The sequence below is a fragment of the Telmatherina bonti genome, assembly GCF_933228915.1.
Source record: "Telmatherina bonti genome assembly, chromosome: 20".
NCBI classification, from domain to species: Eukaryota; Metazoa; Chordata; class Actinopteri; order Atheriniformes; family Telmatherinidae; genus Telmatherina; species Telmatherina bonti.
The window spans coordinates 21,268,739-21,411,480 of record NC_136618.1 but is presented as its reverse complement, the minus strand read 5'-3'; the positions used below and the strand labels follow the sequence as shown (position 1 = coordinate 21,411,480).

General features: G+C 38.8%; 7 protein-coding genes across 22 annotated transcripts in view; 5 read left to right on the top strand and 2 right to left on the bottom strand.

The window, feature by feature from the left end:
* The window catches only part of lztfl1 (leucine zipper transcription factor-like 1), an 8,002-nt gene extending 160 nt beyond the window's left edge, over positions 1–7,842 (bottom strand). Inside the window, exons 1-10 of the mRNA XM_079260066.1 lie at positions 7,713–7,842; positions 7,276–7,400; positions 6,938–7,132; positions 4,991–5,048; positions 4,428–4,499; positions 4,267–4,332; positions 4,102–4,179; positions 3,634–3,810; positions 580–683; positions 1–493 (exon numbers count right to left, since the gene is read on the bottom strand). The exon at positions 1–493 is cut by the window's left edge and continues 160 nt beyond it. Of these exons, the coding sequence (XP_079116192.1) occupies positions 475–493; positions 580–683; positions 3,634–3,810; positions 4,102–4,179; positions 4,267–4,332; positions 4,428–4,499; positions 4,991–5,048; positions 6,938–7,132; positions 7,276–7,400; positions 7,713–7,715 (897 nt within the window). The 5' untranslated portion in view covers positions 7,716–7,842 and the 3' untranslated portion in view covers positions 1–474. The remainder of the gene's footprint in view (positions 494–579; positions 684–3,633; positions 3,811–4,101; positions 4,180–4,266; positions 4,333–4,427; positions 4,500–4,990; positions 5,049–6,937; positions 7,133–7,275; positions 7,401–7,712) is intronic.
* Positions 7,843–10,731: 2,889 nt separating this feature from the next.
* On the top strand, positions 10,732–39,467 carry dnajc13 (DnaJ heat shock protein family (Hsp40) member C13). 3 transcript variants are annotated; one of them, XR_013771757.1, is made up of 57 exons: positions 10,732–10,886; positions 13,660–13,740; positions 18,139–18,214; positions 18,824–18,973; positions 19,391–19,432; positions 19,561–19,761; positions 19,886–20,092; positions 20,816–20,911; positions 21,110–21,201; positions 21,308–21,474; positions 22,671–22,750; positions 22,848–23,017; positions 23,860–23,959; positions 24,069–24,176; positions 24,327–24,482; positions 24,603–24,659; positions 24,763–24,884; positions 25,029–25,104; positions 25,284–25,379; positions 25,473–25,613; positions 26,424–26,441; positions 27,343–27,425; positions 27,655–27,808; positions 27,916–28,019; positions 28,117–28,276; positions 28,360–28,422; positions 28,514–28,615; positions 28,775–28,879; positions 29,035–29,237; positions 29,340–29,424; positions 29,537–29,691; positions 29,961–30,006; positions 30,117–30,271; positions 30,371–30,572; positions 30,661–30,776; positions 30,876–30,954; positions 31,037–31,172; positions 31,312–31,496; positions 31,593–31,667; positions 31,778–31,897; positions 32,246–32,641; positions 32,730–32,843; positions 32,927–33,043; positions 33,281–33,458; positions 33,540–33,631; positions 33,713–33,812; positions 33,922–33,996; positions 34,113–34,225; positions 34,522–34,691; positions 34,783–34,825; positions 34,906–35,079; positions 35,182–35,361; positions 35,469–35,609; positions 35,696–35,839; positions 35,941–36,040; positions 36,316–36,422; positions 38,412–38,522. XR_013771757.1 is itself a non-coding variant. In XM_079260265.1 (56 exons), the coding sequence occupies exons 2-56, from the start codon at positions 13,673–13,675 to the stop codon at positions 38,507–38,509; spliced, it is 6,786 nt and encodes a 2,261-aa protein (XP_079116391.1). In that variant the 5' UTR covers positions 10,732–10,886; positions 13,660–13,672; the 3' UTR covers positions 38,510–39,467. The 3 variants fall into 3 exon arrangements, 2 of the variants coding, with proteins under 2 accessions (XP_079116391.1, XP_079116392.1); XM_079260265.1 differs by lacking the exon at positions 36,316–36,422 and having other exon boundaries at positions 38,412–39,467; XM_079260266.1 differs by lacking the exons at positions 26,424–26,441; positions 36,316–36,422 and having other exon boundaries at positions 38,412–39,467.
* A 1,791-nt stretch (positions 39,468–41,258) lies between these two features.
* topbp1 (DNA topoisomerase II binding protein 1) lies at positions 41,259–54,291 on the top strand (the record flags this gene model as incomplete). The annotated part of the gene is made up of 27 exons (XM_079259451.1): positions 41,259–41,345; positions 41,437–41,571; positions 41,664–41,807; positions 41,926–42,107; positions 42,354–42,547; positions 43,829–44,005; positions 44,135–44,292; positions 44,447–44,610; positions 45,627–45,871; positions 46,034–46,338; positions 46,485–46,657; positions 46,915–47,126; positions 47,341–47,657; positions 47,737–47,922; positions 48,161–48,276; positions 49,057–49,180; positions 49,988–50,149; positions 50,327–50,420; positions 50,524–50,716; positions 50,905–51,134; positions 51,347–51,489; positions 51,598–51,694; positions 51,868–52,031; positions 52,377–52,505; positions 52,612–52,701; positions 53,345–53,506; positions 54,058–54,291. The coding sequence occupies 27 exons, from the start codon at positions 41,259–41,261 to the stop codon at positions 54,184–54,186; spliced, it is 4,512 nt and encodes a 1,503-aa protein (XP_079115577.1). The 3' UTR covers positions 54,187–54,291.
* A 2,705-nt stretch (positions 54,292–56,996) lies between these two features.
* Positions 56,997–106,849, top strand: tmem108 (transmembrane protein 108). Its single transcript, XM_079259962.1, has 5 exons — positions 56,997–57,042; positions 88,910–88,993; positions 101,538–102,818; positions 103,436–103,587; positions 106,641–106,849. The coding sequence occupies exons 2-5, from the start codon at positions 88,954–88,956 to the stop codon at positions 106,755–106,757; spliced, it is 1,590 nt and encodes a 529-aa protein (XP_079116088.1). The 5' UTR covers positions 56,997–57,042; positions 88,910–88,953; the 3' UTR covers positions 106,758–106,849.
* A 3,225-nt stretch (positions 106,850–110,074) lies between these two features.
* Positions 110,075–115,388, top strand: cdv3 (carnitine deficiency-associated gene expressed in ventricle 3). Of its 2 annotated transcripts, none has more exons than XM_079259644.1 (5): positions 110,075–110,489; positions 111,150–111,223; positions 112,317–112,450; positions 112,606–112,768; positions 112,846–115,388. In XM_079259644.1, exons 1-5 carry the CDS (start codon positions 110,304–110,306, stop codon positions 112,970–112,972), a joined length of 684 nt encoding a protein of 227 aa, XP_079115770.1. In that variant the 5' UTR covers positions 110,075–110,303; the 3' UTR covers positions 112,973–115,388. The 2 variants fall into 2 exon arrangements, with proteins under 2 accessions (XP_079115770.1, XP_079115769.1); XM_079259643.1 differs by having other exon boundaries at positions 111,147–111,223.
* Positions 115,389–125,214: 9,826 nt separating this feature from the next.
* kif9 (kinesin family member 9) lies at positions 125,215–131,951 on the top strand (the record flags this gene model as incomplete). The annotated part of the gene is made up of 18 exons (XM_079259961.1): positions 125,215–125,310; positions 126,201–126,372; positions 126,482–126,588; positions 126,673–126,903; positions 127,098–127,181; positions 127,276–127,368; positions 127,475–127,622; positions 127,742–127,806; positions 127,899–127,976; positions 128,105–128,173; positions 128,375–128,479; positions 128,578–128,633; positions 128,757–128,859; positions 128,999–129,120; positions 130,456–130,655; positions 131,350–131,535; positions 131,646–131,722; positions 131,898–131,951. The coding sequence occupies 18 exons, from the start codon at positions 125,215–125,217 to the stop codon at positions 131,949–131,951; spliced, it is 2,046 nt and encodes a 681-aa protein (XP_079116087.1).
* A 1,874-nt stretch (positions 131,952–133,825) lies between these two features.
* scrib (scribble planar cell polarity protein) overlaps positions 133,826–142,742 on the bottom strand; it is a 60,312-nt gene continuing 51,395 nt past the window's right edge. For 8 of the 13 annotated variants that reach the window (XM_079259653.1, XM_079259651.1, XM_079259646.1 and 5 more), the window contains 7 exons: positions 142,501–142,683; positions 141,506–141,658; positions 140,779–140,918; positions 140,632–140,669; positions 140,113–140,187; positions 138,251–138,305; positions 133,826–135,778 (listed from right to left, as the gene is read on the bottom strand). In XM_079259653.1, coding sequence (XP_079115779.1) covers positions 135,642–135,778; positions 138,251–138,305; positions 140,113–140,187; positions 140,632–140,669; positions 140,779–140,918; positions 141,506–141,658; positions 142,501–142,683 — 781 coding nt within the window. In that variant the 3' untranslated portion in view covers positions 133,826–135,641. Of the gene's footprint in view, positions 135,779–138,096; positions 138,127–138,250; positions 138,306–140,112; positions 140,188–140,631; positions 140,670–140,778; positions 140,919–141,505; positions 141,659–142,500; positions 142,684–142,742 lie in introns of all 13 variants that reach the window. The other 5 variants (XM_079259657.1, XM_079259655.1, XM_079259648.1 and 2 more) reach the window with 2 other exon arrangements.

The following is a 142,742-nucleotide window of genomic DNA, read 5'->3' as shown; positions in this document are numbered from 1 at the left end:
TAAAAGTAAGTCTGACAAGAAAAATGTCATTATTTACTTGTTGCTAGATTGTTAAGAATAACCTATCTGATAAATAACACTGCAAAGCTTCAGACAGATGGAACGCATCCGCCCAGTTCTGCAAATGGACAAGGCCTCTTCAAACAGGGACGTGTTGGTAATTGCATAGAGCACCGAGGGAAGTCTGCTAGCTACGACGTGTGAGCTCAAAATCAAGACAGAGAGAAAAAAAAGCAAAGTTGTTACTAAATTTTGTGTGTATGAAGTTGTGTGTGTAGCCATCCTTTCAGCTCCTGCTTTCACTAAAGCCAATAATAAGAACTGAAGATGCCAAATGAAGGTAAAGCATGAATGAACAACTCCTCATGGATGTCCTTTCTCTGTCTCTCTTGTCTTGCAGCAGTGGAACAGATGGTTTCTTTCCACCACAGTCATAAATTTTGGTCCTGTCTTACTGGTGCACATCTGTTGAACTCATTCGTTGGGCTCATATCTGAAACGGAGAGAAAACAAATATGAGAATTTTCTGCATTTCTGCACAAAGAATGCCAATATCTCATTTTACTGATGAAAACTCACCTTTGCAATCGTTTTCTAATTTCTTTAATCTGCTCATTCTTCTTGGTGAGGATTTCCTTCATGTTGCGGTAGGCTGCGGTTTGCTGGAACTTTTTCTCCAACTCCTGAACACAACAAACATCCAAACATAGAGAAGCATGTACTTTTGAAAAAACATTTTGTGAATTTTTAACCTTGTATTTGTTTGTCATTATGACACGTAAGACTGAAAACAAACATAATAAAGCGAATTTAAACAAACCTAAACAGACAAGCAGCAAATGCAAATGTAAAATGTTTACATTATGCTTCTGAAGAAGTTTGTGTTAATGTTTTTTGAAAGTCATTATTTTATGTGTCTGAATTGCTCTGTTTTGGTCTCTGTGACTTGAAGATCTCCCCCCCCCCCCCAGTGCAATGCTTTTAATGTTTATTTACAGCACTTCGAATTCCTACAAGGTCTGCAAGAAGAGTGGTCAGAAGAGTAAACAAGTCATTATTTGTTTGAGATTTGCCAAATAAACCACACTGATGTGGGAATGTGTGGTGGGAAGGGAATGGAAAAAAAGCCATGACCATAAATGATGCACTTCAGGGACCTCGGGGGGGGGGGGGGGGGGGGGGGGGGGGGGGGGGGGGCTTTGAAGTAGACTTGGGATTTTGCCACAAAAAAATTGAAATCAACAAAGGTAAGGGGAAAACCCAAGTTAGAAAAACAGTCAGCTGCTTGATCTTATGATGTGAGTGATCATGGAAAAGCCTTGCTTCCTCCATCTCACTGGCGAAAAAGAGGAAGATTGATGTGTGCCCTAAAAGTTACCATAAACAGCTACAGATCTTTCCAAACAAATGATGAATCAAACAATTATGGTCATTCTCTGCATTGTATTTGAGAGTTTTGTCTCCCATAGCAAATCTGGGGAAACTCATCCATGCATTAATTTTTAGCAGACTGTATTACTGGACTGGAACAAACTGCCAGTGGGGATTAAAACTTTCCCTAAAAGTAGACAATTTTAAATCCAGGTTTAATAAATGTTTTAATTTATTCTTTTTAGATGATTTTTGCAGACAGTTTAAATTTATTATGTCTTAAAATAATTCTGTTTCTCCTTTATGTTCTCTTATTTATTTGAATGCTCCTGTACCCCACTGCAATTCTTTTAATGTTTTGATGTTTATTTATAGCACTTTGAATTGCCTTGTACTGGAAATGTGCTATTCAAATAAACTTGACTGGCCCTTTATACCCTCCTCTTCACCTTTAACGTAGGACAAGATTTGAGTGAAAAGGCACCTGTGGTTACTTTGTGAATGTCAGTAGTGGAAATTTTTCCTCCATGATGAAAACCTTTTTGATCCATATCAGTTTAGCTTTATGCAAGGCCATTCCACTGAAACTGCTCTCCTGTCTGTTACCGATTCCCTCCGGCTTGCCAGATTCACTGGTCAATCCTCAATCCTGATACTGCTGGATCTGTTTGCTGCTTTTGCCACAATGAACCATCAGATTTTCCTCTCTACACTCTCTGAACTTGGCATCTCTGAATCTGTCCTCTCGTGGTTTTCATCCTACCTCTCAGGAAGATCCTTCAGAGTGTGCTGGCGAGGAGAAGTGTCTAGCTCACATGAGATGAAAACAGGGGTGCCTCAAGGGTTGCTGCTCGGCCCTTTTCTCTTCTCACTGTACACCTCATCTCTTGGTGCAGTCATAAGCTCTCACCGCTTCTCTACCACTGTCGAGCTGTTGACACTCAGCTTTTCCTCTCCTTCCCTCCAGATGACACAACCGTCTCAATGACAATATCATATTGCCTTGCTGATGTCTGCATGGATGAAGGCTAGCCACTTTCAGCTCAATCTGTCCAAGACAGAGCTCATTGTCTGTCTTGCCAATCCTTCCTCCGTAATAAAGTGTGAAGCTTGACTCTATCACACTTGTTCCTACGTCTGCTGCCAAGATTCTTGGTGTCATGGTGGATGGCCAGTTGACCTTTAAGGTCCATGTTGCCTCGGTTGCCCATACTTGCCAATTTGCTCTCTACAACATCAAGAAAATCAGACCGTACCTGACAGAACACACAACTCAGCTTTTGGTACAGGCTCTGGTCATATCACGGATCGATTACTGCAATTCCCTACTGGCAGGTCTGCCTCCATGCTCTGTTAAACCTCTGCAGATGATCCAGAATGCCGCAGTGCGTCTGGTTTTCAACCAACCCAAACAAGCTCATGTCACTTCACTGCTAATCGTACTTCACTGGCTTCCGGTCGCAGCACCCATCAAATTTAAAGCTTTGCTTGCGGTTTACAAAACAATAACTCAAACGGCTCCTGTCTACCTTCACTCATTAATCCCGACCTACACTCCCTCTCGACAGCTACGTTCCATCAGTGAAAGACGCCTCGTGTTACCACCAATATGTGTGACTAAATCATTAGCCAGACTCTTTTCCTCTGTTGTGCCACAATGGTGAAATGACCTCCCAAACTCTGTCCACTCTGTCGAGTCCTTGTCTACTTTTAAGAGCAGGCTGAAGACTCAGCTCTTCAAAAAGCACTTTCGCACTTATTTAGCTATATTTGTCGGGGAAGTTGGAGAACCTAGCCCAGTTCTTTGCAACAAACGTTATGGTATTAATTCCTTCTACTTTAACATAGGTAATGTTGTGGGGTGGGAAGGGAGAAAAAACAAAAAAAAAGAAAAAAAAAACAAACAAACAAAAAAAAAGCCTGAAGCACTTCATGTAAAAAGTGCATCCTGCGTCCAACTGGACAGTCGACTAGCACCTTCCTATGATGTCCTCTACTGTTTGATTTTGTCCTTGTGTTGTTCTCACTCATATGTAAGACGCTTTGGGTTAAAGCGTCTGCTAAATGACTGTAGAATAGAATAGAATAGAATAGAATAGAATAGAATAGAATAGAATAGAATAGAATAGAACTAAAGCTGTTTAAATGTGTTATATTCCTCTGTTATTACAACAACACAACTACACAAATCAGTGTTTGACAAAAGCAGACAATATCAATGTTGGTTATCAGAAAGAGTCAGGGACTCTAACGGTGACATACCTTCTCTGCCAAGGCCAGCTGCTCCTGCACTCGCAAAAGCTCGTGTTTGGCAGAAATCAAGTTCTCCTGCAAGTCTTTCTGGGATGCAGCAGTGGCATTAAGAGACCTTTCATAGTCCTCCTTCAAAGCGGCAACTGTGTCTTCTAGACTGCTGATCTCCTGAGATTGAGCAGCCAGCTTAAACGAAGAAACAAGATTCTAGTTCACATAGACTGTAAAGCAATAACAGCAAAAACATTTAGACAGCACAAAATATGATCTGTTTTTTTCTGAAAGCAACAGACAAAAGCAACGCTTAATGAGATGGATACGTACCATGCATAACAGACCCAAATTAGCAGAAAAAACAAGACAAAACAAATGACAATATGTGTTCAGATGAGAATGAAAAGTTAAGAATTGTAAAACTAATTTACACCAATAAATCTGTGGTACAAAAAGATATCCAAACTAAACTCGTAACAGTACCTGCTGTTCACCTTGCACCTTCTGAAGGTCCTTCAGAGCTCTCTCTGCCTTGGTTTTCTCATCTAGTGCACTCATAGCCTGATGAAACAAACAAAAAAAAAAACATAGTGGTTGTTACTAACATGGACTAAAGTTCTGGATTATTTTGAAAGACTGCTTTTATACCTGGGATTCTAAAGTCCGAAGCCTGGACTTCAGTTTGTCATTTTCCTCCTGCAGTCTTGCTATCTCCTAAAAGGTATAAACATGTTCGGTTTAGGTATTTGAATGTGACAATCAAACGTTGAAATCCGTCTGTGTAATACATCAGCGCAGCACAACTTTACCTTGTTAAGAAGCTCTGATACTCCACCTTCGTTCAGTGGTGCCAGCTTGGGTTTGCTTGCTTCCTGGTTTGTCTGGGAATAAAATTAGGACTTTACAGCTGAAACCCTGGACAGGAATTCCTTTTTTTTTTTTTTTTTTTTTTTATAAAACATGTTTGCATTAAGTGCAACTATGACTGACATGTTCAAAAGATAGATCTTAGATATTTCAAGTTTTGTTTGTTTTTAAAAGGGTTTTGTTGTCTTCTTTTTGAGAAAGGTGTGAGGAGGCAAACCCACAAAATAATAGTGAAACATATCAAAGTTGATTTGTTTTTCTTAAACTGAGTGTCATAAACCACATCAATCTCAGTGGTGGGTGACTTCTGAACCGCACTGCTGCAAATTAAGTTCAGGTAGTATGACATTTAAACCCTCTCAAAATGCATAGGAATGAAGCGTTCCTCTCAGGTTATTACCTTCCATGTGGGAGCAAAGCTATTGGAAATATTTGATTAATGGGGTCTGTACAGATGGTAATGCTTGAAGATTCTACATGTGAAGGAACTAAGTATTATGCTCACCTTATTGGTTGTTTTAAAGTCAGTCTTTTCAAATTCCGCCACCTGTTCTAAAAGCTCCCTAAGCAAGTGAGAAAGGAAATAATAGAATTAAGACAACAATAAAAAAAAAAACATAGAACAATTAAAGTTTAGTCTTCTTATCTGTAAAAATGTTTTGTATTTTGCAAGCAGCGGTAAATGCAGTAAAAGTGATATCTGTAGATCAGTTTGCAAATGTTGCATAACCTCAATGTTGACATTATGTTTTTGAACATTACAATCAACTATTTGGCAGTCATGAATGTTTGTCAAAGAAAGTGAACACCCTTAATCCAGATGGCAGTTTAGCTCTTTTGTTATAAGATGTATGCTTGTGGTGAGCAGAACTGCTCTGTGAAAAGCTTATATGTGGTTTTTAAAAAGCAGCTGAAGACACGTAGATGGTGACATGGGGCGTATTCCTAGCTTTAGACACCCATTCAGTCACGTATAGCTAAAGCTTGCAAAAATGAAAAAAAGAAGGTGTGTGTATGTGTTTGGAGGGTGAAAGGGGGGTTATAATACTGTTTACCACCCACCAAATGCATAATAAAAAACACACAAAGTAGTTTTTCCGAAACACACAGTGTTCTAACCAGCTAAAAAGGTTATAAAGGTCAAATGTTATATGAAGTTCACTGAATGCATAAGAACATTCAGGCTTACTGAGATCCAACAGACTACTCTCTTATCAATGACAAAAAGAGGAACAGGCTAACATTGTGGTTTACTAGGCCTCAATTTGACCTTAATTTGAATATCAGATTTAACATTTTGAAATGCCACTTTTATTACTTTTAAGGCAGACACCTCTAGACTACATAACTACTATTGCTCTATGATGTCAGTACAATTAAATCAGAACGCAAGAGTGTGTATTAGCCAAATTTTCAAGAGTACAACTTTCTAACATACAGATATGGCTAATATATACTACTGGTGTCCCATGTAAAACTGTCCCTCTTCCCTTTTCCTTCTGTAGAATAAAGCCTGAAACGGTCTGTTTGTGCTCACAGGTCTTTATTGTATTATTAGGGCTTCACAGTGATGTGATGGTTAGCACTGCTGCCTCATGGCAACAAGGGCACTGGTTTGAGACCCAGTTGGTTAGGGGATCAAACAGGGGCCTTTCTGCATAGAGTTTATATGTTTCCCTTATTCATGCCCTCATGTGGTTCTCTTTGCGAATTCTGGCTTCCTCCCATAGTCAAAAGACATGCATGTTAATTGATATGTTTTGTGTCTGTGTGAATTATTAGGACTGGTCCCTTAAAATGGTTGTTTGTGTCTCTGTGTTATGCCCTGTGATGAATTGGTGACCTGTCCATGGTGTACCCTGTCTTTCGCCTGCTAATTGCTGGGAGGAGCACCGGCTTTTCTGCAACCCTGAAGTGGAGTAAATAGTATAAAAATGAGATTTTATAAAGAGTTTTGAGAAAGAAGATTTTACATTAAAGCGCATTGGAAAAATACTAGCAGGGTAACCAGGGTTACATTCAATGTAGATTGACAGTGAAACATTGGCAGTGACCTTTTTACCTGGCAAGTGGCAGGTGTAAGAGATCTGAACCTAAACAGTACTGAAGAGGAAGTGAGCAATAGTACAGCACAAAGTATAAGAGCTTTTTTGTCAAGAACATATTTAGGTTTGAAGAACTTTTCATCTCATCTAAAGGTCTGATATCTATATTCATTTTAATGTTTTGTGTACATGTGTTTGTGTGAATTATATGAGCAACTGGGAGTAAAAAAAATATTGTTTTTATACATGACTCTACTCTCATTATTTATTGTAGAAATAGATATAGTTGTGTAACTATATCACTATCAGTGTCTTTCAGGATCACCATGAGATCTTAAAAAGAAAAAAAAATTCTAGCCTGGGCACAAATGTGACTGTTAACCAATCTGTCTTCCTTTACAGTTTACCTGTTTTCTAGCTCTGAGATATCACTCTGTAGTCGAAGATAAAACTTCTCAGCCTGGGAGAAGAGCTGCCTGAGAAGCAGCACATTGGTGTGGGCTGTGTTGATGAGCTCCATTTCCACCTCCCCCCGCACAACTACTTGCAGCCCATCCAACATCTCCCTCACCTCGTCCACTGTGAAGGTTTCTTCTACCAGTCTACAGAGAGAAAAACACACATGAGATCAAATATTTAACAAAAAACATTTTATTGGTCTGTCCACCACAGATTCTTTCTTTTTTGGGAGATGGTGTAGTGCAAAATGCAATGTATATAATACATTGTCTTAATCACCATTCACCTGCTGTCTTTGAGTTCCTCAAAGCATGAGTCAATGGTCTTGAGTCTCAGGATCCTCTTTGAACGGGCAAATCGCATGTAATTGATTACTTCATTCTGGTGGTGCTCATTAAACCCAAAATCAGCCTTCAATGATACAAGAAAAATATTAGCAGCAAAGATTTGTGTCAAAAATAGAAAACAGACATGTTTATATAATAGCAACCACGATTAGCTTGACAGCTAACTTGAAGAGGATTTTCTCCAGCCAATATGTCACAGGGCCTTTTCACATTAGCTGTCACGGACAACAAGCTGCGGTAGGAAGGGTGTTAGCTTATGTTAGCTCTCTGTTCGTCTTTGAATTCATTTAAACCATTATGTTTTAGAAAGCAGTGGAAGACGTTTAACATCGTTAACGTAAAGCAAACAAGTGGGCAATATGTAGTAGTTACTTACCATGATGGCTGTGTAGCCAACGTTAACCTAACGAAGTTAGCTAGCTTGTGGATTGAGATGATTCAAAGGAAAAAATTATGTTACTGTCCGTACTTTAGAAAACACGATGAATAGTCTAGGAGCTGTGAGTGACACGCTGGAATCGAAAGAACTAGTAAAGTTCTTTGTATGTATATATTTAACTCTGCGAAGAGGCTAAATGGAGGTTATACTATAGTTATAAGATTATCTAGCAGATTTGCTAGCTTAGCTATCCAGCTAGTGTTTGCATTAGGAATGCCTTGGTAACGGGATATAGCGTCATTACCTTGGTTACGAAAGGTGCGTTCAATGGCACCACGTACAAAATCGAACAAAAAGTATTATCATAAAATTACACCTTTTTTTTTTTTTTTTAGAGAAATATTGATTAAAAGTGGTAACATTTGGCTACTAATATTTAAAACGGATCAGACTATTTGAAATATTTAATCATTAGGAAGAGTGTCATTATTTATCTGTCAGTGTCATTCTTGTTTAGCTTTGCGTTGTAAATTTGCATGGTTTATATGTACGTGTATGTGTTGCAAGTAAAATTTAGCAGTTAGCATTTTGTGCTATGTATTTACAATGGTTTTCAGAGGTGTTACAAGCCCTATGCAATGAAGATTTTGTAAGCTTTTATGTACACCGGTGTTTCTAGATTCTCATAGCTCTTTAAATGTATGCACTGTAGTTGATAAAATCCCACAAATCTTCTGTACTAAATGTTCACATTATTCTTATAGTATCACTGAGTTACTGTATCGTTTAACTATTTGTCTGTTGTGAATTTCAGCGTGTTGAACCACTGCTCATTTTTTTTTACATCCGAGAGCTTTTCAGAGATGTTTTGTTTTTTGTCTTGTCCAGCATTTAAGCAAGCAGAATGATTGTCTGAATGCTGTGTTCTGCTCAGCAAATTTACTTTGCCAAGAGGAGCTTTATAAATATAATTATCCACCGTTCTTAATTAATTTTTCTGTTTATTTGGCATAAGTATTGCAGAGTTTCCTTTCTTTTAGAAAGGAAAAAGGAATAGTATAAAACAACTTTTCTATTTTGTTGTAGCAAATGTTTTTTTTTTATTTACTATTTCAATTAGATCTAGATTTTTGGTGACATGCAAATAATTTTTCCTCTATTTATATTATTTTTTCATTCATGATTGACAGGTTCACAGAAACTTCATTTTTTAGAAACAAGGTGGTCAGTGGTCAATGTGCAGCATGTAACAGTAGATGGCAGTATAGGGCTTAAAATATACTAGAACACAAGAGATCTTCATAAATTTCTTTGATAGATTACTAGTAAGACATCATACATGTAACAACTCATTAGTAAAACGTTCCTTATGCTTTTACTGACACACCGACAACATACTCATCCCAATATATATATTGGGATTTTTTTTTATTTTTATTTTTTTTAAATAAATGACAATAGTTAATTTCTGTTGAAACACAGTGTGGCTGTTTCTCCGCTGCATTAACTCATTTAAAATCATGTGAATCAAATGAAAACTTCATAGTGAGTCAGTCCTCTCATCTTCTGTTACTGAAACCTAAAGAACTTCACTCTCCATCTTGTTAAGGGAGGGTCTAATTGGGAAAAAAGAAGGAAACTTTTCTTTTCCTCATGTCTCTCTGGCTTTAATTGAATTAAACTAACGGGCAGCGCATGGTTGGTCACCCAATCAGATGCCTTATAACGTGACCTTCTGTGCTACTTCAGTCAAGTCCTGTGTGCAACATCAGTCAGTAACAGAGGCCAAGATGTTCCCCCTTTACCTTCAGTCGCGGTGAGTCCCTCCCATTTTGAAACCAGTACTTTATGTCAGTAGATTAAACCCATATGTAGAAAAGTTCCAAGTCATATATTACACATGTTGGCTGTTGTTATCATCCTATGTAGGTGTCATACTTCTCAGTCGGTGTCGGTGTCTTGTGATAGTTTAATTTAGTTTGATGTTAAAGCAGTAGATTTGTTCGACAAGTGTAATTATAAAAGCATGTAGGTCATAAAATAAAATTGTTCAGCAAGCAAAAAGGTGGAATAAAATAAATTAAGGCTTCAATGATCAGTCAAAAGGGGCAGAAACATTTAAACAGTGGACAGTAAACTATTTAAAAGTGGAAATAAGAAGAAGGGAAGACGTGTTAGTTCATTTCAAAATGTTACATTTCATTTACAAGAAAATGATATTTAATTTAATCCCAAACTAACTCTTATTCAAATGTGAACGCAATGCAACAGGGTTAAATATCTTTACAAAATAATTTTGATTGACAGTAAATTTCTCTCTTTTTTTTAACTGAAGCACGTATGTGTAATGTGTAATGTGTTTATGGGTAGGGGTGTGTGTGTATGTATTCAGTATTTTATTTATTTACTTCAACTTAACATGATCGTATGTCAGGACTTTCTCTGGGCATTGTTGCTGTATTAATAGGAGAGTGTCTATAGATGGCAGAATCGTCATCTATAACACCAAATAATAGGTATCGTAGCAGAGTCCTAATTCTAACCGAGATCTTTAACATTCTGAAATTAGCTAATAAAAATGACCATTTAGCATTTACATACTATCAGAGAAGGAACTGTTTTGGCAATTATCAGTTCAAGTCATCAGTATAATTTAACCAAGGTATTATGATTAAACTGTGTTATTCGCGCTCGCGTCGTTTCTCTTTGGAAAATAGTGAATATTTTTATCCTCATGGTTTTCATATTGCATTTATTTATCTCCTTATTTGCATAAAAGGAAGCTACAGCCACAAGTAGTCAAACCTCAAACCCAATCCGCAATAGACAGCTACAAAAAACTGATATTAGATCAGCAATGGTTTTATGTGTCGATTCAAACGTAGAGGAATTCAAAGAAAAACAGATCTCAGATCAGGTTTCTGAACAACTCCGCTTCCAGACAAACCAATCAGCTGACAGCCGCATGACAGGCAGGCCTCGCGCTTGCGCAGTGGAGCTCTTTTGGTATCAGGAATATGGCAGCGTCCTGAGTCTTGTTGGGGGGTGTAATACAGCGCAATTGAGTATCTTCGGCATCGGAGTGGGAAAACTGAGAAGCACTGGCCGCACTGAGAGGAGGGTGGGGGGCCGAGGCACGGCTACGATTAACACCCATTAGCATTTTGACAGGTAAATACATCCGTTTGCACGTGCCACTTTGTTCTTTTTAGTGTTTGCTTGATTGAACTGCGCTGCTAACCCCACCGGCTAGCTCTCCCATTACACATAATGGATCTGCTAGTTAGCCGCTAACTTGTGGCTAGCTCAATATTGGCCTGCTACAGCCCCTTTCTGCATTTGGTAAACAAACGCTGATAACAATACTATTTAGCATATCGTTGTTGTTCGAGTCAGCTGGGACTCTGGTGTCGACATCACAAAGGAGAGCTGCTGTGTTTGTTTTTAGCCATACAGTTTCAGGCCTGCTGCAATGGAGCAGAGTTGGGCTAGCTTTCTGAGAGCCAGGTAATGTTAATGCCGTTTGTCATGGATTTACTTGACAGATTGGGAGCCAGCTCACATCCTCAAATGGGCTTAACAAGTGCTTTTAGTCACTTAAACTCTCCTCTAGTTGCTTCGCGTTTTATTTCCTCCAACTCAATCTGTTGGTTTCCATATATAGGTTATTATGAATTGGCTTTCATTATGTTTTTTTCCCTGTCTGTAAAGCGTCTTGAGATGACATTGCCGTGATTTGACGCTATATAAATAAAGTTGAGTTGAATATTTTATGCAGATGTTTTTGCAAAAAAAAAAAAAAAAAAAAAGGTAATTTGCTTTTGCAAGGAGGTGGTTCATGAAATCCTTACTGTACCACAGAATATTAAGTGGAGGAAGCTCCTGGCGTTATAGTTCCTGTTTTGTTTTGTTTTTTTGTTTTTTGTTTTTTCTTTTTCATTTAAACGTGCAAACTCTGGGGGTATTGCAACATGCTTTTTGGTCAGAAAATAAGCTTCATAGAAGAAAATCTCCATGCTGTTCTCTTACATGATGATTACCTTAGTGAGGGCCATGTGTTGTCCCAAATGTTTTTTTTTTGTTGTTCTTTGTGGGCAGTGCTGTCCATTAACTCATTTTAATTAGTGGAAGAGAACAGAATTTTAACCCGACTTATAAAGTAGTTTGAGCCATATACTGACGTAATAGTGCATGATAATTTGACCCTTGAACTTACACTGATGCTGAGGTTGTTTTATAGTTGTCTTTGCATTTCTCTAAAAAAAAGGAGTTGATTTCTTTTTATTTTTTAATTGTTCATGTATTTAATTTTTATGAAAACTATTGAGAATCCACCTTGTAGCTTGCAAGTTCTTACTTTTTCAAGTTATAATGCTTTCAACTTGTAGCAGTACTAGTTAATGGAAAAGCAGCTGGCACAGTAAGTATATTAGATGATGTTTTTTTTTCTATCAAAGTTTTCTGATACTCCAGGTTGAAAAAAAAAAGTGCATGCCCAGCTTTGGGGTGCTTTTCATTTCCAGAATATTTACATTGCTGTCCTTTTGTTTTAAAATTGATCTTTTTTTTTTTGTTAAAATCCATCAAAAATAGCCTTTATGAACAATTTGCTGTTGATTTGCATTGGAACAGAAGAACTGGGAGGGGCAATCACATGACCCAGCCCTGCCATGTGTTTTTACAGTCATGGCAGCAAACTCATTGCTGTAATATAATTTTTTTTCAAAGTGCTCTTGTGCTTTAAATTGCAAACTAAGCTGTGCTGGATGCCAGTATCTTATTGTGCGTACTGTTAGTTCCTGCTTTAGATCAGATTAGTGGTGCAGCTCCATTAATCTGGGTTTGGGAAAAAAAAGGCATTGTTTCCTAAACTTTATTATAAAGTAATGCATTGCAAAACATTTTATTAAGGCTCTGAAAATGACCTTCATACTGTGTTCGGACTATTGTGACTTCCAGGTGCTGGTCCATTTGGTAAAAGAACACATGAAAAATCTGGCCTTATTTTGCTGCTCGTAGCATTATTTTTACACTGAAATGTAAAGGAAGGAAAAGTGAAGCTGGATTTTTCCAGGTTCCTGGCAGAGTGCTGACACAGGTTCCCTTGTCAAAGTGTAGCTGCCATTAAATTATTGTACTGAGGATAGGAAAGGCTGTTGTTCCCTTTTTTCCTCTGCCATGTTATAGTGACTGGTTTGTCTTTGAAACCTTGATATTTTAATGGTTGAAACCATCTTTCTCTTAAGTGAACATGTAATCATCCAGCAGTGAGACATACATTGTCATCTTTTTATTTTTCTTATTTAAATTACTCACCTGAACAAACACAAAGTCATTGTATATCCTCTTCTTATCTCCAAAAGAAGCCAGTGATCAATAATAATCACTGGGTTAATTAACACACACTCAATTGCTTCAAAGTATTTTGTGTGTGTGTGTGTGCTTAGTAAGTTATATCCAAACTCTCCTTCAGTGGGCCTCTTTTCACAGTGATCCTGCAAAAATGCAGCCATGTAGGAGAGTGATGCCATAAAAAAGGCACACGTAACAAATCATGTGCTTGCATCTGGATTAATGTCACCACTTGTGACTGGAGAGTCTGCTAGTCATGGATTGGCAGACTACTCCATGGGTGGATAATGGTACCTAGTACTTAGTTCTGTACCTGAGCTTGGACATTTGATGGGAGACTCTCTTCTTGAACTGAAAAATGTAGAATGACTGTGTGAAGTGTGTCACAGTATGTTGCAATGTGTGTGGTAAACTTGACTTAGAAGTAACTTGTAAGGGAATGGCTACAATTTTCTAGTGACTTGCAGTTTAGCAGATAATATAGTACCCACCCTCAAGAAAGGGTTTAATCAGGTTTAGACTTTTTTTGTGCTGAACAAGAAGCTTCCTCTGTTATATTTCATCCTTGTTTTTATACCTGTATTTGTTGCAGGCCCTGTGAAAAGATGAACGTCGTCAAAGACAACAAAGACCTGGCCTGTTTCTACACCACCAAACATTCCTGGAGGGGAAAGTAGGACCACAACTTATGCTTTGTTTTGTTTTTTTAAATTTTTTAAGCATTAACTTTCCGAGATTGTGTCTTTTCTATTTCATATTGTTTATGTATTAGTGTTGAAGGCAGCATTAACCATAATGCTTTTCTTAATCATCTGGTTAAGAGATTTGAGAAAATCCTGAAACCCTGACTCAGTACTTCCATTGTGTTGACTTCCTTATCCCAGACAAGGATAAGGAGTTTGCAGACGACTGTCAGCAGTTATATGATCAATGTGTTTTTTGAAGCTGCTCTGTCAAATGAAATGCAACTAAAATGAACTGATACCAGCAGTGAACATGGAATAGAGCTGGTCTTGCACACAATGACAGTTATGTATTGGCATTCATTGTTTTCCAGAAAGTAAATGAAAGAGACCAGCTTTTTCCCAAGGGCACAGATATTATTCTTTTTGCTTTAACCATAAGATTTGAGTAAAAAGATATGAAGATATCAACCAACTTAACATGTGCAGTAACTAAAAGAGTATCTATTTCTTTTCCAGTGAACATTTTAGCAGCATACTCAAAAGAAACATGGAATGCATGTGTCCATCATGCACTATATGAATTCTGTCATTGGAAAAAGAAATATCACAATTAAAAACTACCTGTGCAAATACTTGGAGTCACTTGAAGCTAATAGAATGGATATACTCCAGCCTGAGCAGTGAGCTTGTGGGATCATATTACCAATACCTGTTTTCTAAATGTCTTTGTCCCATTAAGGCCTCCCATTGAGCTGGGTAACTTAAGCAGAGCTGCAGAGCATTAGCCATCTTCGCTGGTTCATCCTCCTAATGCTTCCTGACATGTCCGGTAGAGACAAGTGTTGATACATGACGTATATCCAAGCAGCAGTGATACAGTTTAAAGGCCTGGCTGTGGGATATCTGAATTATTGGGCACATGTCATGACCCTCCTCTGGAGTTTAATGCGTGTCAGTCTCTACACAGCTTCAGTCAATGGGCATTTCTGTCAGGAATCTCAATAATTCAATATTTGAACCTAAGTTTCACTCAATCTTCAGAGAAAGACACACAGAACTGAGGAATGAGTCAGAAAACTATGCATGTGTGGGTTGGCATGAAAAGGCAAGTAAGCGGAGAAAAAGGAAAATGAAACCAAATTTTGAGGGCTTGTGTAATTTGATTTTGTGGCTTTATATAGTTGCAAGTATACGCATACGGATGCATGCATAGACTTGTATGAATATGTTGAAGATAACTTAGTGGAGCTTTGATTGCTTAGCAGAAAGATAAAAAGATTTGTATATTTACTTTTCATCACTCCAACCCCTACAGGTCAGGCTTTAAGCCCTCGTGTTAAGACATGCTTAGATATACCTCTTTATTTGTGTCTGAAATAATAAAGTTTACTAAGAAATTGAGTGGTTCTTAGATGAAGTTTCTTATCTGTTCATGAAGGAGTTGAGATTAATTTAAAAAGGTGGCAGTGACCATTGCCTTTTGATTTTTTGATTATATATATTTTTTTTTATCAGGTGTCCTTTTTACATGTTTAAGAAAATGCTGGTTTACTGATGTAATCAAATGTACGGACATTGCTGTCTGACAGACTTGATTGCAGTCAGACGCATCTCGGCAACAGTGACAGTAGACCTCAAATGCTCCACCTATCTGTGCTCATGATCATGTTTGAATTAAGTCTTGTGACTGTAGTTGTAGAGAAAATTAAGTTTGTCTGTGTGTGTCCTCCTAATGACAGGCAGTTCCCTGGATTTTTGCACAAATAAACAGTCTTCTCTTTCATTGAGTGGTTTATCTCTGCAGCTTTTTGTGCATTATTATGCAAGTACTTTGATTCCTTTTTTGAAAGGCTTGAGAAATCAGTGTTGCCAAAACAACAAACTCAAACATGATATTAGTTAGTTTTATATAATGTACTCTATCCATTGTTTGTGGTTTGTCTCACAAGATGGCAGTCATTGGTTCTTGTTCTTGTTTGGTCGGTGTGGTACAGTGCTTGTACTCCACCCCTCACAGCTCTTTGTTTCTCTATAGTCTTGCTGTTTGCGTTAAGTCTTGTATTGTAGGTATTTGCTGGGCATCTGTTGTAAGATATAGAGCATTTATTGCTTAAAGAGGAAAGACAGTTGTGAAGAGTCTTAACACAAGAGACAGGAAGTTGCTTAATGTAATACACTATGGCCTCTTAGAGGAGAGCTTTAAAAACCTGCTTTGCAGTGGGATCATATGAAAAATAACATGCTTTATATTACTCTCAAATGTAATGTCAAACAAGCTGAAATAGTAGTGTACTGTGACAGAAATGCAAAACACAGTAGTTTGAGTTGGGAAATAGCAGTCAGTGTCAGTATAAACATGATTTATGAGATATTGATGCAAAATCATTGCAGCTTCCTACATGCAAATGTGATTTTAATGCGAATAAGGAGGAGATGTTATATCTTTGGAGCAATCTCCAATTAAATTGACCTCTTTAAAGAGGTCAGTTTATTCTCATTTTGGTAATTTTATGTGGTATTTACTTCTACATTAAGTTTAAAGACAGACTGCCTCTAATGATTACTAAAAATGAAGCCACTGTGTGTAGTAAGAGACAATTCTACAAACTCACTGGTTAGGGATGTTTGAGGAATGCTTTTGTACTAAAATAGAATTAAACAAAGTCAGCCCACAGTGAATGAATAATTAACTAGCTTTGTGCTGACTCTCGATTTAAGCCAGCCTCTTGGCACCAAGGGCAAGACATGTTGAAAGGTGGCACCTTGAGATTTTTAGAGCCGTGCTTCAAAATATCCAAATTGGGGAAAAGGAGTGCAAATAAAAGGGGCAGCGTGTGTGCTAGAGTTTGGCTGTTGATACATTTTAATGGTAGGTTTAAACAGTTTAAAGTGGGAAATGCTGATTAATTGACATTACAAGACACTTGCTTGTCTTTCTCATAATAAGTAACTGTGAACCTGCTGGCTGGTTGTAAAGCATGTTAGTGTAGTGATCTGCAGTGTTTAAAGACTGAACGAGGCATACATGCATAATAACATTAGCTCTACTTCCTGTCATGTTTGTCTTTCTTTGTCTGGCAAAGATGGAACAGGCTGGTAGCCAGAAAATATACTAGATTCATTGTAATAGTTTGTAAATTAGCCTACTTCTGCAGTATAATCATCCCCAACCAATGGATCAGTCAAGCTCTAATTTCTACCATTCTAATAGTGAGGATACCCGAAATGGATGCAACATTGGTATGTTCCACTCTAGCCTTGCCTCAGGCCACTGTCTGCCCTGTCTGGTTGGGTTTGTCATGTCATCCATACAAAACTTGTAGTGCATTATGTGAAGTAATTTCTCAGTTATACCTTTTTTTTCACTGCTTTTTTTTAAATTGTGGCCTCACCAGACCTTCGGTTATTCAGGCTTAATGAGGATGTGCAAAAAGGAAAGTTAGCCTGCTGAGCATGTTCATGTCCGCATGCTCAGCAGGCTAACAGAGATATCAAGTGCTAAAAGGTCATTTTCTACATAAATGATTCCAGATTCATTTAAACAGATTAAGATGGCTCTTTTAGACTTAAACTTTATTTCAGTCTGAAAAGCTCTATAGTCTGACCACCCTCTAATGACCCCTTTATAAATTATTCAGCAGAATGATATAAATAAAGGACTAAAATGAAAGCAGAAATGGTTCCAAAGCGCAACCAAACAAACTAGGACGCGTGTGCTCACATGCACGCACATTTCACACTTCCTTCCTACTATGTGAGAATGTCCAACTCATGAGTGTTTCAGTGAAATTAGTGTTTGTTGCTTCAGTGTCAGAGTGACTCATTAAAGAACTGATAATGTGTGATGAAATTAATTACTTTTTAATCACAAACAGATCCAAATTTGGTCAATAGAAAAAGTAGCTTACTCTCTGTTTTGAATATGTACTAACAGATAGAATTAAAGCTTCATGTTTCCACCTATCCTTAATAATATGGCTGGCTAAGTGTTTACACAGGCTGGGTACCCAGCTGTTGTCCTCTTTATGCCTGATCTCAATCTCTGGCTCACAGAAATGCCGGGAAATGACATATCAAACCTGGATGTGGTCACAGACCTGGTGATGTGATATATCCTTGATTCATCATTGTTTTAGAGAGGGCTAGAGTGGGGCCTTATATGTGGCAGAAATATGTAAATCTAGCACAAAAGAAATATCCTAATAAAACGTATCTTCTAGATAGTTGTTGTGTAACAGTATCTGCATTGTAAATGATGTTGAAATGAGTTTCACACATACTGTTTCGCACATTTACTGCTCGTGTTGTGTGACTGCCTGCGTTGCTTTCATGTGCAGTTGTTAACATGTTGGCCATGTTTATGACTCATCCCCTCTCTTTTACAGATACAAGCGGGTCTTCTCAGTGGGGACACATGGCATAACCACTTACAACCCTGCGACATTAGAAGTAACAAATCAGGTCAGTATGTATGCAGCGTGTCATCCAGGACCTTCTTCTACACTTAAGCCTCTGTGTGTTAGCAGTTCTTGCAGGATGTGCTGGTCTTGGCTCCATGTGACTATTGAAAATCCATTTCAAGTGCATAAAAGCCATCTTATTATTTTTAACATTTTATGCTACGCCTTCAAATATGATATGGTTTTGGTTTACTTTAGTGTGCATGTAAAGTCATCAGGACATGAAATATGACATCAGTACTCTTTAGACATAGAAACGCTCCTCATTAACCCGCTCATTCAAAAAGAAAATAGTATCGTGGATTTTATTAAATAATGCAATTAAATGCTTTATTAAAAATACACTTTTTTTTTTTTTTTTAATGGGACAACCATTTACCATTAATAATAATGTATTATTATTTGAAAATAAAATAATTACAATGTAGTTTTTAATAGTTTTAAGGACATTTTGGACTTTTATTAATTGATAACTAGTCATCACTGTATAATAGTAATTTAAGACGTATTACTGGTTATAGATTTTAAATATGGTGGACTTTAGGTGAGTTCACGGCATCTTCAGTCAACATTATGTTCACTTCTCTGCTGCTGTTCTATCTTTTCTCAGTGGCCTTATGGAGACATCTGTGGTATTGGTCCCGTAGGAAAAGGTCAGGGTACAGAGTTCAGCCTTACCTTCCGCAAAGGCAGCGGCAAGAAGTCTGAAACGCTCAAGTTTTCAACAGAGCACCGAACAGAACTGCTCACAGAGGCCCTGGTAAGGAGAAACAGACACAGCTGTGCCACAGCCATCATCATTCACTCTAACTAAAGAGATATCATGCAAATTGCACTCAAATATCCTACCTGTGGTGTTTGATGTGCCTCATTCATGCCGTGTAGTCGTCTCATAGCTGCAGATTTTGCTGTGGTTTTTAGATAAATGTATCTTTATGCTTTCAGGAGTGCAGTGCTTGAAAATCACTGGTCCTTTGATTTGTATTGTAGAACTCAAATATGAATCAGCAGATAATTTGGTATATCAGGGAAGTAAGGTCTCTTCCATGAAATGTTTCTAAACCATGCCATGCATGAGTCTTGGAAGCTTTTAGTAGGTATTATGATGGAGTCATTCAGCTGCTGAGAGATGTTTATCATTGTTTTCTTAAGCTGTTTTTTTTTATTTTATTGACAGAGATTCAGAACAGAGTTTTCAGAGGGGAAGATAACTGGCAGGGTAAGTCCTGGTATTAAAAGGAGGAATTGAAGGTTAAAATGAAAGTTTCCAGTTTGAGCATGTGCTCTTTATTTTGTTGCAGTGTTTGCACCGATTATTTACCAACATGTCTGCTATACTGTTCACAGCGTTACAATTGCTACAAGCACCACTGGAGTGACACGCGGAAGTCTGTGAGTTTGGAGGTGACGCCCGGAGGCATCGACCAAATTGATCCCCTCACTAACCGGGTGGTGTGTTCCTATGACTACCGAAATGTTGAGGGCTTTGTCGAGGTTTCTGACTACCAGGGAGGATTTTGCATCCTGTACGGTGGCTTCAGCAGGCTGGTGAGCACATGTAATGTTGAAATATATGCACAGATGCTTCTTTTCTTTCTTGTATGTTCAGGCTTTACAGAATTAAGATTTTCCTTCACCTTGTTTCTGCTCTGTCTTGCTTTCTTCCTCTCAGCATCTGTTTGCATCTGAGCATCGAGATGAGATCATCCGCAGCGCCATAGAACATGCCGGAAACTTTATCGGCATCACGCTACGTCTGAGGAAGGAGGCTCTGACCTTTGAAGGTTTCATAACGGACAGGTTGGGGAAATACAGCTCAGACGAGAGCATCACCTCTCTGGCAGAGTTTGTGGTGCAGAAGATCACCCCTCGACACCCGGTCAGAACACTTTGCCTGTCTCATTGTTTTATGGTCATCATAGTGGATTCACACACACAACTGGAGATTGTGACATTGTTTTTCTGTTTGAAAATGTGCAGAAACCTAATAATGTAGCGACCTCACTTTTCATATATAAGACAGTGTCGGGTTGTAATGATAGAAATTAAAAAGTGGAAACGAACAGTAAATGCAGTCAAGGTGGCTGCACCTCTAATTTTTTTTTTTATGTTTTACATTATGTCGATGACAGTTGTAACATGGTAACTCTTCCATTTGTGCTCACAATTCACATACAGTGTAGTAATAGCCTGCTTTCTGCTGTATTTTCATGCAGATGTACCGGGAACAGCTTGTGTAGCCATCAGTGCCATTTTCTCAAATAAGATATTACAAAGTTCTTACAAATGGTGTCTCTTATGCAAGGATGAGCATATTGGAATAGATGGTGAAAAGTCATGATCTGATTTAGTTTAATTAATTCTGCTATCTTAATGCTGCACAGTATTTTATTTACAATTAGTAAATTGTTATATTGAAATACACGGCACATATTAAACGCATTTTTTCTTGTGGTAAGTTTATGCAAAAATATATTATGCATACCTTAGCAATGTCATGAGTTAAAGTCTGCATTTTTTGAAGTTTTATGAATTTTTAAAATATTTTTTTTCCTGACTAATATTATGATCTTGTTGCATTTTGTTTTCTAATCCCTTTTAGGAGCCTGTTAAACGTATCCTGGCCCTGACAGAGACATGTCTGGTAGAGAGAGACCCTGCTTCATACAATATAGTCACCATTAAACCCTTTGGAGAGGTGAGCCATTATTTAAGCACCTTAGTCATAAAAATGTTAGGCCCTTTTGTCCTGTGCGATTGAGCTCTCCATAGTAGTGACGTAGTGATTTGGATTACTTGTATTTGTTTCATTATGTATGACCTGCATCAATGTAAGTAATGTCACTTCATGTGAGTAAGCTGTTCTTTCCCATCTTCCATTTTCCTCTCTCTTTAGGTATTTGCTCTTATCTGTGATGTAGACAACCCTCAGGTGTTTACAGTTGAATTCATCCGGGGTCAGATCAGGAAGTACTCCTCTACTGAAAGGTACCTGATTGTGCCCACTTTTGTTCCCTCTTATGTATGTACTCTCTGCCCCATACTAATCACTGGCGTTGCATTTAGCTGAGTTTGTTTCTGTGTGGGTCTGCAGGGACTCCCTGTTAGCCAGCCTGCTTGATGGAGTTCGAGCATCAGGAAACAGGGATGTGTGTGTTAAGATGGCTCCCACACAGAGAGGGCAAAGATGGGGTTTGTTGAGCATGCCAGTCGATGAAGAAGTGGAGAGCTTGCATCTGAGATTCCTGGCAGCACCTCCTAGTGAGTCAAAGCTGAACAGTCATTAGCTTTATGTAATATGACTAATGTGGTTTAGTTTTACAATATGTATAGATCCCCAGAGAAATTTTCTTTACCTTTTGTATATGACACAAATATGGGGTCAGAAGTTCAATAAGTATGTCTTTTTCCTATATGCCACAAATAAGTCAGATTTCCCTTACAAATACACATTAAATAAAATGTTGTACTAAATATTTGATTATATCAGAATAGTCTAATTTAAAAAAAACAGCAAAACATTTAAAATACACTTCTGTGATTCAAACTTAGGGCCCATTTATGTTCAATTACATATGAAATTATGTACATCCAAATTATGCATGTAAATGTATTAATTTGGTCCATTTGATGACTGAGACAAAAGAAAGTGTCTGTTGGTGTATCTGTCTTTTGCATTGAGCATAAATGGGCCTTAACCTAAATAAAAAGACAAAGATTGGTTATTATTTCCAAAACTGTGACAAACTTGGTGTGGTATATGTTTACAAAAACCCACTCAAGCCAAGTTCAGATTACAGAGTGTTCAGTTAGTTTTATGTGACTATTGTGATTTTATGTGATATTTACATTATATGATGTCCTTTGATCAGTAGTTTTTCATGTTGATTGGATTCCCACTGCAGGACTGATCTGAGGCACAGGATCACACACTACCTGATTATTCTCCAGCCGTGCCTCCAACTTGTTGACTGATCATTACAAAGCAATTTCAGCTGTCATGTTCAGCCGACATGTTGCACATATAAAGTCAGCTGACATAGCGAGAAATGAAACACGATGCACATATGGTTAGAAATGTGGATATTTGAACCCATTAAGACATAATGCAACATAAAAGTATTCCATCTAGAGAGGCATAAATGAGCAGGTTTCTCATGTTCGGCACCATGATCCCAATATGATCAAAGCTGAGTCAGACTTGAAAGCCAGACACTAGTATGCATGAAAATGCACTCAGTAACTCATAACAAGAGATGGACAGATTATCAGAAAATGCGAATGATTATCCTGTTACAAATGATAATGTACAACCAGCTTTTTACTCGTCCTTCTAGGATAACCATACAACACCACATCTTAAGAATGACTTGATTCAGAGTCAGAGCTCTCTTCTTGCTAACCTCTTAGTTCATATTTTCTCTAAATATGTTTGTCCCCCTCCCTGCTTTGCCTAGATGGCAACTTTGCAGATGCGGTGTTCAGATTTAATGGCAACATATCCTACAGTGGAGTGCTTCATGCAGTTACCCAAGATGTAAGTACTTCTGAATGATTTGTCTTCGCATCTGCCTGAGCGTGATCGTTGATAAATTCACACTGACTTTTTTTTTTGTGTGTGTGTGTGTCTTCAGGGCCTTTTCTCTGAGAACAAAGAGAAGCTCATCAACAATGCCATCTTGGCTCTTTTATCCCAGGAGGCTGAGCTGCCAGCTCATAACGCTGAGCTGGAAAGCCATTTTCAGGCCATACGGCGCTTGGTGGCCTCCAAGGCTGGCTTCCAGGCTTTCACCCAGCTGCCTAAGTAAGACTGGAGCACATATGTTGCTCTTCTCACCGACTTTTTGTTTTTTTTCCTTTCATAAAATCCTTTGCTGAGCTGCTTGTAACAGGCATGCTCTGTCATTCCAAGGTCTGGTCAAGGTTCTGGACTCACAGACGCAACGTAAATATGAATCCATACATCTCAGTCTGCCCTTTTTGTCTGTCTGTGTTTTAAATCCTTCTTGATCTTTTCCAGAGTCTTCCTTAGCTGTCTATCAATCCTCTCTTCTTTTATCTTTGCTGTGCTTTCATCTCCTGTTTTTAAGAGGAACATCTCAGAGGAGAGGTTATGTTGCTTTGCTCTTGCTTCATTCTTTATTTTATCCCGGCCTCCAAAATCAGCATTTTATCCTCTCATTTTTCTGCCTTCATCTCACTTCCCACCATTCGCTTCAGTCATTCATTCTGTTCTCTACATTTCTGTTTATCTGTCACATTCAGGCTCCTTGCTGTCTTTCAGGGTCACTGAGATGTATGAGAGGAGCTGAATTTACTGTTTATTCCTTGTAACTTGTGCAGCAAATGAGCCAGAATTGGTTTTCCTGAAAAGATTCATTGCCAGGGTTGCTTGGCGTTTCCCTTGCACAAGCTCTACTATAAATCAACAATAACTAAACTCTTTTATGATGCACTCTTAACAGGCCAATAAGCAAAGGAAACAACAAGCCACTTGTAAAGCAATGAATTCTTTGTGTATCCAACCCCAGACCTCTTTTTATACTAGTGTTTGATTATATTTTTATGGCATTGGCGTTCTTAAAGCATATTCTTTTGTTTCTTTATTTTTGCATGTGTGTTTACATCTTTATTTGTGTGTTCCAGGTTCAGGGAAAAGTTGGGAGTAAAGACGGTCAAAGCTTTAAAAAGGAACAACAACAGTGTGACTCATGCTGCTATAGACATGCTCTGTGCCCTTATGTGTGTAAGTATCAAAAAATTAGATGTCGAGCCAGTGTGTGTGTGTGATGTAAATATTGAAATCCTGTCCTATATGTTTAACTTTAGCTGAGATTCTGTCTTTGTGTTTCAAGCCGATGCACGATGATTATGACCTGAGGCAAGAGCAGCTGAACAAGGCCTCTCTTCTGTCCTCCAAGAAGTTTCTGGAAAACCTTCTTGAAAAATTCATCACTAATGTGGTACTTGTCTTGTTATTATCAGAAATTAGCTAAAAGACTGATTTCAGGCATATTAAATGTTATACTTTTGCCGATAAAATTGTGCTTTATGTTTGCTTCAGTGGATCATCCTTTCTGATCTAAGTTCTCCTGTCTTCATTCTTTTCCCAGGACCATGGAACTGGAGCTTTAGTTATCAGCTCCTTATTGGACTTCTTAACGTTTGCTCTCTGCGCCCCCTACAGTGAAACCACTGAGGGGCAGCAGTTTGACATGCTGCTCGAGATGGTCGCCTCAAATGGTCGGACATTGTTCAAACTATTCCAGGTGGGAGAGTTAAGACTAATGCAACATTCAGCATTCTTGTTTTATAGTAATGATGGGATGCAGAGTAGTCTTTTTTTATATTTGCAACAAATAGCATGGATTTGTTTGTCCTTATTTTAGCATCCCTCCATGGCAATTGTGAAGGGAGCAGGCCTGGTGATGAAAGCCATTATTGAGGTAAGTGTCTCTGTATCTGCAGTGCTGGCAGTCAAGTCCGTGATGACTGTCTCTTCTCTTACCACTCATCTAAAGGAATGAACTCATCTCTCTTTTAATTTAGGAGGGAGACAAAGAAATTGCGACAAAGATGCAAGAGTTGGCTTTGAGTGAAGGTGCTCTGCCCAGGCATCTACACACATCTTTGTTCACCATCAGCACAGACCAGCGGATGCTTACCAACAGGTCCAGCTTTCATAAATATGCACAAATGCTTTAATGTAGCTTTTTGGATTTTCACCTTTTTTACACATTTGTACTTCAGTAAACCCTTTATCCAGAAAAAGGTACATTGCTTTCAGCTGATTGTGTTTCATGTTTGTCAATCAGGCAACTGAGTCGTCACCTGGTGGGACTGTGGACAGCAGAGAACCCTGTGGCCATGAACCTCCTTAAAAGGATCCTGGTACACCTCCAAACGAGCAGAGTTTAGGCTCTGAAAACTATATTTGATGCCTGTCCTCATGCCAGAAGCTTTCAAGTTAATGACAGTGATACAACAACTTAAGGATGCAGGCCCATGCTTTTTTCTGGCATCAGAGGTACCTTGTTTTTAATTTGTCTTGATCTCCTCTGTGCTTGTAGCCAACAGGTTTGTTGGCCTACTTGGACAGCCCTGACTCTGTCCCAGAGAAGGATGTCGACAGAATGCACATTCGTGACAACTTGAAAATCGCCACGGTATTCGAACAAACACATTTTTGCAGAGTTGCATAGAATGAGGTGAAAATATTCACCTTCTCCTGTTTTTAACTTCACCCATCCTTCTTGCAGGACCAACTAAATCGCAACAAGGTGCCTGAGTGGCAGCGGATTGCAGGCAAAGCAGCCAAAGAGGTGGAGAAGTTTGCAAAGGAGAAAGCTGATATAGTGCTGATGCACTGGAGAGATAAGATGGGCATTGCCCAGAAGGAGGTGAGGAAGGAGATATGTTTTAACTGCTATCTCTCATATAAGCTCCTGCCACTGCTGCTGACTGCTACCGTTTCTTCTCCAGCTGATACTGAACATTACTGCGGTATACTGCTGTTATGTTGCTCGGAAAGCATTGTATGCTCCGGTGCTGCCTGGCGCTGGGCTGGCATTGTTTACCAGGATGCATAAGATTTTTCTGCTTCTTTTTTGTATCAGACTGATGGTGGTTTTTTTCTGTTGCACTCATGTTTTTGCAGTCTGTTATAGTGAGATATACAAAGTGTTGTAAAGTATTTACATGAAAATAGTCCCTGTTTGGATATGCTGAGGTTTAGCCTGAAAACATCTGGGTTGTTCCTACAGACAATACAAGAGAGGGTTGAGTCATCTAAACGCTTCCTTAAATTGATGGCTCTCTGTTGCTTGTTCTTGGGTGTCTCTTCGTCTTAAACATTTCTGATTTTAAGTAAGACTATTAACAGCCAAACTTCATCTATATGTTCTTTTCCTACTCCTGCTGCACTTTTGAGTGACTCAAAATTGCTTGCTTTCTTTGAATATTCCCTAATCACATCCTCCCATTTGTTAAAATTATTTGTTAGTAATAGATTAGAGCATCTCTTTAAACTAATCCAACAACTTTTAAGTCTAAAATGTAGAGATGAATGTCAGTTCTGTACATTCAGTTTAGTGACTGGTGATCCTTGTTGAGATTCGTCTCTGTTTGATCTGAGGAACAATAATCTCTCTGTGTGTCTCTATCCCACCCTCCCCTTGTCTTGTCTGGTTTCCTTCTGTCAAACAATGCAGCAAGACAGAAATAACCTGGTGAGTAAAACTGACTGCTGGGATTCGTATCATGTTTTCTACTCCTGACCAATCATTGTTTCATCTTCATGGCACATCTCAGGTGTCTCTTCCTTTTCTTTGTCCTTCAGCCAAGAAATGACCAAATAGATGATGTATAGACGTAGCACGGTGCAGGCAATAATCTTAAACTGAAATGCATGTGCAGAGATAACAAAACTGAACTGAGTATTTGTAACTTTCAGATGCTGCTTTTAGCGTTTGGACATCAATAAATAATGATCCAGTTTATTTTGAGACAGGAGTACAGTTACGATAACCAGGCAGACCTTTGCAGAGCAGCCTGTCCTCTGTTCTGCAGCACTTTTTTCATGTTGCTTAACACAGTTTGTAAATGATGCAGGAGATTTATTTTTTATATTGCATCATGAAACCAAACTGGAAAAACTACTGCAGTGGTGGAACAAGCAAGCAAAAGTGGTCATTAAAAGAAGCAACATATTTTTTGCAAACTGAATAAGAAGATTCGTGATGCATGCTTATTGTTCTGAGAAGCACAACATGATTTTAAAAGCACATAGTCCAAATGCTTAATTGATCCAATTTTGGGTCCCTGTCTTGGTTTGTTTGTTGTTGTTATTTTAATGTTTGTATGATGGTGATGATGTTCATTTGGGTGTTTGTTTCATTCTCCTCATGTCTCTTTTTTACCATTCTCAAAAGTTTTTTTCTTTTTTTTTTGTCTTCTGTTTTCCAGCTAAACAATCAGTTTCATTCTTAACAATCTGTCTACAAAATGCTTATGTCATCACCATCTTGACTTCACAAATTTCTTCATGCCATAAGCTGATGATGAGGAAAATGCTGTGAATAATGATCACTAAAACAGCACCAGTTAAACAGATCTGTCATTTGATTACAGAATCCAAACCAAAAGCCCGTCATCCTGAGAAAGAGAAGGCAGAGGATAAAGATTGAAGCAAACTGGGAGCTTTTTTACTACAGGTACAAATTCATCGTTAGAGTATCAAATGTTTTATTTTTCATTTTGGTTTAGTTTTGTTTCAAAATAAATTATGCAAACACAGATTTTTCGTATTTTATAGAATTTACTCGTATCTCTTGAGGAGCTCAGTGTCTGACAATGAGTGTACAAGTGAAACTGTTATAAGTTCATATCTCATAGTAAGTAATTATACCAGTTTTTTTTCACTGTTTCCTTTCCTACTTTAAGCTTCCAACTCGACCATGCATGCTCCAACCTCATCTGGAACCTTAAAACGAGAGAGGAGCTGCGGGATGCTTTGGAGGGGGAGATGCGTGCGTTCAGTGTGGACCGCGAGCTGGGCAATGCCACCGTCATCTCCTGGAACCACCAGGAATTTGAGGTTCGTGTTGATGTTTTTTAAAACCGCTGAGTGCGGTGTATCCATCCAGGTGTAATTCTAACACAGATATTGTCATTCAAAGCCATTGTCTTTTTTTTTTTTTGCAGGTTAAATATGAGTGCCTTTCAGATGAGATAAAGATTGGTGATTATTACCTGCGTTTGCTGCTGGAGGAAGATGAAAATGAAGAATCGAGTGCCATCAAGAGATCGTAAGACATCAATTCAGTCACCAAACAAGCTACACCTCTGTTACTATTCAGCACCAGTTCTAAAATGATTGTTCATCTTCCTCCTGTCTGCTTGCAGATATGAGTTCTTTAATGAACTCTACCACCGCTTTTTGCTTACTCCCAAAGTCATGATGAAGTGCCTGTGCCTGCAGGCACTTGCAATTGTCTATGGCAAGTGCTACGAGGAGATCGGCCCTTTCACAGACACAAAATACATTGTGGGCATGTTGGATCGGGTACGTGTGGGAAATCTGCAAATGTTTACAACCACTTTTCTGTCTCAGTGAATACTGAAATTTACGATACATATCTGTTATAGTGTACAGACAGGCTGGAAAGAGACAGGCTCATCCTCTTCCTCAACAAGCTCATTCTTAACAAGGCAAGCTATAAATAATAGCAGTTTTGCACACCTTGATGACATTTATTTTTTCTTCTTTGCCTTGTATAATAATTCATTTTTTCTTCTGTAGAAAAATGTGAAAGAGGTGATGGATTCAAATGGAGTACGCATCTTGGTGGACCTACTCACCTTGGCCCACCTCCATACCAGCAGAGCTACTGTGCCGCTGCAGGTACAAACTGGGGGCTCTTGAGTAATTGTATGAATCAATCACATAACGCCAGATGGTAGAATTCTCCATGAGCCTACACAAGTGAAATATGTGAACATATGTGAAATTCTTTTTAACTAATGTTTCTGCAGTATAAAACAGATGTCTTCATTTCCACAGAGCAACGTGCTGGAGGCTGCACCTGACATGAAGAGGGAGAGTGAGAAGGAGTGGTACTTTGGTAATGCAGACAAAGAAAGAAGAGGACCTTTTAGTTATGAGGAGGTAGGAAGTTTTCCAGGGTTTTTCCAGAAATGGTGAAAGTTTTCTTCTTTTTTCTTTTTTTTTCTGTTAAATTGGTTTGAGAATATAGATAAAGGTTCCTACAGTCTTATTAACTTGTAATTACATGTTTTATTTTTTGGATTTTTATTTTCCAGATGCAGGAGTTTTGGAGTACAGGTGTTCTAACAGCAAAGACACGCTGCTGGGCTCAAGGGATGGACGGTTGGCGCCCCCTGCAGGCCATTCCCCAACTGAAGTGGTGCCTCCTGGCCTCTGGACAGGCAGTGATGAACGAGTCTGACCTGGCTACACTGATCCTCAATATGCTCATCACCATGTGCTCCTACTACCCCAGCAGGTAGGAACTACTGTCTGTTTTTTTGTCCAGCTTTGTTAGTTGGTTTAGAATAACAAATCAGTAGATGGTTATTGAGAGAGCTCATTATTTACTTTTACACAGGGACCAAGATAATGCCATTATCCGTCCTTTACCTAAGATCAAGAGGATGATCAGTGACAATGCCTGTCTCCCACACATTGTCCAGGTAATTATGGTTTTAGTAAAATGTTTCCGTGTTTAACTTGTGCAGATTCAAGTGGATAAAATTAAGTAGCACACAACGATTTGCTGTTTCTTTTTCTTTTTATTCCCTTCAGCTTTTGTTGACTTTTGACCCAATTCTGGTGGAGAAAGTTGCAAATCTCATGTACCTGGTGATGCGGGACAATCCAAATCTGCAACGCCTCTATTTAACGGGGGTGTTCTTCTTCATCATGATGTACACAGGCTCCAATGTGCTTCCTGTCGCAAGGTAAAAATCTATCACAAGTACTGACATAGCATTTGTGTATAAATATATTATTAATGTTTTCAGGTGTATTTATTAATGGAGTCTAAATATTATCTTTTAGTGTTTTTCAATTTCTTTTTTAAAAAAAGTTAAAACATTTGTGTTTTAAATGCAAAAGAAAGATATACAGTTTTACAAAAGTATAATTATACATGTAGACACAAAGGAAGGCATCGAAAACAAGTGAATAATATTTTTTTTTTTTTTTTTTTTTTTTTTTTTGCCTTTAGGTTCCTGAAGTACACTCATTTAAAACAAGCCTTCAAGTCAGAGGAGGTGAAAATACTTTCACTTATGGATTTTCACCTTGTGTAAAACAAATGAAATCCATTGAGCACAGTGTTCTTTTAATAGTTAGAGTGGTGTGTTATGTGCTGTGTCTACAGTCTAAGGGTCAGGACATTGCGCAGCGCAGCGTTCTGGGACCAGTCTTGCCCGAAGCCATGGTGTGCTATCTGGAGAACTACGAGGCTGAGCGCTTCTCTGAGATATTCCTTGGAGAATTTGACACACCAGAAGCCATTTGGAGCAGTGAGATGAGGTGGGAAGTGGCTTCTCTCCTGTCCATCTGTAAGAAATCCGCCATCTGTTTTGGAATGAATTGTAACTTTTGGATTTCTGTTTGAACTCTTTGCTTCAGGCGGATGATGATAGAGAAGATTGCAGCCCATGTTGCTGACTTCAGCCCCAGGCTGCAGAGCAACACGCGAGCTCTCTACCAATACTGCCCTATTCCTGTCATTAGCTTCCCTCAGCTGGACAACGAACTCTTCTGCAACATCTACTACCTCAGACATTTGTGTGACACCACCCGCTTCCCCAACTGGCCCATTCGAGATGCTGTATGCTTTATGTTTTGGTATCCTGCTTGTATTTTCTGTTAAACAGTTCTATGAGTATAATAAAGTTTTGCTGTCGTTACCACCTCAGGTGAAGCTACTTAAAGACACCCTTGAAGCATGGAAAAGGGAGGTGGAGAAGAAGCCTCCCTCTATGTCTGTGGATGAAGCTTATGAAGTTCTTAACCTCCCCAAAGGACAGGGCCAGTAAGCACAAGACATTTTTGTTGATAAGAAACAGTACACAACTTGTTCTCCTGTGAGATTAAATGTTACTATCATTAAGAGGTGTGTTTTTGCCTTCAGGCATGAGGAGAGTAAAATCAGAAAAGCTTACTTCAGACTGGCCCAGAAGTACCATCCTGACAAAAACCCAGAGGGAAGGGTGTGTATGATCACCGTTCCTACCAAAAAAGTAGATTAAACTTAGAATAACTGTGAATTTAATATAATGTTCTGTCTTTCAGGACATGTTTGAAAAAGTTAACAAAGCCTACGAGTTCCTCTGCACGAAGTCCGCCCGAATCGTGGATGGTCCAGATCCAGAAAACATCATTCTCATCCTGAAAACCCAGAGCATCTTGTTCAACCGGCATAAAGAAGGCATGTAGATGGATAGACTTTTGTCTTCCTTTCCAAAGGAATCTAGTTTATATTTTGAATTGATAACACTTAAAATTAGTGTGTGAAAGTTTATGTTGGGGATCCTCTAATACTGCTGTTGCTTTGACCACCACTACAGAACTGGAGCCCTACAAATATGCAGGATACCCCATGCTCATCAAAACAATCACCATGGAAACTGAGGATGAGCAGCTCTTCTCGAAAACATCGCCTCTCCTCCCGGCTGCGACTGAACTGGCCTTCCACACGGTGAACTGCTCCGCTCTCAACGCAGAGGAGCTGCGCCGTGAGAACGGCATTGAGGTATTCACATTTTAACAAGCGCTTAAGGCTCATTGTCTCAACTTTGCAGTGGTACTGGGGGCATCAGGATAACTGACTGCGATTCTGTTTCTTCAGATATTATTAGAGGCTCTTTCTCGCTGTGTCGCTGTGCTAACTGCATCCAGCAAACCAGATGACATGGCTGTGCAGGTAAAATCAAAAAATACTTTCATCACTTCTAGCTGTGATTCTTCTTAGCGATTCTACTGCTTTTAAGTAGTTATTAAACACTTTTCTATCAATACTTTCTCACACTGCAGGTGTGCGGGCACATCTGTAGGTGCTACAGTGTTGCAGCCCAGTTTGAAGAATGCAGGGAGAAGATCATTGAGCTCCCCAACATCATCCGGGACCTGTGTCACATTTTGTTTTATGGAAAGGTCGGCATCTAGCATTCTGTGTTCACTTTATTCCTCTTAGCATGTTACTGTGTATTAGGAAGGATGTTGACTGTAGGCGAATAGGAGAGTCTTATTGAAATATTGGCAATTTGTATTAAAAGTGTTTGTTAAAAATAATTAAATCAATAATTTAGAGGATTTTTAATGAAAATGTTAAGTTCCTTAAAGTTCCACTTTATTAAATTATAATAAGTGATGGAGTAAATATAATCATAGAGATTTACTGGTGATATTAAGGTGAAGCAATCCATTTTTATTTAAACCAAACTCACCAAAAATGACTGTTTTGTTTGACAGTACTTTATTTTTCTGCCTTCCTTCTCTCAGGGTCTCCCAAAGACTGCTGCCCTCGCAGTTCAGTGCGTCAGCTCCTTCGCCGTGGATTTCTTCCTACAAACCCATTTGTACCACGCCGGTGTGCTTTGGCACCTCCTGGTCCACCTCTTCAACTACGACTACACCCTGGAGGAAAGTGGCGTGCAGGCAAGCCAGGACACAAACCAACAGGAAGTCGCTAACAGCTTGGCGAAGATCAGCCTGGTGGCACTCAGTCGTTTGGGAGGCTACGCACAAATACCGCACACCCCAGATGGAAACAACCCCGTTTCAGAGACCAATGGCATAGAAGGCATGCCGCCGGAGAACCCCACCATCCGCAAGAGCTTAGCGGCCATGCTCACACCGTACATCTCGAGGAAGCTGGGAACAGGATCTCCTGCTGAGGTTGGTTTACAGGTGAATTGGGAAAATTGCATAAGTACAGCATCTTGCAAATCATCAGGGAGTACATTTGGACCTTTCTTGTGTTCAGGTCTTAAAGCTGCTGAATAGTAACTCTGAGAATCCTTACCTGATTTGGAATAATGGGACACGAGCTGAGCTAATGGAGTTCCTGGAAAGCCAACAGGAGGGAAACATCAAGAGAGTAAGAGTGATTGGTGATCGCCTCCAGACTGTGATCTCAGAGTGAGTTACTCACAGGTGCAACTCCTTTGTTTCTTTTTAAAGGGAGAAAATGATAAAAGCTTCGGTGCAGAGTTTGTGTTCAGTGATCACAGCAAAGAGCTCATAGTGGGGGAGATCTTTGTCCGAGTGTACAATGAGCAACCTTCGTTCCCACTGGAGGTGAGTGTTCCAACTCAATTCAACCCAGTTTAGTTATGGTTTTGTCTTTTCTTGTCGTATTACCAGAGATGGTGACTCATCTGGAAGAAATTAAATTAGCTTGAAACACAAAGTTACAGATTACTTGTAACACAATTCTTTAATATCATAGCTGTTGTCAGAATCTGTTTCTTATTGTTATTATAGTATAAAGTTTTACAAACTGATATTAATATATTTGACCATTTTTAAATCCAGTTCCCAAAAGCCTTTGCTGCCAGTCTTCTGGATTATGTTGGCTCCCAGGCTCAGTACCTCCACACCCTGCTGGCTATGAGTCAGAGCAACAAGGTTGAGTCCCAGCAGCATGTGGAAAGGTTACGGTTTGCTGAGATGGCTTTGGAGGCTCTCCGCAATGTTATCAAGAACAACCCTGGTGAGACATAACACTGAATGCTTCTGCTTATTTATACAGATTAATGATCTTTTCTAAGGCGCTCTGTGCGTTTTATTACAGGCTCAGAATCCGAGTGCATCGGACATTTCAAGCTGCTCTTCTCTTTGTTGCGGGTTCACGGAGCTGGCAGAGTGCAGCAGCTGGTTTTAGAGGTAGATATGGTTCATTTTAGGTCTTAGTAAATGTGGTTTCCAGTGTCCCTCCATGGTGAACATGTTGGGTTTTTTCTCCAGGTGGTGAATACGGTGACGTCAAACCAGGATTGTGTGAGCAACATTGCTGAATCTCTGGTGTTGTCCAACCTTCTGTTGCTCCTGCACTCACTTCCTTCTAGTAAGGACATGCAAAATCCTTATTACAGCTTTATGTACTGAGTATTTCTTTCCTCACACCTTGTGGTGTTCTTCATCTTTAAATTAATATACTGTTTTGCGTTCTTTAGGCAGGCAATTGGTGCTGGAAACCCTCTATGCACTAACTTCAAATACAAAGATTGTCAAAGAGGCTATGGCCAAAGGTCAGAGTTATTTTTTTATATATATGTGTGTGTGTGTGTGTGTGTGTGTGTGTGTGTGTGTGTGTGTGTGTGTATGAATATGAATGAATACTCATGACTATTTGTTTTTCCTACAGGCGCTCTCATCTATTTGTTGGACCTCTTCTGTAATTGCACACACCCCCAGGTTCGCACTCAGACAGCAGAGCTCTTCTCCAAAATGACCTCAGATAAGCTGGTTGGACCAAAGGTCAGCTTTTTATTTATTACTTAATAACAGGTTTTTTTCTTATTATTTGTATTGCACTTTACTTCATTTATTTCCTTTTTGTGTTGCATTTGTTTATTTTGATCTGTTCATTTGAATTGTAAACTGTCTTTAGGGTTTTTTGAAAGGTGCTTCAAAATAAAATATTTTGTTAAAATTAAAAATAAAGTTAAAATAAAAATAACATTAAAATAAAAATAAAAAAATCAAACCATTCACACCACCCCACTGCATATCCACAACTCACACACCCTTTGTGGTTTTCTATACTCTACTAGGTGCGTCTCACCCTGATGCGTTTTCTTCCGGGTGTATTTATGGATGCTATGAGAGACAACGCTGAAGCAGCTGTTCACATATTTGAGGGAACGCACGAAAACCCTGAGCTCATCTGGAATGACGGCTCAAGGGAGAAAGTGTCCACCACTGTCAGGGAGATGATGCTCGAGTATGTATATCATGAGGTTCCGATTGAGGCGATGAAATGTTGCATGACCCCATCTTTTAGGCTAATGAGATGTTTTCCATTGTTTTTTCAGGCACTTTAAACAACAGAAGGATAATCCTGATGTAAACTGGAAAGTAAGTAGGAAATATCCAAGAATTAATTCCAGCATTGCTGTAGCTCTTTGTGAATATGAACTCTTTATGTGCGTCCTCAGCTGCCAGATGACTTCACTGTCGCTTACGGAGCCGGACAGGGCGAGCTTGAAGTTGGGGGAGTCTTCTTGCGTATATTTATTGCACAGCCTAGCTGGGTGCTACGCAAGCCTCGAGAGTTCCTGGTGTCCATCCTTGAAACACTGACTGAGCTGCTGGAGAAAAACAACCCCAATGTGAGCTCCCTTACTGGGAAACAAAAACATTCAGATGTGGTAAATATGCCAAGATAAAGAAGAGGGAGCTTTTTACTTACTGATATCTGTGTTCTCCTTCAGGGTGAGGCCCTGGAGACAGTGACCACAGCAGCTGTTTGTCTGTTCAGCACACAGACCCAGCTGGCTGATCAGGTTCCTCCTCTGGGTCATCTGCCTCGCATCCTGGCAGCACTCAACCACAAGAACAATGCTGTGCCCAAAAGCTCCATCCGTCTCATCCATGTGCTGTCAGACAATGAGGTGGTGAATCATTTACTCGTAGTATTTGTACTTTTCTTAACCGTGGTTGAATCTCTACACTAGATCAGAGTATGATGGAGGAATTAAAGCTGCCTTATTTTGTGCAGCTGTGTGTACGCTCCATGGCTGCCCTGGAGACGATCGGCCCTCTGATGGCTGGGATGAAAGTACGAGCAGACATGGCCGGGCTCGCTTGTGAAGCTCTCAATCGCATGTTCCAGAGAGAACAGACAGAACTAGTAGCTCAGGTAAGCTTTGCGTTTTTCCTCTTAATTTTCCTACATTATATTTGTTGTTGCCTTGGTGAAAAGTTTCTAACTGATCAACTTAACAGGCTCTGAGAGTGGAGCTCGTTCCATACCTCCTGAAATTACTGGAAGGAATCGGCCTGGAGACGTTAGAAAACCCCGCAGCTACAAAGGCTCAGATAGTAAAAGCTCTCAAGTCCATGACTCGCAGTCTACAGTACGGAGAGCAGGTAGGAATGAATTACCGGCATGACTGAAGGTGATTGATATTTAAGCTGATATCATGTTCGTTCATCTAAACTGAAACATTGGTCTAATTACTTCTTTGTAGGTGAATGAAATTCTTGCAAGGTCTTCAGTATGGAGTGCCTTCAAAGACCAGAAACATGATCTGTTCATCTCAGAGTCTCAGACTGCAGGCTATCTGACAGGTAAAGTGTTTTTTTTATTTTTTTATTTTAAGTGCTATCTAACACTAATACAAGCAAAGTATTTTAGTATTTGACTGTTGAACAAGGTAAGTCCTCATCACCTTCTTCCTGATCTGTTGATGATTCTTTATATTTTGCTTTGCCCTTAAAAAAAAAAAAAAAAAAAAAACTCCTGGCAGATTCCTTACTTGTGCTTAAACCTTTTCCACGTCCTATGACTTCCTGGCTCTGCCCTTCCCTTCCCTTCCTGTTTGCCCTCCTCATTTCCTCCTCAGGGGTCTCCACTCCCTCTCTCCTGGCCGCCAGCAGCCCACTGCGAGGCGGGCTCTAGACTCCAGAGCAGGGCCATCTCAGCCCTCCACTCTCTTTTGCTCTGATGCAGGTAGACTCTGACCTGATTCCTTCCATCATTCCCCTCCTCGTTATCTCCATCCTTTTTTCATATTTGTTTCCCATTCTCAGCTCTTCATCTTGCATTGCTAAAAACGCCTTGTCATCCTCGTATTCATTCATTTCAATTCTAACATTTAGCGACTCATGTCAGTGTAATGTTTATATGCCAACGTCCTAATTTTATTGTCTTATATTCGTCTTTATTTTATAATGATTTCGCCAACACTGCCCCCAGGAAGAGCCAAAGGGAAGGAAGCACAGAGAATAAGTTGAAAGCAGAAAAAAAAAAAAAACGTCCCTAATGAGTGCACTGCAGCAGAAGTTAAACATTACCAGGATTTTTTTTGTGCTAATTAGCTTAACAAACCTACATCACAGTGAGATGTTTACCGTCACGGTGGCCATTTTTACTTTGCTAAGGCGACTTTTTGTTTTTTAAACTCAGACCATGTCCATGATTAAGGAGAGATCTGCCTCATACAGGTTATTTACTCATTGAGTTAGTTTAGTTTCACAGCAGGTTTAATAAACAAACCATCTTCATCAGAGTAAAAATTCTGTCTTAATGGTTAAATACCTGAGTAAATACAGTTGTCTTGCTCATGTCCTTGCTGAAGTTGCAGTATTTTTATCTGAGTGTTACCAACTCCATATCATTAATAGTCACAGCCAATAATATTGTGGTGCGTTCATTGTCTCGGAATTCCAAGCGACTGAGAGGAGGTGACGCCATTACCAGATGTTTCCAGTCGATGCCTCCAGCATAGCAAATTTGTACAAAAAAAATCAAAAACCTATTGTAAAAACGTGCACCAAGTAAGCACCAGCAATGTTTGGTGATTATGATTAATAAAGCAAATATATTGAGGAAGCCACTGCAACATAATTATGGATAAAAATAAATCACTTCTGTTTACAGCGGAAACTTGATGGACACAAAATATATTACAAAGAATTTTAATAAAGATAATGCAATGCAACAAGCAGTACTAGGTGCAGCCATCTTTAAATCTGGAAGCTTGAGGTCCTCTGAGACTCAAGGGTTCCCAGCTCAGATACCCAAAATTGCTTCGTCATTTCTGGCAAAAAAAAAAAAAAAAAAAGGTTTTGAGTTTGAAGTTCTGGGAACAACTTGAACACACCATTAGATGTTGTTTCTGGAAGAGACAGGATTTCTACAACCACCAGTCCCCCTCCCCTCATACATCTAGTTATAAATCTGAAGACTGCGGCAACCATCACCCTGTCATACACGCAAACTAGTTCATGTCTTTTAGTGATTATTTAAACACTGTTTTTTTTATTTTAATTGTTTTGTGGGGGCGGGGGTTGGTACAGTTTTTTCATAGTTTTTGTTGTGGCAAAGTTAGTCAGTCGTACATGCATGGATTTTCAAAATGCATATAATTGCAACATCTATTTACGAGGTTGGAACTTGAATAAGTCTTACATGTCACCACTTGGACTCAAATGGGCCCAGGTGGGAATCACAAGTTCCAAAATTTCAGATTTCAAAAAAACATATTTCATACTTGGTTTTCATCTTTTCGTTAATTCAGTGAAGTGTTGATCAAAATTAATTTAATGAATTCCTTCTAAAACTGCTCAGATTTGTTTTTCCAACATCTAAAATAGACATAACTTCTCAGAAATGGTGACTGAAGAGCAATCCAAAGCTTTCCTTGAAGCTGTAATAATGGCTTGATTTAGCTACGCGTGTGACATCAACCAGTCAAGTAATGTATTTGTTTTCTCAAAAGCAAATACATTTTCACCAAATGTTAGTGGACTCACAACAAAAAACACGCTCTAGAAAAACATGGTCGCACTCTTATCTTGACAGATGCATATTCTCTCCACTCACTGGTGTGGACACCCACCCTAGTTTAGTCTTTCATTGTAGCTCACCAGTAGCGCACTAACTATCCTGTTAAGTCACATCTAGGCTGTCACTTACCCATCCCACTCTTGTTTTTAGGTCCAGGAGTTGCAGGTTACCTTACAGCAGGAACTGGCACCACAGTAATGCCCAATGTCCCACCCCCTGTCGACAACGACATTGGAGACCAAGGCTGAAGGCCCCCCCCCCTACATGGTCACGCTCAGGCACCCAGACTGCCCTGCAGCCTCACAGCCGCAGCTCAGAGAGGGACTGTTCAGCTCCCAAGAAGAGGGGAAGGAGAAAGAAGAAAATGGGAGAGCGGGCCATCACCAAAATTTCTGCAACACCTCCTGCAGCATCTCACCCTCCCTACCCATTAACAAATGACACTCAAGTCTTCGATTCTTTGTTTTAAAGGATGACCATATTTTTGTTTCTGTGCTAATTTTCTTGTTTCTTCCAGTGACAAAAACGTTTACTTTTTCTATGAATATATTTTTTACTCTAATTTTTTTTTCTCTGAAATATGAGAAGATCAAGGCTTGTTGGGAAATTGTCTCCTTTATTCATAGTATTTCTCCATTCTATCTGGTTACACTGAAACCCACCATTCATCTGAGGGTTTTAAGCCTCATTTGTGCCCTGGACCTGTCCACTTCTTTCATAAATGTGTCATTAACAAATTTGTACATGGATTATAAGATTAAAAAGCAAAATAACAACATAGGAAATGATAAAATGATATGCATCATTTCACAGTCCAGTTTTCCCACAGAAATGTTGCTTTAACACTCAGATTGATGCCGACGTGTCTGGTTTTGTTCATTCATAACACAAATCTGCCCTCCTGATGTCTAGCTTGTTATTCCTCTGCTCTTCTTCATGCTTCATTCTGCTCGCTCTCTCTGAAGGCTATTCTTTTTGCCTGCCTCATACTTTTTAAAGTAGTTTTCCCCCCCAGAATGCAAAAAGCACTAGAATATTTATGAGTGAAACATAGCCACCGGAAATGAGCTTCTGCTGACATGACGAATGACTTTGACTCTGATTATGAATCTATGTGAAAGACTAGTGCAATTTGTGAAATGTTCAATGTAATATTACGTATATAAACTTTCTATACTGAATGTACATTTGGAAAAAAAAATCAGTCACACTTGTACATAAAATTTTAAGAATAAAAGGGAACCCACAGTGTTGTTTGGTATTTGCATTGGTTTTTAATTGGTGGATTTCATTGCTTGTGGGAAGAAGAAATCATGAACCAAATCCAAGCTGTGCAATTTGGACATCAATGCAAAATGACCTGAAACTAAATGTTTTATACTTCATTAACTTAATCATTTATATACATACATATAGTTTGTTTTTATTTTCCTTTACGCTGCAGTGACCGTTTGACACAAAAAACTGAAGGAATACCTGAGTATAACATAGCCTGAAGGTTTTCACAAGTAAAGGATACAGATTATTATAAAAAAAAAAAAAAAAAATTTTAATTCATGAATATAGTTTGTATATTTACCAAAATGTGAAAAGTCTTTGGGGAGAAATTTCCTATATATTTGTTGGATGAAGCGATGTGTTGAAAGGTTTTTACCACGTTATGAAAGGATTTTTTTTCCCCATATTACAAGACTCCTCAGATATTCATTAATTCAATTCAGCTTTATTTGTATATCGCTATTTCACAACAATGTTGTCACAGGGCACTTTACATACACAAATCAAAGTACACATAATTTCAAGCCAATTCATACATATCTTATAATAGAAACCAACTGTTAGTTATCTCTGAAACTGATGAAAGGCCCATATGTGCATGGATATGGGAGTGAATCTACACTGTTCACTACGTACAATAGATGCAGTGACTTTTTACTCTGTTGTACCTTTACGTGATAATTCTCTTACAATTAGGGTCATCAAATATAAAGAAGGAAGAAATTGTTTCAAATTAATTAGACGTAGATTTAAGTTAAGTGCATCTTTACTTGTGGAAACTAAAACGAAAAAAGAATAATTCTTATTTAGTCAGTCTATGTATTTGATGCACTATGAAATATTGATGAGTTTAATAACTGGCTTTTTATAGATAGTTTAAATCTGTCTTTTATATAACTGGTGTATTTTTTAAGCTTATTTTCTAGTTATTGTTTTAATCAATATAATTTAAAATGTTTTCATACTGATGTTTAGTGATCTGAACTAATGCGTGTTGCGGCACTTTTTACCTTTCATTCGAATCCAGTCGGAGACATTAGGGGTTTACACCGGAAGTTACGCCAAAGGCGCGAAGAGTATCAACAATAACTTCATTTTAAGTTAGCCAAAACATTAAGATGTCTTACCATTATTTCAGTCGTAGGATATTTAATAACATAAGCACTTACGGATTTTCGGTCTTGGATATATAAATGTTAGGGTTTTTTTTTTCTTTCTGTTTCGATATTTAAACGCTTTAAATAGGTTGTGTGTCAGCTTCTTTAACAAGACAACGTTACACTTTTAAGTTAAAGGTGACTGTAAACTGTGGAAACTTGTCAGATTTGGTGGATATTTTTTGGGCGAGTCATGCCAACATTAAACTAGCTTCCTGATATAAGTCAGTCTTTATACTCTTCTCTGTCAGAGTAATTACCTTTTCTTTGGCAGAGAATCAATAGGAGGTAAGTAGCTATCTGGTTTGCTATCCCAGCTAGTAACCTTCAGCTCTGAGTAAGTTTGGTATTTGAGATAGTTTACCCCTCAGTAAACTCATGAAAATCCTTGAAATACAAATTAATTAACCTGGTATGCTAGAATCAAAGCCTGCCTAATCAATTTTACACTACGGTTAATGCTAACAATCGATAACAAAGTTTTTTTGTTTTTTTTTAAAATCATTATTATTATTTTATAACAAATTCTAAGTGTTTTAACTGGTCCCAGTGCAGGGGCGACATGTCCAAAGGAGACAAGGAAGGTTTCATTGTGAAGTTTGTGGAGAGTAAAGGATCAAAAACAGAGTATGCTATTAAAGCGTATGAGGTAAAGTGTACAATTAGACACAGTCTTTCTGTTTTGTTGTTGTTTTCCCCAGTGATTATTTGTTTGACTGTTTTTTGTTTTATTTATACAGGCAATATTGGAGCTCCAGTCTGAAAAATACTTGAAAACAATTAAGGAGGAAGATGTTTTACAGATGGAGCAGAAAGACAAATCTCTCTTTGTGTTCAGCAGCTTTACCACTGAAGCCTTTCTGCACTGCAAGAAGGTTTTACTTCTGCTAGTTGAATGTTTTTTGTTATTGGAGTTGTTGAAACTTTCTGAGAGATCAATTTTTTTTCTTTATCATTTGTCATACAGCTCGGCTGCAGAGTAGTTAGTCCACTAGTGGTGTTATACTGTCTGCAGCAACAGCGTTGTGTCCCTAAAGCAGAGAAACCTGTCTATAACATGGCTATGGCTGACATCACTATTTCCTGCACCAGCCTTGACAAAGCAACACGGGTTAGTTTTGATGGTCATGCAGTATTGCCATATATGCTTCAGAGACTATGTAGGAATTATCATCTATTTAAATGTGTTATTCAGATATGTTCATGTGTATTTTTTTCCAATTCTATAGATGGAGGTGATGGATCTCGTGCAACTCATGGGTGGACGGGTCTATCTTGATCTTAATGTATCTGTTACACACCTAATAGCAGGAGAGGTGGGAAGCAAAAAATACCTGGTGGCTGCCAACCTAGGTAAACCCATCCTGCTGCCTTCATGGGTTAAAACCTGCTGGGAGAAGTCACAGGATAGGTATGCACCTCAGTATAGGTGATTGCTTCATACCATTGATTTTAAACTTACATAAATTTGAATTTGAACATAAGTGATCTTTATTGTTCAACACGTGTTTTCTTTAGCATTGTACTCAATTTCAAAATAAAAGGCTATGCTGAACCAACCACTCAAGAATCACACAATATTGCAACAAGTTATTTTGGTGATTATTTTTAGACATTTCGTGTAAAAACTAAAGTTTTTCTTCGCACCTCTCTGAAGTCTTTTCAGGTACACTGATGTGCCCATAGAGGACTATCTGTGCCCTGTGTTGCTTGGCTGCACTGTTTGTGTGACAGGCCTCTCCAGCACAGAACGCAAAGAGGTTCAGCAGCTCTGTGAGCATCATGGAGCCAAATACACCGGCCAGCTCAAAATGAATGAGTGCACACACCTTATTGTTAGTGAACCAACAGGTATGTCACCAAGTTCAGATTTACATATATGAATTTCAGGCCTCAGTATTCCTATTCACAGTTACATAGATTGGAGTAATTTGTTGTGCCTTTAAATGGATCTTTGGGTCAATTTCTTAATATTTTGTTGTCATATTTTGTGGAGGAAATTTGAGAGTAGTTAAATTTTTTCGTGCCAGCCAGTTGAATATCCTGAGTAATTGTGTGTGTGTGATGTTGTGACTGATTTTAAAAGCATCAAGTTTACTCGCTGTCAAAAGTTAAAGCTTTATGTCAACGTGAACCCTGTCAAACGTGTACGGAGTGTAGACAATGTGTTATTTCCCTCCAGGCACTAATGGAAGATTGTACACTTTAAAGCTATTTTTTGCTGTTTTTTTTTTTTTTTTTTTTAAAATATCTACTTGCTCTACTATTTTCAGACTAATTGCATTAGGTGTGTTCTTGCATATGATGATTTGATTTGATAGAAGAATTTATTTGAACATAAAGGCAAAAAGCAAGGGAATGAAACCAAAACTTAGCAGTATAACAAAATTGTCCTTGTAAAAAAGGAGCGGGAAGAAGCTTACGCTTATCCCACCAATCCTCCATAACCCAATGAAACTGTACACATACCATCAGTATTTCTGTCACATAGAGTATTAGTAATAAATACTAGTTAATACCATACAACAGGGATCCCCAATCCTGGTCCTCAAGGACCGGTGTCCTGCAGGTTTTCCAAGGGTCCAGCTGCAACACACCTGATTCAAATCAATGTGTATTTAGCAGACATGTGCAGAGCTTGTCTGAGTCTGAGTCAGGTGTGTTACAGCAGGAACACTTGGAATACCTGCAGGACACCGGTCCTTGAGGACCAGGGTTGGGGACCTCTGCCATACAATACATCATATATCATATTATAATAGAACCATAGTAGTAATACGGTAACCAGAAAAGCACTTGCGAGAGCAGACCTCCACCAAGCAGCTCATTTTGTGAAGAATCCTATTTAAAAATTCCTGTGTCCAGAATTCCTTCTGCATCACTGCCAAAATTGCATAGGATCTAAGTTAGAGCAAGACCGACTCAGTGAACATCACAAAAAAAGAAGAAAAAAAACAGACCACCATGTCTGTCAGTAGTTAATTTGCTGACACACAGATAAACGCAGGCAAAAACATAACCTCCTTGGTGGAGGTAACAATATTATTCAGCATATATATCAACATCATGAAGGAAAAATGCATATAATGGCTTCATGGTGTTGAAATGATGAAAACCTGTATTTGGTTGCAGGTCAGAAATATGAATGTGCTCGGAAGTGGAACGTGTATTGTGTGTCTCTCCACTGGCTGTTTGACAGCATAGAGAAGGGCTTCTGTCAAGATGAGAGCAGATACACTGTGGAGCGCACTGCACCCCAGAGCAGTCGACCTCACACTTCTACTCCTACAGGCACTAATAAGAAGGAAGGTAAGCACCGTTTGCTGTTTTAATGCTCTTAGAAATGCAAGTATTTTATTTTATTTTAATAGGTTAAGCATTTCATTTAATGCTGCTTATGCTTGTCTTTGAAGAAAGTGTTTTGCTTTTCACCTCTAGACGGCCCATCTCTGTTGGGCCTGAGTAACATTTCCATCAATGCTAGCGCGACGATAAATGACACAGCCCTTACCATCAGTCGCCTAGAGACACCAGACCCTATAGACAGTCTGGATCTCACTGTATGCCCGACTGATGATGTTTTGGATGGTTGTAAGGTAAATAAATGGTCTGCATTTATATTGACATAATAAAGTTGGTTCTTTTGTGGAGAAGAGTTTGATTTTCCATATTGTGTTCAAATTTTGTAATTTTGTGTTGTTGTTTTTTTTTTTTTTTAACCTTAATTTCTTTGTGTTTAATGTTGTGCAGCTGTATTTATGTGGTCTGCCGGTTAAGAAGCTGGAGAAGCTGCGGCGTCTTGTGAATGGTGCGGGAGGTCTGCGCTTCAACCAACCCACCGAGGAGCTCACACACGTGGTCATGGGAGAAGTGGACCAGGAGCTCATAAAATTCCTCTCTAAAGCAACTCACCGGTCTGAATTATTGAAAATAATTGTCTCTGAAATAAATATGTCTTTTAAACTTAGGGTTTTGGTTGAAATTGTGGCTTCAGTTTATTAGCCTGATCGATACATTTTCAGGTCATATTTATGAAGCACCTCTAAGTGAAACCCAACTGTTGATAAATTGTGTACACACAGTCTTGCATAAAGTTTTTTTTTTAATAAGTAGAAATCTAGAATATTTAATGACTCTTTGGGCAACTGTTCTTGTTCAGACCGTCAGCCTAAATATAAATATATTATAAATTATTATATATTTATATCTAATGCAAACCATATTTGCAATTACACAGACAGCTCCATCAGTTAAAGTCTGACTGATCTTGCTGTTCAAATCAGATTTCTTATTCCTCTCTCCAAGAGTGGCGTAAAACTACAGCAGCATCAGATCCAGACAGGATGCTGTGTTGAAAACATGGAGAGTCTGTGGATATAAATAAATCAAGAATAATTATTATATAATTAAATTGCCTGATAACTTGTGTGAAAGCAAAGCTGGGGGAGGCCTGTTGACGGAGAGTTGCATTGTGAACATAGTTATGTTAGTACTAATACCTCAGTCAGTACAACAACAGCAAACCTTGTATAATAGATCTTGGTGTTTGCAGGTTCGTATATGATCTGTGTGCTTAGAAAATAATCCAGGGAACTTCATACTGAGAAAACTAAACTGATTTATGTCCTTTTCAAAGTCTTCTGTTTATTTTTTTATGTGAAGCACTTTGAATGGTCTTGTACATAAAATTCATTCATTCATTTATTTTCTTACCTGCTTTAGTCCAATTGAAGGTCTCGGAAAAGCTTGAGCCTATCCCAGCTAGAGGCAGGGTATACCCCTGACAGGCTGCCATCACAGTTAACAAATGAACTTGTCATAGTTATTGGTAACAAGATGGATATAAACCTGCAAAACGTAGAGAAATTAGTGTTTGGAGTTTAACATGTATTGAATAGTTGATATGTAACTGATGCGTATTCATTTTTAGGCCCCACGTTGTTACTGTGAAGTGGCTGCTGGATAGTTTTTCCAAAGGCAGCCTTCTCCCAGAAACAGAATATCTTCACCCAGACTGTCTTCCTCCTGCATCCCCTGCTGTATCTGTGCCAGCTCATCACACACCAAAGTCCCGAGCATCAGCCGGTCCACCGGCTGCCAGCCCCAGCACTCCCAGTCTGAAGAGAGCAGAGGAGGATTTACTTTCACAATATATGGATGATGACCCTACATTGGGTAAGTTTCTGTTTCTGCATCATTTCATTGATTTTCATTATGATGATGATACACAAATAGTTCTTACAAAACATGCGAAGGTTGGTGGTTTTATCTGTCTGACAATATTCGTATGAAGATGGGTTGATACGAAAATATAGTAATTGTCCTTTGATCTTCCAGTTGATATGCCACCACTAGAGAACAACAAGTCCATCAGTGTAGCAGCAGAGCCTCAGCCTGAGTCCTGGGCACCCAACCACACCAGAGGCCTGGTAACCTGCCACGCAGGCTTGTTTTCTGGGAAATCTTTCATCTTTGTGGGTTTCGGTGCTGAAGCCGAAGCACAGCTCTCTGCACTGGCAACAGAACATGATGGCAGAGTTCTGATGGGCCGTACCCGTGTCGTGGCAGACTATGGCGTGGTCCCTCTGTTGGGCTGCTCTGTGGAGGCCACTGTGGAGGAGGTGGTCACTGATACCTGGCTGGTAAGTACACGGTTTGTTTGTTTTTGTTTGTTTTTTGGTGTAGCAGTGAGACAAATGAGGAGGAAAAGACCTTTTGACCTTTTTGTTGTTTTGTTTTGTTTTTTTTTTTTTTAACTCATTTATGTTTTCTCTGGGTCATTTTTCAGGTCATGTGCACAGAGAAAGAATGTGTTCTGCAGCTGTCGTCCAACCCTCTGTTCACCCCTGTTCCTGTGAGGGAGGGACATTTTCCTCTCAAAGACTGTGTTCTGTCAGTCAGTCAGTTTACAGGAGCAGAGAGAGAGTCTTTGGTGGAACTGGCCAAGCACCTCGGAGCCAAGTATTACTGTTTTGCTCACACAAGTTAATTTATTGAAACAATTCCAACCATGTTTGGTATATTGCTATTTCTAAACAATAGAGGTGTTTCATTTACATAAAATGTACATTTCTACCCTTGTTTTTCTGGTTAACTTGGTAAACAAAATGTCAGCAAGCTGTTCGTATTTTACTGAAACAAATTCACTCTAAGCTGCACACTTTTTCACCTCCTGTTTCCTACCTCCTAAACCTCTCCCCTCTAATCTCCTGTTCCAGTGTTCAGGATTACTTTGTGCGTCTGGCCAACAAGAAAAAAGGCATGTTGGCCAGCACGCATTTAGTGCTACAGAGTCCCGAAGGCACAAAATACCAAGCAGCGAAGAAGTGGGGGCTTCCTGCTGTCACCATGTACTGGATACTGGAGTCTGCTAGGACAGGCCAGAGGGCTGCGGAGGAGCGGTTTCTGGTTGATCTTCCCCCCTCACCAGGTTAGACATGCCTACGCATCTATCTCTTGTAATGTTTGTTTTGTAAAACCTGAATGTTGTGTCATGCAAGACATCATTCTGCCACCAGTTTAGAGTTACATGGTGGACTTAATGTATAGTGAAATTTGGGAATAGTAGCTTCCAGAGATAATATCAAGTATTTAATTGTTTTCTCTTGTTGGTGACTGACTTCTTCATATTTTCTGCCTTACAGAGAGAGATGAGGAAAGCTTTGTCGGTGGTTCCCAGAAACCAGTTATGCCTCCACCAGCTCGTCCCTCTCCAGAAACCCCTTTGCTGGGCCCACAGAGTGGAAAAGCCGTCACTCCGTTGGATTTAGGTCGCTTTCAGAGCAAAGTGTTTCAGTCTGTGTTGGATGAAATGAAGCCCAAGGAGAACTTCAACACTCCCAAACAAAACCAGGAAGGCAGCAGAAGGAACCTGCTTCAGAAGGAGCCGTCCCTGCAGCTGGATACCCCGTCCCGTTTCCTGAGCAGGGACCAACTCTTCAGGCCTTCGTTTAATGTCAAGGTTAGGACTCAGTTTCGTGATGACTTAAAACACTAAATGTCCACTAAGAATTCTGTAAATTGATGCGTTGTTTGTTTAGGATGCACTGGGAGCTTTGGAAACTCCAGGAGGAAGATCGAAACCAGGAGAGAGGGTAGAGACTCCACTGACTGATGTCATCAACAGGAATCTGAAAGTGGCTTTGGCCAACAGCTCACGTGGCGATGTCTCAGACATGCAAGCTGTCACTGCAAGCCCCCAGCTTACAAAGAGCACTGAGAAGGAGGTAAACAAGCATACAAATACACAAATGAATATTGTTGGCATAATCTCATTATTTCAAACTACATCACATCATGTGAAAATCAGATTTAAGTCACCACTTGCCTTTAATGAAAGTGATGATAGAATATATTATACTGTATACGTGTAACTTTTTAAAGTTAAACACTTTGCTGACAGAGTGTGTGCTGTATTATTTCACCTACATTTAAAGAGACATGTTTTTTTTTTTTGTATGCAAGGTCCCACAAAAAGATACTGGGCCCCTGACTGGTGTTGTGATCTGTGTGGGGAAGAAACTGAGTAAAATGCAGAGTGAACTAAATGCCGTCGCTGCCTCACTTGGTGCTGACTTCAGGTACATTTTTTTTTTAAAACTTCTCGTGAAAGAAATGTTTCTATTTTAAGAGTTTCTTCACCCATGAACCCAACCCATAAAAATAGTAGAAAAAGGTCCCCTTTTTGAGTATGAGGTCTTTTTTTCATCCCTTTAAAAATGTCAAATGAAAAAAATTGTCATTTTATTCAGTATACTTAACTATGTTATATGTTAACATTTTTTTAGTATATTCTTCCTCTTTCTGGTGTCAATTAAAGGGCAGAAGACAAAAATTAGACTGTTTTCCACAGGGTTTTAAGCAAAGTTTGTACCATAAAGGGATACCAGATGTTTCAGAAACTGTTTTTTTCATATATGTCATGCAGTGTTCTTAAGGGTTAAACTACCATTATCTCCCACCACCCATCTAAATGTTTATTTAATGGTTTAGGGATCCCCATTTTTTCTCAATTCATGCTTACTCCTTTTAGCCTTTCTATTGAAATACATATTATTATTAATGCATTATCTGGCTTCAGCATTGTCAACATCATAGATGGTTTTGGACTCTTATAGATGGCTGTTAACTAGTTCTTCAATTAGAAATGGAACGTGTTTAATTTATTTTTAATGAATAACATTTTTTTCTGAAGCTTTTCTTTTAACCTGTGCACATCATCAGCTGTGACAAAAATCCAAAAGAAACACTTGATTTACATTGAAATTATAAGGCTTATGTAAAATGCCCCTGAGAGATTGTGGACATGCCCTTCGATTTTTATTTGTTGATCTCACAAATATTTTTTTATTGTTTTTAAGGTGGGCTTGTGACGACACAGTGACACACTACATCTACCAGGGTCGGGTGGGGGACAACACCCGAGAATACAGAGGAGTGAAGGAGAGAGGACTGCATGTGGTCTCCCAGTACTGGCTGCACGCTGTATGTGAGCACTAACGTAGAGTCATCATTTAAACCTCTGATACGTTCATTATTTTAAAAAAAAAACAAAAAACAATGCCACATTTTTCCACATGCAGTATTTTACTTCTACAGAAATATACAATCTCTCTCTCTTTATCTTTCTGTTGCTCCTGTCCTCTCTGGTCTGGTCCAGCAGTAGAAACTCAAAAATTTACACAAAATAAATAAAGAAATAAAATAAAAAATCTAGAAAATCAAGGGTATCATCATACCAGTAATACTTCCCTTGGCAAAGTAAATTTGCTCAGCAGAACGCAGCATCCAGATCATCATTCTTCTTGCTTAAATGCTGGACAAGACAAAAAATAAAAATAAAAATACAGAGGCACCTTTCTTTGTCTTTAATATTATTTGACTTCTTATTTAGTTCATTTATTTGATCTAGTTTATAGAAATATTTATATAATAATATGTTATCATATTTATATAATAGAATCATTCTATGAAATTAACTAATATCATTTTCCTGTTCTGTTTATCACTGAGACAAACTTAGTAATGGTGTGCACATGTAAATATGAAATGTGTGTTGAAACACTCCTAATGTTCACTGAAGTGGCAAAATAGCAAATATACAATCCTAATTTATGATTATAGTAGAAAACCGCCTTTGAAGAGGTCTCCACTGTCGTGGACGCGATGCATCAAAGGCTGAACTGTATTATGAAGTGTATGGCTGACTTTTTTTTGATAGTTTTAGTTAGTTTCTACATTCATATGGAGTATTTTCTTTGTGCAACAAGTTTCCCGTCACCTCCTTTGCAGTGTGCTGAGGAACAGAGGCACGTCCCAGAGTCCCTGTATCCTTTCACCTACAACCCCAAAATGAGCCTGAACCTGAGCCAAGTGCCCAGCAACTCACAGAGGTCGCCACCGTTAACACGAACGCAACAAAGAAGCATCACTGAAGCAAAGTGCGATGACAAGGTCGGTCTAAAGATGTAAAAACATCTGTGGGCGTGCAACTTGTGTCTAAAAGTTGTAGAAATAAGAAGAATACACATCCATGTTGTTGTACAGTAGAATGCCTCACGTTAACTGTTTTTATTCTGCTGCAGTATCTTATTATATTAACCATGTTCCTTTCACTGTTTATCTTTTTAGTCTGAGCTCAGAGCTGCAGATGAGACTGCAACTCGTCGTGTAAGTGATGGCAGCACAGATCAAGAAGAGATGAACGATACCACAGAAAAGAGGGGTGAGAGTGTTCTTATTTATTTTTTACATGTCAGTAGATGACACCAAGCTTTAGCTCAAACTTGACAGAAGGCCATGAAAATAAATTGGTTTGGATATTTTAGATACTCTTGAAATGAGAGAGAACCTCCAGAGACAGCTGCAGGAGATCATGACGGCCACCAAAATGACGACAGGGAGGCGCACTTCAGTCAGACTGGCCAGGATGGGATCAGGAGGCGCTGACTCGGGCCCGCACACACCTGAAGCGAGCCGAGTAGGACGCAGTGGAAACAGACGGACTCTAGAGGCTCTGAGGTATACACAGTAAACATTTGCTGGGTTTTACCAGGGCGAGGCAGTTTTCAGGCATTTATACAAAACCTCCAACAACGGCCTCATGCTCCTTCACAGCTAGTAGCAGCGTGTAAATTCATTAAAAGCAGTGAATATAACCAGAAAAACTTTGTTTCTGTGCCCCTCACATGTTACCGTCCTGTTTCCAGGGTGTACAGAGAAGCCGCCACTGACATAAACACAGAGCCGTCTCAGAGTGAACAGATTGTCTGGGACGATCCCACAGCCAGGGAGGAGAGGGCCAAGCTGGCTGATAATTTACAATGGCCTGGCAGTCCTTCACAGCACTCTGAGCCTCTCGCACTGGGACCACCGCCCACAGCAGAAACTGGCCCACAGTACAAGGACTCGATGACTGACTCAGAGCTGGTGGAGATGGGTAGGAACATCCGCTTTCCCTTGTAACTACGATGTCTAGCCGCTGGATCTGTGACAGTGTGAAGTCCTGGATGCACAGAATCCATCTTTGTTCTCATATAAAAATCTCCATTTGCAAATGAATGCACACGAGCACTTTTTTTTTAAATTACACTGCAAGTTGTTAAGTGAGTGTTGAGGTGAGTTTGTATCACTTACTCTGTTCTCTCACAGCTGCTTGTGATGTTATTGACCAACAAATGGGGCAAAGAATCGTGACGCCTCCATCAGAGGAAGAAGAGGATGACATTCTCACACCTAAAGCTCCAAGTATTGCTTTTCCACTCCCCAACCCCCCAGTTGCACCTGAGCCACAGGTGAGACTTTGTCTTTTAAAAATATAATGGTGTATAGTGATGTAAATCGAGTTCAATAATCATCCTTTTTCAAACAAGGTGCTCAGGTGTTTGCTTCATTTCTTTCAGGAGGAGGAAAAGGTAGAAAAACAGCCTCCCAGATTTCAGCTATCCTCCCTCAGCCCTCAGGAGCGCATCGATTACAGTCACCTCATAGAGGAACTGGGTGAGTCTTTAATTAAGGTACTTGTTGTGTTTTATTGTGCTGCAATAAAAACGCAGCACATCACAGACCTGAAGTCACATGATGTAGGCTCTAAGGACTAAAAGCAAACTGACTCTGTCTGACACAATGTCTGACAAAGATGTCTCTGTGTCTCTTCCTGTTTGGTACTATAGGTGGTGTAGTCCTAGACAAGCAGTCCTTTGACCCCAGCTGCTCCCACATTATCGTTGGGAATCCACTACGCAACGAGAAATACCTGGCAGCGATGGCAGCCGGCAAATGGATCCTGCATCGCTCGTATCTGGAGGCCTGTCGCTCTGTGGGCTGCTTCATTCAGGTCAGAGCCTAAAGACTTTCAGTGTGTATTTATAATATCATTTTGTTGATGTGGAAGTTTCATGTTTTCAGTTCAGAGCATAAAAAAGAAGCTCTGTAGTAAAGTTAGCATGAAGATGCTCAAATCAGCAAAATCAATGTATGATGGATTTCAACTGTGACCATTTAGGAAATTACAGACAACTCGTTGCATTTTATTAGTCAGCAAGTTTTTAACAGGAACTGATGACAATTGTGATACTATTGCCTGGATGGAGAGTTTATAACATAGCATAATGATCCGCTATACGTGTTCATATTTTTTAATGACAATATTCCTTCTGTTTTATGTTTCCTAATGGCTCAGGAGGATGAGTATGAGTGGGGCAGCAGCTATATTTTGGATGCGTTACCTTCCATTCCCTCCCAACAAAGGCGACTGGCGTTGGCTGCTATGCGCTGGAGAAAAGCTCTGCAGGGGAGCTCAGACCAAGGGGTACATACAGGCTCTGCACCACAGCTCCAGGGCTTATCATTATAGGGTCATTGTGCAGAGGATGATCAACTTGAAATGCATTAAAGTCACAAATATCTTTTTTTAGGGAGCCTTCAGTGGATGGACGGTGATGCTGAACATAGACCAGAGCAGAGAAGCAGGATTCAGACGGTTATTGCAGTCTGGTGGGGCAAAGGTGTGTCAGTACTTTGTTTTCTTTTAGTCACATTCAACAATTTTAGTCTTTACTGACAACTCCACCCAGCTTCCTGTTTAAAAACATTTCATACAAAACAATAATGACTTGATAGCTTGGCAAAGATATGGCACTTTGTCAAGATGTCACTTTTATATAAGTTTAACTTCATTGAAACAGTGATGTATGTGGGAAAAATTGCTCTTCCTGGTTGGAATTTAATCAATTTTACAATAAATGAAAAGTAAATGTTTTAATTGTAATGACACCGTCTCTGCTATGACTGCTCGTTGTACTGTGAGATTATATCAGAATAATAAGCACTGTATTTCAAATGTTGATGACTAAAATGGTGGATGAGCAAAGGAAAAATGGTTCAGTATGTAGCTAGTTGTTGCTGGGAAAAGTGGATATTCTTCGTTCTGGCCCTGTCTGGTTGCTGTTTCTGTGTTTTCCAAGGAGAAAGACACCAAAATGCTCATTCCTATAACACAAAATAATAAAAACCTCTAAAACATTTTCCAATAAAGCAAAACCAAACGACCAAAAACACATTTTCTGAAATGTTTTTTCCGCTTTCCTTTTGTGCAGTGAGTTTTGTAGCTCAGCTTGTTTCCCATATTAACCTGCAGTTTTTCTACAGGTCCTTCCCAGTCCCTCCCCATCCTTGTACAAAGAGGCCACACACTTATTTGCTGATTTCGCCCGTCTAAAACCTGGAGACTTCAGAGTGGACATATCGGAGGCAACCTCACACGGAGTTACATGCCTGAAGCCAGAATACATCGCAGATTATCTCATGCAGGTTTGCAGAGACATTCTACCTTTGCTTAAAATTATTTTATTGTCATAAAGGAAATGAAAGATTTGTTAACTGAGTCATACTCTTTAAATATCTAAACCAGATTACTAAACCAGTAATAAAGTGTTTCAGCTGGAGCCTTCTTTAACCCTGTAAAGCCAAACGTATCATATTTGATACATACAGTTTCCGAGGCATTTTGCATCCTTTAATGGTAGGAGCTTTCATCAAAACCTTGTTGTACACCCTAAGATACTGGTCTCCTGCACCCTGGTGGATACCAAAAAGCAGAAGACTACATTACAATCATTTGATCTATCTCATGGTAATAAATGGTAAAAATAAAAAATCAGATTTTGTTTAAAAAAAAAAAAAAAAAAAAAAAAGGTCAAATAAAGACTGGTTTATAAAAACTGAACTTTCTCCCCAGTTGTTCTTAGGTGTGACTTTAAAGGGCTAGAGAGAAAATGTAAATGTGGCCTCAGTATTACATCAAATGTTAAAGATTGGTGCTTTTTCCTTTGTTTCAACTGTATTGTTTTTCTTTCTCCAAGGAGCCAACCCCACCAATTGAGATATACTACCTGAATGCAGCTCCCTCCGAAGAAGAGGCAGGCACGCCGTCGCGTAAACGTAAAGCAGCAGCAGACACCTCCAGGCTGAAAAAGAGTCGTTTGAACTGAAACTCATAAATACCATCTGTGTTATATCAGCTATATGAAAATGATTGTAAATAAATCTTTTTTTAGATTTCTTATATGAAAATTAAATAAATATGGCATCTGTTTTTGTAACCGTGCTTTTTCTACACAAAGCACTGCTGCTGCCTGCACAGAGACTCGTGATGGATGAGTCAGTGCAGAAAATGTTGAGTCATGGTTTGGAGATGTGTGCAGTACAGCGTTGTAGCCTGTAGAGGGCAGTGTGGCACCACAGTACGCCTCAGACTGGTGTTACATATGACGACGCTTAGCAACAGGATGTAAAGTCTTTAATCTGCCTGTTTTTGTTTTTGTTTTTTTTTTGTTTGTTTTTGTTTTTTCTAGAAGACTTTATTTAATGTTAGGCATATATAAACTTGGTTCAAACTGATGGTATACATATACTTAAGACTTTTTAACAAACAGAAACAACTTATATTTCATTAATTTTTCCAAATAAAAACCTTAAGAATTCAGGAAATTTCTTCTTTTAGACCAAAGGTTGTGTCTCCCCTTCCGTAACCAAAAATGAAAGATTGTTTTGGTTATTGATACAAATGTATTTTACCCTTCATGCCTTGTATTTACTGCTCATCTCCTCATCCAGTAAACACCAGGTTTTGTTAACTTCGTCACATCCCGTACTTAAACATTGTGCTGTTTCATGACAGAGTGCCAGCTGAGGTTAGTCATTCCTCTTCCTTCCCATATGGATGGATAAGTGGTTTAACCTCCTAGTAGAAGAACCAGCTGACAGCCACCTTGCAGACTCAGAGTTGATTTGATCTGTTTTAGATGTGAGGGATTAGAGGAGGACATGTTTTTGTGACTCAGGCTCCAGATTCTGTGAGTACCTCTGATAGTGAGTATAAGGTCACTTGCACAGGTTTAAAAATAAATAAACAAGCAGAGTTTTGCAACAACGGCATAAAACTATGTAGTTCTTTATTCTAAAATAAAGCTTTTTTTTTTTTTGTGAAGAAGCACACAGCTTGAACCTGGATCTAAGATGTGTTTTGAGCGACTTATGGCCAAATCAATAGTTTCCAGACTAACTGAATTTTTTTCAGGTTTTCTTTTGCCATTGACTAATGTTTTGCTCATTTTCAGTCCAGTTTTTATACCTCAACACTTTCAAAGATGTTTTCTTTTTAATATCTACCTAATTCTTATTAGTGTAAATAAAGTAAGAGGCTTTGTAACTCAGCAAAAGCTCAATTTTAAGTTACCTTTTTTGGCACTTTACAGTGTCTGCTGTAAAGGCATAAATGATTCACATTTGTTTTGCATCTATGAAAAGTGTCAAGGACAACTGTTTGACAGACAAGATTGTATATTTGGCATATCTCTGCAGTGTGTCATGTGGCCTTCAAACTTGAGAGGATAAGTGGAAAACAATAGATATGTCAAGCCTTAAAAGAAAGCAGTATCTAACAGATATCATTTAGAAGTGCATCAGGTCTACAGCTAATCCATCTGACCTACTGTTGGCATATCTCATCAGAAATGGTCCCCATTAAAGGGTAGTTGCCAAAACGTCATTCTTAAGGAAAGGAAATAGCGAATATAAGGCAGAGATATGGCGAAAGGCAGAAGGACTGAAGTGAAAATCAGTAGCAACAGGTCTTGTGAGACCTGATTCCTCTCCAGAGCTTGGGCCTCAATATTTTTGAAGAAGTAGGGGAACATTGTGGCAGATTGTAACAAAGGGCAGCAAAATCCATAAGAGCTTTTAAATGTCCTAGAAACCTGGAGAAATATCACTGAAGACTAAAGACAGTTTAAGATAGCTCATCTAAGATGGGTCAGATGCAAAAATAAAAAGTATAAAACGCTGTCATCAGCAGCTATGGGGGACAGGTTTCGACATGAATTTCTTAGTAAAATATTTGGGTAAGTTCTTTAAGATTATGTCTGGAATATACTCATTTCATTGAGACTTTAGCAAAGTGTAATTAAAATATATTATTGGACCAGAAGTAAAATTTGGGGATAAATGTGGGATAAAGCTGTTTTTTTCTGACTGAAAAGCTTTAAATATGGTCATTTTAGCCATATTGTGCAGCTTCCTGCGTCTTCAGCTTGCTGCAGTTTGACTGGTCAGGGCATGAGTGATGATGTCTAAATTATGTTCCCGTCAACAGGTGGCCCATGAAGGTGGGTTAATGCCCCCTCTTTGCAGACTGGCAGGTAGCCAGGCGCTTAGTACAGCTGGCGCTTTACTTCATCAAAGTACAACTTCATCTTCCCCTGTAAAGTGTAGGGACAGTGAATCTCACCACGTCCCTCCGATCTGGGAGGAAACTCTGCAGCAGTCCTCATTAAAATTCCCCGTCCGTACACTTACGGCGGAAAAGCTCCTTTTTGGTGGGTGGCACCGGCGTCCTGCGCGCTTTTAATTGCGCACAAAGCGTTAAGGAGCGATCGCGGATCAGTGTTTCCTCACTGCCCTGTGGCGAAGAGTCTCTTCATATTCACGTCCCGCTTATTTTTTATTTTAACGGCGTCGCCGCTCAGAGAGGAAAGGTGGCCTCACGCGTCCGGAGGTCCAGGAAGGGGTGGCGCCCTGCGCATCTGATCCAGCGCCTGGAGACACAAGTGTGCCGCCGCTTCCAGCAGCGACACAGTCTGCGTCTACAGTCCGGCTCTGAGGCTCCACTGGCTTCTCGTTGAAGCGCATGATTTAGCCATTTCTCAGTGGGGAGGGCGGGAAAGAGAACATGTGCGTCTGGAGGCTGTAAAGTGTGACACAGCGGGGTTTTTTTGGGGGGGGTGGGGGGGTTGCTGTTCTCTCGGATACGCGAAGTACCCGACGTTACGGCGCACCTTGTGTAATAGGTAAGTCGCCAACAGCAGTTTATCTCTCTAGTTAAGATCCGACAGCGCAAATCTGTTTTCCTTGGGGTGCTTGTATTGATTGCTCCTAGAATAGCCTACCTCGGGGGTATTGATTATGTTGAGCATCCGATTTGGGTTTTCCAGGCTTTTATGAGTAGCAGGGACTGTGCCAGACATGAGGGGGGTCTGATAACCAGTTCAGCGCTGCAGAAAATGCCACTGCAACATTTCCTACTTTCCAGCCTATCAGCTGAAAGGTTCAATGATGTGTGGCAATGATGTGGATGCTGAATCTGGCAAGTGGCAAAATGTCATGATGGAAAGTTAAGATGCTGTTCACCTCTAGAAGATTCCTGATTCATCAGTTCATTGGATGAAGGAATGAGTGTGATCACACTTTTTTTGGGATATTTAAGATAAAATCAGCATTTAAAGTCTAAATCATATCTCAGAACTTGGTTCTGGGTGAAATGACACTTTGAGAGAATTGATTTTTTTTTTTTTTTTTTTTTTAAAGACATTTGCATTTTCAGTTTTCTGACAGCAATAATTAGCTTTTCCTCCAGACAAAGTTTTAAAAGACTGATAAATCTGTGATTTCTACAACTCAAATATGTGTGCCGTAAATTCCCTTCACATTGTTTATAGCTTCAGCAACATGGCAGCAACAAAACAGACAAAAGGAGAAACTGTGTTAAAATGTTGGAACGTCAGCTGCATCACCAAACATCCCTTTCATGAGTGGAGGCTCCAGCTTTGTTATCAAGAACAGTGGGCTCGCAAAGAACACAGCTTTAAAGTGTGTACTAATTGAACCTCCTCACCCTCCCCATTGTATCAGGAATGTTTGGTCGCTTTACTCTCAACAGAATTCTCCCCCCCCCCCACAGTCCTTTGTTCTGGGGGTACAATCCTCCAGTGCCATGTGTGCTGTGGTGGGGGGAGGGTGCCGGGTCAGCCAGGGGATTGACATCTGTAGCTGACAGCTTCCTCGGGGTGAGCTGACATGCTGGTAAACCATGAATGAGTATTAGAGAACATGAGCCAAGCACTTAATACTAATGAGGACATTTATGCCTTGTGCATGATGCTTAAGGACCAGAGGGATATCATGCAATACTGTTACTCTCTCATCACTTATTTAAAGTAAATAGTGTGTCAAGTTGCTGCTCAGTGAAACTGTATGTAAAACATGTCAAGTTGACATTGCTTCCAGATCTTGTTGGCACTTTGGTTGGTAAATACCAAATGTGCTCAAGTTTCAACTCGTTTTCTCACATCTTGTCTTGTATTTAACAGAAAATATCTTGATTTTTGACGTAGGGAATAAGCTATTCTAAGACGTTTATTCTGCTTCTGTGATGAGTCTTTTTCAGTTTTTGTTTCTACCAGTTTTCATCACAGAGGATTTCTCAGCACTTAGAGGACATGACATCCCTGATTAGTTAAAGCTTCTTCAGACCGTAATGAAACCAGAACAATTCAAGCCTCTTTGACTGACGTGAGGACGGTTTCCATCAGAGGATTTCCCAGTTAGGCTGTGATGATAGAGGCCAAAGGGTTTTTTTTTTTTTTTTTTTTTTTTTAGTAATTTCAACACTTTTCCTGTTAAGTGTGATATCTTCTTTCAACTTTGAGAGGAATTCTCAGCAGACAGCAGCTGAATAATCTCAACAGCTGCTCTCTTATCACCAGTGTCAGGAAAAGTCTACGTTAACAATGGAAAATCACCCGGAAAATATCAACTGTCCCATCCAGAGCGGCATACCTCTCTTGGACAAACTTATCGGGGAATTTGCAGGAAAAGGGAAACGCTGCTTTCTGACTCCTGCAAGCTGATGGGAAAGCGTTGGGAGGGCATGTGGCCACAACAGCATGAGCCGGGTTTTGCACTTGTAAGTAGGCGTCCCTCATGACTGGTAGAGAGTGGTACATCGCAAGGTGGAATGCAGCCCCCATGGGCCTCTCATGCTACAGAGTATGTGCTCAGGATGGACTTTGCGCTTTCCTTTAGCCTGACAAAACAGCAAGTGAACAAAACAGGATTTTACCCAAGCAAAGGGAAAAAAACCAGCTTGTGGCTGTTTTGCTTCCTGTGTTTTCTGGATGCTGGGCAGCATTGACAAAAGCACTCAGCTGCTTTCAGAATGAACTTTATATGAGTCAAGAGGAGGTTCATACTCAGAAACTACAGGGGTAGAAAAGCAAACAGCCACTTATGATCCTATCAACGAAAAAGTCCTCCCTTAGGACTAGAATAAGCCACACAACTGCCTGACCTCTTTCTCTCAAGGTGTTGACATTTGAAAGCCATTACAGTATATAGAACAGTATCAGAGTAGGCTCTGTTTGCCCAGTGGGGGGTATCAGGGGGAATAATATACCACGCGGTGTCTCAGGTAAACAAAAAACCTGGCAACAGCTGTAAACCCACCTAGCTTCTGCTCACACCAAGCAGAGGCCACAGGAAGGGCATCTTGAAATAGAGGTGGGGGGCATTGGTAATGAATAACTAACCATTATGATGATTAAAGGGGGCGATGGGCATGGTGAGATTAGACCGTGGGGACCGTTGGAGCATGAGGTGTTTACAAGGGGAATTCCTCACATTCCTCAGCTGCAGCCATGCCACTCTAATCTGCACCTCCACCCAGTGATGGTTACCCTCTGTGCCAAGAGAGACCCAAGGGCCCAGAAGGGCCAATAACTCCTGTGTCAGCAGGGACCTGATGTTAATGTGTTATGTAAGGTGATTTTTTTTTTTTTGAGTGTCAATGTGAAGACTTTGAGTATTAATTAGATCATACAGCAGGTTAGGAATTCTACCCAACAAGTCAGTGGACAGCGCAGATGTATGTTTTTTTATGTGGTAAAGGTGAGAGAGTAAACATGAAACCTTTCATTTTTATTAAATCAGTGTTGCAAAATGAAGAGCTTTACTTGATAGGTGTTTCTGTAAAACAGTCCTTTAACGCAACAAAGCGGCTGTTTTTACTTGTATTAGCAACTTGTTCAGGCCTTTTACTGTGGTCCAAACTATTGTGACGGTCACCATGAAAACCATGAGTAATATTTAATGAAGCATCTGAATCACTTAAAAGTTTATTGTAATTTTGTGGCAATAAGCTTGGGCATTCATAATTCCAAGATGATTCATCCTGATGGCTTTTGAATAGTGGTCTTGAAGGGTAAAATAATGGAACCAATAAATAAACCAATTTCTCACAAAGAACGAAAAAAAAAAAATACATAAAGATATATGTTTCTGGTTGTTCTAGTTATTTTGTACTTTCTGTTTTGTTCTTTATGGAACATAATTCGTTTTTTTCTAAGTTTTTATGCTTTTGTGTTGTCTGACATGCTGCATTCTGCACCTCGGGGCCATGGTGTATTCGTGAACCTCTAGCTTTTCCTTCAGTGTCACCATGAGGTTGTTTTGCTGGAAAGTTCTTGACAGCCAGTGGATGAATTACTCTGACATTTTGATCATGTTCCTCTTAGCATGAACTGACCTTTTACACTGCAAACGTTCGAACACATAGCAGGAGAAGCACACGTGTCATTCATACCATTTTACAATAACTCCTCTATATGTGTGAGCAGGTTTATAAAGGATACTTGTGCTTGGTGCAGCTTTGCTGTTTGCAACAACAGAAGAAAATCATTCAAAAAGACTTGTAGTATTATACTTTACCTGATACATAAGGTTAAACCCTAAGAAAAATTACATTTACCTCCTTCTAGGTGCACTGCACAGCAGACTTGTTTATGTTTTCTAGTACTTCACAGTACAGCTAATTAGTATAAGTAAGATTTATTCAGAGGAAAATATTCATTTCAGCTCCTTGGAAGAACTTATTTTTTTCTTATACCTAATATTCTGTGCAAAGATGGAAGCAAATCTGTTGTTCTCTTATACAAGGACGTCAGAAAGCTTAGCTTAACTTTACTCTTTACCCCGACAGTGTGTAAAAAGCTTCTTTTCATAGCCTGAGAGTAATTAGTTAAACATTCTGCTTTAACAGTGTTTGCTTGTGTTGGAACATCAGAGTCCCTTTAATCTGATTGCTTGCTGTCAAATATGTCAGGGAAGCCCAGGAGAAAGATCCTGGTGGAATTAAAAAAGTGAAACGGAGAGAGAGAGAGAGAGCAAGTTGAGTCACCCAGAAAGCAGAAATTATGTGATTCAGGATCAATCAGTACATTTTCTACAGGGCAGATGTCTGGATCTAATAGGATTATGAGGAGGCCGGATGAGAGGACAAGAAGAGTCTTGGGGTAGCAACATGTCACTCCTGCAAACCCATCTTGAGCTGGGTGGGGGCTCATGTGACAGAGGGAGGACTAGCAGGTGTCTGTCTGATGATTACTGGGTGTGAGACTGGGCTCACCTGCAACAACTATTCAAGGGTTTTCAATAGACTGGAGGTTGTGACCCCAGCTAACCAGGAAGCAAACACCATCATCTCACCTGGAGATGTGCTATTCTGTCAGGTTTAAAGAGAAAAGAAAGCATTTGTGCAGTTTCCCTGGCAACATCTATTTGAGTATTTGTAATGTCATTGGTAAACTTTGCTCAAAACCTTTACTTATTATTTTTGAATACCCTCAAGCCCTTCCATGCTAAGAGATGAAGCTTGCAGTTTGAAGCTTTTGAGCTTGTGATGAGCTGAAATCAAACCTGATACTCTGAAGATTAAAGTGGCACCATATGCTAAGGAATGACGAGTCAGCCCCCTGCTATGCTAAAGCTAATTATTGCTCTTTTATTTAACTATCAATAGCTAATTGTTGTGGCAGACTGAGGTGACAAGAGGGAACAGCTTCCCTGTCTTTTCTGAAGTGCTTGGTCATCTTTACTTTATCCATCTTTCTCTATAAATGGAGACATTTCCTGCTCCAAAAACACACTGTGTACGTCTGTTATCACCTGCCAAGGCGAGTTTGATTTTGTGACTCACACTGGGTCCAAGTAAAGGAAGGCAGGAAAGGAAATGGGAAGCTTCTGGGTTTGTAATAACGTTGCTTTCTTTTGGTGTTGTGCCCATGTCACATATGACTTATTTCATGGCTGCTGGAGAAACTGATTGATGGACCCAAGAGTGGCACAGCTAATGTTCATCACACACAGTGTTTGGCAAGGCGAGAGCAGAGTGCTGGGCCAGGTCACATTAGATATGAGGAAATATAGGAACATTTATTTACAGAGAGCACTTCTGCCTCAACAAGCCAGTCATCATAGTAAAATGCTGCCATTTTACATAGAACTCACTGATTTATATAATCTTATTGTGTCTTTGCCGTTGTTTTGTTGTTTTTTACTAGTCTCACAAGGCAAAGCTGATATTCAACCGGTGTATCCCTTATACTGTAGCATCTGCAGCTCACCTGGGATTTCCAAACTCACAAATAGTTCCAAACAAAGTAGATGTTTTCTGTGACTTCTTAGAGACTTAGTCTTATAATGAATAATAGATGTGGCAAGAACAACAAATGAATTTGCACAACCTGACTTCAAAGGAGGCTTTGCATACTTTCAAAGAACGCATCCAGTCACTGCAGTTTTTCCTTCCATTGCTCGTGTACTTGACCTGCTCCTTACTATTCATGCAACCATAATTTATAAACTGCATGTCAACAACCAAGGAGGGTCCTTGTGAACTGTTTTAGATGCTGAATTTAATATCAGCTGGACCCATCTGCAAACGTAGACCCATAAACCATGAGTTGGTGTTATTTTTTGTGAGACAGTTTTGTCTTCTTTATCATTTATTCTCACTAATTTGTTCAATTTTGGCACCAAAACGACTTCATTACATGTCCAAAAAAGGTCAAATACGGACACCTTGGGTTGTTTTTGCTCCTGAAAAGCATATATGTATCTGATCAAACACAAAAAAGCAGCGTTTCTCTCTGCTAATTTATTAGCTTCATAATAACATTACAGGAAACATCATTTTATGGGTAAGTCTTTGATGGAAGCTAGAATGAAGATACAATATTTTTCTGATGTCTTCTTTGCCAAACATGTCGTGGGTGCTGACATTTATTGTAATCAATGAATTAAAGATTGTAGGGAGAATTCATCAAAATGAAACCATCAGTACTTATGCTCAGTCAGAGAGCGGCGTTGGCGCCCATTCTCCTCCTTCGCTTTGCTCTGTAGACAAAAGGGTTTTGTGTCCCCCGGGGGCTGGAAAAGTGTTTAAAAATCGGAATTTGTTTAGAATAACAGGGTGGTGTGTTGCAAAAAAAAAAAAGAAAAGAACAAAAGATATATATATATATATATATATATATATATATATATATATATATATTTAAAAAAAAGAAATCTGTAATCATACTGTGGGATTTTGCTTGTGTTGTATGTGTGTTGGTGCATGTGTTTGTGGTGCTGGTAATGGTGGCAGGCATGGCGATTTGGCAGCCACATCACCATGGAGACAGTGGCATTTTGATGTAGGGAAGGACGTTGATGTAGTAACTAGATTGGCAGCTAAAATGAGCAGTGAAATCTGACTGGGCAATCATCTGGCTCTGCAACCAGAGTCACGCTCTTCTCATTTACTGAATCCCCCTAACATACTGTGTTTCTGGCCCAGGACCGCTGATCCACAAAAGTCATGTTCACACCCAGATTATCTTGTTTTTACAGAGAATGGACTTGCTGCGAGCAGCAGGGAGGACAAGGTAAATGAAACTGCTGCTGAGGCTGCTGGAATGGCTTGCCTTCCCTCATGAAGAAGATGAGGAAAGTGTCCTTTAGGGAAGAGAGATGACTTGATATTTTGGGTTTGTCATAAATTGCAATAAATTGGACACTGTGTACTGAACATACCAAGCAGTTTACTGTGGGATGGAATAATTCAAACACTGTGTTGATCATCTTTCCAATCATTGTTGGCACTGCCCTGAGTACATTTGCATTTTTCTTGTTTCATTTCCACACATAGTTGCACAATATAGATCTGGGCTTTCCAAATTTAACCCCCGAACGTTTTTTTACATGGAAAACAACAGAAAATGAGGTGTATTGTTGGTATATTGTAGCTAAGAGATCATAAATATCAGACAAAATTAGTTATAAATTCCCTGTCACCATCCCCAGAGCTCCAGATTTATGCTTCGTCTGCAGCCAAACAAACTGCAGGCTGATTGAAATCATTGTTCTTTGTGTTGTTTTTTTTAAAGTGCAGCTATACATAAAGTCAGTAATGTAATCAAATGCAGGAAGTTGATACTTACATATGTAGACCATGTGTAAGTATAGCTGTACGTGGATCCATTGTGTCCACATTAGCAACTGTAATGGGTTCTTTGAGTTGGCCTGTAATCCTTCTTTGGAAGAAGGATTTGTGAACTGATGGTCAGTGTCTAGCTACTGATCAACTTTAATGCCATTTTCCTTTAGAATAAATTTTGCTATCAGTGATGACGAGCCGGTTACAGCTGGTTTGGTTTGATGCAGAGCTGTGTTACTTTTCCAAACACAACTCACAACACAGGTCTTGTAAGTGAGAGAAACAAACTCTCATCTGTCCATAGGTTTTCAAACAGGCTTCTGTTTGTCGGCTATGCATACCGTTGTTGAGCGTCGTCATGATGAACATTAACAGTAGCCAATTAGAGAGAGGTCTTTAATGGCTCAGATGTGAACATCATGAGGTTTTGATCTCATGAACTATGACACAACTTCCTCACCAAGTGGTCTTTTGCTGGTCATCCACTCTCTGGGGAAGAAAATGAAGGTTCCTCAACTGATGCGTAATCAGTCTGATGGTAGATTGGTGGAGTCCAAACTCTTTATAGATGGTTTTTGTAACCTTTTCTGACCTGATGACCATCAACAACTCTATTCAGATATCTTCAGAAATCTCAGTATGTCATGATGCACCCCCCAAAAAGAGTCATCGTGAGTGTCCGACTTTGTCTCAAGATGTCTTTTTGCTTCTTTTAAATTCTCTACAACATGAAGAGTAAATCTTCATTGCCTTAAATTCAACATTTTGAGGTATTTATGTTTTATTTATTGTTGTACATTTCATCAGTTTACACTAAATTATCAAACGGGTAACTTCACCAACACCATGGTTGATAAGCTTTAGGGCCGCCAAATGGGAGATGACATTTCTAACTGGTCTAGAGGCAATTTTAACCATTTTATAGATGAAGTGGTTAACTTTTGAGGATAGTCAGCCATCTCACATTTGGACTTTGATTGAAAATGCTTTAAAACTGATTTCCAAACAGGGACAGTAACTAAAGGATGACTGAAATTGTGGAGCAGGCACATCCAAAGTCTGAAAAGGCTCACCTAGTTTGGTTGGTATGTTTTGCACACCAAATTTTTTGCCTTTTAAAGACTGGGTGGTGTTTTCCTAGCATTTTCAGTCATCCATTAGTTTCCCTCCCTGTTTAAAAATGCTTTAAAACTTATTTTCAAACAGGGAGGGAAACTAATGGATGACTGAAAATGCTGAGGAAGCACACCCAAGGTTTTTAAAGGTACATAGTTTGGTTTGCATGTCTTGCACAGAACTTTATTGCACAAGTAACTTGTTTAAAAAAAAAAAAAAAAAGAAAAAAAGACATTTAAAACCACAGGAATCCTCTACTGAATTTAAAACAATTGATGCATGACCATTTTTGTCATTTGTAGTGGAGAACTCATCTCCTGCAGAAATTGCCACCGCTGCAGCTCTTAAAATACCTCCTGGCTTCCTCTGCTTTCCTCTGTCTTTTCTGGTCATTCTTTACCTTTCTGCTGATAACAGTTCATGGTCCACATCCTGCCATATTGTCCCATATCCAACATTCGAAAGGTGTGAGAAGCTGCTAAGTGATGGAGTTAGAAACACCTGCTAATTCTCTCCCAGCCAGGTCTGTCTCCCTGCGGAGCCAAGTAGCTGACATTTAGCTAACACACTCGCAAACAGGACACTGGAATGTCATTGACATTCATTTAGTGTGGCATTGAATTTGCTTAGTCGGGTTTGTTTCACTGCAACCCTGCTCGATGGTTGTTTTAAAGGTGGAGTATATAAGATTTTCAATATTTTCAAAATAAATTAACTAATAAAATAACTACAATCATAATTATGGTTTTTTAAACATGTAGGTTCCAGTCTGTCTATATTTGATGCATTATTAAATTACATTAAATTAAATTACATTAAATTAAATTAAATTAAAGTTTAATTAATGACAAATGACAAAAAGCATTCTTTTTTTACTGGTAGGCAAACATTTAAGAAGGGTCTTTGTCATTAATTAAACTTGTAATTTAACAACATATCAAATATGGACAGACTGGAACCTACATGTTTAAAAAAAACAATCTAATTATGATTGTAGTTATTTTTTTAGTTAATTTATTTTGAAAATATTGAAACTCTTACATACTCTACCTTTAAAGCAGGACTGAGTATCACAGGATACTTGCAGTTTCACTTTATGAAGCCAAATATTTTAATTCTCAAACACAAGAGTTTGTTTTAAATTATGCTCAACCATGTTGCATCCAGTCGATTCATAATAAACGACCCAGGTTTATTAAACTTTTGAAAGTGTTGAAGGACTGATCCCACTTGCTGGTGTCTTGGTTAATTGATTGTTCTACTGCATCAGGTGGTAAAAGTGGCAGTCAGACTCAGGGGATGTTTGCAAATGTATTCATTAGTCGGATAGTTGGGGAGTATGATTTATGATGCTCCCATGTTCTCGTGTAATGAAATTGAGCAATCATTGTGTTTATGTTTTTTGCTCTTTCACCTTTTTAATGTAGGAACTTTGGGGGTGTAGATCATCTGTGCTTTATCGCTTAATTATGCTGTCTGGTACTTACCAAACAAACGACCCGCAAGCTCTTCTTCTCCTAAGCTCCATCTTTAGCCTACTATGGCAGGGAACCACTGCTTCATTTATAATATTAAACATTAACTGCTGACTATGTGTGTCACAGAGCTCGTTCAAACCGTGCTGAGTCTGGCTTGTTCCTACTGTTTACACATTCATTAATTCATCCATGAGTAATGAAACCAACGCTCATTTTTCTCCTTAAAGGCAATTTGCACATGAAAACACCCTCTCTCAGAGGCTGCCGTTGGGCATCTGGGCCAACATTTGTAATTAGCATGCGGAGTGATTGCACTGATTGCTTCATTATTTCTCTGATAGGCATCTGTAAGAGATATTTGATGGGTGTTGAATTTGAGAGTAAGCCATGGAAAACTGCTTAAACCCCATGTGTACCATTACCTAACGGCTATAGGAAAGAGGTTGTTCACTGGAGTTCCTCTTAAAGGGCTTAACACTTGAGTTCGAGCCTCTTGCATCGCACTCATTTCAAAAAAGCATCCTTGTATAACACAACATAAACGCATTAATCCGGATGCACTATGTGGAATTTAGGTCAGAAGAGTTGAGTTGTTAAACAGAAGTTCATCATTCGAAGCTGATTCAGAATAATTAGCTTGGTTTGTTCGCTGCAATTCAACCTGATGCTTTGATAAGGGCAGCAATTATCTACCCATGATTACTTTCATACACTGATGCTGTGTGTCAGAAGTTGGACTCAATGATGAGTCTAATCAGTCTCATTGAAACTGCAGATTTTAAAAGGTTGATGTTTCAGAAGGTTTTTTATTTAGTTTTTGAGGACATAATGTAGAAATAAACACAAAATAAGGGTTTAGTGTACTACCTGGAGCTGTATATCTCAGTTCTCTTGGGCCTATTAAAGTAAGAGTTGTACTTTTTTCCTGTTAAAACTAATAGATTCTGTGTGTGCATCTTTGCACGTCGCTGGGGATAAAAGTCTGAGCGGTAGTTAGCGCAAACACTAACAACACTAATACTACTGGGAGCTACTATGTCCCCCTAGAGATGCCCACTGCTCCTTTTAAGATGCAAATTGTGCGGGTTTGGTCTGACATACTGAAGTTACATTTAATAGGTTTATTTTTCTGTTTTATAGCATTTCTTTGTTGCTAAAATCCATTCTGTTCACCCAACTTCATACTCAAGGATAAAACCAGTCTGTAAACAAAACAGTCTTCCTGCAAAACCAAACTGGTTTCTGACAACTAACAAGCTCTGGAAACTACAGAGAGCATGACGTAGTGGTGCACACTGATGAGATCAATTAAAAATGATGCTGTTAAAGCTAGCAAAGCAAAGTATAGCTCAGCAAACAGAATTGATCATGTTCAGGATCCATTGTTCCAAAGAGAAATCAGTTTACACAAAGCCATGGAGGGTGAATTACTTTCATGAAATTACAAGTTTGGCATCTGGCTGTGTCCATGACTTGACCGTGACAGGAAAAGAAACTTAAAACCGTTTTGGACTGTGAGTATTGCAGGAAAACTATGTTGAATATTGATGTACTTTCAGAGACACAGTGATCAGATGAGTGTTAAATGAGAAGTTAAAATTGTATTGAATGGAAATTGATTGAAGCCAGATGATTTAGCGTATGACTTTCAGATCTATTGCATTTAAGTAGAATTATGGTTCACATCGAAGAGTCGAGGACTCAGTGTTATCTGGTGAACATTTTCACATTTTTCTGACATAAGTAAAGAAGTCATTTCTTCACATTTCTGCTGATATTTGCAGTCAGGTTTTGTTCCTAATAAATTCAATATTTTATGACAAGTGCAATGTGAATGATTCTTTTGGAAATTGGTGGTATTGTGGTTAAGGTTCTGTCTCTAATTTATAAAATGTTGGCTTTTTGATAACAACTCGACCTTAAATTGATCCAAAAAACGTCACAAAGCTCAGCGCCTTGGTCACCCCTTCCAGTCCAACAGGATTCCCTCTGGACTGGACTTTGCTGGAGCTCACTTTAAAAGGTCAAACCTGTCAAGTCCCCATTCCTTCTTATCGTTGTCATTTTCAGGTAAACATCAGTTCCAGAGCCGCCAGGAGACTCAAGTCATTACAGCTGCGGCTAAATGACAGTTTTTCCATCCAACTTTACACATCCAAACCAAACACATTTATATTCACTACTGTCTCCTGTAAAGACTGAAGAAAAGGGGTCACCCCTGACTGGACAGAAGGATTTAGACTCTATCACTCTGATTGTGACAGTCACAGACTCAGGCATGCCGTGTGTGTGTGTGTGTGTGTGTGTGTGGAAACAAATGCAATTTATTTTTGTTATAATGGGCTTATTAGGCCTTTTAGTCTGTTTAGGGAATTGAGCAACCAGGCTGCTCCTCCATAAGTAAATCCTCCATTTTCAGGTCTATTGTCCTTGTGTTTTTGTTGAGTGCATCTGCCCTCGTCTGTTATCCTGATTAACATGGAGAAGGTCTAACTCTATTTGTGTGTGCGTGTCAGCATACACCAAGCCAGACACACTCAGGGACCAGCAGCTCTTGGCGTTAATCCGTCTCACTAATAGTGGTGGTCGGAGCCTGGAGGGGGAGGAGGAGGAGAAGAACAATACAACATCTTTCCCCCTGTCTCTGTCTTGCTCTTTGGGCTTGAGCCACATGGTAGCTGCCTGGCGGGAAATCTCAGGACTTGGATTTTCAGTACGGATGTTGCACCTCTTGTTCTGCCGTCCCAGTTGGCTCTCGGCAGCCCCTGCTGCACCGCTCGAGGAAATGAGGTACAATGCTCTCCTCATGTCTCCCAAAAACATCCTTCCATTGCCTATCGTTCCTGCTATTGTGACCAGACAAGAGGCTACGTCAAGAGGTTAATTGAGGGATGTGTGCGTAGATTAAGAAACGTCATTCAGGTTTCTGATGTGTGAGTTGTTTCTGTAGTTTGGAGGCAGGCGGGAAGTGTAGAAACGCTGTGGAAACAATCTGTATATCCTTCTTTGCATTGCAAATTTATTAGTACCTCACGGACATTCCTGAATGTGACAAAAGGCCCGTTTCCTGTTGTGCTTCAGACAATAAGTAGGCCCACTGTGTGTCATAGTTTTGTAGATTGTGCTTGTACAGGAAAGCATGAATTCCATTGCCTATTGTCACATTTTTGCTCTCTTACATCTTTAAATTCCAAATAGTGGTATTGTTATTGAGGCAAGAGCTGTTTATTTCCATTTGTGATGACATGAGTTTCCTTACTTGCAATTTAAGAATCAACAATTGAAGATACTCAGAACATTAGTTTTCATATTGCTTTTTGTTTTAGATACCCCTTTAAAAGTTTAGTAGGTTGTTTTAGGAAAGTAAGGTTTGTGTTAGCTACCCAAATTTATTATTTTCTTTTTCATCCTGGGCTTCTGCTCTTCCATATTGGCTCATTTTGTTCTTCATTCACTATTCTCCATTCCCTAAAAATGTGTTAACAGCAAAACAAACCAAAAAACCCACAATTAACCCTGAATAACCATCACTATTCTGATCCCAAAATGCTAGCTACTTCACACAGGATGCACTGTCATGTTAAAAACTGCTACATCATCTATTGTCTCTTAAGTTTACAATACAGCTGTTAATTTAGATGTTACAAGCAAATCAGTGTTATATTTATTTATTTATTTATTTGAAAAATACTGTAACTCAGAACATGGATTTTTCTAAAATTTCTATGTTTCCAAATTTCTATATGGAAACACAGAAATTTAAGATATCTGATTCTCAGAAATTTTGGCTAGTGGTCACGGCAGTCCATGAAATTTAGGAATGACTTATGACCCTTTTCCACTAGTAGCCAATTAGCTCAACTTGGCTAAACTTACATTCGTTTTAAGGTTTTGCTTTAAGTAGCAGCACCTGCTACCTTGTTCGCACCTACTCAGACAGCTTCATGTGCTGCCGAGTAGTTGACCATGTGAAGATTGGCCAGACGTCATACAGCGCTGTGACTATCCAAACTCTCGCCACCCAAACATTCCTTTGGCTCTCTTCTTTTACAGACAAAGCAGCTGGCATACCATACCACATACTTCTTACTGTTGCGTCATGTTTGTGTCATATACAAATGATGTCACAGGACTCTTGGGCTACGATATTACAATGCCTTTTTGAGGTGGGACCGATCATTAGGTCGAGCTGAGTAGGTACTGGTGAGGAGAAAGTGGCTTTATAGAGTTGTTGTTAATGCATTTAAATTGTTATTAAACTTAGCAAGCTGTTCTTGGTTTAAATTATCTTACTGAAGTGTGAGTAGTTCCTCAAATCTTGTCATTTGTTTAAATGCGCATGAAGTAAAATGATGAGACACAACAGATATTTAAAGGTAATTTATGCCATGCTCTTACACCTTTAACACTTCCTAAGACACAAGAAGTATTTTAAAACTCTGCTCCTTTTCCACATAATTCACATTATATGAGACACAAAAGATAAGCTTGTGAAATTGTTAGTTTTTTTTTTATTTTTTAGGACTGTTAGGTTAATACAGCAAACGGACTGAGGCCGGTAAACTGATGAATAGAAGTCATCAAAGTCTGTCACACAATATACAGCTGAGTGTTTAAAAAAAACAAACAGTGAAAACATACCTTACAACACTTGGAGAACAAATAATTTCCAATAGCTTTGTGACAAACCTCTTCTCCATAATCCATAGTTAGTGGTATGAGTTATAAAATTAAACATTGGCATGAATGTTTTGCAGCATCTGTAATACAACCGAGCTGCTATCAGACATCACACAGCCTTCAGACAGTTCATGTTTGATCCCTCCCTGCCCAGCATGTTAAAATAAGCTCATTGCTGCAGCTTGTCATGTTTATTGAAAGGGATTAAGGATGTTTTTTTTCCATATCTGTTCTTCTGTGATTGAAACATTTGCATTCAACAGAACCTGTAATATATTGTCCGCTCCATCTTTTTGGTTTATCACATGCACCACAAAATGTTTAATCTCTCATCCTTAAGACAAAGGAAATTACCTTTATGTTCATGCTTGATAGTTTAATTATGTGGATCATTTAGACAAGCTGTGTCTCTTTTTTCATGTACTTTAGTTTCCATCCATTCAGCGGCGCTTGTCTGAATGAGAGGGGAGCTCACTTCAGTCGATGTCACCGTTTCCTCTGGTAGGAAGCACTTTGACAAATGGTCCCTCAGTTTAATGTTGCAGCACTTGTGCTGCAGTGCACTAATAGTGCCTCTGCTTTAACTGAGCCCAAAGTTTGCACCAAAGCCTGGACAGGTTTTATTGCTCACCATGATTTAGTGTCTTTCCCTAATGATTTACCTGCTCAGCGCAGAAGGATAAGGTGCGTTAAGGGAGGCCTTGTGTTGGGAAGATGGAGGATAGATGGTGGCTGACAGCATCCTTGGCATTGCCAAGCCTCTGCTGTGTCATGCAATTTGCTGTGGTGTTTACTGGTCTGTTTATCTCAACTTAGAATATGTGGAAAGATTTTTCTCAGCCAATTTCTGGAGATTAGAAAACCTTTTGCCTTCACAATCCGAGCAAAGAAAAGTGGATATCCCCAAAATTAGCCAACCATGAGTTTGGCATGAGAAGAGAAAGGATCTAAGACAATTGGAACAAAGCATACTCGACATGAACATGAGACTGAGGTTTGGCAGATTTGCAGTGTATTGGCCGCTGTGTTGTAAAGCTTCTTATTTTTTTATTCTCTTTTAATTCTTTATATTGCTCTCGTTTTAAGAGCAAGCTGCATATTTTCTGCTATTTGCTGTAGTGGAAAAGCAGGAAATTGTTCCTTTGTTCCATTTTGTGTGCTGAAATGACAAGACGTGACAGAAGATAAACATGTCATTCAGAGAGAGTGCTTCTTTTCTCGTGACGACCCTGTGAAATTTAAAACAAGGTTTTTGGTTTTGGAGTATTTTTTTCGATGTGGGTTCAGGAACAAATTTTCTGCAGTGCAGCTTGAATAAATTCATATTAATGCTCCACTCAAATGTTAGTCCAAATTTCAGCAAATTTTAGAGTTCAGCCTTTTGAAAAGGGGAAAAAAAAGTAATTGATTAAGCACTTAGTCTCCTGCTAAATTGTTCTCTCTCTGCTGGTGTGTGCTTTCAGTACAACTCCTGAAAGGCAGCAAGGCCACCGGCGGGTCTGCCATCACTTTCGTTGACAGACAGCGAGGTGTGATAGGTGTTCAACCTGCTGCAGATGGGCTGTCAGACAAAGGACAACCTGGCTACAGCTCTACAGAGACTCAGATGTAGTGCTAATGTCCACCCACCGGTGTACAACCTTCTACAAACTGACAGAGTACCAAAGTGTCTCTGCACTTTACCTTTAAACTTTTCTGTTGCCAAAAAAATCCACTTGCTTAGAATGCAGAATAGTTGGAAAATGCTTGCTGGGCACCACAAGCAGAGCAGCTGTCTTCTGAAGAAATTTCTGTTCATTTGATGTCAGAGTAGCTTCCAGGGGAATTCAGGGGTCAGACGATGCACAGAAAGCGAATGTGGCTGCTTTTTTTATATAAGACTTCACTCTGTTACTGAGTCACATGTTTGATATTCCTGTAAAGGATGCTGAATCTTTAAAGGTGGAGTATGTAAGATTTTCAATATTTTCAAAATAAATTAACTAAAAAAATAACTATAATCATAATTAGATCGTTTTTTGTTTTTTTTTTAACATGTAGGTTCCAGTCTGTCCATATTTGATGCGTTATTAAATTACAAGTTTAATTAATGACAAAGACCCTTCTTGAATGTTTTCTGACCAGTAAAAAAAAAAAGTACTTTTTTTCCACCAGTAGGGTGAGTATAAACCCATTTATTGCAGAGCGGCTCTGAGCGACAGCTCACAAGCGATTCCTGCCCTCATTGGAGCTGGCAAGGAGGAGGGGTATGAGGTGAGTTTTGCTCATTACTGCCAACCTGTGGTCGTTTGTGGAGGTAGCAGTTTTGTGGTTTTGCTCACGACCTGGTGTTTGCCACCTGGTGGTGGAAAGAATCGCCTTGAAATCTTACATACTCTGCCTTTAATACACTTAATACAATTTAATGTTAGACATGAATCCATTACTCTTTACCTTGTTAGTTAATTAATCTTTTTTTTGCATTTGAGTCTTTTAAAATGCAGTGAGTGCAGGATGACAATTAGCCAAACTGGTTGAGTCGCAACCTCGTGTACAAAGGTACAGCTTCTTCATGCAGATCTATTAAGCATTGAAAACTAAGATAAACCATTATTATGACGTGCCGCTGAGCTCTGGCACATCTGACGTTGTCGTTCATCTATATGTTTTTTTCTATGCAAAGTTTCAGAGTTGAGGGTGAATGTCAGCGGGGAGACCAAGCCATGAATTAAAGAAGTTTGGAGCCTCCGGCAAACTTAGTAATCGGCGATGAGGCCTGGTAAAAGGCAATTGACACCCTCCTGGGAGTCTGCCAAAAGGCACCTGAGTGATTCAGACCATGAGAAGCAAACACCTTAGATCTGCAAACATTACTTCATTAATAACATTGCCTGCAGTCTAACTTGATGTGACGGCGGCATCATTTTGCAGCAACGTTTTTCTGTGACTATGACTCCAGGATGAGTCATCACTGAGGGACAACTGGATGCTGAAAGCTGTTTTCGCCATGCTCATGCTTTTTATTTCAACAAAATAACCTAAAGCATATTTCCAAGGGGAAAAAAATAAACACACAAGAGTGCTCTGTTAAAGTAGCCTGCAAAAGTCTGGACCTTAGCCCAGTAGAGCACTTGTATGAAGGCTGGAAAATGGCTGCGTATTTGCAATCTTGTTCAGTTCAGTTTTAGCATCTCCGCAGGGGAGAAGGAGACAAACTTGCAGCGAGAAGGTGGGGCTCTTGTTTATATTTAGCTAAAGGTGTTTTAGCCAAATATTAAATGAAGTATTGTAATGCTTATGTTTATTGGCTATTTATAAACTACATACATCAAATAATTTAACTATTTACTTTAAAGTCTTCATTATTTTTCCATTTTAGAGAATTACACAAATGAAGGAAAATTTGAATTAAGCTTATCATTTCAGTGTAAAGTACAAGAAAAAAGTGAATATGGAAAACCATTGTTCTAATGTGAACTGAAATCTCAGTGTGTTTTAAAATGTTGTAATTGTGTAATTATTTCTGAGGAATGAAAGAAGGAATGAGGAAAAGAGAAATGCTAAAAAAATAATTGACAGATAAAGCAAATAAATAAAAAGTATTGAATTTGATTAAATATCACAAAACAAATATTAAATGCACATTTATTTCCACATTTGTTCTTGTGCTACAGTAAATATTTTTATATCACCATAAAACATATTTATTTGTATATTATAACATTCAAATAATTCGAAATTGAACTGAATAACAACAAAATTTTATTTGAAAATGATTATTTATGACTTAAAATGTAATACTTACGTTTTCCCTTGTCAAATGACTATGTAGTAATGTTATCCTTTTTTACATTTAAGTGACACCACAACGTTATTAACAAGTTTACTTGTTAGTTCAAAGCAATAGAGCACAATAAGTTTCTGTTATGTAGACCAACAAATCATCAATATATGCATGTACTTATACATTATAATCAAGTTGGTGCTTTCTGTAGATGTTGCTTTGATGTCTTAATCTATTTTCCATAATTTTAAATGAAAAACCCAGTTTCCAGTTTCAACTTTAAACACGCTTTGCTTCAAGGGACTTGGGCCATGATGGCTACGTTTGAATGAAAATGAAATAGAAAAAGAAGAAGATACTAAGATGAAAGTATCACATGACATTAAAGAGAAGGGGAGCAAAGAGAGATGGGAAATGAATGAAATGAAGCCTTGCAGCTCAGCCTTTTTAAAATTTTCCCTGTTGCAGAGCTCTCTTTCTGGCACTCCCCCAGCTACAGATAATCTGAGTCAACCGTGGACTTATGAAAAGTTAGTTCATCATCCCCGACCTGACAACAAGCTGGACATCAGACAGAATTTCATAACCCAGCAAACTGGATGTATCACCCTTTGGGAAGCTGCATCAGGAGCTGCGACTAAATTTTAAATCGACTTTGTGCATATTATTCCTCTGACACCCTTTAGAAGTTACAGAGGACTCTGAGGAAGCACGTTGACTTGCAGTGGTACCATCTTTGATTGATTAGGTTACATGGTTAACCGAAGCTCTACCGGCCTATTTTCCTGGTGTAAATTTAAAACTTTGACACAGATTACGTGGAGGATTATGTGCTTGTCATCCAATGCTGCAGCCTCATCGACCAGCACTGGTCAGATAATCAATGTGGCAAAGCAGGAGAGACAGACTTTCCATATCAATCTGACTGTTGGATGAATGAAGCGGGACCCTAGAGATCATGGCTGTGAGAAAGAAGGCAAAAAGGAAACTAAAATCACATGTTTTTCCTCTGGGGCTTTAAACCTAACGGGGATAAAGAAGAGTATTTTAGCTGCTTCTCCACAGGCAGTTGATTATTTACTCTCGAGACTGCTGATGGTTCTGCCTTTTCGACCTGTTCCCCCATTTTGCACCCTTTTTGATGAACAAACCAATAAGCAGTAGGCCTACTTTGTCGACACAGCGTCTCATTCAGAGCCGACTCCCAAAGGAAATCTGATAGATAGATTACACAGCTCTTGTAAAAAAAAAAAAAAAAAACGGCAGGTCAAACCATGACGCCAAATGAGAGGTTTTAATTATATTTGGAGGGCTTTTTGTAACCTTTATGAATGTAAATTAGATCAGTAATTACATCTCATAAACACTTGAGTGATAAAATATTCAGGGAAATTATTGGGATTATCCAGGTAGGACATGTTGCAGATGAGCGCTCAGACATGCATCAAACCCCGAGTGACTCCAAGGTGTCATTATGCGTTCAAAAAATACAGACAAATTTAGTTGTCATCTGAAGTCTTTTTTTGCCTATTCTGGTTATTTTTAGATTCTGTTACTGGTTGTGATAAGCATTGTGGGCTATGACACATTGTAGTATCATGTTATTTTTCATTATTAGTGAGCTGCTTGCAGAAGCAGCCATTCAGTCAGAGGGTCGTATAAGGATGAAGAAGAGGAAGAAATGGAAGCAGAAGAGAATGGAGAAGGAGGAGAGGATATTTACGAGTCAGACGGTGGCAAAGGTGACATGCATCTCAATATGAGCTCCTTCATCCTCTAGCTTGTCCAAGAGAGAAGGAAGAGGGTTGTGCAGGGGTTTTTTTTGTAGCTGTGCCCCCACTGCCTACAGACTAATATTATTTCATAGGAAAAACTTAGGAAAATATTGAAATATTTCAGCGTAACAAAACAAAAAAAAACATGAGAAAGTGTTAGAGAAGAAAAACACACAAACATGACAATACCATCCCAGAAAACAACTTTTTAAAAAGACCATCTTTGAATGTGATTTCTGAAAAATGTCAGCTTTTCAGACGGCACAGCAAAATATCAAATGAGACTAAGACAAACATAACATTTAATAAAGCCTTTAAAAAGGCTGTAATTGACTGCAGCCACGCACAATGATTGCAGAAAAGCAACGGTAGCTTATGAGTATATGTAAGTATGTATGAGTATACATTATATACATCATCAGAACACACCATGATCCATTTAGAGGTGTGGTCATCTGCTGGTTCCTCAGATGTTATATGATGTTGTATGTATGAATTTTTTTTCTTTCGCATTTGCAGGGTTCTTAAGCTGTAACAGAACCATGTTGATGTCGTCTTAGCGTTTTTTTTTTTTAACTTTCACTTTTTGTTGTATTGATAATTCCAGTACTGAGACGTCAAAAGTAAAAAAATTTTACTTTCTCTGATTCAGTGATGGATGTTTCAAGCTACGTCCACCAAGATGGAACTGGTTTACTTTTAAATTCCATGATGATCAAATCATTTCAAGAAATATGTGCATCCACACGAAACCACTGTGAATGCTGTCGTATGTACCTTATATCTGCCATGCATGTGAGTTGTGCTGCATCTCTGGCACAGAAATACACCATAAATGGGAAGTACAACATGTAACATGCATGTGAAGTCATGCCATTTATCAATCAGTCAATCAAATTTTATTTCTAAAGCACATCACAAAGTTCTGGGCAGAGATCAAATAAGAATAAAAGCATGATACACTTATATATCATACACATCTGTTCATTTCATAAGTGACACTGCTATATCAGGCTGATCTGAATAAATAAGTCTTCAGTGTGAGCCTAAATAAAGGCGGGTCCATGACAGAGTGTAAATTCATGGAAAACCTGCTGAACTGTGACCCTCCTAGGACTTATGTGATGATATCTGATAATGTGCAAATAACACTGACCCAATTACTGTGACAGGCTTTCTACATGTGTAAAATACAAGGTATTCACCCTTTGCTGGGTTAGCTACTAAACATTAGAGCAGGAATGATGAGTTCACCAACTTTCCCGGTTGCCACCACAGCTGGTAAAGTCATGAAGTCCGCCACAGGGCAATCACTAACTGTCTGCTGTGCACCGGTGTCTGACTTCAACACAGATTACAGCTACTCAATCATTCCCGGTGCTTGATTTACAGTCTGCGGGATCCTCTTTCCAGTGACATAACAAGTCTGTCAAAGGTTCTTCCCCAGGACCCTGTTACCTGTGGCACTCTCTGTACCAGACACAGCTTTCAGCGCAGTGTATCTGAATCTGTCAGACAACTCGGCCTTCAGGTGACTTTAATGACTTCCCACAGTGATGCAGAACTCCGTCAATCTGACACTTTGTTCTGCTGTGTAAAAGCCTTAGAACATGTTAAAGTTGAAGAAACCTGGACTAAAGTTTGACATCATATGAACAAAATAGGAATTTTTGAATTTGGTGTGACTGCTTTGAGTAATTAAACTACTTAGCTGTGATGAGAATTCCCCAAACCTGTAAGACTAACAGTATGTCAGATAAGGACTTGTCTTTGTAGGACTTACTTCCTCAGTCCAACCAAAAGTAATTACATGTTTTAGTCAAAAAGTCAGACTTATCAGAAAAATGTGGTTCACACAGCTTAGGGCAGGGGTGCTCAGATCCCATCCTCGTATGGCTCGTTGCCAGGCCTTTGCAGATCTAGATTACCTGCAGAACAGGGAATTCGACTTTTTGATTCAGGCGTATTGGAGAAGAGATGAATCTTAAAGTTGCAGAATGGTAGATCTTGAGGAGTGGACTTAGGCATCCCTGGACTGGGGGATCATTGAACACCCCCTCTTCCTGTCCTACTCTGCTGCAGTGCCACTGGAGGCACCTGTTACCAGTACACAGTGAGTAACCACACTGCTTCTGGCAATATGAATGCAGTAGGTGACTCAGCATTTTAAAACCTGCATTTGTGAGGTAACCTGTGAGGCTGCTTTAGAATTCCACTTTTTAATGTACTGTAGACTCGACTTTGAAGCATGAGCATCAATTAAGCTGCGATCTGAGTCAGTTGAATTTTTGAGTTGATTTATTATTATTTATTTCACTTTATTTGATAAATTGAGCATTTCTGACATAAAATGAGCTGCTGAGTTGACTTTTAGAATCTGAAGATTTCAACCTGTCAAAATAAAGATGACAAATTAACTTTGAATTTAATCTTTGGATGTGATTTTTTAAATGACATACATGAGGAATTAACATTAAGTTATGACTTGTAGTTCTGTTCATTAATTTAGTGACTTGGATACATTGACATCAACAGGACAAGCTGATAAACTTGGGATCTGAGAAATTATTCTAACTAGCCTTCATTCTGACTTGAGGCCTGGACTGGAAATAATTGCTACAAGGCTAAATAACTTGTGCCCAAGGCACGTAAGTAAACAAAACAAGGACCTGAAATTTGAATATGTTGCAGTGACCTCACTTAACATTTATTTCCTTGAAAACTTGGGCTTGAGTTGTGGCTGACTCTCTAAAAGCGCGACCTAACTTGATCTTTACTGATGTGAAACATGATTTTCTTCACTCGACTGCATACACTCTCAAAAATAGAGGTACAAGATAGGGACATTTCTGTACCTATAGGTACATTTTAAAGAAATATTCTCTCAAAAGTACAATACTGGTCTTTAAGAGACCAGAAGCACACCTTCAGAGTACGAAAGAGGGTTCAAAGTAACATAAAGTACAAATTTGTACCATTTTAACCATAAGGGTACCTACAGCATTGAAAAATGTTTGTCGTGACAAAAACTTGTGTTAGCAGCAGTGCTTTAAGTGGGCCAGTATGCAGCGGTACGCAGTACCGGCACTTTTAAATTCTATCCTTTTGCATACCGGGACTATTTTTTACAGCATACAGTGCATACTTGGACTTTTACCAGCTTTTCTTCAGCAATCAGTATACCCCCCCCCCCCCCCCCCCCCCTACGACTTCACCACATATTACAACTGATATTTGATGATTTTATTTTATTATTTTATTTCACCTCAAAATAAATCTATTGTTAAGACCGGTTTAGACGCACAACACTTGCTGTAGCCCACAATGTCAGTGTTTTGAGTTTTTGAAGATTATTTCTAGATTAAAGATAAGATAATATTGCTAAGTGGCATGGACCAAGCCTAAAGCTGTGAAAAACATAAAAAACATTACTTGATAAGGTAAGGTTGAACTTGATAAGGTACAAAGATAGACCAGAACTGAAGGGTACAGAAATGTCTCTCAAAAGAGTACACCCCCAGCGACAAGCATTTGTACCTTTTTAGGTACAAGGTGGTACCTCTATTTTTGAGTGTGTACAGACTTCATAAACCTCAACTTGCTCTTTGCTCGTGACCTTTTCTGACCCTTAAGGTCTCGAGCGCTGACGTAAGGCTTGCTTTGACAGAATTGATATTTAAAATGGACCCTTTCCAGAAGATTTAGCACAGCTCCGAAATGCACATACTGGTCAACTCTCTGCTTATAAATTGACTCCAGGGCAGCTGTGCAAAACAGCAGGAATTCTAGTTGGCTACCATTTATCTCTTTGTGTCTTGTATGGGCTCACACACACCCACAGATAGGTCACAATTCCTCTGATGAATTGCTTCAGTCACTGGTGTGTGTCTGTGTGTGCTGAGTAATGAAGAGGCCGGTGCTGTTGCTCTTCTCCTCCTCAGCTGCCCCTGAGCACAGGTGCTCTGTTCTCTATGAGTGGGAGTTCTTTGTCGAACGAGATTCAGATTCATTCATCCTGCAGGGGCTTCATGAACAACGTTGTTGCAGAGCGAGGATGACGTTTACATTCTGTGTTTTTTCATGCATGAAAATGAGACACAGACAAAAGATGAATATTTGCAGAAACATAGTGACTAAGCCTCACCCACACATCAAATGTTGCCCTCTCCGTTAATCACTATTGACAAACGCATCATCTTTAATGTTGCACTGGCCTCGTTTTTGAGTACTGACATATACAATAAATTAACCGAAGGAGGAAATCCGAGATCTTTGAGCTGACAGCTTTGCTCTCTGATCATAAACATTGATATGTATGATGCTGTGAAATATGTGACTGTAATGATAAAAGTATTTCTATAAGTGGAGGTCTGTATTTATTTTGTTGCACAGTAAATGACAATTATGTGGGGTTCCACCGTAATGAAAACTGGTGCACAAAGTGTTTTAAAATGCATCCAACCATATCTGTGAGACTTGTTTTGCAGCTGTTGGCCATACCTCTCAGAGACAAAAGATGCAACTTTTTCATCACTCATTCAGCTGACAGAGAAGCCATTTGTTTTGAATTTTTAAAACTGGTTGAATTAACAAAGTGATTGAAGAGTTGCTTCTTTTAAAGATGCTCACAAATGACTGATGCGGCAATGTGCACTGTACAGCTATTTTAGTTATTTGCTGCCAATCACAGCAGTGCCAATCCATATGTTTAAAATTTTACTGAAGTTGTAACTAGATTTCATCGGGACTAGTATTAGAAACTACAACTTTTAAAAATATTATTTAAAATCTGTAGAAAGAAAAAAGGTGCTAACTGGATATAATTAAGTAAATAGGAAGGAGCCTCCTATTGGATGATTACTGGATGGCCAATCATCTTTAAGGTGGCAACAAATTATTGAAGCACAAGTGATGCAAAGAGTAGCTTGTAATTTTTTAAACAATCATGATAAAAGATGTAGAAGGTGATAGTCTGAAGAAAGTCAACTATAAAACTTAATGTGATGCTAAATAGTGACACTAAGAGCATTTCCACATGCACAGTTTGAAGGAATTGAGACTCAATGGCTGTTTTAGCTATAAGAAAACCATTAATCACTGAGCATAACAGGAGCAAAAAGCTCCAGTTTGTTAGAGAGCATAAAGATTGGACTCTGGGGCAGTGGAGGAAGGTCATGTGGTCTGACAAGTCCAGATTTATCCTGTTCCAGAGTGATGGGAGCATCAGCAGATGTGGTGATGCAGTTATTTAGCCAATCTCTACTGCACAAGCCAGTGGAGGCAGTCGAGGATCTGAGGTTGACGCAGTTGGTCAGGTCTCAGTTCAGCAACATTATGTGTCCAAACAAAAAGCTCTTTTTTATTATTATTTTTTTTTCCTTCCCTGATGGCACAGGCATATTCCAAGATGCCAATAGCAGGATTTTAGGGTACAAATTGGGAAAGACTGGTTCAGGGAGCATCAGACATTCGTTTGTCCAACTCTCCTAACATCAGTAGAATATGTTGGTGAATAATGAACGCAACTCTAGATGTAAATAAATCTTTTGACACTGCAAAGCCTATCAAAACAATGTCACAGGGAATGCTGCCGTAATGAAAGCTAATGCTGAGTTTTGCAAGAATATTTTCATTGTTCAAACCTCTTCCAAAACAAATCACAAATAAATTGTCTTGCTGTCCATATCTGGAAATAATCCAAATTCTTTGTATTTAAGTTCATTTTGTGGCAAATTAAACAATTTTCAGTAACAGCTACATGCTTATTGTGTCTGGGTCATACACTGTGGCATGCAGAATGTGTGAACATGATTCTTCCTCCCAGTTAAGCATATGACAAGAATAGGGGGTGTTGTCTCTAATTACCCATCAGAATGATGGTAAGCTGAGAGCGTAATGTTCTTTTAATGGCTGCTCTGCTATGGTTTTGCAAGTCAGGCCTGAAGGGAGGCGTGCGTGCTGACTGATAACCTTTTCAACCTCTGCCAGCCTTCATGACACAAATGCAGTGAACCAACCTGCCGAGTACAACATCCAGGCTTCGGCTATCAGCACTCAAGCATGCCGGTTCTCCTCTGCGATGGGTGGGTTCGACAGATACCTGGAAACCTACTTCTAGCACTTGCTGCTTGCATTTAATTTGGGCCTGCCGTTGCATCCAATCAATACTTGTAGTCATTTACGTCTTGTCTGTATCTCAGCTAGATAACGATGTTATCAGAGCCCCATATACTAGCCTATGTCTCTCTTGTGCTTGAGTGACTGCTTTCCATTGAAGAAAGATGTTTTAATAATACTAATAAGCATCAATTAGCTGTCTTGTTACACAGTCACATGTAACTGGTGCCAAGCAGCTGTAATGTCTCCGCTGTCACCATAATGGCATCAATAACTCCAGATGTAACATCTGACTTTACAGTCAAAGTCTCAATCAGCAGCAGCTTTGGCGACATCATCACAAGTGCAGGAATAACATGGACTGAGCAAGACTGTAGCCCAGTGCTATCAGGGGATATTTGCAGATTCCCATCAAAGGATAACACAACATCAAAGGAAATATGGACGCCCTCTGAGCATGCATGTCCCTCGGGTTGCCTGAGGAAGGGCAGGGCTGAGGGAAGTTAGTTTGTACATTTTTAAATGGAGCTGAGATCACACCAAACCAGACCTCGATGCAGTGAATTCAACTGTGTTTTAACCAGATTTTTACATCTCACAGCAGACTGTGCTGATCCTGCTGGAAATAATAAAAGATAAAAAAATTAAAAAAAAGAAAAAGAGAGAGAGCAAGTTGGAGTTGCTTCCAATTCTTGGCTTTTGCACCTTTCTTGCAGAAGCAGACCAAAAGCGCCCTGTAGTCCATGACAAAAGGGAAAAAACCAAATCATGAGAGTGTGTAGAATCTGAACGAGAGCGGAGGAAACATCAGTGAGAGCAGTTGTTATTGGAGGTCCAGTTATCAGTTGACTGTGAGAGCACAACACTGTTGTTCACACCATCATCATCGACTCCCACACTCCCATTCCCTCCTCTCCTGTTATGGAAATGCTTTTGAGCTGCAGCCACAGTGGGCAAACAGCCAGCCTGTTACCACAGCCCTCCTATAAGTAACAGCAGAATAGAGGGAAGTCCAAAATTAAAAGCATTGTTGCCCCTGCGGCTGGTGGCCACAAAAGAATTGAGTGACAGGCTTATTTCATTCTGCCGTCTTGCTTGACCTTGGCTCTGGACTCTAGCGTGTGCCCCCTCGAGACACAGTGTTTAGAACTGCAGTCCAGGAGCGAGGACTGTGGCCTGTCAGCAGGTCCACAAACACAAAGGATCCACCAAGTCCCAGAGACACCCAGATTGATACTAAAAATGTATTTTCCATCGGTGCTGAGTAACTATTTTGGAATAACCCCCCCCCAATTTTGTTTTAAGCCCCAAAATGTCCTTGTGAGTGAATTTGAATATCCTCTAATGTACCATTAATGTTGCTATGGTGATGGCTGCCGTCTGTGTGCATGTCAACTTTTTTTCTCTCTCTCTGGTTGAAAGCTAAGCTGCAACATGCAAAGTGCCACTGTGCATCCGATGGAAATCAGTTTAGCCTGTAAACCTTTTCATTGTTGGGTTTGTTATATTATACATATTTGTTGACAGGTTTAGATGTGCTGTATGTTTTTGCTTTTTCATGATCGTTTGGAACATCCAGTTTTGTACACACTGCAGTCCTTTTCACTGCTAACACTGTGGTCGGCTGAGGGAGGATCCATACAACCATCTGTCCCCTGGGATCTGCACAGAAGTGCTTTATTTTCTCTTGCTGGAAGAAGTTTTATAAATGCATGAAAACAACCTGCTCATGAACTCCCAAATCTTACCAGGCACTCAGAAGTGTGCTAGAAATATTGTTTCCATGCTCCAGTGTGTAGTCTTTAGGGCAGCCTGTTGGAAAAATGCAATATAAGATCCCTTAATTTGATGTTGTTCAATGAATTGTGTTTTAATTTCGTTAGGACAAACCATTCATCAACTGATGGTACAGGTCCTCCAACCAACAGTCCGCTGTTACTACAGTCCTCCACGACAAACAAACCCCGTGTTTAGAGTGGGTCGTTTGCATCATTAAAGTATTTATCACCCACACAACCGCTTAATGGGATTCCTTACTGGCTTCTCTACAGCAAACAATTAATATTTATTGAAACTGAATCCAGTTTTCTGTGTGTGTGTGTGTGTGTGTGTGAGCTTTGACTGCCACAACCAAGACTCTCTTTCATCCTATTATGATCTTTTACCTGCACAGATGTGCAGAGCTGAGCTATTATTCAGCTGCTCAGCAGGAGTCCCGAGGAGCCGAATCCTTTTCAGGTCTCCTGCAGAGTTAGAAAACTCCTCTGCTCTCTGATAAGTTTAGAAAAACTCCCTTGTCACTCATCCCTTGTACTCTTCAAATTAAGAATTTTTCTAAGAACCTGCGCTGGTCTGGTGGCTTTGATGAGGCGTAATCACCATAGAGAGGCTCAGCTGCTCTTTTTGCACCCTGCCTTTCAACTCATTAGACCAAGAACATGATGCTAAAACATTCCACCCCAGGGAAGTAAAGCAACAGCAGTGAGGAGATCCTACCACTGCAGCGTCATGCTGTTTTGCTTGTATGAACAGGTGTTTGGGATGGTCCCAGCTTTCTTTTAATATGAAGCTAGAAAAACACATTTTCTGCTACTTGTGTATTCTTGCAACCTCGTCTTTTTGCAATTACTTGCACCATATTCCCTGCGAGCCTGCACCACTGTAGTCAAACTGTGATTTAAGAGCAGTGAGCTGTGAGGATCTCTGTTTTCATTTTCTAAACAAATGGAAAGGGCAGAATTGTGTGCATATATGTCATCTTAAAGTGCCTCCACAGCCCGTGTAGTTTTTCACTTTATCTTTGTATACATTCATTTTGTTCTTTATTTCTTGTCAAACAGAAGAGTTTGGCCAGGAGAAGATTTAAAAATAAAAATATTTTGTTTCCCAATTGATTATGTCAGAGGTTGTGGCCATTATTCACTAATCTATTTCCTATTCCCCTATATATAACACTGAAATATAGTGAATAAGAATAATCATACAGTTAAAACACTTAGCAAAGCAAAAGTATTTATGAATCTGCCTTTCAGATATTATTATCAGGTTGTGGTCTTTTCTTTTTTTACAATAGGTTATTTCTCCTCAGCTTAGAATAAGATATTTTCTGGTCATCACAGTGATCAGTAAACCATCTGACCAAAGCTGTAACATCAAACAGGCCATCTTGACAAAAACAATAGAGCAATACAGGCTTCTGTATGCAATGCTATACCTAATTCTCTTCATGTTCGCCTACCACATTGAGAAAATAAAGTTTCAGAGGTTTAATATCATCTTGTATAATACAGTTTAACTTTGTTTAATGTACATGCACCAAAAGATTATTCCTTAATCTTTTTTTTCTTTTGTATTGACTGGTTGTCAAATCGACATTGTTGTGTGGAAAGGGAAGTGGAGATGTATTACCAAAGCTACTTCTCTACAATGTAGCCATGTTCATGAGTGATTGATCATACACTCAGAGTGCATCCAAGCATGAACAAAACTTTTAAGTCACCAATATTACTGAAACAGAGATACAATACAAGCAAGGGATGGTAGTGTATTCTAGAGAAGCAGCTGTGTTCATTGCAATTATAGGGAAAATGTTCCATCTTTTCCACTAAGCTACATTTCATTATGTTCAGAGAGAGACTTCTTCAGCTTCACTGCAATGCAGAAAGATATTAGAGATCATTTATCCCAGCAGTCAATCACCCTCCAGAAGAAGGAACTGTCTTCTTCTTCTTCTTGTTGTTTTTCTTCTTCTTCTTGTTCTTTTTCTTCTTCTTCTTCTTCTTCTTTTACTTCTTCTTTTTCTTTTTCTTTTTCTTCTTCTTGTTCTTCTTCTTCTTGTTCTTGTTCTTCTTGTTCTTGTTCTTCTTCTTCTTCTTTTTCTTCTTCTTCTTGTTGTTGTTGTTGTTCTTGTTGTTGTTGTTCTTCTTGTTCTTCTTGTTCTTGTTCTTCTTCTTCTTATTATTATAGTTTTGATTTAAAGTAAAAAAAAAAGTTGCTGCATCACTGAAAATTCTCACTGGAATAAATAAAGTACTGCTGGCTACAGATAACTTCATACTCATTTTGAAAAAAAAAAAAGTGAGGTAAGGGATTCCCTTACCTCAGAAATGGGAATAATAAGGAGAATGCGGGATAAGCCACTGGCGATCAACAGATTTCCTCGATGCTGTAAGGAAGTGAAGAGACATATTGATCCTCTGTGTGGTCTGTGGAGCATTGACTGATTGTGTTCTTACATTAATCATCTCTTATTGCCCACACAGACAGAAACACATTAGTTACATAACCTCAGAAAGAAGCATTGTAATTAGTGCGTTCAGATATTTTAACAAATAGCTCAACGCAGCTGTTTGTGGCAGCAACTGCTTACTTTTCTCTTCAAAACACTGTTGTTGGTTTTGTTATTCCATGTTAGTGAAAAGTGTTTTCAGCTATTAGAAAATGTAGTTGGTCTCAATTAGTTGCTCCACATATTTACAAGAATTAAAAGGGTTCTGCATTGATATATAATATAAATAATATAAACTAGATAACTCAGATGGAATATTTTGCAAATATGTTGCCCTGTGTTGCATTTATGAGACAAAAAAGTCCTTATGAGAAGATCCGAACTCTATGCTTTTGTTGTCCACCCCTTCATGTCACCCATCTCCCGCAGAGACAGTCTGCCTGCAAACAGTCCTGGGAGTGGGCGGAAGGGTGATCCAATCTGACATGATACTCACAGCAGATGATTCATACAGGTAGAATGGAGGGTGCTTATTGTATGTATCTTCATACACATTTTTGGAAGTATGAATCTGTGTTTTTTGTAGATTGGGTAAGTAAGTGTATTGCTCAGAGGCCTCCTACAAATGAAGGCAAATAAAGACTTATCCTGAGGTAAAAGACGGTGTGTGTGTGTGTGTGTGTGTGTGTGTGTGTGTGTGGTGTTTTATTAGCAGAAGGTCAACAGTGAGTCATCCTCATAAAGAGCACCCATGGGTACTTGCTGACATACACAGTGGCTATCTCAGAACAAGGCTTACTGGTCAGTATTTGATGCTCCCTAATTGGTTTTACTGACCACTACGGCCTGCAGGAGGCCATCTCTGATCTGAAAACATTGCAATCTCACCTGATCTTTTTTTTATAAAGATGCTCAAGTCTGTGTAATTCATGTGACCAGTTGTGTTGAGCTTCCTCACTTTTGAAACTTATCTTAAAACCCATTTTTTTTATTCCTTGGCCTTTAACCCTACGTGAGACTGCTTCTGGTCAGTGTGTTATGGCTTGGTTTTAATTATTGGTATTATTTACTATTTATTCATTTTGTTTTATTGTTTTAATTACTTGCTCCTTGTATGACCTGCTGTTTTATTGTGGTATTTATTCACCTTTTAACTGTTTTATTCTGTTGTTATTTTGGTTGATGTGTACAGCACTTTGTTTCAACTCCGGTTGTTTTAAAGGGCTTTATAAATAAAGATGAGTTGAGTTTAGTTAAGTTTAGTGTTAGGGGCAGTGGGTTTTTAGTAGTAATTATCAAAACTGTCCACCGAAGTAAGGAAGTTTGCAAATCTCCTTCATCGTTTGCCATGTCTGATCTGTTACAGCCTGTCCAGATATAAACACAGGGCATCACAGTGACGCTGACCATGACTTGAATGTGATTTTATTTGAGTGCCAAGTTTCATCTTCTCTTTTCTTCTGCAGAGAACCATGAGCACTGTGGAGGAGGAGCCGGAGCACATGATACCATGAAGACAAGCCTGCAGGTCCTGCGCTGCCAGCTGCTGAGTGAGTAAAAGCTGGTTAAGGGGCCAGGCCAATCACTTATAACACAACAAAATACCAATATACATATTCAGATAACCCAGGTTGCTCTATGATGAGAGAACAAAGCTTTCAAGAGAATTACTGAGTGAAATGAAACCTGTGACTGAATTTGTGAGCTTGCTTTTGACCTCAGGTTAGTGACATAGAGAACTTCTTGATGCTGAAATACTTAGCATACAGTGCTTTAGGCCTGGATATCCAAACACAAAATCCAAAGGGCTTTGTGAATTGGCAGACAGGGCTGAATACTAAAGCCTAAAGAAGGATCTAGGAAAGAACAGAGATATGTAGGTAGTATATGTAGTTAAGTGAGCAATGGAAAGTTAATCACAATGTGAGTTGCTATGAGTTGGGGATCAAAATGCAGGCTCAAAGGAAGATAGTAGCAAATAAAACTTTATTTCTTGCTTGCTTGCAAAATTTTACTGGAAGGCATTGCTATCGAAGGTCTAGAAGACCAAAACGTAAACAGTGAAAGAGAAATTGTGAATATGGCACGAAGTAACAAGTACACAACAAAGGAATCCTGGATGCCTTCATTTGAGAAGAATAATCACAATGTGAACAACAGTAAATGGCAGCTGAGACCCAGGCTGTGTTCAAATAGTCCACTCACTCACCCTATAGGGTTCACTATAAAGATAACTCATAGGTTACAGATAAAGAACAATATGATCCTAGCGATGCTATACAATTACAATTACTCCATAATATATATAGTTATGTATCATATATATATATATATATATATATATATATATATATATATATATATATATATATATATATCACAAATGCAAAAACTAAATAAAAGTAGAATGCATCTCACAAAATCTTAACTTTTTTGATATTCGGTCTTTTATATAAATGTACAAATTTTATACAAATTTTATATATATATATATAATATATATATATATGTATGTATATATATATATATATATATATATATATATATATATATATATATATATATATATATATATATATATATATATATATATATATATTTATAGACAAGTGTCAGTAAACAAGTGTTTTAATACAAAGATGGCAACATTGGTTTACTTTAGACCACATGGAAATGTTTCTTGCTGTATTTCAGTGTACAGTCCATCGCAATGAAACCCTGACATGTTCATTGTTTAGACTGAACTTAGCTTAATTTGTTTTTATGTATATTATTCATAATATTCCATATCCTTCATCACAGGTCACTTCATCAGGATTATTTCTTCCTAACAGGAATTTTCAAGTGTAACAAAAATCACAGTAACAAACTGCAACCACTAGTGTTAGCTAGCATCCCCAACATTAGCATGTTCAGTTCTGGCCTTTATGTTAGAATTTACCAGTACATGTCGACCAATTCAGTAAATTCTTTGCCTTTTTTTTTTATTACCACGTGGCAATTTGTAGTGGATGTGAAATGAAAACATTTCAAAATGAAGCAGGAAAATAAAAAACTAAGCTACAATGTGTTGAAATACATAACAACTTTAATAAAATACACGTCATATGTGAAAAAAGATGTTCCAACACCTCAGACAGCAGCAAGAGTGCTCTTCGTTAAGTCGGTTACCAGGGTGATAGTTCCTGCTTCAGGCAGTGTAGACAACACCGCTGTTTCTCTGAAAAGGTCAGAGATTCATGCTTGCAGAGGACAGCAGGAACTGAGGTGTATTGTACATTTTTTCAAGTTAACTTTTGATGCACAAATTATATTTTCCTAAAGTTAATCAATAATCTTTGGTAATGAAACTAAATTTGATTAAAAGTGGGAGTTGTACATCACAATTGAGGATTTGCTTCTAAAATGTAGTTCCACAGGATTTAATTGTCTAGAAATGCCTCCACATATCTGAAAACTGTTCTGAAAAGGGCAGGTAGCTTCTCCAAAAATAGTCAGGAAGCAGTTGGATGAAGGGTCTGTCTGTCTGCCTGTCAAACCCGATCAATTGTTAGACATACTAACAGTAAATAAGAACATCAACTTTTGGCTTTTTTACACATTAAACTGGCCTATCACAAACCAGGTAGGAAACGGCACATGGGTTTTCTCGTGATTTGATGAAAATCAAGAAGCCTTAGGTAAATGATTAACATCAGAAATGATCCCTACATTTATACATCTGTCATGTTCAATTAACATGTGATTCAGGGGAGATAAAGCAGTGTTCCTGAACTTAAAAAAGTAAAGACATTAACACTTTATAAAAATAGTAAATAAATGACCAGCATTATGCACACAACACATCAAATGTTCACCATTATTTTGCACACCAGCATCTACCTAAACCCAGAGGTGAACGGTACATACTTGCAATGTTATTGTCCCCAAGCTGAGCCCATAGAGATATTGTATTCCATTATCTTTGAAGACTCTGTGAAATACCTTTAGGGAGCTCCACTTTGTAGACATTAGATAGTGTAGATGCACAGCTGCATCCCTGCACTTTTTGTCGAGCCTGTGCTGTTTTAAATTCACAAGCTCACAGACATGCACAAAGCTCTGGCAGGGTACCAGCGTGGAATGTCACATGAATATGGAAGACGGGGGTCAGACTGAGAGCCAGGGGTTTCTGGACTGTTAGCTAAAACGGATGATGATATCTAGTATTCACCCCCAAACACCACCTCAGGGCAAAGGAACCATTAGCTGTCTTGGCAAACCTGCTGCAACCCCTCGGAAGTGATAAACCTGCACTTGCTGTGAGCTGAGTATTTTGAGCTGTTGCAGAGGTGGAGCGAGGTCATGATGTAGCTGATCAATCAAAAGAAGAAGAAAAAAAAAAGGAGGTCTGAGTTGAAGCTGTATGGAGTTTATAACAGCTATATTTTATAGCCTGTTTTTCTCAACAAATCCTTACTTTGAACTAATCTTTGCTTTCATTCATTCAGTTGAAGCTCCAGCTGATGTCTTAGTTCTTTCAGACACATTGCACTTCAGATAGGTTTTTTTCTGAGAGAGTGCAGAGCTGAGGGATCCACCTGAGACCTCTGTTTCTGCTACACACACTTTTCTCATTTCTCTTCCTGGAAGAGTGATCTGCTGGAACATCTTTAGTCTGCAAGCAAGAAAAGAGATATTGCAGTCAGAGGAACCCGTATCAGTGTCTGCTTTCTTATTATTTTTGTCATTTGTCCACTTGCCTTCTGCATTTTCTCTCTTCCACAGACTGTAAGTCAGGCAGCCACTTGGATGATGAATAGCTTGTAAAGAAGGTTGATGCGATGTGTCAATCAACACAGAAAGCTGAACCAATGTGTTAATATGTTTATGGTATATTTTGTGGTCTTTTTAAGGCCTCCACCATCATGGGAATTACTGATATTCTACATAAGAAGAGCCACACCTGTTACTGTAAAATACAAGTTTAATTTCAGTGTCCGTATCAGTATTTTCCACAGATTCCAGACGACTTCCTGTTTAGTGTCTCTCCTTCCTGTTTGATTTGCAGTTGCTGTCACAGCAGCTAAATTGCTACCAGAGTAAACAGCACAAAGACTCTTTGTTGTTCTTGTTTTCGCATTCTATCGCTGTCTGATTCTCAGATAACCACGTTCAAAGCTCCTGTAACTTGACAAACAATTTGTGGGGCATTCAAACAGGAAACCATTATCCTGTTCCGAAAGCTTTGCCTCTTATCTCTGTGCTCACATCTGTAGAGTCCTCCCCGCACCGCATCACCCATCCAGGCCTCCTCCAGTAGTCCCAGATGTCCACAGGATGTGCCCTATCTGTCTGTGTCCCCTCCTGCGGGACAGACACGCTACCCAAAATGGCAGACATACACACCCAGCAGCAAATTAGAGAAAGTGCAGGAAAAAACCAAACTTGTCTAGACCTTCTATAAAACAGCTACGATGATTTAATGCACATGTATGAATTACAAATTAACTTGCTGTGAGATTGAACACTGATTGAGCGTTAATTCGGTATAACGTTTAATGAAATTCCAGATAATTGGATGTTTCCGAAAGTTTTTAAAGAAGTGACTTCTTAAGCAATACTTTCTTTTGTATTTCTTATCGAAGCCATGTTTTTTTCAGTAACTTGGCAGGCCTGTGGTGCTTCCTCTGATTCCTTTGATGTTAGAGTTTCATAATATGACATGGCTTCATGTTTTGTACAACAGGCTTCCTTTATATATAAATGATCTCAAGTCATGAATTAAAAATAAAATATATTTAAATCTATAGCTATAAAAGTGTGAAAACTAAGAGTAATAAGTTCTTGTAACTAATGGTTGCAGCTGTGTTGGTACAGATTGTAGGACCTCAGTTGTCTTGATGGTAATAATAGCAGAGGATCCACTGAAGTCAGCCTGGGCCGATAGCTGGCTGTCCAGCCGTGATAATCTAATCTTAGTGGCAGTCGGTTCCACAGCTTTCCAGTCAGCCCACTGATAAAAGGCTTCATCTGCCGAAGCTAGTCTGATTTTTTTTTTTTATTGCCACTTTCTCTAACCTCGTACCTCAAAGCTACAGGGGCATGGTGGCGTAGTGGGTAACAATGTGGCCTCACAGCAACAAAGTTGTTGGTTCAAGCCTTGTCTCGGAGGAGGCCTAAACAGTGGCAATTCTGTATATTTGCATGAAATAGTATTATTATAGCATTTGCATATTCTCCCCGTGTATGCGTGGGTTTTTTCCGGGTACTTAAGCTTCCTCCGACCGTCCAAAGACGTGCATGTTGCCTTATTTTGTTTCTTTAAGTTGTTCCTTGGAGGGATTGTGAGTGGTTGTTAGTGTCTCTGTGTTGGCTCTGTGATGGGATGAATGCCTGTCCAGAGTGTACCCTGCCTCTTACTGGAATAGGCTCCAGCTTCCCCACAACCCTTATTTGGATTAAGTGGTTAGAAGATATAAACATTTAACAAAACTACCCACATGCGGGCTACGATTGCTCTGAGCTGTTTCACTCTGAGTAAATTTTTATGTTGGCTTTGCCATTGAGATAAAACTAAAACTCAGAGCAGATCCACCAGGAGAGCAAATCTTCTAAACTCTAACTCATATTAAAAGCATTCTTTGTTTCAAGATGCAAGCTGTACAAGATGCACAAGAACAGTAACCTCTTGAGGCAGAAGTGAGGATGTGTGAATATCACACTCCCGTCTACCACCATGATATTTTTTAGGTTGTAGTTGTTCAAGAAAAAAAAAAAAAAAAGCTTATCTGGTGGCTTCACACAAGAAACTTTTAAAGACTTTGTAGAACATTTGTGATATTTACCACCCTCGATGTGTGGTGTAATGACAATAATATCTTAGGAATATCTAATGGAAAAAGAGTCGTATCAGAGCAGTCCATCAATATTTCTTTTAGTTCTTTTTATCTTCTTTTGTGGCACATGAATCGGTTTCAGAATGGGAGAAAAGGAACTGTAAAATTTGTACGAATACCCCAGTTTTTAATAAACCACCGTGTGTAATATCAACACCTGATAAAATAGCCACAATTTATTCTCTGTATTTGTTTTATTTCTGTCTGTCAAAGAAGTGCAAAATACAATTTGTAGAAAAAAGATCAAGAAAAAACAAATGAGCATATTTTTAGGTATTTATCTTCAATACAAAATTTATTCTTTACTGACGCATCACCTTGGTCAGATTGTTATTCAGTTTATGTTTTGTGTTCTTCTTCTTTTGTGCTGCTGAGCAGAGAAATGATAGAGCAGTTGCAGTTCATAAGTAAAGCCTGATGAACCGTCACAAGCCTTATTGATGGATGATTTTGCAGCTTCTATTTTTGGTTCCTTGTTCAGCCTTCAGTTCAAGCAGCCCCACTGCCAGCAGCTCACTGATGATGCAGCACAACCAGCTCTAGAAGCTGTACATGCTGGAAAGCTGCATGTAGCATGAGGTGACTCCTGGACATAAAAAAGAAGATGAATGTCCCAGCACTTTCAGGACTGATCATGCAACCAGCCCGGTGCATAGTCTGCATATCACACACACAGTGTTTAGACATTGATGCAGTGTACATGAACAATGTTCTGCAGAAAATTTAGTCTGAGCTGCGTGAATCCAAAAGATAATACAGAATTTCATCAGCAGGAGTAAATATGTTGTTTACCATCCCAGCAGTGTACGTTCAGATGGCGCTCTGGCCCCTGATATTGAGTCTAACGGTAAATGATTGGTGAGACAAAGCCTGCTTTGGATCGGCGCACAGGATCCTGCTTTGCAACTTGATTTATTGATGTCCAGGATGGCATCAATATACTGTAGGGCTTCAACGAATGTCAGTCGCTGCCCAAGCATTCAAAAGAGCCTAATTCAGCAGGTTTCTTGCATAAATTGCTCCTCCCTCCATGCATTGTGTGCTTATATCATGCAAAACAGGTTGATGCCATTAGTCAAATAAATGAGGGTATAATCTCACAGCAGTTTCACCTGGGCATTTGTTTTCCTCACGATATTAGCAGATGCTATTCTTAGATGATCAGCTGGGTGATACAGATTGCAGGGGGACAGGTTGGTGTGAGTGATAACAGATGTGTGTCACCCTCCCTTTCCATGAAACATGTAGCAGAAGGACAAAGGGAGGGACCTTGTATTCAATGTCACCATTGAAATTATCTTTTTTTCCCCTGTAGCAGGATGATTTAAACTGTTGTTGCCCACCCCCTTATTTATTTATTTATATATTTAGTATAATTTCTACTGAGGATACATTGTTTAACATTGTGGGTGTTCAGAAATACCATGCAAGGCTAGAAATAGCCTACATGCACAATGATGACAAAAAAAAAACCATGCTGAGTGGACAAGTACAGCTGACCAAGACAAATGTGACCAAAAGGCGCCTCATACATTCTCCTCTCACACATTATTTTTCTTGGATATCCTTTTTGTCCATGTGTCTAATCCAACCTTTTTGCTTTTGTCCATGTTTTAGCCTGACAAAACACCCACACAGCTCCCTTTTCTACTCTCCACTACACCTCTGGCTTCCTATCAGCACATTTTCCCCACCCCGCGTGACCTTCCTTCCCCTTTCCCATCCAATTTTCTCATGTTATTCCCAGTACTTCATCTCAGTAATGGATGTTCATGAAGCTCTGGTTACTTCTCGGGTCTTTTCAATCATCTCTCTTGTTAATTCACTCATTGTGTCGTGCATTTGCGGAGGCTGGTCCATGCTCTCTGTCTCCATTCACCCTGCCTTCGATCTCACTCCATCAGCCAGACAAACACCTGCTGTGACAAATTATACCCATTTACTTCAGTGTTCAGTGTAGTGTACCTACAGCTACACCATACACATGCAATCATACACTTTCATGTGCACTCACACAAATTCAGTAATATCCAGCACTATTTTTATATATAGCTGCTAATGTAAGAAATTAAAGTCTTTTAATACAGACAACACACACACTGTGCCATTATTTATTAGACAAAGGTGAGCCAAAATACAGAGTTAGTGTGTGAAAATCTAATTATACTCCATTAATAAGAAGGGTTGGTAGTAGCCAAGTGCTGTTGATTATTTGATTGATTATGCATTGTAAAGTTAGAACATCTTGATAAAAGAAGTTTTAATGGTCAGGAATCTGGATCGTGCAGTTTGGTGGATTGGAGGAAAGACATCGGCAGCCCATTTTCAAAAAGCTGCTGTGCATCATTGCGCAGTATAAGGCATAATTAGAAATGAAAAATATTCAAGACAGTTGCCAGTTTCCTCAGGAATGTCCCAAGATGTCCCAGTAAGTTCATCGCAAGGCTGGAAAACTAAACTTAAAAAAAAAAACACAACAGCTTCAGCACATCTCATATGCTACGGGGCTTTCTTGTCATGTGCCTCCATCATTGCTGTCTTTTGTTTAGTTTGGCTTAAAAGCTGGTCTAGATGATCAATAGAGATGAACAACACAACTCCGCATGTTTGACTTGACGGCTGGTTGTTGTGCTACCTCACTCAGATTCTTCCACAAGTCTGATTCAGTCCAACACAGGGATGTCCAGATGCGGTTCTCAAGAGCCACAATCCCGCAGACTTTCCAGGTATCCCTGCTGCAACATACCTGACCTAAATTAATAAGTCATTGTGCAGAATATCATAGGCTGTTGGAACCATTTAATTTGAGTCAGGTGTGTTGAAGCAGAGACGCAATGAAAACCAGCAGGACAGTGGCCCTTGAGGACCGACTTTGGAGACCTCGATTAAACATTTGGTCCCTAAACTTTCAGCTGTGTGCTTATTGCATGGCCAATATAAGTTTTTATATTGCATATAGAAAATTGCCATAATACTGAAAATTTGAATTTAGTATGCAGGATGCCAGCATGCAACAGAAAGCTTCAGTCACAGCGGGATCCTTACATATCCAAACACAACTGTACAAAATTCAGCATGGCAAGAAGTCTGCTTGACATTCTGTATTAGATGACGGCCGTGCATCGAGGCAAAACCTTACCCATTCAGCTAGTGGAAGTCATTAATCCACCATATAGATTCATGGAATAGTGTTTTTTTACATGCACTAATTTTAAAAGAAAATGTCATTTATCAAACCTAAAATATAGATTTTTCAAAGCAAGTAATCCACTATCTTCCATTTCATTAAATCCTGTAGGATTGTAGCCAGAGTGATAGATGCTAATAGTTCATTCTGCTGCCTTTTTCCTCCATTTTTCTTTTATTACTTAGGAGGCAAACTGTAACCTGTTGATCTCCTCATGAGCTTTCAGTTATTAATCTTCTGCTACTTTCATAAGCTTCGCTGATAAGTTGAAGTGCACACATTGTTTTATTAGCTTCATAATGTGGTTGTGGGATTCCTTGTACTTGGGCAAGAGGTCACACTTAAAAAAAATCCTAAGAAAATCCAAACCAACACCACATCTGACACAACATGAACAAACCTATCTTTTTCTTGCATTTAGGACTTCTGAATATTTGGAGCGTTTGATGCTGTTGCCACTAAAAATAAAAAATTATTTTTTTTCACTGTAATATCTCAGATATGATCTTTAATAAAACATGATTTGACTAAACTGCAAAGTAACAAATGAATATTAATCTTCCTGTTGGCTACAGATCAGAGAAATACCAAATGATTTATGTAGAGCTTCTGATGACCCGGACAAATTAGGAGGATAAGTGCCAGAGTGTTTAGGCTGGATACATTTAATGTAATTTTGTCTTAAAACAAGTCAGGATAGTTTCAGACATTCTGTAAGATTTCTTTCTTTTTTTTTCTTTTTTTTTTTTTTTAAAGTTTTTTAGTTTTTTTTTATTATTAACATCTTATGCATATTGTACAAAATATTCCCTAATAAAATGTTAAGTCTTATACTTTGTCCTGATGTGAATTCACAATCCAGGAACAACTAAAGCATAATTATATCACATAATTTAGTCTTTGTTAACAGTTTCCTTTTTGTGCAGATCATGTCATGGAGAGAGCGTGCAATCAGAAACCAGCAGTGGTCATGTTTGCTGGCTCTAGAATGGGCTCTGTGGATTAGAGATGTACCAGACCTGGTTAATAGAATAGCAGGACAAGACTCTCTCCTGTTAATCTCTGTGGTAGAGTATGAAGGAATACAACCAATGATTCAAAGGTTCAGTATAGATAGTCAGAGCTTCGGGTATCTGCTGTGAGATATTTGTGAATACAGAAAAGAAGATGCTGATATTCGGTGAGGAAAAGAAATGAGGTATTAACCTGATTGACCTTTTCTTATTCCTGTTTTTGTCTGTTGCTTTCTTATTCAACATTGCAAACAGATTCATCCTTTAACCTCTCCTTATTTCTTTCCAGATCTTTTTGGAAATGGAAACTTGGTTTCCATAGTTACTGATAGAGCATTATAAACAATGGTGTGAACATCCAGGTCCATCCATGGCTTGAGACTGTGTTTTCAATGAGTCTTGTTCCATTGTGTTGAAGGTGATTGGGTGTGTGTGTGTGTGTGTGTGTGTGTGTGTGTGTGTGTGTGTGTGTGTGTGTGTGTGTTTGTGTGTGTGTGTGTGTGTGTGTGTGTGTGTGTGTGTGTGTGTGTGTGTGTGTGTGTGTGTGTGTGTGTGTGTGATGGTTATGAAGGTCAAAAAGCAGTCAGCACACTGACTTCTCTCTCTGAAAGCTTTACATTTCAAACACCAATAAGAATAACCATCTCATCGTGGTCCTTTTGTCTTACGGTCATTTAGATGTGTGTGTTGGTGCCACAGCTTAATTCTTATGGGTTGGGCAATATTAGAAAATTTTAAAAGCTTTACATAAATGATTGCATCTTAAATTTTAAGTTTTATTGAGATTGTGACTAGATGGTCAGTTTTGTCAGGCTTTCAGGGATCTCCGTATTTTAAATATGACTGATACCGATGTAGATGTCACAACACAAATTCATGCACACGTATGTCAGTCAGCAGAGTTCATTCACAAATACAAATAACTCTGAAATGTAAAGAAAAAATATAGATCCACAATCATAACTACCAATGTGCATATATTTGAGAGTCCGTAAATGTGTGTGACATTAGTAATTTGCACATCTATGACAGAAATGTTAATCTCAGTTGATTTTAAAAAGGTTTTGGCAGAGAGAATGCTGCTGTTCAGACAACTTATATTTCCAAAGGTAAAACTTCAAAACCCAACCAAACTGAATTACTTAGATATTTGGAAAGTAATCCTCTGTTGTAGGAAGATCCGATACTGAGCATTTATTTCGGTCCAAATATTCTAAAACACATTCCAGCATTTTAAGAAAGGAAAGAAAAAAAAGAAAAAAAAACACAATAATTATGTATGTAGTTGAAGGATCTTAATAATATGTTGTTCCCCTTTCGGCTTGTCCATCTGAAGGGTTTGCCAAAGCGAATCATCGCACAGTTGAATGTTTGGCATGTGTTTCAAGCAGGATACCCCTCCTGACGCAACCCTCTGCATTTATCCAGCTTTGTACAGGCCTGAAGATAACAACCGTGTTCCCTCAGGGCTGCAGCAGCGAACAGCAGACCGTCAGGTCACAAGACAAGCGGCTCTACCACCTGAGCCACCGCTACCTTAGTATCTTAATAATATAGGGGTAATAATTTGCAAATCACTGTTTTGTGTTTTGTAAACGGGGTTAGAATTTAAAAATCCTCATTTTGGCATAAAAACATGTTTAATCCTAATTCAGACAATTGTGTACACAGATTAAATGTTTACCTCATCTTCCTCATCAGAGAAAGCACCCAGTGGAAGCCCTGCAGATGTGTTACATGAGCTGTGTTGGCGGTGTCAATAAGGGGTTGAAGAGGAGCGAGCAAAGAGCGAATTAAGAAGCCCCTCCCTGCTCCTCTTCTCTGACTTTCTAGCTGTCCAGATAATATAGTTGAACCAACAATCTCCACAGGTTCCTGCTAACAGCTTGTCACTACACACCTCTTTGTGAGGTTAATCTTGAGATGGCAAATCTGCCAGGTGGTTTTTAACATTATACGACTTATTTTGGTAAACAGACTGGCATTAAACTATTTATCTAAATGTGCAAGAGCATGCTAGTTTAAACATATTTATAATACATTGCATTAAAAAAAAAAAAAAAAAAAAAAAAAACTATCCACAGAATAAAGTCAAATGTTTGTTTTGTGTTGTAATTGAAGGATTTACACATTTTTATGAAGCTTTTCTGTCCAATATGAGGGAAAATGTGCTTTATATTTCTGCTTCTAAATACACAAACACCCTTTTCAATCCCAGTTACTAGCTCATATACATTCGGGTCCATACAGTGAACTTGCCTTGTGAATAATGCAGTTAATAAAGCAATCTAATCAAACTATGGGAGGCTGGTTGAGTTTATTAAAAGCTGAAAAGCATAATGAATTCAAGACGGAGCTTCCCATCTGAACACCTGAGACTTCAGCTTGGAAGCTTAGTTGAAAATGCAACAACACCTGAACTCTACAAATAATTCGATTCAGCAGCTGAATGTTGTGATGAATATGTTTTTTTTTTTCCTCCTATTTAATTTTTTATCATTGAGCTGATTTCCCGATGAAGGAAAGATTAAGACTCTTTGCTCTGTGAAAGATTTTAGATGTTTTAGTCCCACAACTCAATTATTCCTCTGACATTAAGCATTAAATTTCAATATAAAAGAAGTTCCAGCATCACATCCTTGTCCAAATCAGATTCATCAGTAAGCATTTTCATCCCATTGGCCGCATTATGTGATTGCTTTTTATTAGCCTTGTTTTCTTATGTTTTGGTGCTAATGATGGCTTATTTTTGGCTTTTTAAAGGATTTTTTTTTCTTTTTTTTTGGTACACATTTAATGGAAAATTTTATCATTTCTATGATAGGATATGTATGAATTGGCTCGAAATGATGTGTATGTTGATTCGTGTATGTAAAGTGCCCTGTGACAACATTGTTGTGAAGTGGCGCTATACATATAAAGTTGAATTGAATTGAAATTGAATTGAATCACAACATGAGGCTTAAGGAGTATTTTACATCAGATTTACTAATCTTCATATTTTCTCTTTTTTAAGGTGTTCTAGCATTCCTGGCACAGTCAGTAGGACTGGTTTTGTCAGCACAGGAGCCGTACCTCAGCCAGACGTCCCAGGAATCTGTCTCCATGGCAGCCAGCGACAGCAACCCACTCTCTCTCCACCTTGATTGGCATCCGGAAGGCTCCAGCAGTGGGGAATGGTCATCCAGAGGCACTCTACCATCAAATATCATTATTCCTAGCGTTATCCTTCCTCCCTTGCGTCACACCACCCACGCTTCCTCTCTGGCCCGTGTTGACCCTCCCATTCATGACACAAATGCTGTTACCCCAAACACTGTGAGCACTAACAGCCGCGTGACTCAACCCCAGGTGCCCAGCTCTGATACTATAAATCAAGGCTTCATTCAGAAATTTGTAAGGGCGCCCCAAGTTCATAACCTAGTTACTGTTCGTACTAGCCAGGCCAGCAGCAGCAGCTCCAAGTTTCCCAGTACAGAATTCCCAAACATAGATGTAAACTTTTCTGCTGCAGGGGCTTCAAGTCCCCTGGTTTCTGCCTCCAGCTCTGGATCAGACAGAGGGGATGCACTTGATGCACACCGCAAAAAGCTTCAGAAGCTGAACGAGAAGGAACCCAGCAACCCCAGGCAGCAACATGTTCCTGAGCTGCACCCCTCCTCCCTGGCCGCCCTCTCTTCCTCCTCAGTTGGTGCTGATGCTGCGCGAGGCCTGAAACTCGCGGAGCATGCTATAAGATCGCCTGAGCTGCCTGTGCATCACACCATCACTCAGCGGGAAGCTCATGCTTTGACAGAACCCCCCACCGCTCAGTTGAAGTTGGATTCAACAGAGGGGCCTGATGCTTCTGTCAAGAGCTCACCACAAAGTTTGATTTCAGCTGCATCCAGTACAGGTCTGCCCACTAAGACCAACTTCAAGCCGCAGAGTCAAACGGTCATCCCAGTCAACCACACTGCAGCCTTCACTGTGGAAAGTCAGGTTGTTCAGGGTAACAACACAGACAGTCCACCTGTTGAGCTCCAGCTGGGGAATGCAACTGCACACGCAGGGCTGCTTTCTAACAGCACCTCCGTTGAGGAGTCGCCTGCTCAGGGGGACAGTTCAGAGCCCCCCTCCACGGCCAGTGGGAACTTCCTCAACAGGCAGGTACCTGCAACAACCAGCGATCCCTGGAATACCAGAAACAGCTCGGGCTCCACCGTTAACTCGCCACCATCCCGCATGACCATCTGCTTCAGCAGGATGGACATTGTGTGGATCGTGCTGGCCATCAGTGTGCTTGTGTCCTCCTGCTGTAAGTAAAACCAGACAAGACAAAACACAAGATTGTTATTTGACTGAATAGATCCACAAGAGAAGAATTAGCTTATAGACAATAAGAAAAAAATCTGCGTCAGTTTTCACCTAATACTAAAACAAAAACTGAAATATGTTCAGGAATTGTAACGTTATCCTACATGACAGCATTGATACTTCAAATCATTTTATATATAACAGATTACTCTCACTCTCTGTCACATTTTAGGCGTTAGTTTGACTGTATCATCATTGCCAACTTTCTTGCTTCAGTTAGTGATTTCTTAGATTTCCCAGAATGCCTTTTGACAACTTCCAGACACTCTTCAGGGCCTAATCTTATTAGAGACGAGAGTTTTAACAGGAAGGGGATGTTTCACCTGAGGCTAAACACAGTTCTGTGCATTTTGATCTGTTCTAGACAAAGAAATATGAATTTCTTAGCCTTCTGATGATTCACTTTTTTATATATTTGTATAAGTGACAGCTTCGTCCAGAATTTCATCCACATTTTATTCCAGCAGTGGTGCGTTTTCCTGAAACATAACGGCTTCTTTCACAGTAAGTGTGGCTGCAATAACCCACAATTTGCTCTTGTGTCTCTGACTGCTGTAGCTGTACTGTTGACTGTGTGCTGCATGAAGAGGAAGAAGAAGTCATCAAATCAGGAGAATAACCTCAGCTACTGGAACAACGCCATCACCATGGACTACTTCAGCAGGCACGCAGTAGAGCTGCCCAGAGAGATACACACTCTGGAGAGTGAGGTACAAACTACTGACACACTATGACTCCCTTACTGTTCAGCAGATCGCCAAATGAAGTGGTGGAGCATTTACTTGATGAATATGGAAATGGCGCTCAGGTCTGCTTTGACGTATTCTTCCTTTTCCTGTGGCTTTGTACTGCATGCTATCTCAAATGAAGCAACTTTTCCACTATCTGACAGGTTTTTATCCAAAAACTCAGCTCAAGTATTTGGAGCATTAAAAAGTAGATGATGATTCACCTTGTTTAGGTTTAACTTATAGGATGGAAACCAAAGATGACCCAGATGATCTTAGACATCCCAGTTGTTCATGTGGCATCAGCAGATCTGATGCATGTGCGGTACAAATAACCAAAACAAAAAAGGAAATAAAAAAAACGTTTGAATTGAATATAAATTTATTTAAAATAGATAAAAGTCCAGGTAATAAAAATAAAATTAAAACAAATAAATAAGAAATGGAGGATTAATAATAAACCAGAATAAATCAGATAGAGAGCAGAAAACTAAACCTGTTTAAAGAGCAGAAGAAGAAATAAAGAAGAAATTCTAGGAACCACAAGCAGACTGGCAGTCAGGGAATAAACCTTTTATTTTGGGTGATCGAGAACAATAAAGTCTTTTAAATTAGATGATGTCTGGCCATTAAGAGCTTAGGATGTAATAAAAAGAATTTTCAGTAATGCTCACATTTTACCAAGAAGTCAATCTAGAGAGGTTAAAACAGAATAAATGTGATCTCAGCAGGCTGTTTACACTTCGTCTGAAAAGACCTGTGATCACTCAGGTTTTAAAAGCAATATTTTCTAAACCTAAAAAACATCCATCCATCCATCCATCCATCCATCTATTGCCTATTCTTGTTCATTCTAATGCAGGGTCAGGGTGGTGGCGGAGCCCAGCCCAGTTTCTATCAAGTGGGATACAAAATACAACCTAGACAGCTCACCAATGCTTAAAAATCAGCATGAAGTCATTTACGTTGTAGTTTCCTGTAGGTCTTGAATTGGTGAGGAAAATGAAACCTTAATTAAAGATGTACTGTGAAAGATTTACACCATGTCATTCCAAGATATTTCATTCATTTGCTGTCATTCTAATATACGCCAGATTTTCATCATCAAGAAGGCAACGTGTCTGTCAGACATGGCTTCCCAGCTTGTAAAAGCACACAATGTCAGCTTTTTTTTTTTTTTTTGCTTTTTTTTAATATGTATTTTGCATGTATGAATTTTTGAGTTTGTGCTTTGGTTATTTTGTTTGGTAAATATTTTAAATAATTATGGTTGTTTGTGATATTTTGCTGTGAACAAACTGAATAAACTTAAAAGGAATAATTTAGCCTAATAAAATAAATATTAAATCTCTAATTCTGATTTAAATTTAAAAATCGGATCCATCCACTTAAATCACTTAGCCATGTTTCTTGTCATTAAGCAAACTCATCTTGTGTCATCGTCCTTTTTTTTTTTTTTTAATTTCATGAGTTATTTGTCCATTAACATGTATAAAACGCACGTTTGTGTGATGGGAAATTTCCATACCCAGCCATTAGTATAACATTATATGGACACATTTAGCATTTCTTGCACATAATTTCACCCACATTTACTGATGATTCTTTGTGATAGGTTATTTTAAAAAAACGGAGATTTTACCTTTTTTTTTTTTTTTTTTACTGTAAATGATCTGTTGTGAATAACTGATCAACTTGGGAAAGTAAGTTTTGAATAACAAAGCCTTTTTTTTTATAACCAGATATGAAATTTACAGTATTTTTCATATTAACTCTGTCATGATTAGAAAAATAATCAGATCTTAAAGGTGGAGTATGTAAGATTTTCAGTATTTTCTAAATAAATTAACTAAAAAAATAACTACAATCATAATTAGTTTTTTTTAAACATGTAGGTTCCAGTCTGTCCCTATTTGATGCGTTATTAAATTATAAGTTTAATTAATGACAAATGACAAAAAGCACTTTTTTTTTTACTGGTAGGCAAACATTTAAGAAGGGTCTTTGTCATTAATTAAACTTGTAATTTAATAAAACATCAAATATGGACAGACTGGAACCTACATGTTTAAAAAAAAAAACTATTTAATTATGATTGTAGTTATTTTTTTAGTTAATTTGTTTTGAAAATATTGAAAATCTTACATACTCCACCTTTAAGTTAAAGCATGTACTCACTAAAACATTCATGTTCCCGTATTTGGTGCATCACAGTGCCATCTGTTGGAGGATGTACAAAACAGAAGTTTGGACATAAATCTGTAAACCCCTCCACCTCTCACCCTCTCCTTCTGTCATTGCATGTCTGTGTTCATCATCTTCTCCAAAATAAACATTTTGTTTTATGCTTCCTTCCTTTTATTTTGCTGCTGCTGCTGCTGTCTTTACATTCCCTTGCTGCCTTTTGGGGAGTCAGGAAAGAGAAGCTGAGGTTGGATCATGTGTGGGATGCCCTTGGTGACACCCAGGTGTTGTTTTTCCCCTGATTTACCTGTCTTCGTAGAGCAGAAACGTCAGATCTTAGCTTCTCTGGTCCTATAGGTGGATGGCAGTGTTCTCCATGAGACCTAATCATAAACCTGGTGTTATTTGATCAAATTTGCTGATAAAACTGCCTCATTCCTGCTGCAAAACAAGTCATTTCATGTTTCACACATCCATCCTCCAGCAGCACTTCAATACTGCTGGCTCACCATCACCCCCCTCCCGCACCTGAAGCCCCTCTGATGCTGCTTTCTTCTGAGTCATCCCTCCCTTTCGTTCCTCTGCTCGAGAACCTTTTATATTGTTTCCCCCTCCCCCCTTTGTTTCTCCATTTATTGAGCTTTTGTCAGTATCTTTGTTGATCATCCGTTTAAAAACCCCTGGGAGCACCAAAGCCACACTTTATCCCATTCTCTTTCACTATAAACTTGTAGAATAGATGTATTAGGCTGCAGTGTCTTTTCTTCTGGCAATATTTAAAGCATAAATCAACTACTGCTGGGCAATTAGGCACATGGACTTAGTTTTCATGTGTTTGCCTGTGTTTTCAGGAGCAAGACACCTGTCTACCCCCTAATGGAGACTACAGCGGCAGTAGCGTGATCCTGGTTAACCCTTTCTGCCAGGAAACCCTCTTCATCAACAGAGACAAAGCCTCTGCCATATAGAGATAGATCCACATCCTTTACTCCCCCCCCCCTCCCAGCTGTTATTGTCTATTTTATATATGTGGTAAATATTCAGAGACTTTGACCTTATACTGTATATTACAAACACAAAGAGCAACCTGTAAGAAGAGCGATGTAAACAGACACTATTTACTATGAGGATGCACCTGCATATTTTTCTGATGTAGATTTTCTACAAATGGTTTAATTGTGATAAAGGTTTCTATTGTCTTTATATAATACAGAATATATATGTGGTTTTGTTGCATAACAGTGGCTTGATGGTAAGTAAACTGTGGATGTTGCCACATGAAATCTGCTTTAGAGAAGAATGTGCTATGAAACCCTCAAAGCTGTACTTTTTATTGTTTTTTTTTTCTTCTTTTAAAATCAAATCCCAAAATACTTATAGCCTGTTGAACTTGAATATAGCACCTACATATTTATGGGGAAGGGGACACAGGTATGTGTAAATATGGATAAAAAAAAAAAAAATCACGGCCTGTGTTTATCAAACCAGTATGAAACATGCATAAAGTGCTCCAAAATGTAAAGTTTTTTTAAAGTATTTATTCACCTACAAAGGCCACTTAAACGATTCCTTGATGTGTATACCAGGAGCATAAATAAAATTCTTAAAGAAATAGATTCACAGTTAATATGTCCCTTTTTCAGTATTTAAATGGAATGATTTACAGATGTAAAGATCTACATTTTATACAATATTCTATTTTTTAAAAAAGTATCTTTTTAGGTTTTAAAAAGTATGCTTTGACTAATTAATTTGCAATTACTAAGAAAATATTCTCACTAGGTTATTTGAAACATTTCTTTCCTGGATACCTAATTAAGACGTTACATTATTATAGATATTTACATTATTATCGAGTCAACAGAAAAAAATATACTGATTAAAATTAGAGATAAAAAACACATAATTAATATTAAAACCTGTTTCATGTTGAAGTAAATTGTGGTATAAACGAGGACAGAATGGGGTAAAAAAATGGAAAAAAAGAAAAGGAAACTGCTTGCAGACAAATTCAGCATGGCAGTTTGATAAGTACAGGCCAAGATTTTATTGATCAATTAAATCAATAATTGATTTAATTATAAGAGTATGGACATGGAGTGATTCTGGGTAAAACGGCTTCGATCTAAAAAGATTTGCCCCCTTGTGTCACCAGCTTCTCTGAAGAGGGACCACATTCTTAATCTCTTTTGTTGGCCCTTTATATATCTAAGTGTAGGTGAGTGTGTGTATGACTGCTGTTTGTGCATGGAGGCACACTCCGTGCACTGAAGTGTGACCAAATGAGCTGAGATGTCCCAACCCCCTTAACCAAATATAACGGTTACTTAAGTCAAACAAGACTTGTATCACTATCAGCTGAATTTGAACTGTTTGTCTTTGTGTGTCTGTTCTTGTGTGTGCCTCTGAATGTGTCTATCACCTGTCTGTGTCGTGGAGTGGCTACTGGTTGTGTCCCAGTTTGAGAATGTCTCTCACCACTGTAAGAAACAGTTGCTTCTGTAAGTGTCTCGCTCCATAAACGTGTTTGTTCACTAAATATGTTTATTGAAGTGTTGAATGATTGTGAGATAGTCGCTTGACCACATACAATGTGTTGGACTGTAATGACCAATAAAACACTGAGACATATGAGGTATGTGCTAAATATTTGCTGTGAGCACATACAGAGGTAGTTTGATTTTTTTTTTTGATTTTTTTTTTTTTTTTTTAATAATTGTGTTGGAATATTTTGTTTTGCTATTAAACCTGTGGTCCTTCTGTCGTCTGACACATCATCTTCACATGGCATTGCTGTTTATTCAATAATCGATGCTGCCTGCCTCTGTTGTTGCTAAAGATTTTCTGCATTATGAGACATTCTGCAATCACAAAGTCAAAAGGTGATGTCGAATGACCCAAACGTAATCATGTTCCCTGCTTCAGATGCTCACAGCTGGGCTTGTTGTTTTGCACGCTCAAAACATGGATATTTTACAAAATGTTCAGTGGCACGGTGGAGCAGTGTTCAACATGTTGTATTTTTTGTACTGTAGTATATACACTGTAATTTCTACTGCTGAGCAATAAAACAAAGAAAAAAAATACTAAAATTACTCCTTGTCTGATTTATTCTCTTCAGGGGATATTTTCAAGCAATAAACTCTACTAATCCAAAAACAATAGTACATTAAACCTTTATGTGCATGTTAGCTATCATAACTGTTGGTTTGCTAAATAACAAAGCAGTGCAAGCAATATTGCTGACCACAGCACATCTATTGATGAAGTGAGGTGGAATTTTCTCTTTGTGGACCAGTGCAGCATCTGGTCAAGTGACACTCTGAACACTGGTGTGATGTTGGTTAAGTCATCTGTTTACAAGTTCACTTTACTGCTGAAAAGAGACTTAGTTTAGCATGCTTTACTTGCAGATTTGATAGCCTGTTTCTTCCGGTGAAATGTGACAGATTAAAAGATAACTAACGTTTTATTGCCATTTCCACTGTTTCAGAGATGAATGAAATGGCATCTGGCAAGATCATTTTGCTTGCTTTTTTTTTTTACTGACACTGACTTGTTGCAGTTTAAACACATTCATAAGAGTGTAATTTGTGGTTTACCCTTTTTTCTAAACAACCCATACAGAGCTGGTTTCCTTGGTTGTTATTTATTTGTATTGATTTGGAAAATAAGATATCAAGCAACAACCTTTCAATCTGTCACTAAACATAAAAACAAAATGTTGACTCGTGTTTCCAATTTTGTTTGCTGGATTGAATGGAATAATTGAATGGACGGATGATACACGGACTGTTAATATCCTATTAGTATGTGGACTTTGAAAAAGGTCTTCCAGGACATGACAAAGTACTTACTGTAGCTAAAATTCAATTGCTTTTACATGATGCTACCTTAATTGAGACCTTAACAGTTTACAAAAAAAAAAAAAAAAAAAAAAAACCACATAACAATAACAAAAATTCATTCCTTTCTATTTAGAAATAACTTTATTCAGATATTAGTTGGTGGAGTAATGATCTAATTATTTCTATTAATTAAATACTATGGTCATATAAATTTTTTTTTTCTTTTTTTATCTGTTTGTTTTGACTCGTGGTGGCAGTTACGTAACTACGGAGATTTAAGCTTATGAAAAGATTTTTTTTTTTTTTTTAAGTTTTTCTGATAACAAAGTAATTCAATTGAAACAAAAAGAATAAATAAATTGATAAAATAAAACAAGCCTTTTTTGGCCTCTCAGCAGATAACACATCCGGTTCAGAGAGGAAGTGTTTCCGGGAGACGGCACAGGTTTGTCAAATAACCCGTGCATGGCATGGTTGACAGGATAGTTAACGATTCAGACCGGGGACCAGGGCGGACATTTGTATCAGCCTGTAACAGAAGTTAACCTGTCTGAGAGTGAAGCGACTTCATCTCCTCTGGTTGTCTCAGTAGCTGCCTTCACCTGCCGGGAGCAGATTTTCTCATTTGTCATTGCTCGGTTAGCTAACTAACGCTGTTCTGTGAAAATGGCGGATGTTTCAGCGGAGAAAAGCCTGGACGATTTCTTTGCCAAGCGGGATAAAAAGAAGAAGAAAGAGAAGGGGAAGGGAAAGGAATCCGTCCCCGGGCCCACGGTAACAGTGTTGAAAAAGAACAAGAAGGAGAAGGAGAAGTCTACGAAAAGCGAGAACCAGGACGCTCAGATTGATAAGGTAAGCTACGCTTCTCTCTCTCGTAACTTTTTTTTTTTTTTTAGCCTCTTAAGCGTGTTTACAGATCCTGGTGTCATTATAGATCTGGTATCTGGATTTCAACCAGTCCGGCTGCAGGTGTCAGTCGCTAGCTGACATGTGGTTTGTAAGGTTTCGTCCATTTGTGAATGAACGTCACGGGTATATATTACAGAGGAAAGAAAATGCCGGTTGCTAGCTAGCATATGGTTCCCACATTGTCACGGAGTACACGCGTGTTATAAGCTGGTTTTTATTAGAACAATCTGTTGACACATCAGGTTATAGTTTTGATTTACATAGTGTCACTAATTTTTTATTTATTTATTTTAAATACTAGCGTGGATTTAGCCTGTGTGGACAGCACACTCGCTGTCCAACAAGGCCCCGTCTCCATTTAAGTTAATACAGGTTTGCCAGCTGAAACAAAAAGACACGAGTTAGTGACTGGACTAGGTTATTAGTTAGAATATAAGGCTATTTATTACTGTTGAGCACAAATATTAGGGTCTGTTAATCTGTTGCTTTGCTATTGTTCAGAGATGTATTTCTACATGGCTTTCTGTCAAACAATCAAACCGGATAGTTGTGAGGTATTTTGACTGTAATGTGCATGAAGTAATGTTTCCTTCTACCTAGGAGGACGAGGAATGGAAAGAGTTTGAGCAGAAAGAAGTGGATTACACTGGGCTTCGCCTCCAGGCTTTACAGATAAGGTGAGAACAAATCAAGTGTTGCTGACATTTACACCTTAGCTTTAGTCTATTTTAGTGACTAGCAGTGAAAAATAATCTCTTTACTGATGGTTAACTAGTGTTATGGAGCACTTTTAGGAGATAAAGCTCCCTCGTCTTTCTAAAGCTGCTATTATTTGTAATAATGCAGTTAGTCAAGCTCCAGGTTGCATTTCAATCACATGAGACTTGAAGGAAGGACAGTTGTTACGCACTCAGTGATCTTACCATATACTGCAAACTGTTTCTCAATCAACTATATTATGTACTATGTTACCTGAAACACTCACCATATGATCATGTGTATTATTCACACAACCTCTGAATTCAGTTCACCTGCTATCACAGATATTGTGAGTATTACTTGATGAGTTACTCCACTGTGAGTTAAAACAAGAGACAGCTGATGGAGGAAAAACACAAGCAGATTTGTGATTTTTCTTTGAAGCTGTTACACAGAACATGTATCATTGTTTTCCAAATAGGTTCAATGCGTTTGTTTTGTAATTATTGCTTATATAAATGTTTTTGACCACTTTAATGTTTTAAAATTAGTTTTAAAATTGTCCATTGATCTTGTTTTATTCCTGTGAAACCACCAATGATAGATGAGTGGATTTTTTGTTTACTACCTAGTTACCCTCAGCCTGTTTTACTTCCTAGCTTTGCTACATTACCAGTGGGGCTGTAGTGTCATTTAGTGATTTAAACTCATTCTATCATCTTTGTTTGCAGCTTAGAACAGTAGTTATAATTAGATCAGCTGTAAAGTCGGGGACCACTGCAACCATAACCTGCAGCAAAATGAGCTCTGGCTTGTCTGACTGGATGCCAAGTTCAAAAAGGGTTGCAAAGCAGAAGAAAAACTCTATAAAATCTTATCCGTCGATTTAGCCAATTAAAATCCCTAGCTGCAATCCAAGCCAGACCCGTGTGTCTCAGTCTTACTCCAGACCAGATTGATAATACTGACCTAATATGATTTGTCACTACTTAGCAGTTAAAATATGTGCAGTACTTCACTTTTATTGGCTTTTATTTTACACTTATATTCATTTGCTGAACTTTTTTGCAGTGATGAAAAAGAGGAAGAGGAGTATGAGAAGGAGGAGGTAGGAGAGGATGGGGAGATTATTCTGGTTAGTGGAGACAAAGTGTCTGGTCCTTGGAACAAGTCTGGGGCTGCGCCCCCTCCCGCTGCACCTGTGGGTGAGTAAATGGATTTAAACAGCCTGTTTTGACTTGGCTGTTCAGAGAATACATATTCCGCTGATCACGATTGGGATTGTTATATAAATATATTCTGGTGAAATTATTATTTAAATTCTGGGAAATAGCTCGTAACAGATGTTCTTTTCTCACAGAGGAAATAGAGGTGCCTGAGGCAAAGCCTGCTGGTGTCTATCGTCCTCCAGGAGCCAGGCTCACCTCCACCAAACGAGGCCCCAGCCAAGGCCCTCCTGAGATCTTTAATGATGCTCAGTTCCCCTCCTTAATGGCATCTGCTAAGCACGTCGAAACACGCAAGTAAGCTCAGTTTCTGAGAGAATGAACAAAGACTTGTCTCGTTTCAGCTGGAGTCATGTAGTACATGTTTGTTTCAGAGACAGAGAAATGGAGAAGACCTTTGAGGTTGTCAAACACAAGACCCGTGGTAGAGAGGAGACAAGCGGCGCTTCTCTGCAGCATTTGCAGCTCGACAACCAGTACGCCATCCTGGGGGACAAGTAGAGCCACTGACCTCCATCCCCTGACCCCTCCAGCGTGGTCCTGCTCAGTCCCTTGGAAGAGGCTGAACTCCAGCTGTATGGACTGTAGTCCTGACAGAGCTCCTGCTGCCACCATTACTACACTGGTCACTCACACAAACACACTCAAGTCATACACAACACCACTGCAGTGACACTCCCTTTTTAAATAACACATATAATACATTTGGTCGGCAGAGCTAAAGGACTGCAACTGAAGGGGCTGATGGAAAAGGGGAATATCTGAAAAGGAATTGGCAAAATACACCCAAACTTACGATACTGCAGCAGCAAAAAAAGAAAAAAAATACAAAAATAAGGCGACATAGTTGTCCTTTGTGGATTGTACTCGGAGCAGCAGTTGTGTGGCACAACTTCTCTCTGGACTTCAACTTGCTTTGACAAAGCCACACAGGATGAAAGATGACTTTAGGCAAGATGATTTTACAAACTTCAGTGAAAATATCTATTTTTTTGCAAGATCATTATAAACCAGTCGCAGATGGTTATTTTGAGGTGTGCTATTGAGTTGCGATTGGGGCTTCTGCAGTGGGAAAACTACCTCAGCAGCAAAGCTGGTGGTGACCACATGGACTGAGCTCTTGTTTGTTCTTTTTTTTTTCTTTTTTTTTTTTTTTTTTTTCTTTCCTTTCTAAAGTTGTGGTGATGAAGGGGGACAAGATAACACCCCCACCCCCACCCCCCGAGATCCGAGATATACAAGCAGCCTTCAGGCTCTTTAACTTAAAAACTTGAAGCTTTGTTTTCATACATATGTTTCCCACGACACATTGCAAAGAGCTACGGACAGGAACTTGATAAGTTGTGGTCCTCATTTCGAATTTCTATATAAAGTGGCCTTACTGACGGCGTCATCTGAAGTGTTGTCTCTCAGACACTCTGGATCTCACCACTTTGTGAAAACAAATCATACAATAGAGAGAAACTTCTGTTCAGGAATGTAGTGCTGTTATAGTTTTCCAGATGATTACAATTAACTGTCTATCATATCCACTGTATGATTTAGCTTCCTTTTCTTTTCAAACATAAAAAAAAACATCAAAAGAAAAATTAAAGTCTGTTTCTAATCAAACACCAGTCATTTGGTAACAAATGTAGTTTGGTTTATTGCCAATATCTCATGAATATGAAGACCACTTTAAGCATATCTGTTTAAGCGTTTTGGGTTTTTTGTTTGTTTTTTTCAAATGTCAGATTGCCATCCCTCAGAGGTAGTCTTTGATGAGGGTCTTCACCCTCAAGATGTGTAGAACAGGTAACTTGTCCATAGCTGAGTATCCAGAGAGTTCCCGCAGTGACTCTGCTGCATGCATACTGTTACCAAACTGCGTGCTTTTCACCGACAACAGCAGTAGCTCTGGTTGAAATCCAATGAGTTTTTATTAAAAGCGAAATTCACATTGCAAAAATGAAAAAGAGTTGTATTTATGTTTTATTTCCCATAAACTTGTTTGTCACAAAGCATTAATCCCAGCTTCAGTTGATATTTGTGATGAAAAGAGGAGACTGAACACCCCACCTCCCACCCCCATGAAATGTGAATTTAGCCAGTTTGGAAACTGGATACTGTTTTTCAGAAAAGCAGGTTCCATGTTGTTAACTCAAGGTATGATGACCTGCTTACCAGTCTCACAACAAAACACCTAATGTCTTTTGTTTTTAATTTTTATCAGAAAAGGTTTTCTTATTTCTTTTTTTTTTCTTTTTTTTTTTCCCCAGACATGATTGATGAATCCCAATTTTTTTGGAAGAAAAGAAATTAAATGAAGATATAACAATCATTAACAAATAAACTTTTCTCACATGACAGAATTTTATTGTTTAAGATTATTGTTAAATCTGCATAATGATTACTTCTGTAATCCAAGATTCACGTCATCCCCCTGTAAAAACCCTTTTAGGGTCCATCCACTTCCTTCTGAAAAAATAAGATCAAAATCCAAATAAATTTGCTTGCTTGGTCCTTCTCTTTTAAAAGAAAAAAATTGATATAATTTGTTATCACTATGGCAACTGGGTATGATTCTTAACCTTTTCACATTTCCATCCAGCAGTGGAGTTTGAGAACCAGAAGTGTTCTCAGGACAGCTCCAGTGGTCTATGGTGAGTTTGTTCTTCAGTATTTCTGCCGATGAGGTTATAGTTTTTCTTCCACTTATCTGTCTGTCTGCAACTTTACCCAGAAACTACTTGATGGATTTTTGTAATTCTTTTTTTTTTATTTTCTTAATTCTCTGAGAAAGGATCTTTGTCCAACTCCATAAGGAAATTTGGTTGCATAAATCTTGAAAATGATTTTTCATTTTATTTGTAGAAGTGAGCTTATTGGTGGTGATCTGTGCTCTGAGTGCGTTTTTTTAGTTCCAAGTTTAATTCATTCACACACGCCACCTTCAGTACCTAAATTTAAGGATGACACATAAATATACACTGCCTGACCAAGAATGGTTTCACACTGATATTTTGTTGGACCACCTTCAGCTTTGGTTATTGTCAGCATCGCTGTGACTGGTTTCAAAGGCTTCTGCATCCTCACATTTATTTCCATCCAGCTTTGTATTCATCATTAAAATTTCAGATTAATGATGGGAAAGCCTTCCCGAGCCCACCCCAAAAGAATCTCCGTGGGGTTCAGAAAATAATGCCCTTGAACCAGTCTTTTACAATTTGAGCCTACCTAATAATTCCGGTATTGTCATCTTGGAATGAATGCCTGTGCTATCAGGGAAGGGGGAAAAAAATCCATTGAGCTGCCTCTCTTTTACCTCTGATGCTTCCATCACTCTGCAACAAGATAAATCTGGACTTGTCAGACCACATGACCTTCCTCCACTGCTCCAGAGTCCAATCTTTCTGCTCCCCAACAAACCGAAACCTTTTTCTCTGCTTAGAGTCACAGGTTTCCTTTTTCTACACAGCTATTCAGTTCTAATCCCTCGAGTTCCCTTAATGTTGTGCATGTAGAAATAGCTCTTACCTTCCCTATTAGCCCTAAAAATGTATTTTCTTTGGTACAGTTTCTGAGACTGCTTTTATTAGTTTATGGTAAAAAAAAAAAAAAAACTTTGCTCAAGACCCTGTTAAACATAATGTTTGTTTCCTAACCCAGAATGGATACCAGGAAGCAGTAGACGACTCTGCAATCATTTTTTACTTATCACATGGTAATAAATTATTAGAAAAAATACAAACAAAATTAGATGTTTTATGTTTCAAATTTTTCTTAAGGACAAAACGATAAAGAGTGGGATTTCTCCCCAGTGTTGTGCTCCGGTTTTTCTTTCATTTGATTTCATCAAAAGTTTAAATCATCACCTGCAACAACTAGGACTTGTTTCCAGTCACCTTTCTTCCTGGAAGACAGTGGTTCCCCACTGTCCTTGCGGTTTTTATTGAGTTGACCATGCAGTATTTATCCAGTAGGTGGCTCGTACCTGTTTGCTTAGTTAAATCCTTGGGCAACTTTTGCTTGGTCAGGCAGTGTATATTTACACAATACACATAGCATCACATACAAACACAAGACTGATTTTGTAAGAGACAATAAACACATAACCCAAATCAAATGTTTAATTTACAATTTTCTAATAATAATGCTTTGAGAAAACATCCCACCAAACAGAGTAGTCGATGCTGTCATGCTATATGAAGCAGTCTCTCTCTGAATGCGCTTGTTTTATACTTCTCATCTTAGTGAGTGTGTACCCTCTGTATTGAGGTGCATTTTGAGCTCTAATTTGATATCAAAGTCCAGCTTTGTTTACAAATGTGAAATTCCAAAAGTTTGTTGACTCTTTTTATCGATTAATTCTTGTCTGTTTTAGCCCTTCGAGTTCTTACATTTAGCTGCTCACAAATATGAATAGTCTACAAAGTTAATGATCAATTCAATGATCTTTCTCTCATTATCGGACACAATTGTTATCATTTCTAAACTATGTGCAGTGATGAATAAAGTGGCTAAACAAATAAATACAAATAAATTAATTTGAAAAAAAAAAGCAGTTCTGTACCAGAAACTCTTAGGCTTTGATTACTTGATGAAGGTATTCAGATGTCTGGATGTGGTGTATTTGAAGCTTTACTAAACAACAGGCGTATTTTAAAAAAATAAAAAAAAAAACTTTTTTTTTTGCAATCAAATGTTTTATTTGCTTTTTTTTCTGTTGTGCATGCACAGTGCACAAACTTCCAACCCCTCCCTTCTCATCTCGCAAACCTTAATACTCTGGCGTAAAACAAATAACTATCAGCATAGTGAGCATCAGATATAATTCAGTTTATATATTATTGAAGGATATGAGCAGAAAAATGTAGCAACCTTGAATTCACCTTTGAAGTCTGCTTTTAATTTGATCTGCTGCCTTGTACCAGATAACCAGAATAAGATATTTAGTTGTTTAGCATTATGGATCCATGCTGTAGAGATTTCCAAATGTCTATAAAAATGAAATACCAATGCAAGATATTAAAGGAGTTTGGTGATTTCCATTTCACTGTTTTTTTTTTTTTGTTTTGGTTTTTTTTTGCTGCCGTTAAACCTGCCAATAATATTCATTTTTGCGCATGGTGATATATGTATTGTTGATAAATTATTTAAAATCAGCATTTGAGGATTTACTTTAATATTTTGTTCTATTATCAGAGTTAATGCTGCTGCAACCTCTTTCCAAAACTTGGGAACTAGTTGACATTCCCAGATCACATGGAAGAAAATACCTGCTTTACTCTGTGAACATCATGTACAAAACATGAAGAACATCTGAAGATCTAGGTTCCTAGAGGGTGAAATTATATTATTTAAAAAAAAAAGATATTATTCCAGATAGCCAAGAAGGCTATGTGGTATGTGACATCTGAATTCATCCCACAATAACATATTTGATATCTCTAATCACTTGTTTTTATCAAAACAACTGATCCATTTTTGTGTTTTCAGACAAAATTGAAATTGAAAAAAAAACATGTTAAATAAAAAAAACACAACAGATTTTTATTGTTTATTTAAGGATGATTGCTACACCTGCAGAATGATCATTTCTGTATTTCAGGATTTACTTTCATCCCTTTGTTGAATCCTTCTGGTGTTCAGCTCAGTCCACTTCTTTCTGAAAAACAATATAAAAACCAAATGAGATCATTTACTTGCTTTGTGTGTTAAAATGCAGTTCTTAAATGGCAGCTGAGTGATTGATTGTTTTTTGTTTTTTTGTTGTTTTTTTTACCTTGTTTGCTTTTCCATCTGATGATCCTGTTGAAAAGCCAAAGGTGTTCTCCAGACCACTCCAGTAGTCTGTTCCAAATGTCTTTGGAAATATAACAGATAATACTACTTACAGGCATTACTCCACAACGCCACTTCCAGTCTGTAAATGTAATATGATCAAATATGTTTGCATAATATGCAGAACTTATGTGTTCTGCAATTCAAGATGTTCTGATCCAGTCGTTTCCAGAGAATTAAATAGCTGCTGATGATCCGGCTCAGGACAGAGCCAGGAGTACAGATACCACACACAAAACATACACTCATCTACCTCTTCGTGGGTTTTAGGTGGTGCTGCAACTTCTTTCTTTGGCTGAAAATGCAACGGATAGTATTTTCATTGAAAATAGAATCTAAAGGCTTGAAACTGCTTTTCTAAAGACTGACACATCCATCTTTTAATCCTTGAAATATTTCACAGTTTGTAAGAACTTCTGTCTTTAAGCTGATATGTAAGTGAAGAGCAATATTACTGAGATGACTCATTACACACAGCTTCTATAGCTGTTTTTTATGTTAGCCGCTACTGGACTCACTAAAGCCAAACGAGGATTTGAACCATTTCTTACCGTTTTGGCCTTTTTGTCTGGAAGAGGTGAAGAGAATCCCTCAGTGTTTTCAATTGCGATCAAAGTACCGTTCCACTGAAGGGTAAATAAAACCACACAACACTGGTGTAAGGCGGTTTGTCTTTTAATCTGTCATTTCTCCTCTCATGAAAACTCTTCCCAATTATATAAATCATTATTTTCTAAAAGATAAGTCTACATACCTTTACAGTGTTGTTGGTACGGTTCTTTTGCTTTAGGACCTGTAGGAGAACATGGAACTTTAATATTACAAATATATATCCACTTTTACCATTTTATACAGCCTTAGAAATTCAGTGTTTCCTTTCCCTGCAAGGACATCAACTCGGACCTAAAATAAAGCAGCAAAAGAATTTAGAAAAAGAAAAAAGGTTAGTTTACTTTTCCACACCAGAAGAACTTAAGCAAGAGAGAATTAACCCTCCATTCATTATTCTTGCAAAGAAGGTTTCCTGTATTTCCAGTTGTGATATCTGAACAGTAAATCCCTGCAGCAAAGAGAGCAGCAACAACCGTGTCATGAGAAGTAAAATGGACTTCAGACTTTTGGTGTCAGTCAATATTTAATCACAATGGAAATCCATTTTCTCGGTGTGCAAAGTAAAATTCAAATATCCAAACCACTGCATAGACAGCAGCAACGTCTACAAGATGGCCAGATGTTCTGTAAACAACAGAAGATCAAATCTCACAAATGTTTCCCCTGTAGGAAGCATCCAATATTTTATTGGAACTGGAATTCAATTCAATTCAAACTGAACAATCAACAAGAACATGAAGAGGACATAGCGAAATGTTTTTCCCAAGTTTACCCACCCTTGTGGAGTTGATTGTCATGTTTAATCCCTGCATGGGCGTATATTCACCAGGATCATCCTGTAAAATGATTTCAGAAGAATTTTACTTTATTCAAAGAAAATAGTCTTGTGTTTAGAAATGGTAAAATAATCACAGATGAAGTTTTCAAGTAAAATAAAAAACATGATCAATAAACTAAGCTGCACGATTCATGCTTTGAATTTTGATGTTTTTCTAACTTTATTTCACAAGAGCAGTTTTAGAATTCGAACCTAATGAAACTTATTTATTAATTTACACCATTTTGCTGAATTTATTCATAGAATAAATATATAAAAGCCATAGATAGATAGATAGATAGATAGAATGTGAGTGAATCATACATCAAGAAAAACTACATAATTATATATTATTTAAAGTTAAACACTAATTTGGAGTGTTATTTCTTTTTCTTTACCATTGTCAAGTCCGTGGCGTGCGCCGTTACTGCCAGAACATATCCAGAGAGACAGAGCAATGTGAGGCACCTCATCTTGAAAACAGAGTGGACTGGATTGTTTGCTGATATATCTGTGTTGTACTGTACATGTCAGGTGGCGGACTTTGTTAAATAACTCATTGCCTACTGAAAGAGTTGACCATGCAGTATTTATCCAGTAGGAAGCTCCTACCTGTTTGCTTAGTTAAATCCTTGGGGCAACTTTTACTTGCCCCAATATACACAATACTATGTGTATTGTGTATATTTACACAATACACATAGTATCATATACAAATCATATACAAAGACAAGACTGATTTCGTGAGAGTTAATTGACACATAAGCCAAATCAAATGTTTCATTTACAATTTTCAAATAATAATGATAATACTGTTGTTTTGAGAAAGCATCCAACCGTCTAAGCTGTGTCATGCTGTATGAAGCAGTCTCTATCTGAATGCACTTGTTTTATACTTCCCATCTTAGTGTGTACCCTCTGCATCGAGGAGTATTTTAAGCTCTAACTTGATATCAAAGTCCAACTTTGTTTACAAATATGAAATTCCAAAAGTTTGTTGACTTTTTATCGATTACTTCTTTTCCGTTTCAAGCCTTCGAGTTCTGACATTTAGCTGCACACAAATATGAATCGTCTCCAAAGTAATGAGATAATTGGAAACCGCTTCAATGATCTTTCTTTCTTTCATTATCAGACACAATTGTTGTCATTTTTAAACTATGTTCAGTAATGAATAACGTGGCAAAGAAATAAATCCAAAATACAAATAAATTAATCAAATAAAAACAGTTTTGAACCGCTAGATCAGAGTGTGCAGTTTTCCAAGAGTTTGCTATGTGGTGCATCAAACTGAAAGACACTTCTAAAAGTTCCTCTGTGGACAGAAAGCAAAGTATTTCCTCGTGACCAAAGATGTCTGGACTTGGTGTATTTTAACCCTAAATCAACAGAAGTTTTACGAAACAACGGGAGCTTTAGAAATAAAAAAAAAACAACACTTTTTCTAAACAAGAAGGCTAAGCACATTTAATATCTCTAATCACTTGTTTTTATCAAAACAACTGATCCGTTTTTGTGTTTTCAGACACTATTAGAAAAAAAAATCTAAAGATTTTATAACAAACGTTAAATAAAAACAACACAACCAATTTTTTATTGTTTATTTAAAATTATTGTTACACATGCAGAATGATCATTTCTGTATTTCAGGATTTACTTTCATCCCTTTGTTGAGTCCTTCTGGTGTTCAGCTCAGTCCACTTCTTTCTGAAAAAATAATATACTCTGTGAGCATCATATACAAAACATGATCCAGAACCCTCATTCTATCAAGTTTACAGGGTGTCAAATAAATTAAATGCACACATTGATAATGAATAATCTGAAGATCTAGGTTCCTAGATGGTGAAATTACATTATTTAAAAAAAATTATATTATTCCAGATAGCTATGTGTTTACTGAACAATCAATAAGAACATGAAGAGGACATAGCGAAATGTTTTTCCCAAGTTTACCCACCCTTGTGGAGTTGATTGTCATGTTTAATCCCTGCATGGGCGTATATTCACCAGGATCATCCTGTAAAATGATTTCAGAAGAATTTTACTTCATTCAGAGACAATAGTCTTGGAAATGTATTTAGAAATTGTAAAATAATCAGAGATTAATTTTTTAAGTAAAAAAAAAAAAAAAAAAAAAAAAACATGATCGATGAACTTAGCTGCACAATTCATGCTTTAAATTTTTAACATCTTTCTAACTTTATTTTATGACAGTAGTTTCAGAATTCAAATTTTAAGTCATGCTTTAAATTAAATTTTAAGTTTAAAACCACTGAATGAAAATGATTTATCAATTAAATCCATCTTACTGAATTTAATCAGATTTCCTTTACCTCTTCCAAATCAATGCTATGGTTGTCGACGGCATTTGCTATTACGGCAAGAACATATCCGGACAGACAGAGCAATGTGAGGCACCTCATCTTAGAAACAAACTGGACTGAATTGTTTGCTGATAGATCTGTGTTGTGGTGTACATGTCAGGTGGACTTGGTTTTCTGGTCCCCATGTAGTCTAATGTCAAAGTCCAACTTACTCACCAGAATTGTTTTACCCCCATTTTTATTGATTTTGTAGGAAGAGCTGTGGTTCCACTTGAAAGCCAAGCGTTTATTTATGGTCTGACTTTTTTATCCAACAGATAAAAAAAAATGTCCTTATAAAAAAAAGGAAGACATGCTGTTACAAACCCCCAGGTCGCAGCTCTATTTTACTGCAGTAAAGCCAGTGAAAGACTTTAGCATCATAATAAGACAGCATGCCTGATGGGACTTAATGTTTGTGTAGAACAGAGTATGGCTGAGGGGTGCACATACACTTTCTTGTGTGTGTGGTTGTGTGTGTAAAAATAGTTTACAATGTGGTGTTTGTTTTTAAATGGCTGGTATATACTTGCTGTGTAAAGACTTTTTATTTATCATTATTCTTTAAAGAACTATTTTCTTATGTAAAGCACTTGTGCTGCTTTGTGCATAAAATGAGCTCTACAATTAAGTTTAAGTCTGGAGTTCCTTAAGGCTCTGGATGCTGTGGGGCTGTCTTGACTGACACGCCTCTGCAACATCACGTGGACATCGGGGACAGGGCCTCTGGACTGGCAGACTGGGTTGGTGGTTCCCCTTTTCAAGAAGGGAGGCCGGACGGTGTGCTCCAACTACAGGGGGATCACACTCCTCAGCCTCCCTGGTAAAATCTATTCAGGGGTCCTGGAGAGGAGGGTCTGACTGATAGGTGAATCTCAGATTGAGGAGAGCAGTGCATTTTGGTCCTGGTCGCAGAAAAGTGGTGGACCAGCTCTATACCCTCTCTGGGGTCCTGGAGGGAGCATGGGAGTTTGCCCAACCCGTCTACATGTGCTTTGTGGGCTTGGAGAAGGCATTTGACCGTGTACACTGGGAGCTCCTGTGGGTGGTACTGTGAGAGTAGGGTTACCAGACCCCCTTGTATGGGTTGTCTGGTTCCTGTACAACAGGTGACAGGAGCTTGGTTCGCATTTCCGGCAGTAAGTCAGATTCGTTTCCAGTGAGGGTTGGACTCTGCCAAGACTGACCTTTATCACTGATTCTGTTCTTAACTTTTATAGACAGCTTGGTGACCTCAGGATTGAGTCTCTGCTTTTTGCGGATGACGTGGTCCTGTTGGCTTCATCTGGCCGTGATCTCCAGCTCTCGCTTGAGCGATTCACAGTCAACTGTGAAGCGGGTGGGATGGGAATCAGCACCTCCAAATCTGAGACCATAGTCCTCAGCCGGAATAGGGTGGCCTGTCCTATCTGGGTCAGGAGTGAGGTCCTGCCTCAATTGGAGGAGTTTAAATATCTCGGGGTCTTGTTCACAAGTGAGGGAAGGATGGAGTGTGAGATTGACAGATGGATCAGTGCAGCATCTGCAGTAATGCAGAGTCTACGCTGGTCTGTCGTGGTGAAGAAGGAGCTGCGCCAGAAGGCAAAGCTCTCGATTTACCAGTCAATCTACATTCCTACCCTCAGCTATGGTCATGAGCTGTGGGTGGTGACCGAAAGAATGAGATCTCGCATACAGGCGGCTGAAATGAGTTTACTCCGCAGGGTGGCCGGGCTTTCCCTTAGAGATAGAGTGAGAAGCTCGGTAATCCAAGAGCAGCTCAGAGTAGAGCCGCTGCTCCTCCACATCGAGAGGAGCCAGTTGAGGTTCATCTGGTTAGGAAGCCTCCTGGATGAGGTGTTCTGGGCACGTCCTTGCGGGAGGAGACCCTGGGGAAAACCCAGAACTTGCTGGAGGGAAAATATCTCTCAGTTGACCTGGGAAAGCCTCCCAAAAATTGAAATTGACACTGAATTGTCCCGGACAAGCCGTAGAAAATGGATTGATGAAAAAAGATTTGTTTTGAGTGTGAATGAAAGCGTAAATGTAGTAATCTGTCCATTTTATGTTTCAAGAGAGGGGAGATTAATAAGAATGCAAACTTTTAAAAAATATACTGTTTATCTTTGCCAAAATGTGACTGTGCTCTTTGAATAGTTTGAATATTGTTATTCTGTAATTTAACATCAACTATCTTATTATAAAGCTGAAAGAGTTTCTACTTCCTCTATGTCATATATTTTATCTAACCAATAAGCATGTTTTATTCCATATATACCTAGATCTTGCCTACGTAAAGCAAATATGGCAATATTTTAATTTTTTTTACTGAAACTGGGGGGGATACAATCCAGGGCAGACAGCGTCCCTATTCACTACGATTTATGATATCTTATCATCAGGTGTTTATTTTTTATAAACACTTTAGATTGTGCTAAATAACTTGAGTAAAAGAGGACATTTCGTCTTATGAGAGTTACATGGGGGACACTCACGTGGTAGGATATCATAAGCTACAGAGACAGCCAGTATTCATTTAAAACACAGGGATGTACAGGAAATTGTTGGCATGTGCTCAGATGTTTTTTTGGTTTTTTTTTTCTTTATTTTTTTTTTTTGATAACTCACATACAAGTGAATACATGCAATATAACAAACATGGCTGTGCTTTTACAATTGTAACATTTGAAATAAGGGAACAATTGTGAATAGTTCGAGCAATGGCCTACATTAAAATAATTAAATAAAGCAAAAGTGCAAAAATTAGGCAAAATATTGCAAAAGGTAACAAGACTTCAGACAGTCACAATTGAGTCCAAGGGAATATTATGTAAATAGGAATACATTGTATGAGCTATGGGGTTTTCCATACAATTAAAAGATTTTACATATAGCCAAGATATATTTTAGCCGCGTCGTTGCGGTGGTTGCCATGGTGCTGAACAGACACAACCAAAGAGGGTACAGGAGCAAGAAAGGACTGGACTGGAGCACCATGACTGACTAACTTACTTATTACTTACTTACTTATATGTCTAATATCCCGAAGCCCACGTAAATCTGTTTTATGTTTGTATAGTTCACCAGTTTGCTCCGTTGTGATTTCGGAGCTGCTTAGCTTCAGTGTGTCGCGTTAATAAGACGGTATGAAGGGTCACAGCAAGGAGGTCGCAGTTTTCCTCCGGATAAGACCAACCGCAAACTTCGCCCAAGACCTCATAGAAATTCTCCCAGATGGAAAGGTAGTTAAAGCATGTTTATTCATAGTTTAGATCAAATAAAGACTTGTTGAAAGTTGGTTATATATCTATTGAGTAAAACTGAAAACTTTAGTGTCTGAAACCTAATATTTTCCATTTTTCAGGTAGAAAAATTGTCAACGTTTGTGCAAAGTGATTTAACCTTATTTAGCGCAAAAATTATTTAAAGTAGTTCCTTTGAGTATTATTATTTACTAAAACTCACTTAATTATTTAGACTCGATAATTTAATGTGTCCAAGGCATTTAATGGCTTTACTGTGGCAGACCTTTTTGTTTTGTCTCAGCAGAAAGCAGCCTACACAGGTGTTATTAATAATTATGGCTGCATTCTGTTCATTTGACCACCTCCATTCATTTGGTCCATCCCAGGGTTTATATACTGAAGAAAAAAAAAATCACGTAACAATGTTTGATGCAAATCTCTTGGAGTTTATAGTTAAAAGGGGGTTATCTGTTTCTCAAGAAACAAAATAAATTGATAATGTAAATTGATAATGTAAAAGCTTTGGGATCTTCATATCGGTATTTTCTGTTTAACAACAATGCTGAAGATAATGTTGGTCTTTTACCAGACCAACATTATCGGAGTGACATCGGTCTTATTTTGAACTGCAATATTTATATGGCACCCAATCATGAGCCACAAATAAACCCTACCCTCAGTTCCAAATTCTCATCTTCCGAGTTTGGGTTTTATTTTCTACTTTTAATGAAGAGTCTCAATTTGGCCTGGATAATGTTTGCAGTTTTATCTGTGGTACAAACAAGTCAGTTTTGATTCATGTAGTCCTGTAAACCAAAGAATAAGTTGGTTTACTTTTAGGTAATGTCACTTAAGTCTCTTTGTTTTATCTTTCATTTTTTCTTCAGATGATAAATATTAATCAAGGAAAAAACTCCAAGAAGCTCCTGGAATCCAGAAAAAGTCATGTGAACTCCTGGTCGTTTCAGCTGGAAAGGATCTTGCATAACGTCTCCCAGGAAGAGGTATACACTCAGGTGTGCAAAAGGGTGGTACTGGGAGCACTGGATGGCTATAATGGTAAATAATCAGAAATAAGAACTTTTTTCTTCAAAACAAAAGCATTGAGGTTTGTCTTATGATGATCTTATAAGAGCAATTATATGTTTCATTTTAATGCATATACCAGGTACAGTGATGTGTTTTGGACAGACAGGTGCTGGTAAAACCTACACAATGACAGGATCTACACAGTCATACAAGCAGAGAGGAATCATTCCTCGGGCCCTCCAGCAGGCAAGATTGCAAAAAAAAATACTGATGATGAATGACAGAAAATCTTTGTACATTTGCCATTTTTATAGTTATTGTAATATCCAGGTGTTCCAGGAGGTGGACAAAAGGACTGAGCACATATTCTCAGTGCACCTTTCATACCTGGAGATTTACAATGATACTCTAGTGGACCTGCTGTCATCACTGCAGGGGCCACCACACCTGTGCCCTCAGGGGATGATGGTGGTGGAGGAGCCAGGCAGAGGGGTGTTCATCAAAGGGCTGTCTCTTCACCCTGTTCACAGTGAGGAGGAGGCTCTTACACTGCTATTTGAAGTAAGCTGTAAAAAGGAATTTAAACTGGCCTCAGAAAAAAACCTAAGTTAATAGGCCATTATGAAAGTTAATATCTTCAGAAAACTAAAATGTTAATTTTGGTTGGTCCAGGTTTACCATGTGAATTTTATTAATCAACAAACTCTAACTTAAGTCTAATTTAAACCTTTTTTTTTTTTTCTTTTTTTACTCAGGGTGAAATGAATCGTAGTATTGGGTCTCATGCCTTGAACAAGAAATCATCCAGGTCCCACTGCATCTTCACTGTGCATATTGAGGTATTAAGCATTTTTTCTCTTAGTTTTACTGTTTAGTCAACTATTGCTCTTAGTGTTGTGCATAATTATTATTTTTTTGAAACTGCAACCACAGTCTCATTCACGAGCACTGTCTGATGCCAAGTACATCACATCCAAGCTGAATCTGGTGGATTTGGCTGGTTCTGAGAGGCTAAAAAACACAGCGGTATGTTGAAGAAGTACTATACACACACACACACACACATATATATTCTTTATTAAGTGGAAGTGAGGGAAAATTTTTTTCCTTCCTCCCCTTATTGTTCTTCCAGTCAGAGGGCCAGATGGTAAAGGAAGCCATGTACATCAATAAGTCCTTATCATTTCTGGAGCAGGCCATCCTGGCGCTAGCAGACCGTCATAGAGACCACATTCCCTTCAGGCAAACTAAATTGACGCATGCCCTAAAGGATTCCCTTGGTAAAACCTTATTCTTGACTTTTATCAGTGTTTACACCTAAAAGCTGGTAATGAATTCAGTTGTCTTTCTTTGGCAATTAGCTCAAATAAAACATATAATCATAATTTGCTTTTCTAAGGAGGGAACTGCAACACTGTATTTGTGGCAAACATCTTTGGTGAGGCATCACAGATAGAAGAAACAGTAAGGAGTAAAACAACCAAACAAACAAAAAAATAACAATATAAATTTGTTTCTCTGCTTGATTTCCTTTGTGCTCTTAATATTTTTTTCAGCTCTCTACTTTGCGTTTTGCCAGTAGAATGAAGCGTGTGCAGACCAGTCCTGCTGTTAATGAACATATGGATCCATCAGTGAGTTAATAAGACATTAAATAAAGTAAAACCTAGTCATCAGTTATACATCGCTAAAATCCATATTTTTGGTCTGTATGGTCCTGTAGTCTGTGCTAGCCACTAGATAACATTACTACTTTGAACAGGTTAAAATCATGAAACTTCAGAAGGAAGTACAGATGTTGAAAGACGAACTGTCTATATACAACACACTGGTGAGCGATTTAATCATACCTCATTAGTTTACTGTTTTTATTCTCTGTCAATTTTTTTACATAAATAAATGCAAAACAACACTAAAGTGTTTTTGGAGGTTTTTACTGCACAAACTGTAAACCTCTTAAAAAAAATTATAAGAAAATGTTTCATTTGGTTCAAATTTAAATAATATAGCTTGACCTTCCCATTTTTATCAGGCTAAACGACCAAATGTCGCATATGAGCCACTTTCTGAGGCCCAGCGTGCCGAGATCCAGAACCAGGTTCAGGGTTACCTTGATGGCAGCCTGAAAGAAATCAGTGTGAGAATATAATAAATAACATGGCTATTTAACTTTCTCTAACAATAAATATTTTGTCTGGGTTTTTCTTGTTAAATTTATATTGTATCCATTGACAGATCATCAGTATAAGGCAGGTTCAAGCAGTTTTTGCCCAATTCAAACTGGCTGTGCAGTGAGTTTCCTCTTTGTCTGTAGCTTCAAAATATGTTTTAATTGGAAAATTTTCAGAACCACGTCTTATTTTTTAATACTTGGTGGATACCTGTTCACAGAATATGTATCTTTATCTGAACAGGAAACAGGAGCAGAAGGTGAAAGATCAGCTGTGTCAAACCTACAACTTGGTTAAGAAGGACCAGAATGCAAATGCAGCTGCAGTCAAAGTCGAGTTTGCATCTGTATCTTTTGTACCTGCATATTGAGTTGCTATACAACTTGAACTGCCCCTTCGAAGATAATTTAAATTTATATCCATCTATTCATGTTTAGTGAACAGTATATTGAGACTGAGCTTAATTTGCATGTTACCTTCTCCAGGAGTTGAATACCAGGAGCAGTTTTGACGATGTGGAGGGTGACAGCGTTGCATTCTCACAGAAACTGTCCCACAGTACATGTTCAACCAAAGCCAAATCTAAGCGATCCAGAGATGGACAGAAGTAAGTGAAAAGTGCTGCAAGTGGGGAAAAAAAACATAATCTTGCCCACATAGACATGATGAACATATTTTTTTTAATTCTTTGTGATCTTTCTAAAGAATGGTCACTTGTCATTTACATCAAAGAATATCTTTGCAAAATTAAAAAACTTATTTGCTGTATGTTGTTAGCAAAGGTGCCAACAACTCTCCATAATCTTTTATTTGTTTGAGCACCTTATTTAGTGCCAACAACTTTTGTAACAAAGATACTTGTGGATCCAAATGAAGACAAAAATAAAAACTGGAAAAGTTTTCACAAACAGACAGAATATTTTATATTTATATTTCATATTTTAGAGTGACAAAATGACATTAATTAATACCATTTTTTATTTAATTCTAGGCTCATGTCTTCCCATTCTTTTATACCAGCACCATAAATGAATAAAGTAACAACACTAACACAATTTTAGTTACATGTCTTCATCATACCAGTATTCACAACCTATGGGAAAAAATAAAATTACCATCTGGTTCTGAGGTTACATCTGTTGGTTAGGTCTTCAAAAAATCCCACACTAAATCTACCTGCTTTAAATAAATGATCTGGCTTGATTTTTTTTCTTCCCTTGTTACATGAGAATATTAAAAAATGACAATAACACCTCTATTGGACTTTGAGTAAATGAATGAAGGGAGCATACTATAATGTTAAAAAATAGGTTGAGTCCTAAAAAGCCCAGACCTCAGCTCCACTGAGAATGATGGGCTGGATAAAAATCCCTAATTGTCAAAACATCTTTATTGAAAATGAATTTATTCTGGACAAAAGTAAATACTCTGACATTGTGCCGTTACTGAAACTACCATTTTTAATATAATCTATTATTATTGCTTCAGATGGTACACCAAAGTTTCACAGTGAGAAAGTGTATTTATTTATTTATTTATTTATTTTTTATCATGCATTATATAATTGAGTTTTATTAGCCTGATTGTGCACTGACTTAAGAACTGTTTGCACTAGTCTGATTTTCCTAATGCCAGACTCAATGTGGTCATCCAGCCAGAACATGAGACAGGAAGAAGAGACTCCAGTTTTAATGAGGCCTTTGGAAAATGCCTCGAAATCAAAGCTGAATTCTGTTCTGATAGCCAAGAGGGAGCCAGAAGAACTGGACAATGAAAGCCAGGATAAACCAGAATCACAAATGTCTGCTAATAAGCCCACCCCGTTTGCGTATGTGTCTGTCATGTACTAATGGCTTAGGCCAAATATCTTTGATGAATAGATAGGACATTTACTGTGTGCTCTAATACTGTGACAATTACAACATGTGCTCTCTGGGTCAAGGTCTCCTAACAAAGCAGAAGCTTTTGAGGAGTTCAAGCTGGGACAAGGTAGCAAGATCAACCTCATCCTAAAAGAGAACAAAGCTATTCTGCTAGAGCGTCACAGTCTTCTTCAGCAGCTCACAGAAGAGGTCAATGCTGTGAAGAGAGAGATAGACTGCACCACAGCCACCTTACATAAGCACAAGATGAGAGGACCAGGTATGTCACAAGTAACTCAGTTGTCAATAACACTGCCAGATGCTTTGTGCCTTGCATAAACTTCAAAAGTATATTTTCTCAAAATATATTACTGAACCAAATGTAAATGAAATACATGGATTTTATAGATAGATTAATCTGTGACACTAAAGGCCCATTTATGCTCCTTTATAAATAGGCCCCCTTCCTTCTATGCATCTTTTATGTTGCAATGGCTGTTAATTCAGTTAATCCACTAGTTGGTAGTGCTAAGTTTAGCTTTCACTTCTGCGTCTTGAAACCAGTTGGTGGCTGTAGGTGCAGACACACTCACATAGACCCTCTTTAAATGTTCCCACCAGGTATACGGTTAATAATGTCATTCTTCTCCACAACGTCTTCTGAGATTTATTCTTCTTCAGGTGCTTTTTATTATGTGGTTTCTGTGTCACCCTCATCCTGTTCCTCCACTTCTTCTCTGGTTTGTTCCTTTTGCTAGTCAAGAATACTACCCTTTCCCCATAAATTCTGATGCTATTACTCTCGTTTTCTGCATTAAGTGACAGACAGCTAAGCCCCTTAAAAAAACCCAGACCAAATTATACTCGTAACTGATGCAGGAGGCAAATCAAACTGTCAGTTAGCTTATCTATCTTCTGCATCAAGCATAAATGGGCCTTAAAGAGATTGACTCATTTTCTTTGCATCGGTTTAGATGAAGATCAGTATTTGGTTACAGACTGTAACTCAGAGCTGCAGCAAGTGGAGGCCTCTTTACTAATGCGCTTTGGAGAACTAAGAACAAAGTACCAGCAGAGATATGAAGCACTGTGTGACATCAAGGCAGAGGTCAACTACTGTCAACACCTTGTAGACCAGTGCAGGGTGCATCTGCTTTCTGGTCAGTACTCCAGATGTATTCAGTAACTTGTGTTTTTACCACTTTTTTTTTTTATTTAAATACTGCAGCTGAGGTACCTGAACTAATCTGTACTCTGCATGTTATCCCAGAGTTTGAGACCTGGTACAAGCAGCATTTCCAGTTACCCAAGGAGCCGAACATAACTAGGAATCTGAATGGCACACAAGTGAGTTTACCTTGTTCTCAGTACATTAAGTATATTCACTAGGCAAATATTTTCCCATCCATTCATCTATTTTCTTGCTGCTTATTTGGGGTTGGGTTGTTGGGGCAGCAGCCTTAGCATGGAAGTCCAGACTTCCCTCTCCCTTGCCACATTTACTAGCTGACTCTCATCCCAGGGCTTCACACTCAGCTGCAAATCACTCCAGCAAGAGTTGGAGATCAAGGCCTGATTAAACCAACAGAACCACATTATTTGAGAAAAAAAAGAGAGAGAGTCAATTCTGTCCATCAAAACGGATCCCCTCAAATCTTCAGCTGTGCTAATAAATTGTGTCCATAAAAGGAGTAAAATCCTTGCTGGAAACTAAACCAATGTACTGTCAGCATGTGGACCAAAATTTGGAACTGGTTGTACAGGAACAGGACAGCCTCCAAGGGGATCCAGTACTCTCAATACTTTCACAGGAGTCCCTGGGGGACATGGTCGTACTCCAAGTCCATAAAGCACACTTGTTGGACAAACTCTCATGCCACGTCCAAGAGCCTGAAGAGAGTGTAGAACTGGTCCATTGTTCCACGTCCAGAATGACACCACACTGCTCCTCCTGAAGGTTTGACTATCTGATGGACCTTCCTCTCCCGGAACCCTAAACAGACTAGCAGGAGGCTGTGGAGTGTGACTCCCTGATAGTTAGAGCACATCCTCCAATCCCCACATCTTGAAGGCCACCGCCAGTCAGAGGCACTGTCCCCAAATTACACATAATGCTGTGGAGGTGTGTCAACCAAGACAGCCCCACAACATCAAGATCCTTCAAGAGCTCCAAGTAGATCTCAAGGAGCTTTATAACTACCTCAGCACTGGAAATGGGAGGCCCCACCCCATCCCAGGTCCCCTGTCTTTGTTTCCTCATTAAAAGACGTGTTGGTGGGATTGAGGAGGTCTTCGAACTACTCCTTCCACCGACCTACAACAGCTCTAGTCAAGGTCAGTAGTCTCCCTTCCGCTCTGTACATAGTGTTGGTGGTGCAGCGCTTCACTCTTTGAGTTGCTGGAAAGAGCACCAAAAGAATCCTGAAATCATTCAAAAGTTGTTCTTTATAGCCTCTGTGAACGTCTCCCATGCCCAAGTTTTTGCTTTAGTGAACACCAAAGCTATGTTCCCTTTAACTTGCTGATATGCAACATTGCCCCAGGAGTCTTACCTGCCAAAAATGACTGACAGGACTCCTTCAGCTTAACAGCATCCTTCAGGGCTGATGCCCACCAGTGAGTTTGGGGATTAATGCTGTGACAGGTACTGATGATGCCACAACTGTGGCAGGCCGCCTTAATAACAGAGTTGTGGAATAGAGCCCACTCAGGACTTGAGAATAGTTGAAGCTCTGACAAGGGACGTTCCAAGATGTCTGGCCGCCAGATACAATTACGTCAACCTCCAAAATGTGACCTGGTGTCCTGTCCCAGCTGCTTGTAGACATCCTTATGTTTGAACATGGTGTTGGTTATGGATAATCTATGATGAGCAAAGAAGTCAAAGTGTGAAGAATAAAACATTTACTGACTTAACTGCAGTGAAGGTCATTTACATTTTCAGGAAAAAGGGCAACAGTCTTTGGTGCAGTTACGGCGCGAGCTCTGTCCTGACAGCCCCAGCATGGAATCATTCATTAATGCCCACTACAGGACACAGACACGAGTGAGGGTCTTTTTATTGCATTCACAGAACTCCTTGGTTTTTAATGGTTCTTTGAGTCATAAAGGTTAACAAATCTTCCATTTCTGTGTGCAGAGACACAACAGAGTGCAGTCAGCTGCTCCTTTTCAGTCTCCAGGGTCTGGAAAAAGAAGACTTCCTTTGATACTCCCTTTTGTTCCAGTGAAGTGAGTTTTGTGTAAAAACCTGAGTCCCTGAATGTCATAAGGTTGAAATGTGATGTATCTTTTTTTTTCTTTATCATACTGCATTTCCACGCAACTGTCCAATTTTGTGGACTGTAGTTTGTACGAGCTTTGTGTGAGAAGGTGTTTGACTAAAGGTCGGCAGTTTTTTTTTTTTAACTTTAAATTGTTTTTTGGACAAAAGACAATGCAGCAAATGAGCTTCTTAAATGAAAAGTAAAATTTATTATTCCTGAACCACAAAATAGACTTCTTTGGTTGTACAAATTCACTAGTTACAGTCTTGTATGAGCTATAACCCTTGACACTAGGACTTCTTGCCCTTTCCCTCCAACCTATTTGCAAATAAAAGCCCCCAAAGAATAAACACATGAATGAAACACAGCATCAATAATGTAGTGAAACCCATCTGATAAAAGATTTACCTACTGAAAGTAAAAAAGAAAGGGGGTGGGGAGAAACTATGGCAAATGTTATCAAACTGAATTTCAGTCAGTGAGTGTCTTGAAAAGCTATAATTAAAAGACCCTACATTAATTTAACACAAATGCTACGATACTGTGAGCTGAATATGATTCATGTTTTGAGAGGGATTCCTGATTGGTTGTCCCAACTGTCCCACTAACAAACCAATATACATGCAGAGGGCATCCCAACAACCAAGCCTGTCCAAACTTGTTTCAGCAGTCCAGACATTTGTTTTTGCCTAGGTCAAGACTGGCTCAGTTTTAAACCTAGAATTTGTTTTTATTTCAGTATTTGTACATTATTCACATAATAAAATGATTTTCAGTGATATCAGATTTAAATTAACCATAGACAGAAAAATAAACCTGCTACCTTCACATCACTGTGGTATACCTCTAGATACTGCAAGGAAATAAATGGATTCACATTTATTCACAAAACAATATCCCTAACAAGGCAGAGTAAGTACCATGAATGTGATGCTAAAAATGCATGTTCCCAAATATTAGTATTTTCAACTGTTGAGTATCCATCTGCTCAGTGTTGCTGCCTCCAGTGTAGTCAGATTTTCTATGGGGGAATGTAATTAACCTGGACTGACCCTCTTTCAAAACTGCTGAAACAAGAAGTAACAACATTTTGATATGACCCATTACTGTTACGAACCACAGTGCACTGTCTAAACAGTACAATGCTGCTTGCCACAACACTCCCAGTGATTTATAGAATGTGGAAAGTAGGATGTGCAAGTTACTAGTTAAAATCTGATGCGCAATTAAAAAAATCGTTTAGTGCTGTAATATGATATGCCTGAAGTTATCCTCTTGAATCTGACAGGCCTGGATGGGTTAAAGCATTACCAGAAGGCGTTTAATTTGACTAAAATAGTAAAAACAATAAATTAAAATAGAGATTCTCAAAAAGCTGATCAGTGGCAGTGCAAAAAATGATATATATATTTTTTTTAAAAAAACACAAAAAAAAAAACCTCTCCACAATTTGTGACTATGAAGGTAGCAAGTTGTTCCCTCCTCAATTAATATATACACTCCTTCCTGCCCAGACTCAAACATGACATCTTACATATTCTTATCACTGAAAGCCTCAAGATATTATTCACAAAGTTAGTAAGACCCATTTCTTTTCCAGTATGTTTAAAGAAAGAGAAAAAAAAAGAACTAAAAACTTCGGTCACCCTCAAGTTAAAATAGATCAAATTCTAGCAGGCAATCCGAAGACTGAATAAAACAAAATGCAAGTAGCAATCCTAGCTAACCACACTAGCTCTTTCTTGCCCTTTAGTGACCTTTGAGCAACTTGCCATCTCACCCAGACTGTAAAGGCAAGACTGGCACGCAAAATATAAGTGAGTGTCTATGTGTGGCAACTATAGCTTCATAGTCTTTGCAGTGGTTATATAGGGTAGAGTAACTCTTGCTCTACAGACACAGTGCAGCATGTAGTGAATCTGCACCTCCTGTGGATTCCACAGCATATATAAATGTATGTAATCGCATGATGCTTTTGGTATTATCCTGTCAGTGAAGTGTTATGTGGGCACTGCGGTTTCTAGGCTGCGACGGCCCTGTCTCAGTTTGCGTTTGTTGCTGTACAGGGCCATTTCCTCCAGGGCAGAAGTTGCAGGCACCGGAGTAGGAACCTCGACTTCATGGCTTGCTGTGTGCCCTAGAAAACAAAAGCAGACTTTAAGTCACTAATGCATTTGTCAGCTGTCAAGAAATGATCAAGGCAACAGGACAGAAAACGGCTGTGCAGCGTTTGATGATGGCACCCTTAAACCTTCTAGAGATACCCCACATTGAGAGCAACAGCTGGAAACAAGCAGGAAAAGTGGTGAGCAGAAAACTGAAGCAGATGATAACTCCATGCTCTGCATGCTCCTGCAACCCAGTGGGTTCAGTCCTAAAACTGACAGCAGATACTAATAAAATTACTTTAAAAACCAATAAGAAATCCCCTGTTCAGAGATATTTTACACAGTATGTTAACATGCACTTTAATGATTAGATGATGTTCAGTAGTGTAGATTAAAAAATCATTGTTATGAATGATCAAGTCTCCTGTTGTATTTAAACATATCTGCACATTCAGAATACAGATTTCCACAGTATTGTACCAGTTGAACGAGTGACTCAGATATACATACTTTAGAAAGCATGATCAGTACCGTAATTTACCTCAAGAACTTATGCTTCTGAAGGAGATTTTTAAAACGAGACTGGCTACAGGTGTATGCAGATTTAGAGAAACAAAGGAAACTGCACTGTATGCAAACATATTGTTCTGCATGATTCTAGCTGAAGTAACATTTACTGACACCAACATTGCAATGAAATCATTTAAGAGCTGCCTGTAATCACTACTGAATAAATCTTGCACTGTCTGGATCAATTAACATCAGTGGCTGCTTCAAATATAGAGGACAGCAGATGGCAAACCACACCTCCTCCTAAAAGGTATGTTTATCATTTTTTTTTTTTTTCTTAAGTGGAGCTATGTAAAATACTTTTGGGTCGTCAGTATCTTGGCTGCATCAGATAGCTGTCAGAGCCGCTGGAAAAATAAAAATAAATCAAACAAACATAAATTTCATTGTGATGAGTGCAAAAACTAATTGAAATGGATGTGTTGCTCCACATCATACCATGTATGTGACGGCCCAATGTGACCACTGATCAATACTTCTTGGACACTTGTTGTTAGACATGACTTTTAGCTCATGTTTACCATATCAAAGTCAATATCTTAAGAACATTCAAGTAGCATTGTGTCACTGCTGATATGTAGCAAAATAAAATATGCAAGCACGATAAATAGAATGAAATATAGGAAAAAGGATGTTATTTAGTTTAACAAATCAATTAATTCTTTGATTCAAAGTTGCAAAATATATGTGATGACTAAAAACTCCTGTAAACTCTGAGGCTCAAACTGGGCTTTTCTGGAGCCCTACTCTGAATGGCACTGGGGATGCATTCACACCAGCTTTTTTTATTTGATCAGAAATTCAGCTGTATTTGGGTATATGTTAAATGCAAAATCAGACTCCGATAGAAACTGGATAGAAATCTGATCAATCCAAGACTGCTATGACGTAGTGTTAGCAGGTTTATTGTGCCTATAGATAGATTTAATTAGACAATGATTATTTTAGAAAGGAGCTGTAATTCTACTTGTGTCATGTTTTGACTGTCACCTCAATGTTCAGAAATGTCATCTGGCATCCGCTGTGATGTATCTATCAGCTGGTGGATTCCTGGAAGTGTGGCCCACCAGGAATTTTGACAGATTTGCCCGGCAGACCACACCTCCTGCATAAATGCCTCCTTATCAAGGCTGATGGTGTCTTTTGTTCGCCTCCTCATCGGAAGGTGTGACCTGCCAGGCAAACCTGTCAGCTTGCCCAGCAGGTCACACTTCCAGGAATCCACAAGGGTTCCACTGGTCAATAAGGACATGTAACGATGGATGTCAGATGACTTTTCTGAAGAAGACTGAAGGATCTGATGCAGCTCCATTTTCAGCTGATATGTAGTAGAAACTGAAGTTGTTCTGAAATTACCAATAAAGGAGCAAGTGCTTTTTTTCGTCTGAGTTTATCGTCTTCTTCAGTAATTCTTGGTGCAGCTCTGCTTCTGGCAGATAGTGAAACATGTTGCTGAAAAGGTTTGATTCTTTGGTAAAGTCCAGCATGAATGCAGTCTTGGTCCAGAAGAATATTGTACCAAATCAGAGTCTAGCAGAGTATCCTGATGTGAATGCACCCAGAATTTTTGTTTTCCAATTTTTCCAGACTACTGGACATAAGACAGTGACCACTCAAGTACTTTACACAACCCTAGCAGTGAAAGAAAGTATTCCTTTAATACCTGAATCCCTACGCAGCTTGCAGGTTAGAGTGTAAATGGACAGACCAACACGAAAACCTTCCCAATACATTCACCCCCAGATTCACTAAGCAACAAACACACACAGGATCCTACCAATAGAAGTCGCTTATCCCTGGTAGTAACCTGAATTCAAGGGGACAGAACAGGTAATGTTTTCACATCTGTGGATTTATCTCAGTGTTTGCTTTCTTGAAGCCTGGCAAAGTACAATTTAAAGTCACACACACAAAAAAACAGGGGAACATACCTGGGTTACTGGTGCCATCGTCGATGTATTGCATCTCTTCAGCTGTATCAGGGGACTAAAAAAAAAAAAAAAAAGAAAAAAGGTGAGAAACAAAGCGGCCAAGATGCGTTAGTAACCTGTGTCCCAGGAGAAGCCTTCACCATGTGAGTAGAGGAGCTGGCAGTGCAGGAGACTGTCAAGCAATGTGCCAGCCTCTCATTTTAAGTTTAGCAGGCAGCATTGAAGCACAGTCTGTCCGAACCAAAAAAGCCAGAGTACATCTACTCAACTACTTTTTCACGAGATTGTGACATATTCAGAGGAGGGGTTGGTTTAGTTATCAATCACAGGGTTTGTTGTGTAAAGATGGTGCATCCATAGAAAGACAGAGAACAGAGCAACAGCACATCACTAGTGTCACCAGCACACAACAGAAAACAAAGCAGCAGGTTAAGAAGTCAACCATCATATATGCTTTTTAACCTGATTTATTAGTGTTTAGAGGCTTTTAAAAAACTTTTAATATAATAAACTACACAGTTAATTGGAGACCAATGCGCCCAACAGTTTCAGAGGTTTTTTTTTTTTAAAGTAGTGAACACTAACAAACTAGTAGCTGTAAAGAGTTTTCTTCATGCAACTGTTCACCATGCATTTTTAAGTTCAGCTGAAGCCAGCATGATCTTCAGCCACCTTTATGTTTAACTTAAGTAAAACTACTGAGGTTAGCAATGGTGAGAATTTGATAATCTTTTTTTTAAAAATTTTTTTTTAAGAATTTGAGTGGGACATCTGCAAGAGTGGGACCAAACAGGTTCAGGAAATGATGCAACATTCATAGCATGTTTGTGTCCATTGTGTATAGCACCAGTTGGAACGTCCAATTTCTCATTTCTCATTAGGATAAATTCAGTTTTTCTTTTTTTTTTTACTGAGAACGGGATCATATTCCTTAAATACACTGCAGTTGCATGAAAAAAATCTGTTCAATGCCACTATGAAATGTTCAATGATCATGTGATCATTAAATGGAAACCTAGCTAGTTTTTTTGCAGGCATTTCATAACACCATGTAAGCATACTAACATATAGCAGTGACATCTGACTTACAGTCACCAAAGAGTAAACAAACAGATCACCGTGCACCAAATTGTCACACACTGAGGTGTGCGACTTTACACAGTAACTGACGGCATATACATGACCCAAAACACAGAGTGATACTTCCATACAAGTAATGCTCTCTACAGCTCACACACATCTCCAGGATTCCCCTGCTTCCCCTCTAATCTCTTCCTCTACACAGATACTGCAGCAAAACTAAAACAAAGGACACCCCTGCATCTTAAAAGCCAGAGAATGAAAGTAAGCCAATAATATCCAATGAAAGATATGTTATTCTTCTGTCTGATATGAGACCCATGCATTGAACAGGACAGTGGATGGAAGTGAATGCGTGACAGTGATATGCAGAGTTTGTGGACAATTCAGCCAGAACCAACTCTGGTTAGTGGAATCAAAGACATTTTCTGCATCTCAGCAGCAGGTAAGTGTTATTTTTTATTGATTAGTTAAAGAGAAACATGGGTGTGATTGGTTATTGACACATGTGCTTTTATATTTGTAAGTAACAGTGGGAGGCAGGCAGAGTGAGTTTGTCACCATTTTGATTATAAAGTTTCTTCAGTGTGTGGAAGTTTGAGTTAGTGAGCCACACCACCAACAGTGCAGAGCAGGAAGTGCTGATCAATCACTGAGCCACAGCCAAGACTGCGGTCATACTGATGCCTCTTGATTAACAAACTAGAGGGGAGAGGCAGCAGGGAAAACTGGGTGGGAAGGGAGGAGCCTGGAACCGCCGGAGCTCAGCATGCAGCCAATACCTGGATGTCGTATACGGGTTTGGAAGAAGGAATGGCAGCAAACTGTCGGTAGTCAAACTTCTTTGATGACAGGGACTAGAAGGATAGCAAACAGGAATGAGCAGAGGGAGAGGTGAAAGGAAAACAAGGACAGAAAAAATAGGGAGGTGGGGAAATGTACGGAGGAGAAGAAAATGGTGGAAGATGAATACATCAAGGACAGCAGAGGATGGAGGAAATGGAAAAGGGAAGCAAAGAAGCTTATGGGTGATGTAAACAGCCAGCTGTGGCATATGATGGAGAGCAATGTTTCATGTCAACTCTGACTGGAGATGATAAGCAAGATGGTGGCTTCATTTCAGTGACTTTTTCAGCAAGTGTACATTTTCCAGCCTGTAAAGAAACTGTCTTAAATTTACTTCTCAAAACGTCCCTTCTCAGATTGCAAAATCTGTGTTAGGACTTCTTTTAATTGTTTTTGGTAATTCAAGCTCTCCAGCTGCAGACATATGGACAACATGTTAAGGTTGTGAAACTTACCAGCCTGCCTGGTGAAGTTAATCCTCGAGCACTCAGCTCTGTCAGAAAACAAGTTTAACATTGTTTTTACAATTTGATACTGTTGTGAGAATCAAAACATCTTAATAATGATCACCTGACAGGCTCTTAACTGTACTGATAATTTACCTTCCACAGGAGTGGGAGAAGGTGTTGGAGCAGGCGAGGGTGACTCTGTCAGCTGGTCTAGTGTCCCACGCTTCTTCCCTTCGCGAGACTTGGCAATGACCATTTGAGCTTTTAGTGCATCTTGCTCCAGAGACTTCATCCTACACAGGAAACAGCAGCACTTAGAAAATGTTCTAAGAAAACTGTGAGAGAGAGAAAACAACAAAGACTGACAGGTATACACCTCCATGAGAAGGTGAAGGCTGATTACTACTAATAATTCTGGGTGCTCCTTGTCCTGGTTTGCTTTGATAAACATCAATTTTATTTCATCGCGAGATTTAAAAAAGGAAAAGGAGGCATTCCAGGATAAGGACTTCCTACTGCGGGTAGGTTTACCCTTAAACTCACATATAGCTTGCAAACTTACTGCCGACTTAATGTTAGTACAAAGAACAGTATAAAAAGAGAGCAGCAAGGCACAAATGAAAATAAGTGCTGCAGGGTGATGGGGAGGACAAGACGGAGAGAAAAGAGGCAGGGGCCAAAAGAAGCTAGGTACAGAAATAGCAGGGACGTGCAGAAGCAAAACAGCGCCAGAAAGGCAGTGGAAGCACCATCAGTGTTGCTGAGTGCTCTTGGACCTTTCTGAACTCAGCCTTTAGCAAAATACGCCAACAACAAAGCACCCCAGCACACCCCACGATGCCGTGCATCTGGCCCTGGTGGCTGGGGCCAAGGAGCAGACCTGAGCTGGGAAGCTGCAGAGGAGGAGGCAGAGGAGGAGGTAGGGGGCTGGGGGGCCACAGCAGCACCCTGAGAGGCTCTCACTCGGGCCTGGTAGAGTCTCTTTGCCAGGTCCTGCTCATACTGTCTAACATCCTCCTCAAGGCCATAGGGCCTGTGCCCCATAAGGCCATAGAGAAGGAGGGGAAAAGATGGAGATGAAGAGGAATTGGAATAAAATGTTCACCAGGATGAAGGAAGGATGCGAAAGAAAGGCATAAAGACAGAAAAAGAGAAGTAAACCAAAGAATGGAAGGTAAAACACACAAATAGAAGAACCAGGTATAATTAGACAAATTTAGACATGACTGGCCACACACAAACACACACACACACTTCTGTTAATTTATAGATGTCTGTAAAAAGTTGAGTTTTATATTAGGTTTTTTTGTCTCCCTAAATATGAAAGAATCATATTTAATCTTTTTTTTTTAACAATATTTGCCATTGTAAAGATAAAGTAGTGCACAGATGTTTTTAGCAGAGCATACATACAACCCATTTACTTTATTTCATGTTCTTAAACCTTGAGTTGTTTTTTTTTTTTTTTTTTTTTTTTTTAAGGAGTTAAATTCTGGCTTTCTTCATGACTTTTTTGGTTTGGTTAAAATTTGTGAAAATGAATTTGCAAATAGCTACATTTTTTTATTTACATTTTACAAAATGTCCCAACTTCACTGGTGTTGAGGTTGGAGGTTAGACTTTCAGATTGTGCTCTGTTCATTGTAAATTTTGACTGCTGCTCTCATGTGGCTCTCTGAGGAATGTAATGACACCATAAAGCTCTGCCATTAATAGTCTTTATCAAAGGTAAACATTAGTTAATAATCTTGTATTGATCTGTATATTAATTAGATAATCATGAAATGCAGTGATAGTCTTGAGGGGGTAATTGTTGCCTTCATAAATGAATGTAAAACATTTATGATTTAAAATTAATGACATTATTTTGTTTACCGTGCTGCCCTCCACATGGCCCTCTTCTCAGCTTCTAGAGCTCGTTTCTCTGCAGGGGACAAGTCCTTGTCAGGGGCCACCGCCAGCTCGGGGCTCTGCATGCGAAGTCTCTCTTGATGCCGACGCTCCGCTTTGGCTGTGCGAATGGGAGCTGATGACTCCCCAGGGTAAACCGGGATCAGACTGAACAGACACCATCAGAAGGGAGAAATAATGTGACTAATGGATCATAACCATTCAGA

Excerpts from the sequence above, each read along its gene's own strand:
- dnajc13 (XM_079260265.1), top strand. The coding sequence starts at position 13,673 with ATGAACGTCGTCAAAGACAACAAAGACCTGGCCTGTTTCTACACCACC. Across the intron at positions 23,018-23,859 it reads GCTTTCACCCAGCTGCCTAA|GTTCAGGGAAAAGTTGGGAG; the intron begins GTAAGACTGGAG and ends TGTGTGTTCCAG. Across the intron at positions 35,362-35,468 it reads ATGTGCTGTCAGACAATGAG|CTGTGTGTACGCTCCATGGC; the intron begins GTGGTGAATCAT and ends TATTTTGTGCAG.
- tmem108 (XM_079259962.1), top strand. The coding sequence starts at position 88,954 with ATGAAGACAAGCCTGCAGGTCCTGCGCTGCCAGCTGCTGA. Across the intron at positions 88,994-101,537 it reads CCTGCGCTGCCAGCTGCTGA|GTGTTCTAGCATTCCTGGCA; the intron begins GTGAGTAAAAGC and ends CTCTTTTTTAAG. Across the intron at positions 102,819-103,435 it reads TGTGCTTGTGTCCTCCTGCT|CTGTACTGTTGACTGTGTGC; the intron begins GTAAGTAAAACC and ends TGACTGCTGTAG.
- cdv3 (XM_079259643.1), top strand. The coding sequence starts at position 110,304 with ATGGCGGATGTTTCAGCGGAGAAAAGCCTGGACGATTTCTTTGCCAAG. Across the intron at positions 111,224-112,316 it reads CTCCAGGCTTTACAGATAAG|TGATGAAAAAGAGGAAGAGG; the intron begins GTGAGAACAAAT and ends ACTTTTTTGCAG. Across the intron at positions 112,451-112,605 it reads CCCTCCCGCTGCACCTGTGG|AGGAAATAGAGGTGCCTGAG; the intron begins GTGAGTAAATGG and ends CTTTTCTCACAG.